This window comes from Triturus cristatus, chromosome 4_2 (assembly GCF_964204655.1).
Source record: "Triturus cristatus chromosome 4_2, aTriCri1.1, whole genome shotgun sequence".
NCBI lineage: Eukaryota > Metazoa > Chordata > Amphibia > Caudata > Salamandridae > Triturus > Triturus cristatus.
The window spans coordinates 262,686,427-262,808,322 of NC_140586.1; the positions used below are offsets into that span (position 1 = coordinate 262,686,427).

The following is a 121,896-nucleotide window of genomic DNA, read 5'->3' on the forward strand; positions in this document are numbered from 1 at the left end:
TATTTCCTAATATCAGGCAGGATATGACACACTTGACCACACTCAGTTCGTACTCGTTTGAATATTTTTGAATCATTTTGTATAACTTTGAGCTCGCTTGCTGGCTCATATCGTATGCAAGCACTTGTCCGCTACGCTTGTGATGCCACACACGCTTGCCTACCTCTTTCGCGAGTCATTCAGTGTGCGAAACAGCACTTTTCATCTGCTGCTGTCTGCCGCTTCCTTCTCAGGCTCACGTGTCGGCAGACCCCCCCCCCACACTGCTACCTCTCAGCTGATTGTGCTGCTGCAACCTCACACGTACCTTCACCCTGGTGATGTCGCACTCTGCCTCACGTGCTGGCCTTTGACAGTTGCTCAAAGCGTGGTCTGGCGTATTGGTAGGCCTCTGCACTGATGCCTCACAGCCAGTCACGCACCAAGCCTGCCTTTCCTTCCTCGCGCTGGCTCGCCTCCTGGTGTCTAAAAAAGTGATGTAGTGTGCTAATTATAGCATGGATGTGAACTTTCACGTTCAGATCAGTCAATCTGGTGGTGACACGCCACACACGCTGGAGTTTGTGGTTGGGGCTAACTGGTACCTCTGAGACAGCCCTGTGCCTCGCCCAATCATCGCCAAAATTGTTATGATCCATGCCAGTACACAAACACAGCTTTTTTAACCACATAGATTTATTCATCAGAGGTAAACCCCCCCCCACACCAGTCATGCCAGGCACAGCTGGTCCACCAACTGTCAGAACAACCCATAAACAACCCTTAAAACACCCTGAAATTATCGTGGAATGCATTTACATCATAAAGAGCAGCAGCACCAGCCTAGCTGGAACTGCCAAAGTACATTATAACAGATTGGTCCCAAGCAATCCATTACACCTCTCATGATTAACAGGGTGCTAGTCAGATCGGTCGTCAGAAGGTCACTCAAATAATAGGTGTCCCCTTTTGGCAATCACAGGTATGGTATACTCCCCTCTTGGAATTTGCGATAGACTTCCCCATTCTCCTATCCTCCTTTGAAGATCTTCTTCTGGACATGTAGGGTCACGCTCAATATAATTCTGAACAACACTCTTTCCTTAACAGCCTTCCCAACCTTAACTAGGCATTTTGGCAGAAGCTTCAGATTATATCAGCAATTAATTGGCCCCAGGTACTATCAAAACCTACAAGTAAGCCTGGTCTCTTTGGTGTAGCTGGTGTGTGGGGAAAATGTTAATCCCCTAGTAAAACCTACCACACAATAAATCTTTACTCTTCTGCAATTTCCTTGAACCATCCACACGTCAGTTGAAAACCAGTAAGAGAGCATCTCCTCATATGTCGTCTACTAAATAGAGTAACATTTCAAATCAACCTATTTAAAAGTACAGTGAATTATGGCACATTAACTTGCTGTTGCAATTGTTCATTTCTTGACCATACAACGTTTCTCTTTCCCTCAAAATGCTTTCCGACAAATCCACTTTTACTGTGCTTAATTTCCATCAAATGTTTATCCGATTTAAAAGCTTTAGATATTTCATTTCACCATTTCAATCCCATAGGAATTCTCTTCAACATCAGAAGACTACACAAAACCAATTTGACTTATGTGTTTTACCCCTATTTTCCCAACCAACCCAAATTCTGTGTGGAAAATTATCTTAAAGTTTATGAACAAAAAAAACAACACATCTCAGAACGTTCTCTTACACCCAAACTCCTCATTTCCTTCAGGAAATCCACAAAACCATCCCTTGCCCGTTGATTTAAATGGAATAGGTCCCTTGCTGGTATTGACACCTCCATTTTTGGAGCAAATTCCTCCTGTGGATCCATGGCTTCCAGGGCCTTCTCTACGAGTTCCCATTTAGAGGACATTCTGAGGTCAATCATCTGGTATAATGATGCTATTTCTCGCACTTTTTTGTACACCTGTTAATACGGCATCTTCTGTAGTAGTTAATATGCTTTAAACAAGCATATTATGAGCCCCGGTCTTGACATAAAATGTAGATTTTCCTAGTAATTTATAAAGGAAAGTCTTAATTTTGTTAAAGACACAGAGGAGAGTATTATCCATCCCCAACACTGTATCAATTCTGTGTTTTTCCCACTCTAACAGTTTCATCTACCCCACAACATCTACTCCCTCATAACCCGCTGCTAGTCTCCAACGACTTTCCATCCACAGATCCTACAGGGAAAATAACTCCCATCTGGTCCGGTCCTTCCACGATTTCCTCTCTGTAATCTGGATCTATTTGGATAGACTCTGTTCAAGACATTTTTACTTTAATCTTAGCTATTTCTGTGTTTTGCATATATCCTATGTTCCATACTTACTCATATTGTCTAACACAAGAGGGCTGCTTGCAGCCAAGTTAATTATAATAGACTATTCTTTAGTCCTGAGTGGTGCATTGTACTACTGTTGTTCTTCAATCCCACTGGTCTGTTGTTCCTTGGACTCATCGGACAGGTTGTTTTTTATGTTTCTTGACTGTTGCTATTCAATAAAGCAAGACAAGGGACAGTATAATACTCTCCTCTGTGTCTTAAATAAAATTAAGACTTTCCTTCATAAATTACTAGGAAAATTTACATTCTCCTTGACCTCCGCAGTGTTTGATACTGTGGCTCTCCTCCTTGACAGCGTGCACTCCAGGATAGCCATGAGTAGTCACGTACTCAGCTGGTTCAGCTCATGCAAGGTGTTGTCGAAAAGTGAGCTTTTATTACTAGGGTGTTGTTGTAGACTAGCATTTGTTAACACAGCATAGCGCGCAGATGCCAGGATAGCATCGAAGAGTAGTAGGGATAGTTAAGGAGGAGCAGAGAATGAGTTAGTTTCTTCAAATATGACTGGTGTAACTCCTTGTGAACATGGTATACTGAATAGTTCACTTTATTTTTAAGAAATCGTGACAATTTTTCAGGGAAAGAAGGCAGAATAGCTCATAAAGTAGCTTGGTAACATGACCTGACAAAACGTGGACACGATGTACCATTGGAGAAGCAGTACATAGGAAAGTATCCTAGGTCATGCTTATCTTACCTTGGGCTTTCATAGATTACAAGCACATGTGCTTGTTTACGTTCTGATCACCCAATTTTCGCTTGAAACAGTCCCGGGAACCAGCCCTTCCACCCTTTAAGAAAGAGTGAGAAGGTATTGTTGGACTTGTTCCTTTTTGCAGGGTCATCCCATAACCTTTTGCCTTCTTCCAGTATTGTTTCTGACCTGTTTTTGTTGGATTTAGGCCTCTGGGCACTTTACCACTGCTGATCAGTGCTAAAGTGCATATGCTCTCTCTGTAAATTATTATGGTAATTGGTTGTCCGCCTTACTAGTGAAGTCACTAGTAAAGTGCACTATGTGTGCCAGGGCTGATAATACAAATGCTACTAGCGGGACTGCAGCACTAATTGTGTCACCCACACAAGTAGCCCTAAAGAGAGATCTCAGGCCTGACACTGCGGTGCCTGCGCGCTGTTTGTTAACTGCCTTGTTGTCCTAGCAAGTTTACCCACTTGCCAGGCCTTACCTTCCCTTTCTATGCACATCAGACACCCCTATAGTAGGCCCAAAGCACCCCCCCTGGGCAGGGTGCAGTGTATGTGAAAGGTAGGACATGTACTGAGGTGTGTACTATGTCCCGACTGCCAAATTCATTTTTCACAGTTGCAAGGCCATCTTGCCTATAGGACAGAATGGGGAATGCTGTGTCCCATGTTTCCAGCATATCTTCCCATAGGCATAAGATGGAGGGATGGAGTTTAGTGTGTCTGAACTCAGAATTCAACAACACATCTTTTTGTGAAGATGGTTTTTAAATTGTGTGCTTAGAAACTACGTTTTTAAAAGTGGCTGGTTTCTTGTCTTAAACCATCCTGCGTGCCTCTGCCTGGTTGTATATTGCCTGCCTGGGTTTAGATGTGACAGGGTCTGGGAAGTGTCCTGACCCCAGGGTGGAGAAGGTGAGACAGCAACAGCTTGGGCCTGCATTTGATGTGTGTGGGGGGGGGGGGGGGGGGTAGCCACCTGGATGTGAAGAGGGCTGTGTTGCTGCCACAAAAGGATGGCTCCACCTCCTGCTGAACGTCTGGGCCCCAGAACCCCACTATCAAAGGAAGAAGGTGTGCCCTGGCAGGAAGGCACCCAGAACTGGTTTGGACTGGGTTTAGAGCCCCCTGAACACAAATACTTCAAAGGCATTTAGGGGTATAAATGTAAGAGCTGAAACCCCTGAACTCAAGACTGCAATCCATACTGAAAAAAGATTGAACCTACTTTGTGATCAAGAGGAACCTCTGCCAAAGAAGAAAAGCTGAAGAGAATGACTGCCCTTGCTGTGTGTTCTGGGGCTGGCCTGCAGTTTGCTGGTTTGACTTAGGCGAGGACAAGGGACTATGCTGTGTCCCCCTGCTTGTGAGGACTTTGCTGTGTGCTGAAGTAGCGTGTCTCCAAGGGCCCGGGGAGAGCTGGTACCCTGTTGTGGACACTCAGGAACACAAAAGTTTCCAACCGTGTCTCAGCGACGCTGTGTGCGTGGTGCTCTTGCACGCCTGAGACTGCCGTGTGGTCCGTGGTACTGTTTACGAGGTGCCCCGTGATCGCATTGCCCCCACAGCGTGAAACATCGACCACGCTGCTGCCTTGCTGTTGTGACCCGAGCTGTCATTGTACCTGAGGCTGCGAGTGAAGATCACTGCCACCGGCCTGAGCCGCAACGTGCCAAAGGACTGTTTGAAACTAAGACCTGTGTCTCAGCGACATGTATGCGTGGTGCTCTTGCACGCCTGAGACTGCCATGTTGTCCGTGGTACTGTTTACGAGGTGCCCCGTGATCGCATTGCCCTTGCAGCGTGAAACATCGTCCACGCGGCTGTATTGCTGTTTGTGGCCCGAGCTGTCATCGTAACTGAGGCTGCGAGTAAAGATCGCCGCCGCCGCCGCCCCGAGCCGCAACGTGCCAACGGGGTACTTGGAACTGAGGATTGTGTCTCAGCGACGCTGTTGCGTGGTGCTCTTGCACGCCTAAGACTGCAGTGTGGTCTGTGGTACTGTTTACGAGGTGCCCATGATCGCATTGCCCCTGCAGAGTGAAACATCATCCACGCTGCTGTATTGCTGTTTTTGGCCCGAGCCGTCATCGTAATCGAGGCTGTGAGTAAGGATAACCGCCGCCAACCCGAGCCACATCGTGCTAAAGGATTGCTTGAAGCTAAGGAAGCTACAAGGTAAAAGGGATCGTGATCGTTGTTCGTCGAAAGAATCTGCCCAAGATCATCAGCGACAGAGAAGGCAGCGCCGTAACCTGTCTGGCTACAGCGCCACCTAGCAACATAGCCGCAACGTGATCAGGATCGCCCAGCAGGACGTCTGACAAGAGGGGGGAGAGAGAGAGAGAGAGCGAGGCAGCGCACCCCCAGGTAAGGCTTGGACTCCGGTCGGAAGCCGCAAGCGTGTGTGGCCTGGTGAGGCATGCAGGAGAAGTACAGGAGTGCTCCAAGCTCTCTCCCGCTGCACCACGTTAGACACGCTGAGTCACCAAGCAGCCCAGACCTGCCCAGCAGGACCTTGGGCCACCCCTGTAAGTCTATGACCGTTGTCTGTTGGGGCCTAGTGGGGGCCCGAGTTGACCGCGCAGATTGCCTCACGAACCGCATTATTATTGCATTACGAACGGATTGATTTTTGCATTATGAACCGCATTATTATTGTATTACGAACTGCCTGATTTTTTTGCATTACGAATTGCATTATTATTGCATTACGAACTGCCCGATTCTTGCAGCACGATACGCATTATTCTTGCATTATGAACTGCCTGATTCTTGCATTAAGGACTGTCCTATTATTACACTACGAACTGCATAGCATTGCACTAGGACTGCATTAGAGATCGTAAATTGCTCATTAATACCGCAAGAACCTACAAGTGACTGCTAGCCTAGTAACCAGCCAAGTGAATTATTTCGAATACGCATATGTTGGTTTTCTATCGTTTGGTCTCATTGTATTCCTTTTTATAAAGATACTGTTATTTTTATGAAACCAGTGTGGTGTCCATTTGTGGTGTTATCACTGTGTTACTGGGAGTGTGGTAACAAATACTTTACACATTGCCTTGGAGGGAAGCCTGGCTGCGCTTGCCAAGCTACCAGGGGGTGAGCAGGGGTTATTTAAAGGTGTGTCCCTCCTTACCCTGACTAGATGCAAGGGTCCCTATTTGGACTAAGGTACCTACCTCAGCCAACTAGAGACCCCCCCCCCGTTCTAACAGGTATGCATTGCACTAGGAGCAAAAACACCTCCATAGACGTGATATGTGGAAAAGTAAAGTGAGGGGCTAGAAAGTTCTCAAGTGAGAAGATTCTAGTAGGAATAATAGCCAGTTTCTACAGACATAAGACTATACAATATGCACCTAGTGGGTAGTAGAAGGTTCTCAAGTGAAAACATTGTAGCTTTTATAGACATAAGACTATACAATACGCACTTAGTGGAGACTCAACACTGAATTGGGTCACAAGGTTTTGTCGCAGAGGAAGCTGTTGTTCCATGGTGCGGTTCACTATCTAGGCTTGGACTGAACATCAAGTGGGTCTCTGCACACCAGCGCATAGACTGCAATAGGAAGTATCTGATGGATTGTTTCTTTGCTGCAATTGTCATTTTATTCCTCATGAGAAATATTAGTATTTGCTTATCTACATCATTAGCCTTTCTGTTATAATAAATGCATACAAAAACTTCTACCCCAGTGTTATTCCTTATGTTGAGGGTTGCATGATCTCACTTGTGTCCTAAGGCCTCTGTGCCAGTGCTTTGAGATTCAACTGTTACTGCCAGGTTTGGTTATTTTCTTAGTAACTGACAAATGCTGGATGGACATATGGTTTCCTGACATAAACTACCTTGGACCTAAAAGCACCATCCATCACGCATCCCAATCAAGTGCCCCAAGGAGCTCTGGCCTTGCCCATTTTATGTTCAACATATGCATGTTCTCCTGGTTGAGCTATGCATTTGTTACCATCAATAAGCTGAAGACACAGCTCTACAAACCTCTCAACCCATCAACAGATTCTGCACACTTGATTAAGTCACATCTCCATCTACCCGTGGATAATGCAGTTGCATCAAATTGAATTCAGCCAAAGCAGCATTTCTGCTCCTCATCTACAACCTAGATAGAGTTCACTTGGTTGTGGCTCAGATTCGTTGAAGCAAGGAATCCCTAAAACTGGCCACCACTGCCACGTCCTTTAGAGGTTTCTGCTGAATAACCAGCTCTGTCTAGGCTCACACATTAAGAAAATTCCCAATGTACTCAAACCTGCAGAATCGTTTTTGTAGTATCAAGCTGTGTACTCCTAAAAAATGTAAATACATTTATCAAAACTAAAAATGACAGTACATCTTTCAGTCATTTTTTGCATCGACTATAGCAAAGCTCTCCTGACCAGCTTGTACAAAGTTATAGTCCTTACCCTCAACACCACAGCATACCTCATCTCAGGCTCTTTCAAATACGACCACATCAACTCGGGAGTGTAAAATCTTAAATGGTTCCCCAAGGATTCCTGACCCATAACAGCCTGCCTCATTTACAAGGATGTCCACTAGAGCACTTCCAAATAACTGCTTATACTTAACGCTATAGATTCACGTTCTGGCCTGCACTACCACGCTCTCCTAACTTGTTCTTCTCACCAGTGTATCATCTCCTTCAAATTACATCACATGGTGTTTTGCACCCTGTGCAGACACTCATTGATGCAATTCAGTTTCTTTTATATTCTATACATTTTCAGGTGTGATCTATTCTTAACATCCCTGAAGAACGATCCTATGTAGACTTTGAGTATATGTAAGGATATTGCTCAGAATCTTGACCACAATTGTGTTTTGAAGAAAAAGAATACGTAATCAAGTTATGCAAGTGGATTGATTACTGGTTTCCCACAGACTATTCCTGTGATCACCTGGGCCCATTTGGGCTAACAGAAGTCTGCTGAGCTTGTGTTCTGGGAGATTAGGATGAAATAACCTGGATATTGGCTAAGGACAGAGTTTTGGTCTTCACCGAATAGTGTCCCAAATCTCGTTCCCCTGCATGGACATAAAGTAAACTACCATGTTGTCTGCCTTAATCAGGATATTTTTATGCTAGTGATGTGAGAAAATACTCGAGAGCAAGAGGCATTCCCCTCTGCTCTCGCATGCGGATATGATAGTTTTCTCCCCTTTCGGACCATATACCTTCAACTACAAGTTGGCAAATATGGTCCCCTATCCCATAATGAATGCATCTGTGGTTGGAGCTAGCCTTTGAGAAGGCTATCAGTAACAGGCTCTTTTGACGATGATACAGCAAGAAGAAATAACTGTATGTAATTTTTTCTTCCTGTTTTTCTGATCTTTAATATAGCGGTCTAAGCCTTCCCAGAAAAGGCCTTATGGGCATACACAAGAGAGACAATAGGCAGAAACAAAATGTTTATGACTATGGAATGGATCAGTTTGAGGGACAATGTTTTTTTCTGATGCAGAGCTTATTGTCTCTCCAGGCAGGGACATACAAATTATTTACAGCTCAGGTGTAGGAATTCATTTACTGCCTTTGATTCCAGAAAAGTGGTTGGTCAGTCTTCTTTGACAGTCTTGATATACCCCCACCACAATTTCCAATAATGCATATAAACAGCACAGATGTGGCTGATTTCTAGACAGCTGTTCATTTTTCTCTGCCCCTTGCTGCTCCACAAACCGCCAAGACTGGTAGCCAAGGGCTGTTCCTCAAGGGGTTACTATAACCATCCATCCATACAAAATGTTCAATACTTACTCATAACTTCTCACACAAGCAAGATGGCTGCTTGCAGCCAAGTTAGGTATAATAGACTATTCCTTAGTCCTGATTGGTGCATTGTTTTACGGTTGTTCTTCATTCCCATTGGCCTGTTGCTCCATGGCCTCAAGGGACAGGTCATTTTTTAAGTTTCTTGACTGTTGCTATTCAATAAAGCAAGTATTTGTGTCGGAGATAGACAACACGCTCAAGTGTCGCATTCAGATGACCACATTTCTTTTCAGTACCAAGGTTTCCTCAACAACTTCAAAAGAAATAGACAACAGACAATACAGCTTTTAGTAGCTTGAAAGTATGCAAATAACGTTTCAGGCTTCAATGTTGGGGTTCCTGTTAGACAGATCTGTTTGCATCCAGACTAAATTCTACACAACACACTTTCAGTCAGTAACCGGGCACAGAAGCATTGATGACACATGGTTTTCTGCAACACTGGTGTCTAGTAATACGTTATGCCTTCTCTCCCCTGGTTCTGACCTAGGTCTCCCTCCAAGGTACAAGACCATGTGATCATGTCAATCTTTTAGTGCAAGCACCGTTTCCGTCTATGGCGTAACGTGTATGTGTTACAAATTATCAAACCAGGTACACTCCGATACTGGCAGGCACTCCTGGACTGTATGAAAGAAGCTGCCATCTGCTGATCTGCATAGGAGGTATGTTGGGGACAAATCCTTGCCCTTTCACCAGAGCATGTCAGAGATGTACTAGACCCTTTGTAGAAATTGGCGTTGTATGAGGAGATATGGGGTAGAAATGACCACCTCCTTGGGCAACACAAGGCCATCTCACAAAACCTTATCTGTCAAGGGACAGACATCGCCTTCCAAGCGTCTCATAATTTTAGTAACACGAGAGAGACATTAATAATCATGGTTTAGTAGGTTAGTTTTTTTTTTTTATCCCAACGGGGGCCCATCGTTACTTAAGCCACAAGGACATTGAAATCCTGCCCTTCATCTAGACTTTTGAGCGAAGAGCTAATGGCGTGCCTGAACTGAGATTTATGAATACTGTATTAAGTTTGGAAACGATCATAAGAGTGATTGACTTGGTATGTCTGACTTGAGTTATCCCAACCACCAATGGAAACACATTTAAGAAGAGATTATTTGTGGCTCAACCCTCTGCAACTGGTTTACATATAATGAGTCCTTCCAAAAGCTGGGACCCGTTTACCACAGGAAACTCTTCAATAACACCAGTAAAGGAGCATGGTTTGTTCTCAGCAAATAACTACTGTTGAAGAAAGATGATTAGTCAATTAGTTTGTGTCAATACATCTAACCAAAATGCCAATAGTTTCGAGAAAATCAACAACTGGAACATTCTGGCTACACTGGTTTCCCTGAAAAGGAAAAGAAGCATAAAAGATAAACTGGTGAGAGCAAATTTACAAATAAACTAATTCAGACTTGACCACTGCTACAAACATTTGGAACAAAATGACCCTGTAAGATACCGTAGATATGGAAATGCTCCTGTTGTGACTCAACCATCACAAGTGAGGTCTTAACTTACCAACAAAGGAAGATCAAGCCTTCTGACTTCTCCAGCTGTAGTACTAAAATGGAATAATTTGTCTGTTTCAGAAAGAAGTATATGTAGGGAATATGAACCAAGAAAATATGGAAAGAAGAAGGCAATACAAGTCCAGCATCAAGTGTAAAGTAGAGAATAGACTGATGGTTAACTAATTCTTAAAAGAAAAACATAAGTTAAGTGACTCCAAATGGACAATTTGGAAGATTACCAAACAAGATTCTAGAGGGGATATGATAAAAAAAAAAGAAGCAGTGATTATTTTGCACAAAAAAACACATCAGGGCTGAATGAAGAGTCAGAGTCACATAAAAGGTACTCCAATCAACAATATGCAAATGCGAAAAAAGAGAACATCTCATTAAGCATACAGGAAGCCTACATTCAAGCTCCCTATTTATCAAAGATCTACAGAATAGTTGAATGCTATAGCCAATAGAGCATTGACCTCTAAATGGTCCTCTGAGTGTCATGACATTCTTCAAGAGGCCAGCACCATCAAACGTTTACAAGTACCTTCAGGACAAATCTTAAGTATAAATAAAAACGTTATCAAATTGATGAAAATGAGTTGCACAATTGTGTTCAGTTCATATGTCAGCAAACCATGCCTTGCTTGTTTAAAGTAAAAAAAAAAACAAAAAAAAAAAAAACACTGCTTTGGCCGATACACAAACCAGTCCAAAGCAACCAGACGCTCTTACATAACCTGGCAGTGGCTTCACAGGAATAACCCAACCATCGCTCATGCATCACATAATACACACTGAAGCTGGGCTAGCACAATAACCGCTTCTCCACAGAGGAGGAGGCCTTTTAAAATAGAAGGACCAGCGGGCACTCGATTGAGTCTCTGTAGCAAAGTTAAATTTAGATCAACCCCAGGCCCTCCAACTCTTCACATTCACAGAAAATCGAATGATAAACCATGGCAGTAGGTTAGCAGATGTTTCCACTGCACGGGATCCCGTACAGAAACACAAATCCTGCTGAGAGAGCCACAAAAGGTGGAACCAAAGTCATCAGAGGTATGCTTCATAACTTTTCCATCTGATAAACCATATGTCCACTGGGAAATCCAAAAAACACTTGTTATTTTGCTTCACCCTGTCCTTAGCTTCCTCCACACTGTCTTTCAATGTCTGGGTTGTTGTAAAAGGATGCTCAACTGTATGCTCCAAGTAGCAGATTAAAGTGCCTGCCTGTGGGACTATGTTGCCTGCAATTCAGAGGTCTTGATGCTAAGGTGACTTTTCAATGCTCACCTCGGCAACTTTTCCATTGAGTGCCTTATGGGATGATTGGATTACCTTAAGTATAACTCTGGGTGATGAAAAGGAATCAATCTGTCCAGAGGAGAAAGCAGCTTGCTCAGTCAGTCTCAGTGGTTAATAAAAGAGGGAGGCAAAGGTTACATTCTGTGTATTTGTCTAGGTTTTGCTGGTGTGGAATGTGATTCACTACGTCTTTTGCTTCTCACACCATATAGCCACATTGTTGGGGAACAGTTATGCAAGGTCTTGCAGCAATGGTAAGAAAATAAATGTAACCATCCAAAATCCACAGTAGGCACTCTTCCTCAGAAGGGTCTACGTGTGCCCCATGCAATCAAACCCATATGTATGGGTGTGGATATTGGCCTGGCCACACTCAGATGACTGTGTTGGAGGGGAGTAGAGGTAGTCTTTCTCACTATTTAGTGTATCCCAACAAGAGAAAGGCAGGCCATTTGGGACTACTTCTGAAGAATATTCTAAATCTGTCCCAGGAAGGGGGCCTCAGGTGAGGTATAGTCTTCTCCAGTTTCAACATTTTGCCAGTGCCAGGATATAGACCAGTGTAAAAACAACAACTGATGGACAGAATGCAGCACAATGTCATACATTCACCCCAGTACAGAGATCTGGGCCAAAATCCATTACTTGTTTTGCTCACCGTGCCATTCCAGTTTCCTCACAGTGTCACTGGATTCAAGCTAGCCTGGCTGATGAAGGATGACATACCCTGAAACCTGTCCCAGGATGCTTGTTTCCGGTCCAGGGAGGACCTGGCTTGGCAGTTCGATCTGGACTGTTCCCATGAGGCACAGGGTCAAGACTGATTTGCATATGGCTGGGTCCAAACTGGGGTGGTGTAGTGGGCAAAAGAACGATGGATTTAACCCAGATCTCTTGACTGGGGGGCGAATGCTTGAATCAATTAGCATTCCGTCCATTATTTGTTGCAGTTACACAGGATATAGACCAGAGGACCTAGGCTCAAGACCCTTGGCTCAGCATCCAGGGGTCACAGGACAAGGTGACCTCCAGAAGTGACAGGCAGGAGGGTGGTGAAGAAGTATGACAAGTCCCTTAACTTCCACCCTTTGTGACCTTGGCAACAGCTGATAAAAACCTGGGCAGGGGGCGGAGTGTCCAAGGCCCATGGATATACCCCTGTAGAGCAGACAGTGCACTCCATACAAGACACCAAAAGCAGGAGGGTGCTCGTGGTTGGGACACTTCTCTGCCTCCAGCCGCCGCTTGAAGAGCAGGCGAGAAGCACAAACAGTGGGTAGTGTAGTTCCTCTCATTAAGGAGATGCTGATGTATCCCACAGGAGCTGTTGCACAGCCACTTTGGGCTAACTGAGCATTTGGCAAAGTCTCTTTCAGAAGTATAATTTGGTGAGAGGTGAGGGGGAATGGGCAGCACGTAGCAAGTTACCAGGCCACCCCCTATGGCTGTGGATGTAGCTAGTAATAACGAGGGAGAGGGTCTCCCCCTGTGCCTGTAGCTGCTCCCCTGCAGATCTGGCACGACACTCCTTGGGAGGTTCCAAGAAGGAGAAGCACAAGCAGCCGGCAAGCAATGCAGTTACTCTGGCGGGGGAGATTGGTGCATCTTCCTCCCACTGCTGGCTGCCATTTTAAATCTCCATTGGCCTCGTACCCAAAGCCCTTCGGGGCCTGTCTGGCCTGGGTCCCAGTAAGCATGTGGATCCCCACAGAGTCCGACTTCTCACACCAAGTGAGCGGGGCAAGCAGGGAAATTCTTTGTGCTGAGTGCTTCAGCCTCAACAGGTAATCCTGCAAGTTAAATATCTTCTGCAACAGCAGTAGCAGCAGACATCGCTGGTTTCCACCATTGACAGATTTGTCCTGTGTCCATAATTCCTGACCTGGCCTCCTAGACTCTGCTCTCTTGATGCACCATGCTTCAATCGCTTATTCTACACCAGCCCACTTTCCGTCTTGGCCTGAGCGGGGTAAACAATGGAAGTCTTTGGGTTGAGTGCGTCAGCATCAACAGGTAATCCTGCAAGTTAGATATCTTCACCCACAGCAGTAGCTGCAGACATTGCTGGTTTTTCTCCACTCAGCATCTATCCCAAAAAACGAGGACCCCAATCATTTAGGTTCCTTAAAACTGGAGTGCTTCTCACACATTCCATTCCCCTCAGGCAAGTCCTTATGCTTCACTCTGCACTCAGTTCTTGCCAAAAAGATGGACACACCATAAACAAAATCTTATCCCCAAGATCATCCTAAAACAGCTGTCTAGTTACTAATCTTTAAGACTGAATTTCAGAAAGGTCATACTAGCAGGGGCACACCAAACATTAATTAATATACTTGCCAACAAGGCTGGTCCATTCAGCAACCTACTTTGACCACATCATTGCCATATACTATGTCTATGACCTACATTTGCTTCCCATCACAGGCCAGTTTAAAATCTGCTGGCCAGTTCACAAAGCCATCAATAAACGTATCTTGTTCTTAGTAGTGGATCTACTCACCATCTCTGGTAGCTGAAGGGGGCCAAGTCATAAAACTCTTCGTGAAATTCCTCATTTAGAATCTAGAAGGTACGAAAGCAGCCCTTCCTTGGCATGGCCATCCCAGATGTAAGCTCTTCCTCCGCATAAGAGCTTGAAAACACGAGAGTCCGCAATTTACTGCCTAAAAAGATGTCAATAGTAGACACATAATATGAGCTTCTGTCCTCGAGGAAATCACCTGTACTCTCAAACCCGCTTATATCTCAACTATGTCTCCACATCTTTATTGAAGGACAAAAAGAGCTGCAGATGATGTATCAAACAGAAACCCCAGAAGTTCAAATTTTTCTTGGGGAAAGAGGAGTCATTTCACAGTTTACAACAAACACAAGACTAAAGATCAATGGTAATGTGACAGCATCTGACATACTAGACAAAGCCCTTTTAATTTCTTTTGGACTATAAACAAATTGCTTAGAAAGCAGAGCTAGGCTATAATATTGGGGTCCACTAACACTTGGCAATGACATCTAGTCAAAATGTTTGTAATTTGACTTCTCATGTCCAATAATTTAGATGGACTTGTTTTAAAGACCGGACCAATCCTTTTTTGGAATCGGTTATTGATGTTGTCATTAATTACATCAACTGCCAATCTAAATCTAGACCTACTGTAGCCTTAGAAACAGTGAATTGATATAGACAATCTGCAGTAACTTATTTTTCTCATCTCATTCCATAAGATTTCCTAATCCAAATCCGAATGTTGGGCCTTGTCCTTGGGTGTGACAGGTCGACTGGATCAAATATAGAAACACCATGGTCACCTCTAACTATATACAGACCCCTTAAAAGATATATTGGCAGATCCATGCCTCTCACGTTAAGAGGCTGATGAATTAGAGTTAGGAATCCACTAACCACCTTTGTCTGAAAAAAAGCGGGAGGAATAAGTAGCACACTACATTTTTATTACCAGAGAAGGTGAGGCACACCACCCAATTGCTTCCTTTTCGGTTTTGAAAGCTGGGACACGCAAATTACATTTTCAGCAGAATAAAGATTGACTTTCTCTTCATACATTTACACACACTTTCCTTTATTTTAGCCTCAAGTATACAATGGTACACAGGAGGGGGGAGCACACTGCCTCTCATCCCAGCACAGTTCACCCCATTGCATCCTGGTAAATGCAGTATGCTTACTTTCAAAGTTGCTGTAGTCTTTCACCAAAGTTGGTGCAGGTAGCGATGTTATCTCTAGACACGTGTTTCTGGGTTTAGCCCGTCATCAGTAGAGAGCAAAAGTTAATAAGGAGCAGAACAAAGTCATTAGGGGTTGCTGGAATGGTACCAAAGTCTTCACAGATCACAGTACATCTCCACAGGCACACAGGTGCATCCCAGGAAAGCTTGTCAGCTTGTTGGCTCAAGGGAGCCTTTTAAACACAGGGGGGAGGGAGCACACTGCCTCTCATCCCGGCACAGTTCAACCCATTGCATCCTGGTAAATGCAGTACGCTTACTTTCAAAGTTGCTGTAGTCTTTCACCAAAGTTGGTGCAGGTAGTGCCGTTATCTCTAGACACGCGTTTCTTGGTTTAGCTCTCCTGGGATGCACCTGGGTGCCTGTGGAGAGGTACTGTGACCTGTGAAGACTTGGGCACCATTTCAGCAACCCCTGATGACTTTTCTCTGCTTCTTAGTAACTTTTGCTCTCTACTGATGACGGGCTAAACCCAGAAACACGTGTCTAGAGATAACAGCACTACCTGCACCAACTTTGGTGAAAGACTACAGCAACTTTGAAACGAAGTGTACTGCATTTACCAGGATGCAATGGGGTGAACTGTGCTGGGATGAGAGGCAGTGTGCTCCTTCCCTCCCTGAGTATACGATGGTACGTATAAGCGCTGAGGCTTCCTTTGAGCGCCTTGGTGGCAGAAGATTCCTGCCTGCTTATTTCTGGTCTTTACATAACAAACCAATTTTCTTCTGTACAAGGATGATTGTGCTCCTTTTTTATGAAGGGACTTCATCTACCAAGGGCTTGGTGCTGTTCAAGAGGCTCATGGGCACGGTCGGTGATCGTTTGGCAATGGGTTTACTAGAAATAGTCATTTTGAAAAGCTCCACATCTTGAGGGTGACACATGCTTAACATTCACTATAGAAGGTGCCCCTGCTACGTCACATTTCCAAATTAATCAATGAAAACTATTAATAATGTTAAATGGGGGGCTGGAGCTCACTTTCTGGCATACCAGCAGACAATTTTCTCAAATGCATTTTGGTAAATGCAGTGAGCAATAATACCTAATTTAGTTGAAATTCTGTTTATTCACCATAGTTTGTGCAGCCAGTGCTCTGCATCTCCAGATCTGTTTCAGGAGATTTGTCCATGTTCAGTAGAGTAACAAGTAAAATTTTGGCGTGCTAGCAATGCTGCGCACTGTCTTCTCAGGTTTCTGTACCAATCCCAGAGCGCAGGTGGAGACCAAAGCTAGAGAGATCAACAACTCACCAAGGAGCCAATCACAAAGGGGTGGGGGTGGGGGGGGGGGGGGGGGGGAGCACACTGCCTGGCATCCCAGCAAACAATGTGCTCAGAGATCCATTATGGTAAATGCAGTGCATCATAACAGTCACTTTAGCTGAGTCTTTGTTATTCATATTTTATTAGTAATAATAATGTTATAATATGGTATTAACATTATGGTAATAGGAACCTTATAATTGTGAACCTAATTCCAGCCAGCTGAGCACTCATCTGAGAGAAGGAGCAACCCATATATGTATGTTTTCACTGTCAAAGCTTGTGTTCAATGGCAGTGAGCAGTAGTGGCTGGGAAGAACCCCCTTTGGGCTGATCACATCATGCTGCATTGCACAACAAAAAGTGAATTCTTGGGACATATAGCAAACGTTTTCATAGTATTTGAATGACAAAATTACGCATAACCACATTCCTATAGGTCCTATCCCAAATATATGTAAAATAGAATTAAGGAGGGGGGGGAAGAAATGCGATCCATGCACCTATCTCGACTGAGCAGCAAATATGCATGGTATAGTAAGTATTACACCTCTGAAAGGCAGGCGAGTGGTTGGTGCAGTAATGAAGAAATAACGGTAACACTCTGGCTACCTAGAATTATTTTATTTGTTATACGGTACACATTTTGCTGCTGACATAGTGAAGAAACGGAAGTTAGGCAAAACTGGAGCATGTGTCTTGGTATAAAACTTTAAGCAATCAGTAACTCTCCTTAAAAAGTGATTAGCCCCCATTAGGAGATGGACCATCGACACTGGCGCTTACAACATGCAACAAGTATGTCAGTTATGTCTAGATGGTCAATGTCATGCACACCAAAACATAGATTCTCATCATTCTGGATTATGCAAAAAGACAGAGAACCACTAGGATAATCTCCCTTAATGGCACCATCGTCTGTGGACCTCAAGCAGTCCACACACCTTCTCAGGACATCCATGTCAGTTGAGATAATATATATATATATATATATATGAGAGTGCGAGAGTGCGAGAGTGCGAGAGTGCGAGAGAGACAGAGCGAGAGAGACAGAGCGAGAGAGACAGAGAGACAGAGAGACAGAGAGACAGAGAGACAGAGAGACAGAGAGACAGAGAGACAGAGAGACAGAGAGACAGAGAGACAGAGAGACAGAGAGACAGAGAGACAGAGAGACAGAGAGACAGAGAGAGAGACAGAGAGAGAGCGAGAGAGAGCGAGAGAGAGCGAGAGAGAGCGAGAGAGAGACAGAGCGAGAGAGACAGAGCGAGAGAGACAGAGCGAGAGAGACAGAGCGAGAGAGACAGAGCGAGAGAGACAGAGCGAGAGAGACAGAGCGAGAGAGACAGAGCGAGAGAGACAGAGCGAGAGAGACAGAGCGAGAGAGACAGAGCGAGAGAGACAGAGCGAGAGAGACAGAGCGAGAGACAGAGAGAGAGACAGAGAGAGACAGAGCGAGAGAGACAGAGACAGAGAAAGAATATATATACACACATACACTCTGTAAATATGTTGAAATTTGAGGCTAACAATTAAGTTGTTATCCTTCGATTGATTGATGGGAGCAGTGCACGGACAACAAAAAGAATCAAGCACAGATGCTTGGAGCCCTCAACTGAAGTATCAATATGCTACAACAAAATGAGAGCATGCATTAGGAGCAAATACAACAAAGTGATATGCTAGAGTGTAGCATTTAACTTCATCTTTTAGAAATAAAACCAAATTTTGAAATCTCCAGCCTTCCGATTAAAATTGAATTTTGCATATTCTTTCCTTTGTGAATTAAATGCAATATCTCATTCTGGGACTATTTGTTTGATGTATACTTGTGTCTGTATTTTTATGCCATGTTTTGAGTGTCAGTTCGTAGAAATGTCCTAAACCTGGCTTCCAGTGGTGATTCGGGCAGGGGGGCACAGAAGTCAAAAGGTTAAGAACCACGGTGCTAAATCAGTAGGAGTTAGAGGTCCAAGAGAAGTCTAAAACCTAAGTGACGAAGGAGAAGAATTTCATGAAGAACTGCCACAGATAAAGAGAGGGAGACATGAGCTCTCAAGCAGAAGATCAACAAAAAGAAAAAGTGAAACTGGAAAGCACAAAACAAGATACTAATGTGATTTCATCCTCAATTACATTTATGTCATTAGCAGTGCACTGGTGGAACAAGATAAGGTAGCTTACCTTAACTTGCACGTTGTTTTGGGTACGAAGTTTTACGTTTTATCTTTACCAATCTTTTAGTGATGTTTTGAATACACCTGTGGGTTTAGTTGAATAGCAAAATAGCCATTTGTTCCATTGTGTTAAGTCATTACAACCATTCACTATTACATACACTTCTACAGACGGATTGTCAGGAATTCAATAATTTTCAGAAACCATTTATATTTTCAATTCATATTTCATAGACAATATTATGAAACTTTGTACAAATTCACATTTTATAGTATAAACTTAATTTGAACACCATATTAACTTTATCAAACTTTACAAATGTGTAATTTACATTATAAACAAGAAATGAACAAAGATACAAGCATCATTTTTTACTTTTATCATGCTGTCTGATTAGAGCCATGAGATTGTTGCCAGTGACAAGCTGGTTGTGAGACTGTTTTGCCTTCTGCTCTTTTTTTTGTTGGTCATGAAGGTACGGTGAATATAGCAACTGTGGTGGGAGAATGGAACCAGTAGGTTTTACTCTCTTTACAACATCCCAGAAAAGGTTCTTGTTCTTTTTGTTGACAAAGGTAATTGCTGTTCCTTTGTGACCCAACCTCCCAGCTCTTCCAACCTGAAAATATGGACAAAAACAAAACTCCATGTGAAAGTGTTATGGTTAAACAATTATGTTAGCACAGGTCACTGTGTATTACAGGTTTATTGCATCTTAATTGCAGTATTACATTTCTATGCATTTCATCTTAATGCAAACACTACCACAGTATGTTAGAGGAATTTGTGTAGTGTAAATTCTACGTTTTACATGGCACTCCAATGGGCTGTGCATATGGCAAATCCACAATGATTCAAAGCCTTATCGGACGATGATTCACTTCAGCAGTAAAACTATCCTCAATCCAAGCAATGTTCAGCTGTGAACCGCAGTGAAGCTAATTTGACCACATCATGCGTTTAGGTATAAAAGGTTTATTTTATGACTGACAGCTATGCTCAAAGGGATACTTGACAAATGTTAAGTTGTTTTACTACTTACATAATTCTCTACCACAAGTACTTACACTTACGAGGTAGTACACCTCACTGAAGGAGTGAACGGATCAAGGAATGGTTTGCCTTGTGAGTTTGTGAATGCCCACAAACTTATGTTTGTCGCAACACACCAATTCCTATCTGATCCTTTCCCACCATGGAAACAGTCAAAGTATTACTCCAGCGAGGGGCTGGAGTAACTCCCCTTTTTGGGTGGGTAGGAGACTGGTTCACACAAAAACTTGGTTGAGATGTAGAAGGGAATTCTCCAAGGAGGGTGGGGCTTGGGGGGACAGATTTTTTTTCCTGTGGAAAATATAAATTAATTTGCACAGCCAGCTGCCTTTCCACAGCACATAATTATAGACTGTGTACAATTACACACTGGGGAAATTCCAACTTTGAAAAAATGATTAAAAAAAAAAAAAAACACCTACAGAAGAACACCTGCAAAGCTGCAACTGGAACAGCCGTTCTGGCATAATACTGTCGATTTCTGCCAAATCGTAAATCTGCACTCTTGTAAAATAGTTCTTCTACAAGTGCAGATTTAAGGGTCCATTTGTGAATTGGGTCCATCGCGCACTGTGGTCTGAATAAAGTTTGGAACTGTAGACTACTTTGCTAATATCAATATCCACAGTGTACATGAGCACAAGACTTTTCATTGGCATCCTACCCAGTCAAATAAGCACATTCATGTTTGAGATTGCAACCTACAGTCTTTTCTGACCAACTTGTACTGACACGTTGCTAAAGCTGCTGCACTAAATTATTTCTCTAATAGTTTGTCTCCCGTAAGCAGTTCTGCAGAAATGAAGGTTTTCTGGCTACTTGTGTAATTAGATGTAATTAGATCAAACTGTTACACATAAAAATAAAACTGTGTTTCTATTAACCACTCCCTCCTTGTTTCCCTTCATTTATCACATGGCTGCAGGGCCTCGTTGCAACCAAATATAAAGTGCATGAATTTAAAATAGAGTGGCTGTTTCAGACAGGACAAACGTCAGCAAGTACGTGCAAATGAATGTAGCAATATGACAGAGAATGCCAATATCAATGTGTATGTAAAACATTTCATAGTGTTATATGGGATATAGTTAGATATAGGGTGGTGATTAAATTAAAAATATGTAAAAAGGGGGGCGTAGCCAGCAACGAACGAAGATGGCTGCAGCTTAAGAGCGCTCCGTGCCTGTACTCTGCCCGCCGCTTAATCCTGCCACTAATCCGCTGCAACCTGAGAGTTCCCGTAGCGGCGGGGCTCGAGGAGTCTGAGGTGCCGCATCGGGAGAAGATCCTACCCCGGGCGGACGTCCAGGCACGACGCGGCGGGCCCGGCAGCATCCGGCCCGGTGACCGCGTGGGAGCCGGGGCCTCGATTTAGCCTTTCCCGGAGCTGAGGTCTGCAGAGAGCGACGGAGGACACGGCGGCGCCCCGAGTGACCTGGTGGCACCGGAGAGAAGAGCGCTCGGAGGGACAGGGGGGGCGGCGCGGTGGGCCCCCCCCCCTCCACCGGAGTACAAACTGCACTGAGGAGTGACAGCCCGGGGCTGCTGGCGGTGAGTGGACGATATCCGGGGCCGGGGGAGCGAGCGCCCGCCATTAAAGCTGGAAGACTGCCTATGAGGCCTTGACTGCCCCGGGAGGAGTGAAAAAAAAATGGATACGGGGGTGCGGTACCGCACTGTGGCCTGATGTGCGGGACCGGCTGCCCGGACGCCGAAAGGGGCCCATAACGCGGCGAGGACGCCGCTCCCCGGGACTGCGCTCTATACGCTACAGGCGTGGGACTCCTTGCTTGGGCCCCGATAGACGCCGCTGTTAGGCTCCAGGATATTCGGAACGGGCGCTGCCCCGGGGACATTCGAGGCGCTGGGATGCAGCGTAGCAGCGAGTGGGCGCCAGAGTGACAACTTGCGTAATTGCTGGAGGGGGCAAGCGGACGACCCGGGCAGGACCAGGTTGCGCAGCAGGAGGCAGGCGGCGTACATTCGGAGCGGGGGCGATCCACCCCCCGTGCACACTTGCCCACCAAAGGCCGGTGAAACCGACAGGCCGCGCGAGGGAACACCCCCGTGGCAGGCGGCGGTGGCGATAGCCGGGTCTCATCCGCATTAAGGACTTTTGGAGGGGCTGGACCGCGCCCCCGTCTCCTGGACACGATGGGGAGCAAGGGGCAGCGCTCAACGTCCCACAACAAGCTGGCGAAATACGCATATCGCACCGAGACATCGCCTCCGCAAGGCACAGCGGGCTCGGACCTGTCGCCTGCGACGCCGCCGGAGATCACACTCAAAGACGTGATGGCCGCACTGGTGCAGATGAATGGCACTATGGGATCAATCTCGACGGATGTGGGTTTGCTTTGTGCTGACATCTCCAAAATGAATGAGCGAGTCAAGGAGGTGGAAGCCACCACAGAGACCTTGACCAAGGACGCTGCAGTCTTCAAAAGCCAGATACGTGCACTGGAACAGACGCAAAAACAACTGCTGGACAAGCTGGAGGATCAGGAGGGACGGTCGAGACGGAACATACGCCTAGTGGGTGTACCAGAGAGTGTCCGGGGCCCGGCCCTAGATCTCTTTGTCGAGAAGCTGATTTTGGATCAACTGCAGCCTCGTGGTCTCTCCAATTTCTTTTCAGTGGAGCGGGCGCACCGAGTGCCTGGGGGCAGGCCCCGGCCGGGCGCCCCGCCGCGGCCGATCCCGGCCAGAATATTCAACTTTCGAGATCGGGACGCTATCCTGCAGCGGGCACGAGTTGCCCCCCCACTAAGGTTGGATAACTGTACTATCACTCTGTACCCAGACTACACGGCTGCGGTGACCAAGCAGCGTAGAGACTTCCTGAATGTGAAAAGGGAGCTGCGCAGTCGTGAACTCAAATACGCCATGCTATACCCCGCGAAATTACGTGTTGAAGCGGAGGGGAAAACGTGGTTCTTCAACACGCCCGAAGAGGCCTCTGACTGGCTGGAAGGCTGGCGACCAGCGCGCGATGTTCGGCGTGCAGATCCGGCACGCGGGTTGCGGCCACAGACAGCGCTGCCCTCCGGTGACAACAGTCCGGAACTAGAAGACGCGGCACTGACGCAGGAAATCCATGCGGCGGACTGAGGAGGGATGGCGGGAGCGTGGGCTTCAGCTACACGAGATGCTGCTGCTGGTCCGGTGTGTGGCTCGGCCCGCACTGGGTTATATAAGACTCATGGATCTGTGGACTCTCAGACTCTTGCAATGAATCGTGTTATGGCTCGGCGATGGCGGAGCGGCATGTAGAGACTCTTTCCCCCCTACGCAAGTATACAGTTATGGGAATCAAGCACTCTGCTGAGTTGGGGTGGCGGGTAGTTCAAAATCTGCCAGTTTCCGAAAGTTACTATTGGTTTACTTGGCAGTGTTGTTGTGACGCATAGGACTCTACTGTATGGCACCCACATCGCTGCAGCGATTAGGGCGACATGTGCCTTGGGCGGATCCGGGGCGGATGGGTTGTGATGGTGGACCCCAATGGCTGAATCAGGTGTAGGTGTACAGATTCCCCTGGCGCCCGCCCCACGCCTCACAGTGCTGTCCTGGAATGTTAATGGGCTGGGCGATAAAATCAAACGTGGGCTGGTATTGCAGTATATCAAGCGCAGAGGTCCGGCAGTTACACTGCTCCAAGAATCGCATTTGGCAGGCTCGACCAGCAAAGCCCTAGATAGATGAGGATACAAAATGCTAGTACATTCCGACTTCACCAACGGTTCGCGGGGAGTGGGGATATTGGTGAACAAGCGCTTCCCGCTGATAGTCACTGACTCCCGGAAAGACGACCAGGGGTGTTTTGCGGCAATCACCTGCCAATGGGAAGGGGTGACATACAACATAGTGGCAGTCTACATCCCTCCCACATTGCATCAAACCGCTTTGCGTGCACTGGGAGAGTTCCTCCTCTCCCTTCCACATGGCGACCTAATAATAGGGGGCGACTTCAATGCCACCATGGACACGTCCCTAGATAGGCAGCCCCCTAGGGGGCCCAATGCGGCCAGCCTTCAGTTGCAGGAGTTCACAGAGGCGCTTGGGCTCGTAGATGTATGGAGGCTTCGACACCCCGCTCATAGACAATATACATTCCACTCCGGGGTACACAACAGCCTTTCTCGACTGGACTATATTTTCACACTAGCGTCCGAGACGGGAGGGGGTGCGGAGGTGACGACCTCCCTAGAGGCATATCTGATCACTCTCCTGTCCACCTCACGTACACAGCGGTGGCCCCTCGGGGGCGTAGGGTCTTCCCACTGTCTCCTGGGTATCTCAAGGTCCCGAAAATCGCCAAAGGGCTTCTCTTGACAACGAAACAATACTTTGCAGAAAACAAAAACAAGGTTTCATCCCCGACGACGTTGTGGGAGGCCTATAAAACGGTCCTAAGGGGGCAGGCTATTTCGCTAGTGGCAGATCACAAAAAATCCCAGAAAAAGGAGGTTGAGGGGTTGGAACAGAAGGTGTCACGGGCGGAGGCCGCGCATGCGCTTCAGATCGATGAACACACGACGCATCAGATGCATCTGGCGCAGCAGGAATATAAATCATATGTCTGGGGGATGGAGCACGCCAGGCTCAAAGGCACTCGACACACTGTCTACGAATTGGGCGATAAAGCGGGTAAATTGTTAGCATGGCTAGATCGCAGGGAACGGGCCGGTAGATGGGTGGCGCAGATTCAACTGGCTGACGGCGAGTCTACGACAGAGCCGCAGCAGATAGCGGAGGCATTTGCGTTGCACTGTCGCGGAATTTATACCCCGAAAGCCACGTATACCGTGGACGACAACTTGGCCTTCCTCCGGGACATACATATGCCGGCCCTGGCCCCTGCGGCGGTGGCTGCCCTGGAACATGACCTGACCCCTGAGGAGCTTTCAGCAGCGATCGCTGCGCTACACTCGGGGAAAGCAATGGGGCCGAATGGCCTGCCTGTGGAATTTTATAAAAAGGCAGCGCCGCAGATTGTGCCCCACTTGTTGGATATGTACACGGACAGCCTGGAGAGGGGGGCCCTGCCGCGGGACCAGAGGTTGGCCACGATAGTGACCATCCATAAACCCCAAAAACCCCAGCACGAGTGTACCTCCTACAGGCCGATCTCCTTGATAAATGCGGAAGCAAAGATTTTGGCAAAAGTGTTGGCCACCAGGTTACAGGTGTATCTTGCCACCATAATTCATCCGGATCAATCTGGCTTCATGCCCAACAGGAACACCGCCCTGAATCTGCGGCGTCTCCACGGGGTCCTTGCGCGTCAGCACACTATTGAGGAAGAGGCTGTTATTCTGTCACTTGATGCTAAAATGGCGTTTGACCTTGTGGAATGGCCCTTTCTTTTTGCTGTTCAACATGTGGGGTTCGGTCCCAAGTTCTGTGCATGGGTTTAATAACTCTACACACGCCCCTTGGCGCAGGTTGTAGTGAACGGCCACGTATCGACCACTTTTCCATTGGGACTCGGCAGGGGTGCCCCCTCTCGCCGCTTCTTTTCGCGCTGGTGCTAGAGCCGTTAGCGGCATGGATTCGGCAGGACCAGGCTATCCGGGGTCTCAAATGGGCAAGGGGCTGGGAGGATCGCATATCCCTCTATGCGGACGATATCCTGCTCTACCTGGCGTCGCCGGCGAGCTCCATTAACTGTCTCATGGACGTTTGCAAGTCCTATGGCAGAGTGTCCGGGTATACTATTAACTGGGACAAATCGTGTCTCTATGTGCTCCGGGGCCCCCCACCGCGGCTTCCACAGGAATGTGGGATGCAGATGGCGGGAGATGGTTTCAAATATCTGGGGATCTATGTCACCACCGACAAGGCACAATTCGTCGCAAAGAACCTCGCGCAGCCTCTTATGCGGCTTCGTCGTGATGTCAGGCATTGGCGGTCCCTGCCGCTGACACTGTTGGGAAGAGCGGCCCTCTTCAAAATGATGGCCCTCCCCCGTTTCCAGTATGCCCTACAAAATACGCCCTTTCCGGTCTCCCACGCGTATTTCGCAACAATAAATGCTGAGGTTACCAGCTTATTATGGGAGGGCAAGACACCACGAATAGCGATGCGTAAACTGACGAAAGGCTGCTATGACGGCGGCATTGCCCTCCCAGATATCAAACTTTACTACTGGGCCTCGCAGCTAGCGGTGGTAAACCAATGGCTGCACGCGCCAGGTGATGATCCAGCGTACCGCATGGACAGGCATCTGCTGGGCGAGGGCGGCGTCATGGGGGCATTATACAACAAAACTAAGCGACACACCCTGACAGGCCCGACGGCGCACACTGTGCAGATATGGCATGAGGCGCAGAAGCACCTGGGCTGGTATGGAAAGATAACACAAGCCATGCCGCTGTGGGACGTGCAGAGGCTGGGTAGACTGCGCAATACTAAAGGATTTCGACAGTGGGACCTGATGGGGATCTCGCGAGTGGGGGACCTCTGGCGGGGGGGGGGAGATGTGATACCCTTCGAGCAGTTGCAGACTGAGTATGACATGGATGAGGCCGAAAGATTCAGATACCTCCAAGTCAGACATGCGCTCATGGCGCAGATAGCGCCGGGCACTCGACTGACGGAGGCCTCGCCCTTGGAGGATAGACTCCTTACGGACCACCTTACCAAGCGGGCCATATCCCAGACATATCGTAAAATCATAAACAATCAGCCGGACCCTTTGCTGGCCCTGAAAGCGAGATGGGAGGGAGAGATCGGTGACTGTGACGAGACGGAATGGCAGGGGGGCATAGCTTCCCCCAGGGAGGTAGCGATACCATCCACACTCAAGCTCATACACCTGAAAATACTACAACGCACGTACTATACCCGAACTCTCCTGTATAAGCTCAAGCAGACAGACTCACCCCTCTGTCTTCAGCGGTGCGGGCAGGAGGGGACCCTCTTTCATACCCTGTGGACATGCCCCATAATCAGTCAATACTGGAAGGCAGTCATGCGTACACTTTCGCAGGTAACACACATTACGACGCTTCCGGAGCCCAGGAGGTGTCTCCTCAATATTTGGGACTGCACTGATCTAAACCGCGCACTGCAAACATGGGTGACAATAGGCATGATGGTTGCAAAACGAAATATAGCGCAGAAGTGGGGATCCAGCCAGTCCCCTACCCTCCCCCCCCAGTGGTGTAGAGACATGGATTCCATCATGGTTGCTGAAAAGGCAGTGTATATCCATAGGGGATGCCCCAAGAAATGGGCACAGATATGGGGGGCATGGAATAGCTACCGAGGAGACATTTGCGAGCCCCCGAGGGACAACTCGGATTCAGAACTTAGTGAATAGTCATACGAGGGGATGGACTGGAAGATGGAGGGTTGCCGCTGAGGTCCTGGCTGGGGTGCTTATACTTCCAGTAGAGATACTGTACCTGACACTGATGGTCGTGCTGTTTTTGCTGTGGACTGATATTATGTATACTGATATGATGATTCTCAAGCTATGCTATGTCACAGATTGTTCTTTATGCTCTAAGGAAACCAATAAAAAGTTTATTAAAAAAATGTGTAAAAATACAAACTAAGAGGTATGCCACTATTGGGTAAACCCTTAGGGAAATTAATGAACCAGGTCTGGCAGAGAAAAAAAAAATCATTTAAGTTCATACACAAATAAAGCTGGATTTGCCAAGTGTCAGTAAGTGAGGCACTTTGCATATCCCAGAACTTATGTTATTTACTTCAATAAATCAGTGTGGGAAGTTGAACTATAAGCTAAACTATAAGCTTTAATGTTGATGTTGCATATTTTAGATCATGGGTCCACATACAACAATAGCTGAGCTCTTGTTCTGTTAAGTGTTCTTTGGTTCTATTTTTGTGGTTTTGGAGTCATTTGTGATAACTAATTTGTCCTCACCCTCAACCACAGCGCATATCCTTGATGTCTGTAATTAGGACCATGTTAAGCTTAGACTTCACAGAGTGCTCTGCTGGTTTTGTGCGAGATTTACGATAGCTACACCATTTAGAACCTAGAGGCGCACATCTCACCCTCCTTCTGCACTTTCATTTTACAATCCTCCTGGCCCACACTGCAAATGGGTTTTAAAGTTTTATGTAGGGGCTAGACCTCAAGGTAAATAATGATAAATCCTACATTTTAACACGGGAGCCAAAGACCACACGAACAAAGATGTTTTTAGTGGCCATACAAAAATTTAGGACACAACCCCCCCCCCACCACCCCCAAAGAATGTTCAATGCTATACAGAAGTAAATGCCTGTCAGTGGGTATATATATATTGCAGGCGTCTGGGGACTTACAACTGTAAAGACCATCCAAGCAGCAGAAAAAAAGTTTTAAAACAAGCCGTTTAGGACTTTCCAGAGCCACATCAAGTTTTATCACTCACAATGAAATGAGCCTGGATTTCATAGGAGATATGGTGGGCTTGACACCCATCTTACTGTGGGTTAAAATCTGGTCCACTCTGGAGTTAAGTTTTACTCAGGGAATAATAGAGGATTATCTGAAAGAGACTAATAAACTAGACATCTCATAGATAAAGTATATAAGAAACCCTTTTCATGAACAAGATTACCCAGTGTCTTTAGAGAATACTAGCAAGATTGGCTAACGCACGAAGGCCTTGGTAAAGGACACATACCATGCCCATAGAGATACGATGAGACTTGAGAAAGTTCTAGACATGGTAACTGTCCACTTGTATATCCCTTTGCCAACCTGCAAATGCATGGAGCCCTATCTATCATGGATAAAGGCACAAGAGCACAGATTGGATTTAACCAGCCTTCAGATAAATATGATTTACTTCCTAGTGGCTTTCCCCTTTTCTGTAACATACTTTGCTTCACTACCCTGCTGCGCATGCGATACAGTGTCCATACAGTCTAGTAAGCACTTCGTTAGTCTGCACTTTATACTCTGCTTTTAGAACCTGGTTTGTATGCCCAATTTTAGCTGGGCAAGGTTTTAAAAACACACCAAGAAGAATTATTGCTTTGGCAACATTGTGAGTCACTAACAATCTGTTACCCAGTGTTGAATTTTATTACTCAGGCATTGAGAGCATAAGGAAAAAATATGCAGTATGACCCAGATATGATGCCATGGAAGGGCAATGATGATGTAATATGTAGTAATTTACTTTTGTGATTTTAATGTGTGCGATTCATTTGTAATTTTCTTTTAACATGTGCTTTTATGGTCTTTTTGGTCCGGATAAAAGATTATTTGACTTGACAATACTATTTGTAGGGGGTCGTCCTTACAATGGGGCACTGATCTTGTGAACTACCATTGTCGTACTGATCCATTTTCTGCCACACTTAGGATCCCTTTGCAGCTTTTAGTCTGGGCCAGGGGTAGAAGATGCTCCATGAAAGAAGTAACTATTTACTCTGTTGCCGTTTGAATACCTATGCAGGAGCGACTGATCATTGGGGTAAAGCCTGGTGCCGGCACATATAACTATCGTCTCCCCTCTCTTGCAGAATATTAAAAGGGCCTCGTGGGTATCCCATATTGCACAGACATTCATTTGCCTTGGGTAGAATGGGTCCCCTATGAATAGTTTTGGGTCCACTGAACTAGCGCTGCAAGGGCCTGATTCAATTAGCCTGGTAGACACTAAGGGGCTTCTTGCGCCACAGGCACGTCACTTTTTGTGACGCACCAGCAGCACAACCTGCTGCCCCATATTTACAAGGACAGGTAAAGCCACCCTGCATGGCTTTTCCTGTCCTTTTCATAGGCCTCCTTTACATGCAGCACTTTGCATGAAAGGGGCTTTCCATGGGTTTTGCTATGTGTGTTCCCAAGCAACGTCCATGGAACTGGACACGTTCCCAGATTTATGAAAAATCGCAAACCTGGGAATGGGTCTGAATGCTACTCCTCCCCAGGGGAGGAGTAGCGAGACAGAACGAGGAGAAATAAAAACATTTCTCCTCGATTTTTTCCTCTTTCTATGCGTGCTGCATTCTGCAGCACCCAGGAAGAGGAAATCTCACAGGAAGAGGAAATCTCACAGCTAGACGAAATCTCATAGGAAGAGGAAATCAACTTGTTTGATTGTTTTTGTGCAGGAAGGTATTCCCTTCCTGCACAAAAACAATCATTGAAAAAATAGAGTTTTTCAGCTTCTATTGGTGCTGCATTAAGCAGCACACAGAACTCTAAAACGCCAATTCTGATTGTTTATGTGCAGGAAGAACACCTTCCTGCACATACATACTCATTCACCTAAACGAAGGCACTCTTGCACTATGGTGCAAGGGTGCCTGCGTCAACGCAGGCAGCAAATTGTGCGCCAGCACATGGGAGAGCAAAGGGATCCATCAAATCATTGTAGATATGACGCATCCCTGTGCTTCGGAAGTAACGTAGCGCAACCAAATGGTTTGCGGCACCACGCTGCGTTAATTCCTTGTAAATGAGGTCCTAAGTGAACAGAACCCTCAACATCCACTTATTAAGAGTTTACTTACCCCTTTATTGTAAGCGGAGATGGGGACAGACTGTGGTAAAGCGGGTGTGTCCGGAATAACGCTAACGACAACGATAAAGCAGGTGAGGTGTAGCGATCTAATCCGGCATAAACAGTGCAACTCCAAGTGGTAAAATAGTTCTGTACACATCCTCCACTAAACTTCACTGCCCTTTGCCATCGGGCCACTGGGTTTGTCCTTTCGTTGTTTTTAGGGGGAACTTTCGTCTCTAGGTTTGCTAAGCTAGGGCCGGTAGACCTCCAGGCAAGGTCATAAACTCATTCTGGAGGAACGATTTAATAAGTTTTAGTATTTAAACAACCACGAAACAAATACTTTATTTCAGACACCGGAGTTTGGACTACAGCGCGGTACCGGTCTCCGCACGCAGCTGCTACAGAGGAGCAAACTGGGTTGAACCAAAATCCTTTTTGTGTTGTATTAGTAAAATAAGCCAAACATTACAGCTACTCCACAACAAAGGTTATTTTTGTTTTATTGTTTAATAGCAAGGCATCATTATTCATTAGCCTTCCGCTCCATCTTCTTAAGAGTATATGCAACGGAGCTCCTAAACGGAATTTTATAACTTTCAGCTCATTCACTTTACGACAATTGGGCATTGGTTACATTTCCAATTACCACTAGATGGTGCTAACGTACCGTTCACAAGTTGTCAATTAAAATCTCGATCTCAAATAACCTTATTCTGGAATGACCACATTTTTTAATCTTCGTAAAATACTATACGAAATATCAGCATCATGTATATTATAATTTAAATTAATGAAATGAACACTGAATATCCTCACAGAAGCAGGAGGATAGTGAAGGTACCTATTTCAACGCTGAAAATAAATTAAAACAAATAATAATAACCATGCACAACAGGAAATAATTATGTTGTGAGTAAATTAAATGCTCCAGCAGACGGCTGTGACACCGCCGAAATTACGAGCTTCTGTTTTGTCCCAGATTGCCCTCTCCCTTCCTCGTTTCTCTGCCGTTCGCCGTTTGACATTGCCTCACTGCTTTACGTTGAATGAAAAAATTGGGGGATGGGGGGCTCTCTCAAAGTATCGTGGTCGGTGCAATTAAGGGCGTGACTTAAAAGCACTTATACTAAAATCTGTGCTTAGCATTGTGTCCGGCCAGACTGGTATTTTGATACTTCTGTCATTGCATCCAGTTATATAATACAACAAGTAACATTACACCTACAACAAGCCATTGCCTGCTTGTCAATGGCTGTTAGTTGCATAAGATGACTTCCTTATATATAAAATTGAAAACGCTTCCGTTCTAAAATGATGAGACTGTGAAAGAACTAGAACCATCTTTTGCCCTTACGTGCTCTAATGTTCCGGGTGGCTAATCCCACTAAATGAGGGACTCCGCGTAGACGCGCAGTTAGGTCTGCTTACATATAGAGAAACTGACGGTTTGAAAATCTTGTACTGGGGGACTTTTGATACTTTAAAAACCTTTGCATGGGGGATGAATTGTAACTTTTTTTTTTTTTAAATCATGCATCAATTGTTTCTTTTTAATAGTTGTGTATCCTATACTTTGTGCTGATTGCTGCTAGAACTAAAACAAGCATTTGCAATGCAATAGGTCTCGCATTTGCTAGAGTTAAGCTATTGGCGTTGTAAATGACAATGTCTTTTATTTAACTGTTTTGATTATTAACACATAAATAAAAGGCATTGTGATTTAGAATGCCAATAGCTCAAACTCTTGTCTCGCAATTTAAAGAAGCGGCCGCCATTGTCTCGGGCTGCTTGGAAAGTGAAAGCGCGCATTGCGCGCTGAATATAAGGAAAGCATGTCGTGCCTGCAGTTGGAGAAACTAATTAAAGAAAATAGTGCTTACAGACTAAATAAACTGTAAGCCACATCATTTACCTTTACTTGTCACACAAATTAGTCATCCCTGCCACAATTTGGTCCTCCCCTGCCGCATGATTTTAGTGGCCCTAATTGAACACGAACGTGTAAATGGAGTGGAGGATTCCGTGCATGTAAAAGCAGTGTGACATCAATCGGTATTAAGTGACGTTACTGGAGAGCAATAAAGAATGTTCCCACGCCACTGGAAGTCCGAGGGGCCCACTGCGCCACAGTTATGACTGCATTTTACTACTTAACACGCAGCACATGTCAAACAGGTCTCCGAGAACTCCAGATTCCATTATTCCCAATTCAACTATGTACACCAAATGCACCTCAGCCCACATTGCCTAACCCATATTTTCGATGGGGCGGCCAGACAATGTTGGCAGTCGCTGGGTTCTATCACATGGTATTGTAATGTACAGTATAGCAAACCACTTGGGTGATGGTAATGACAGCCATGTCAGAGCTAGCAGGCACCCAAATACCGTGCACACCAGAGCTCTGTTTTCTAGGGCTTATGCGCCAGGTCTCAAAGACGACCTACTACTGTGCAGATTCGTGGACCTGGTGCTCATACTATTCAAAAGACACACAGTAATGTCTTGGAAAGCGAGTGCAGTCCCTGACGTGGGACTTTGGACAAAAGACCTCTTGAAGTGGGCAAAGGCAGAAGCTGACACACTAACATAGGGCTAATGTGAGATGTACACAGTGGGAAACTAGAAACCAAAAACGACGCCACACCACCCTGCACACATGATCACATCACACCATCAAAAACACACGCCAGACACACCCTGTGATTGAAACCTGAACACAACCAGTTTGGTGGAAGACAAATAACACAGAATCGCACGTACACACAAACAGAACTAAATGAGTGCAAACCCGGCGCCCCTCACAACAATGAAGAGCCAATAGGGACAACTAGTTGACTTTGGGACTAGGTGCCATACTGGGATGACTGAAAGAGAAGATCCACCAGGAGTATCTCAGTTTATCTGCACATTTACGAGGCATCCGCGTGGTACAACGGAAGAGTGCCCTTCTTTTGACAACCTGTCATTAATGGAATAAAGCCAACAACAAAGCAAAAGTCGATTGTCATTCTGTCCGAACTTATGGGACACATGGGGTGGGTTGCTGGGACAGAACAAGGGTCTGTATACCCCATACATACATACATGGCAAACAATAATGTATGATCGTGCATAATGTTACAATTTTCCAAATGCAATAAATAAAAAATAAAAAAACTGAACCCAGTGAAGCACAACATCATGTTTGATGGTGGTGAAAGGAATCTACCTTGCCCAGGGTTAGAACTACGTTCCTAAATACCTTTCCAAACTGCTAGTACTTATTGCTATTGCTTAACAATAAAGTTGATACATTAATTGCAAAATATCCTCATCAATAACATATGTGCCACCAATAAATACAAATATGGAAGTTTTGATACAAGCATGAATGCTACCAAAGACGAAAACGGTTAGGACAAATGTGCACTCAGATTTGTATATTCATTTAAAAGTATTTTACAGATTGGAACGGATACCAGAGAGCAGTACATTTGGAACGGATATCCGAGAGCAGTGCATTTGGAATTCAACAGTTAGCCCAGGTAATAGGTGACTTTGTGAAGGCAGGTGTGGCAGATCTAGTGTAGCGACTCCCTTGGGCCCTCTGAAGCCCGTCAGGCGCCTGGGGGGCAGGGATGGACCCTCGTGACAGGAGTCCCTGGACTGGCTTCGCTCTTACCTGCTGTGACGGGGTTCCGGGCTCAATTCCCCTAGTACCGGCCCGCTCCACCCGCCGAACTCCACTCTCTGCCCTGGCAACTCCCACTGACTGGAGCAGGGACGGGCCTAATACTACAGAGGGCTTTCGACCAATCAGGGGCGCCGAAACATGGCCTGTCTTAGGCATGGAAAGACAGCTGAGCGAGGATTGGATAGACAGAATGTTGCCATGTAGTATGTTATCGCATGAACCTCGCCTTAGGGTGTTACAACAGACCAAGCCCAGTTATGCGTTTTTTGCCCAAGACACAAAGGAAATCAAATGATTTGCTTGACGGGCCCTGCGATCTCTTGGCCCTATGAAAACTATACCCGCGCCACCAGTGCCCAGTTGTAATATCCGCAACCCACCCCCGCTCGTGAGTCACCCTGTCTTCGCTCACTGTGCTGCAGCCGAGCGCGGTGTCCCTGACCCAGGCACCTCGGTATTACATTTTAATAAAAAATAATAAAATAAACCAAGCGCTGTTTCCCTAAAGCGGGGGCCGTGCTCGGTATTAAATTAAACCAAGCTCTCGCCATTGCGCAATGGCAGCCGCTTGTTTATATTTGCATTGCGCTTTTACATTAAGTGAAAGCGCGATGCAAAAATAAACAAGCGGCCGCCCTTGCGCAATGGCGACTGAAAAAATATAGTGCCAACTGACTAATGAAGGAGACTGTATAACACCGCAAGTAAAAGATCCAGTCCTGATGGGCGGTCCCAAAAGGAGACAGGGCGGTAACCAGGAGGGACTAAGAAGCCTCATTATCAATCGGAAGCCATCGTTTACCATAGACGATGACACCAGCCAATGAAAAATAGGGGTGGGGCTTCCACCCCACTTCTAAAATATACTCTAATACACCATGCCTCGCAAAGCGAATCAGCGCATTGCGCTGCAATGCTACGCAAGACCTAAAAGAAATAGTGTTAGGAGCTGCACAGTGAGGAAATGCTGCACGCGCACTTTACAAGCAGTCTGCTTGCTTGTGAGCCATCTTTTGGCCTGACGCTCTCATGTTCTGGCTGGTCCAAATAAATGAGGGACGCAGAGCAAACACATGCCAAAGGCGCGCATAAGGCAAGCCCGTCTACGCCCATACTGGACCAGGGGCCAGAGACGCTGCTCCTCTTACTCGAACTAAGGTACAGTATACAGTGAGTCAATTGTATGCGCTCGAGTCCTCTGTAGCTGTCCCAGTCTTCATTCAATGGACCCTAATCACTTTTCTGTAGTTTGTGCCAATTGCGGTCTGCTGCTCCAACCTGACACGACCCAGTCACTAAGGTCTCCCTCTTCCACAATTTAGCATTTGCCTACGGTTAACTGCCATGCACAAACTCAATATTCGCTGCCTCTTATTAGAATCTGCGCACAATGTACTTTTCCTTACTGAGACTTAGCTCATACATGCCAACCTCCTGATTTAGATGGGAGACTACCAATTTCAAGGCTAACCTACCGCCTCCTGATTCCTGTGTGCAAAGACCCAATTGCTCTGCAGGTTTTTGCAGACAGGGAGTGGTCCTGTGTGACTGAGTATACACAGCCAGTAACCTGCTCCTGCAGGCCAGTGCACAATATTTTTGTCACACTCCATCTGCCTGCTAAAGTGCTTTCTCCATGCTCCTGCCCTTTAAGGAAAACATATGTATATTTACATTCAGTCCCATGCATGACAATTAACCCATTTGAGGCTCTAATAGAAGTCAAAGGGAAAAAAATATTCTCCTGATTTTTAAAAAATGTCCCACTTTCCTCTTCTAAAATGTTGGCAAGTATGTTGTCTGCATGATAGCTTCAGCCCTGATGTGGTCCAAGGCTATTCTATCACTAGGCATGCCCGGTCAGGTGAAGGAGGGGGTGGGATTGCCATTAAACATTGAGAAACCCTAAAAGGAATGTTTTCTCCCCTCCATATGGAGGACTGTAAAAGTCTCCTTTTTAACTTGACACTCATTCCTACTTTTAGCTTCTCAGGGATCCTACTGTATAGGCCACCAGGCCCTTCTGTTTAATTCCTGCAGTCCCTTCCTTATGTAGTCGCAGGATTTGCTGTAAACCGGGCGAATTTCACTGTACTTGGCAACAGTAACTTGAACCTGGATGACACTGACAATGCTGTCTCTAGGAACCTGTCACATGTCTTTGCATCTCTGCAATTGTTACAATTGGTAAAGGGGCCAACCCATGAAAAGGGTCACACCATCGATTTAGTGTTCAGTAATGTCACTAATCTTCAGGCATTGAGCTCTATCCCTTTAATATGCTGTGATCACTTTTTGATCCCTCTAGCTTTATCTGTCCCTTCTATCGCTACTCCTCAGGTTAGGCGCTGGGAACCTCATTGCTCAAAGTTAAATTTGAATGGTTGGTCAACAGTCCTACAGACAATGACAAGACCCGACTTGACAGACAATGTCAGTTCCTCAGTAAGTAGACTCAATGACTGCATCTTTAACTCACTGGACACAGATGGATGAAAGTTACTTAACAGGAGAAAAAATTCCATTGGTTTAATGCCAATCTACTCACTCTGAAAAAAGACTGGAAAGATGCTGGAGAAGGTCCTACGATGAAGCTGGTAAAGCCAAGTATATTAGTGCCGTTAGGCATTTTCATACGGAGATTAAAGCATCTCAAGCCACCTACTATTTGACCAGATCTGAATAATCGAACAATTCCCCCAAGGACATCTTTCAGATCCTTAGGGATATTACGGAGCCCAAGCCTGTTGGGCCTGCACTAGAAGCCTCTGCTGAGTGTAGTAATCAATCAATCAAGGACACTTATAAAGCGCGCTACCTACCCGTAGGGTCTCAAGGCGCTGGGGGGGGGGGGGGGGGGGGGGGGGGGGTGCCGCTACTGCTCGAACAGCCAGGTCTTCAGCTTCTTCCTGAAGGAGAGGTGGTCTTGGGTCAGGCGCAGGTTGGTCGGGAGGGAGTTCCAGGTCTTGGCGGCCAGGTAGGAGAAGGACCTTCCTCCTGTAGTCGCTCTTCGGATGCGGGGGACGGCGGCGGAATCTGTCTCTTTCATAAAAATATTCATGATGTGTACTCTTCTTTTACCGATGGCCCAGTCACCGAGGTACCCTCTGTTGTGAAGTTTCTATAGCACAAACAAAGGGGAGTCTATCACCTTTCCCAGTCCTCAGTGTGAGCCTTCCTGTGGACCTTGAAAAGGAAGTAAAATAGGTTCCCCTCTGGACCCTGTCCTCTTTCATATCCTGCAACAAGGGTTTGACAGTATTGCTCCCACCTTGATGGATTTGCTTAACCTCTTCCTAATTGGTGGTCAGGTCCCCGTGCAATGGAAGCATGTGGTGGTTAGGCCCTTCTAAAAATAAATTGCGTTTTGACACCCTTTGTGTGAGCAACTTTAGGCCAATCTTTGTTGCCAGGCTTTTCGATGCTCCTGGAGAAGCAGGTCAATAAGCATCTCTCCACCCTCCTTGAGTCCAATGACATCCTTTAACCCACCCAAATGGGGTTCAGGCCACAGAACAGCACTGAAACAATTTTGCTGGCTGTGTTTGAAGAACTTAGAGCTTTGTTGGAAAGAGGAGGCTCGCCCACCCTTACCCTGTTGGACCAGAGTGCGGCATTCAACATGGTAAACCATGCCACTCTTAGTCAGAGGATGGTAAATGTGAGTGTCGTCAGCCATGCCTTGAAATGGCTCTTTTCCTTTGTGAGGAATAGATCGTTCCAGGTGCCTGACCAGTCTTGGTATTCTCACCATTTTCCTCTGAATTGTGGGGTGCCTCAGATGTCCTCTTTGCGCCCCACCCTCAATTGCATTTAGAAACCTTCCCATTAAAATTAAAATTCAGATTTTTTCAAACTAGTTCCTTTGTGTATTTGATGAATGCTTTTGTCTGTATGTATATCTATTGTTCTGCTGTTTAAATCATGGGAATTGCTTAGATTGCGGTCCCAGTAATGACTCAGTGGAAGCCCTCGGATTCCAATAATGATTAGGCACAGATCTACAGAAGTTAAAAAGGTTAAGAACCACTGTCCTAGACGGTATGCTTGGGTCACTTGAACACCAGAACATGGCTATTTGCTAGTTGATTAATGATAGTGCTGCACCACTTTGTTCATTCCAGCCAAAATGGATTTGAGCCCAAATGTATTACCACCTCAAATTGGAAGGCATCTAACACCATATCAAAGCAGAGGCACAACCCTAAAAACTAGCTTGCCAGGAGGATTATAATGCAAAAATCCTTTGTAAAGGTTTCCTCTTTTAAGAAATAACTAACAAATCATTTGTATCTCCCCTCTGTTGCAAAAAGGAAGAGACCCTGGCCAGGGTAGCCCTAACAAATATCTGGGTATACAATTTTATTATTTGAATTCAGACTACTTTGCAGGAAACCTAGGTCAAACTGCAAGATTTATCAGTAACCTGAAATGGTTTTGAAGCTGCTGACCCCTTTCAGATGCGGAGACTCTCCCCTTCTAAAACTGTCATCCTGTCAAGATTATTATATTTCCCTGCTAATATGACAATGATTGCAGCTCAACTTTTTCCCCAAAAACCAAACATACTGAGGGAACTAGTGTAAATGAAGGAAGTTGCAGGGTCACATTCAGCAAACTGCGATTATTATTGTTACAGCGGGAACCTAGATTTCTAATTAGTTATATAGCAGTGCAGCTTGAAATTGTATCAATGTGGAGACCAACATCACAAACATCGGAGAAATTGTATGAAAGAGCCATTAACACGACGGTGAGCACTGTTTGACAAGTATACCAATATAAATAAGACCTACTCTAAATTGTTAAGGGTGGTCCGATACTGCTAGTGCCAATACCTTGACAAATTGGACATAACTTAAGTGTACTCCATGACACGGGCTTCGGGCAGAGATACCAAGGGGGACAGACCTTCCAGAGTTCTCCCTGCTTAAGGCTAGGCTACTGGACAAATTAATGCTCCGAAAGGCCACGTTACCGACATAAAAAAAAAAAATTTAAAACACAGATCCGATGTCTTACCACATTTAAAGAAACAGTGTGAGAGCTTGGGGGAATATACGACAAAGAATGGGAAAAGACCCTTGCAACCCCCAGGGAGATTGCCATACACTTAGGGTTTAGGCTGATTCAGCTCTGGACCCTTCAGTGCTCTAAATACACCGAACGGCAAAGATGGGGAGGACAAGGAATGTTCACTGTTTGCACTGTTGTGGACAGTTTGGTACCTTCTCTACATTCTCTAGGAATACCGAATACTGCACGAGTTTTGGTCTATGGTGGTGGAATGCCTGGGTGAGGTGGGGGTGACGGGATAATTGTCTCTGCAAAGCAATGTATTCTGACTATCTGGGGAAGAGACAGACAGCAGCAGGGCACCACAGGCATGAAGGACATTGGGCCTAGTAATGGCAAAAGAAATACAGCAAAGTCATGGGGAGCCAGGAAGGCCCCAGACTTGGGGGCATGGAAGTGTGACATAGATTGGTGCATGATGGCAGAACGGGTGGTGTATGAGGGTAGAGGTTGACCCAGAAATGGTGAAAAATCTGGAATGCTGGAATACCTATAGATACCAGATTTGTGACCTTTCTGTTAAAGATGTGGCACAATCAAGGGACACCACGAGTGAAACAGACGAGTGCAGTGGGTCGGGGGGGGAGGGAGGCAGGTTAGTGGGACGGGGAAGGGTGCTTGAAGATAATGCAAGATATACGACAAAGGCAAATTTGAAGATTGTTCTTGTATTCGAAATGTCAATAAAAAGATCTGTTAAAAAAACACTTTGGTGCACTTCCCTGACTGGTCACTAAACGGTTTGAAATGTTCCATAGGGTATGTGCCTGGCTAAGATGCGGGCTTTTGGAAAAATTATTCCTTCTATAAAAGTTAGAAATACGTACAACATAAATTTACTTCAGAAGTTTGAAACGGTTGTGAGAGATTACAGCATGTCACCAGGCCAAATCTCGACATATGGTTCTCTTATGAGAGTGGTGAACGTTATTTGAGGGAACAGAGACACTTAACCCAACTACAAGCAGTATTGATATTTGAGTTTTACATAGTGTTGCAACTTATTACCCCTACCATCTTACTCTATCTCCCACAAACAAACCATGAACTAATCTGAGATCCAAATAGGAGAGAAATCTGGGGAATGAATTGTGATTATTACAGCATATGTGGCCTGGCTATCGAAGAGCAGATTCAAATTGGTACTGCTTAATTATCTTCATCACACATTCTCACATCAGTCAGGAGGAGTTATATTTAACACAGGAGAAGCAGTTGCCCCAGGTGCCACGCCATTACTGGAGTTAATATCTATATCAGGGGTCTCCAACCGGTCGATCGCGAGCTACCGGTAGCTCGCTGAACCCCCATGAGTAGCTCGTGCCTTGCATCTCAAATTTGTAGCCCGTTATTCTCATTTACTATTCTTGGGCCTTTTTTCATAGCTGTTGCCTGCCCTCGCCAAAACCAGCTGCTCAGATTGGCCTAACTGAGTCTAGCATGGGCGGGGCAGGCCAAAGATGATGACGTGTTTGCTGAACTGTGTCTGCACGTCACTTGGCTTTCACAGCCTTGCACCAAGGTCTTTATTGTGTGTTGGAGCAGGCAGCAGGTGGGCCAGGGTGGAGCAGCAGGTCCCGGAAAGCCTACTAGCATGGAGGTGGCACAAGCAGTATTGAACTGCTACGAACCCACGCTTCCTGCCTGGCACATTCTATTTAAGCAGCAGATAATAGGTAAGCACTGGCCTGGCCAGTAAACATCTTAATCCTCTGAGACTGGAGTTGCGATGTGCGCTTTTTTATACTCAGCCGCTTGTATGCCATGGGCGCGAAAGACTGGGAATATCTTTTTCTCCCGCTTTACAGCTCTGGGCTATAAATCTGGAGAAGCAGGGTGAGTTTCAGTTTCCTTTACGTAAGGCACAATACAAACAAAGCTCTCCCCGTCTGCACTCCTAAAACGAACGTAAATTGTTCCACTCTTCAGCACAGCTATGAATTTATGATCCAGTGTCAACTCTTTTGTACCGTCTGGGGCCAGGTCACTGACAGAGCCTGGTCACACTCGTCCAAATTATAAATGTGTTTATATCCAGTATTCAGGGATAGTGATGTGTGTTTCCAATATTTAACGCAGCAGCAGCTCGCTAACATTACTGCAAATAATCTGTGACGCTGTCCATTTATAATGTGATATCCTGTTTCGTTCTAAAAGAAACTTTATGGCCTTTGCATGAAATATTAACACAAAATATCTCTACAAAATGTCTGTAACACTCTCACGCATTACCCACATTCAAAATAAATGAAAGGCAAAATGATATTTAAAGCAATCTGTTTAAAAATTATTAAAGGTTATTTGGGCATGCTCTCTGCGGAACAGTTTTGGCTCCATCGGGGCCCCCTGAAAGGGTGGGGCTCTGGGCCAGAGCCCACTTTGCCCATGCCGTCTCTGTTCCTTGCGCATGTGGTAATCAACACTACAGTAGTTTCTTTGGGTTCTAGATCATGGACAGATCTGGAGTATTATACTCAGTTTGGAGGTTGAGTTTGACTGCCTCTTGGGAACAGAGCTTATCTGTTAAGAGTGCTTTAACTCCAAAATAGCCAGCCTTCCTCTTTATTCAATAAAAGCAGTTAAAAAACAGCAGGTGTGTAACATACTTTCATAAAGAGTTGGATCCCAAAGTTGTTTTACAGATGCATTCATTGTGAGCCTCTGCCCTGGCCTAGTATCTACATTGACTGTTGAAATGGTATTTTTTTTCACAAACTCAGTGAAGCTTGCACTTGATTGGGCCATGTATTAAGTAGAAAAATATGTATTGTACATAAAGAAAAATCCCCTTTCACCTCCACAAAGAAAACATAGTAGAGAATAAAGCCCCATAATGAATCAAATGAGTTAAAAATTGTTTAAATCTGAACCAGGATGGAACATTTTAAAACTGTAAAAAAGAGTGTCTTTTTGGAAAACTAGTGACAGCACATCTAAGCTAGACTTCAATAAATAACATTTGGGAAGGAATATATGTTGAGGTTTAGCTTTTGCAGTGTGTGAACAAGTTGATCGAGGATCACAAAAGGAGGTCATAGGCTTGTATCCTGCGGCAGCTCGTTACACTTTCCAGGAAATCTGCCATGCAAAATAAGCTTTTGTTTCAGGTGGCTCAACCTTTAGCTGTCTGTAGCTTCAAAAGAGGGAGTGTGGCCCCTTTTGTTCAAACCACAGTATGGGCTCCGAAGAAATTAGGCTTACAGTCAATGAAACTGGGCGTGGGGCGGTCTCTAATAAGAAATGCGGAGGTGCTTGGCCTTTAGTAGCTCACGACGATTTTCACTGATCAGAAGTAGCTCTCGCTACAGAAAAGGTTGGAGACCCCTGATCTATATAGTCGGAGGTTGCCCACTACTGACACCTTAATGTCAAATGTAGCAAGACAAACAACATCAGGCAGAACCGTGAACATAACTTAGAATAGGGGTCTCCAACCTTTTCTGTTTTGAGAGCTACTTTTGATCATTGAAAATCTTTGTGTGCCACTCAAGGCTCAAAAACTAGTGCATTGTTACCAGATACCCCCTTGCCCCGCTTCACTGACTAAGCCTAATGTCCATCAAGCTAGGTACTAAGGTTTGATCAAAATACTTTGACTTGGGGCACTATGATCGAGCTGTCATGTGTCTCAGTAAGAGTGCGGTCTTTGGAGATGCATGAACATGTGTGTGTATGAATGGGATAAATTTGTATGGGTGACTGAGAGCCTGTGTCGTATGTACTTGCAGCACAGCACATACCTTTCGCCATATGTGGCACCATTTATGTATAACACAAACATACCATTTAAAAAAAATATATATATTTGGGAGAAATTTAAAGTGCAGAAAAACGTTCTGCAAAAATGTCCATATGCGCATCATTTTTCTGGAATTTAATCTACTCTCACTTAACCTCTTCAGCGCGGCGCGGATTTCCGCGCCACGCTGAAGATTCCGTGCGCGGGCGGGGCCATGACGGAACGGTTCCGTCATGCGCACAGCGCAACCGACGTGCATGACGGAACCGTTCCGTCATGCGCGTCGAAGGGGTTAAAAAAACGGGTGTATTTTTCAGTTATATTTATGGCACTGGAAGCAAGAGAGCTGCTGTTTGAAAATGCAACACTTTGAAATGGGAGAAAATTAGTCTGTTAGTGGTATAGGATCAATCACGGATACCCTCCCTTTGATTACGTTTCTCTCCCCTCTAACGTCTATTCACCATAATGTGTAGTACACACCGGTATACAGGGATATGTAGTTCGAAAAATGGAGGGAAGGAAACTTTAGAACTTCTTAAGACATATGACAAGGGACAAATCTGAAATTTTGAAGAACTGCAAAAAAGCCCAGAGGGCCAAAACCTGAAAGATTTAGATAAACAACTCCGTTAATGGGCAACACACCCAAACATTACACATGGAACGAATTCCATTTGATAAATAGATTACCGCATTAGAAAGTTTTAAGGGAGCGATTTTTAACTCATACAAACGGCTAACATAAATAAAACATCAGACAGGAACCACAAAGTAGTGGGGCATTAGAGGTAATGGGGAGAGACAGAAAAAAATGGGAGTGTTTAGAGATACACATCACATGACAAATGGACTCTTCTACATAGGAAGTCATCTGTAAAGGCAAAGTTCTGGTGCCCAACACTGGACAGGCTGAAAAGTGTGTACCTCTCCAACTCAGGGAAGTGTTGGAGGCATTGTGAAGGAAGAGGTGATGCACAATTCATATGGCGGGAATGCCCCAAACTAAAGACTTACTGGTCAGATGTGCTCCATACTGTTAGAGCCAAAATAGGTTGTTGCATCCCCTTGCGCCAGAGTACAATTGTCTATGGCCTTAAACCAAAAAGATGGGACTACCTTTGCGATCTTGAATTGAAGTTTGAATTCCAGCAACTGGTAACTGCTAAACTGAATATTGTGAGGAACTGAAAGAAGGTAGCCACGCCCACCTTTAGATGTGGCTCTGAAGAGCCTGGAACACCATGGCGATTGATGGAATGTCAACTGCCTGGTAAGAAGCAGAGATAACTTTTAGCCCTTTGACGAACAACTAATTTGGAAAAGGACTGCAGAGAATTTCATTGACACCTTGTCTAAGGGTACTAGGACTGCTGATACAATAGGATATAATCTAGATTTTTGTCCTTTATCAACATTAAGCTCATTCAAGCAAATGTTATAGGGGCCGATCTGGCCGATGAAATTGGATGGACTAGTATTTCTGGTTCTTACGAGGGGATGAACAGCAGAAGTGGTGTAGTTTTTATTTTTCAGACACGGCTACAATTTCACAACGGTACTGACAATTTACGGATGTCTGTATAACATTGAAAAAGTGTTAGTCACCCTCTGTAACACTCTTTGGTGGATACCCTACCCATTCAGCACATTTAAAATATACTCAGGCACCAGACTAGATCTGTAAGATTTAAACAGCATTTTTCCACATGTCGGTCGGTGGCACAGTGCTGCTCCACACATTGACTTCATTCCACTCTAGAAGTGACAATTGAGCCACATACAAGTACCAGTCCTGTGCTTCAACATCAGTTTCTTACTTGAATCCGTCTGCTTGCTCAGACAAAGGAGCCTAACAATAAGGGGTACAGTTTCAGATGGTGAGGAATCTGGTTACATACAGTATCCACCAGAAAGAGTTATCAAAGATAGTTAACTTATTCTTCTGATGGATGCTTCTAACTGCAGATTCCCACCTTTTGAATTGATACCAAAGCAGTGATGGATCTTTAGGATAGGTCAAACCAAAAAGGCCAACAGGACCGCACTGTCAAAATACCCTTCCCGTCAAACTTGACTGTTAAGGGAGTAGTGCTTTGTGAACATGTACATTTATGCCCACATTGTGGTCTGACAGATGTCAAGGACAGGTACTCCACATGCCACTGCAATGATAGCAGCCTTGGCCCCGGTGGAATGTAATGTAATGTAATGTAAGTGCCAATTTGTATCGCGTGGCAATCGCTCCAAGGAGCATCTAGGCGCCCAGAAAGGACCACCAGATGTTAGGTAGTCCCTATGCTTACTTGACCGAGAACCCGAATTACACTAGGCTTCTGGCAGTTATATCTTGGAGATTAAAGATCCAGGTTTTTAGATGTTTACGGAAGTCTATTTCTTTATCCAGTAATCTCAACCGGGGGGGAAGAGTATTCCATGCTTTTGCTCCCAGTACCGCCAGGGATTTGCCCCCTCGAGTTTTGAGTCTGAAACTCGGGACGGTAAGCAGGTTGGCCGTTGAAGAACGCAGTGCTCTGGTTGGACAGAATCTGCTGAATTTTTTCCTCAGATAGGACGGGCCTAGGTTGTGAACAGCTCTAAAAGTAATTAACAGTACTTTAAACAAAACCCTTTTTGTAATGGGCAGCCAATGTAATGCCTTGAGGGCTTTGGTTGCAGATGATCTTTTCGGCCATTTTAGAACCAGCCTCGCTGCTGCATGTTGCACCATCTGAAGTTTGTGTGTGACAACTTTATTTGTACCAGCATAGAGGCTGTTGCAGTAATCGATGCGCGATGTTACAAGTGCAACCGTAACTGTTTTCCTTGCTTCAAGGGGCAAAAGATCAAAGAACTTTCTCAGTCCCTTTATTACCCCAAAGCACATGCCTGCCACTCTAGCTGCTTGTTGTCTAAAAGACAGGTCAGAGTCAAAATGCACCCCCAGATTACGGGCCGAGTTGGTTGTATGAGGTGGTATTTCAGCTTTTTCTGGCCACCATAATCGTGGGGTGAACTCATTTTTTGGGCCTATAGGCATGATCTCTGTTTTACCTGTGTTGCATTTCAGGTGATTTAGGCGCATCCATTCAAAGGTGGCCGTTAGGCAACCTTTGAGCTTATCCTCCCAGGCTTGGTTATCCTTATCCATTACCAGGATAAGTTGTGTGTCATCGGCATAGGCTATAGCGTCTATGCCAAATGACGATATCAGTTTTATCAGGGGTGCAGTATAAATATTAAACAGGGTCGGGCTCAGGCTCGAACCCTGCGGAACTCCCGTCAACAGCGCTTTTTCACTGGAGCAGAATTCCCCCAGGGTCACCACTTGCCTCCTGTCACTTAAAAAGTTTCTTATCCACTCAAGCACTGTCCCTGTGACACCAGATGTTATTAACCGGTCTAATAGGATGGCATGTGAGACCGTGTCGAAGGCCGCCGATAGGTCTAATAAAATCAGGACGGCCTTCTTGCCTTGGTCTAGGGCTGAGCGGATAGTTTCTGTAGTGAACAGGAGGGCCGATTCGGTGGAATGTTGGGCCCTGAAACCTGCCTGGTTGGGGTGCCATACATCACTATCTTCCAAGAAACGAGTAAGTTGTTTATTTACAATTGACTCTGTGACTTTGCACAGAGCCGGAAGTAGTGAGATGGGTCGTAGGTTCGACAATGTGGTGGGGTCAGGGAGTTGTTTTTTTTGCAGTGGTTTCACCGCTGCCAGTTTCCACTCTGGGGGGACTTTGGCTGTGGACAGTGAGGTGTTGACAATGGCATTTATTATTGGATTGGCAATGTCCACAATGAGGTGTAAAAGTCTAACTGGGCATGGATCGAAAGGGGGATCCGGATTTTGTTGCCAGAATTCCTCTTTTGGTATCCTCCAGGCTAACTGGAAGGAAAGTTGTCAACTGCGTGGCTCCTTGCCTCACTATATGAATGGGCACTAGTTTAATCAGAAAGCAGCTTCTTGGCCATTGCGGAGCTTAAAGCGGAGGACTATCCAACTTGACAGTTCTTTTCTGCACTGCCTTATCTTTCTGTGCCCGAGAGAACCCCACAAAAAGCTGGTCGTCCATCCAATGGTCTTTGGTGCAATCGATGTAAAAGCTCAAAGCTCTTCTAGGGTTCAACTAATGAAGTCTTTGCTCTTTCGAAGGGTAGGAAGGAACTAAGAACAGTTGCAAATTGAAGGATTGCCCAAAGTGAAGAGTCACAACTTTTGGCAAACGTGCTCCTTTAATCCTCAATACCCCTTTATCTGGAAGAAAAGGTGGCGTAAGGCGGCTGCACCAAGAGAGCTTGGAGTTCACTCATGCGACAAGCCAAAATTACTGCGACTAGGAACACAGGAGTCAGGAGAGGAAGTGAACAGCTGTGCACTCGTTAGAAGCGAGTACATGAGGAATGCAAGGACCAAATTGAGATCCCACCCTGGCATCACAAAGAGTTTGGGGAACCATATATGTCAAACCTTTGAGAAACCTCATCCCAATGGGTGATTCGAACAAGGATGGCTGGTCCGGCAAATGTAAAAAGACTGACAGGGCCAATTAATCACCTTCAACAGAACCCACTGCAAGTCTATGCTGGGCGAGAGATAAAGCAAACAAGACATACAACATTCTGATCTGTAACCACTGTTCCCTCCAAGGTGGCTGCAGGGGCATGGGCAGCTGCATACATTGCATTTATCCTGGATGCAGGGGGCACAGTGGAGCGTGCATTACAAAGGAGACACCTTGAAGTGCTAAGTAAAGTAATTGGGCACTAAACAAAAAAGGTTGCAGCAATCTGAAAATCAATAATTTGGATCTGTGGATGGGGTGATCTCTATCACATTCCACACGATTTATCTTTGTGTTCCAATTTATAAGCAGTTAAAGTATACAAAGGGTGGTTCATAATTCTCACTGTATATAAACAGAGAAGTCTGCCCAGAATTTGCGGATGCCTTTCTACTTTATTGCACACTACAGTGAGATTTCCATTTCTTTTTATCTGTGTTGTGCCATTAAACCTGAATGTTTCATTATAATGAAAGCTACTATTCTTAGTCTAACCACTTCAAAAATACAAAATAATGTTAACTTTAGACACACAAATACACATATAATGAATGTACAAATCCTACAACCTATAATTAATGTTTGTGTGAGATCTGGTAAGCAGCAGGTGTACAATTGCACACAGTTCAGAGGTGTGCACACCTGCATTTTGCACTCTTACCCGAAATTTACACAAGATTTTCCTTTGGGAGTGCAACCCCATATCACAAGCAGTTTGCACCACAGCTGTAATCCCAGTTGAGGTGCAAATGAACATATGCACCTGAAACAGGATTTGCGGCTCAATGGTATTCAGGGCCAGAGTGAAGTAATGACAAAAAGATCATAAGTGTGAATATGTAACTGCATAAAAAAGCAAGCAAGACTTGGAATAAGTAAGAAAGTGACCATATCCATGTTCAGGATCGGAGAAAGAAGACAGATGATCAGAAGGGCGATGACTCTTGACAAATGTTTGTCTGCAGGGTCCACCCTCCACCGAATCCTTATGGAGCCATAAAGTGTTTACAGGTAGTATATACTTAGGGAAATCCGCAGTGTATGGTTTGTACTTGTAAGCATGTGTCAGAACACCACAACTTCATAGTAGACTATAGAGTGGTAAATCATCACTTGCAATTCAGGGATTATAAGGAACTTGATCCTGAAGAAAGCATATTGAACATGTGTTGCATTTGATAGGGCTGAAACATGCCGACCTTTGATGTTTTTGGTCATCATACCGCCTAGCAATATCGTCCTATAAGTGTTTTTAACTATGCCAAAGGTATCCTTAATACATTAATTACCTACTTTAACCTGAGAAACCTACAGGCAATTTTAACTGCAGCTCTCGCCATAACAAGTCACATCTCGCCATAATAAGTGCTCCACCTTCCACAGCCAATCATCAAGGTAGGGGAATACTGGGATGAAGGTGAGCAGTGACCACCGCCATCACTTTCGTGAAAACCCTACGGGCATTGATGAGACCAAAGGGGAGCACAGCAAACTAAATATGCTCCTGTCAAACCATGAACCACAAGTCGCACAGATGGGCCCGCAGGACAGGTATATGGAAGCAGGCATCCTGCAGAACCAACGCCGCCATCTAGTCTTCAGGGTTTGGGGTAGACAAGACCTGGGCCAGGGTGAGCAGCTTGAATTTATCCTACCAGAGGAAGGCGTTGGAAAGGCCCAAGTCTTAAAATATAACAAAGGCCTCGTCCTCCTTTGGCACCAGAAAGTAGCAGGTATAGAAACCACGACCTATTTCTGGTGCAAGCACTCTCTGGATAGCCACTTTGACCAAAGGGCCTGCACTTCATGTCGTAAGGTGTACAAGATGGTCCTTAATCAGTCATTCCTGGGACAGTGGAAGGTGCAGCGAAGTGGCTAGGAAGGTCAGGGTGCAACCCTTCTCACCAATGTGCAGGACCCACCAGTACAATTTGTTTTTTATAGCACGGTTTGGCCCAGGTCCCTAGAAAGGTTTAAGTTTGTGCCTAATAAAAAGGAAGGAGTGTCACATGGTTACATTAGGCCCGGGAAGAAACACCATTTTACTGGTTCTGCCATCTTTTCTTAAACACGACATCTGACACACATTCGTGCAAGAGCAGGATAATACTCTTCGATCTCAGCTATGCTTACATTTCCACTTCATAGGCACACTATCAAATACCTTGAACATTCTGTAAAAAGGGCTAAGTTCATTATGCAAAATGTTGTTCTTTGTTATTGGTCGTTCAGCGACAGAGTTATCACAATAGAATAAACAATAGCGTCCTGACTGGGGCTTCGCGATGACAACATGGACGATGTTGATTATATACACACAACATCAGTCCTTTGTTTAGACAGAGGAGAATTCTGCTACCACTAAGAGGTCACCCACATTCTGGAATCCCAGCCCAGCTGATTCGGGTTAACAGAGGGATGCTGCCTAGCTCTCCACAAAGACAGGGAGCCTGATGACTCTTACCCACTGGTAATGGGGAGCTAGATCACCCCTAAAGGGATTTGGCAGGTTTACCCCCTCCCTAGGCACATTAGGTTAGGAAGCGCTAGGTAGGAGTACCGTATATTACAGTACTTGTATGCAAGCATGTATTTTCTGTAATTAGAGAAACGGTTTTACTTTTTATCTTTTTCACCATTCTCGTAACGCTGATCACATTGTTCCGTTTCCTTCTGTTGATCATTGAAGCGCAAGTATTTTACTCAAAATCATAATGCTTCAATAAATACTGAAACGCTTTACTGTGCATTTCTTGTGTATCTCTTTGCGTATGCATAAGTAACTAAGTGAAAGGGTTCTAGATCTGTAACCACGATTTCCTTGGGGAGTCAGTGTTGTCATGTTCGGAGTTTGCACATCCATTTTTTACCTTGTCAGGTTAGGGGGTACAGATGGTGCACTGGTAGCTAGCAGGACTTAGGCCAACATATCCGGAAGGTGTGTGTGGAGTCAGTCTCACGCAGTTCTGATTTTTATGTTGTCCAAAAAATGAACAGTTTTACTTGGGAAAGTGTAAACCGTACGACAGGACGAGCTCAATACTGGTTTGCCCCAGCTGGAGTACTTCAGTCAGAAGGTTGGTTTTGACCTCTAAGGTAGGAAGCTGGAGGTCAAAAGCTTTGCCCGCTCTCTGCATGACCATCGCAAAAGAAGCAGTGTCCTCAGTGGCAGGGACTGGTGGGGCTATCAAACCAGCATCATGAGAAGTGTCAAGTCTTCTGCCATCTTGACGATCATCATAACCGTTGTCTTCATGGTAGGGTTGGTCAATTTCATCCACTGCATCATAATCATGGTCGGAATTAATCCCAAACAATAAATGCAGTGTATGGGATCTTCCTTGCGTCAGTTTGACAGAAAGTGTGTCAAAGGGCAGAATGGTGTAGTTTGGTGGAAACCGGTCTTGCCCTGTTGGAGTACGGAACTGACAATGTATGCTGCATCCTCCGGCATTGCTGAAGTCAGCACTGCTGTCCCATATGGCCTTTGGGGTTTACTGACATGCAGTCACTGGGGGCTTTAGAATCATCACTCTACGCCAGGCACCACAAACAAACTGGAGGAGTGTTTAAAATCTGTTTTGGTAAGAGGCCTTTTGATTGTAGACTGTGAAATTTGTGACTTCAAGGGTCTCGAAGAGAGGTAGCTTGAGACCCACGTCTGGTGGCGTGGAAAGAAATGAATAGACATCCACATGCTGGAGTGGCGCACACATAGGCTCCGCACGTCATTTCCAGTGCATAACAGTCACTGCGGAGTCACACAGCTCCACCTACCGCGCGCAGAAGTAATGCTGAAAACGTTTTGAGATCCAGTCTGACACTTGGGGAATATTTCAAAGGGGAGGAATCAGCAGTTAGAAGTCTCTTTAAGAAGTTCCGGATACACTCTCCTTGCCTAATTCGGAGCCATCAGGATGACTTGTGCCTGGGAGTTTCTGATCTTCAGAACTCCGGGTATGAGCGATAGTGCCAGAAAAAGAAACAGGAGTCTAGTGTCCCACTCCATCCAGAAAGTGTCTGAGAGACATCTTTCCTGTGAAATACATTGCTCAAAAGGTTTGACAATGCACATTTTCTGTGGTAGAGAAAAGGTCTATCCAAGGTTCTCCCCATTGCTGGCAGATGCCATGTACCACTTCAGAGTAAAGCCACTATTCGTGATCCTCCAGGCACCGCCAGCTGAGTGTGTGCCCTGGCATTAAAATATCCGGCCAGGTAGTTTACGGTGCTCCTGTCAGCACCACTGACCTTGCCATACCATGTTTCTTGCAGATCACATAGCAAAGCACCATCACTGAGAAACGGAACCAGCCCCCCTTTGACGGGAGGTAGGAAGGCTTTCAGCATCAGACAAATGGCATGCAACTCCAACAAGTTCATGTCAAGACAGGTCTCTGCAAGAGTCCACAGTCCTGATCTCTCAGAGTACTTCCCCATCCCAGCAGTGACGCATCGGTCACTACTGTCAACTCTGGTTGGAGGCAAGGAGTGTGTAACCAGTCAAATTATGATTAAGCCACAGCTGCAGGTCCTGTGCAGTCTCCTCTGAAACTTGGATGGAACCTGACAGGTTCCCCTTGTGCTAGGCCCACAGAGACTTCAGGTTCCACTGCAGAGCCTGCATATGCCACCTGGTGACTATAAGAAAGCAGGAGGGCTTGAGGCCCAGAAGCTCCAAAGCCACTCTAACTGATACCCAGAACCAAGGATGAAACATCAGGATCATAGCCCTGCACTGGTTCTGATCGAGGGAAGGTCCGAAACTGCATCGTATCTAGGATGGTTCCAATAAAAATAAGCCAATGGGAAGATGTCCGGTGTTACTTCGGCATGTTGATAGGGCCCACGTAACAAAGTCCAGAGGTTCGGCATCATCAGGAGGTGGTCTACAACTGACTGTGGTGAGCATGCTTTCAACAGCCAGTCATCAAGGTAGAAAACACGAATCCCCAACCTTTGAAGTGGACTGCAACCATCCCCATCATTATTGTGAACACTCGAATGGCACTGGTGAGGCCTAGGGAAAGATTGGCAAATTGAAAATGCTCCTGGCCCACCTCAAACCACAAGTAGCGTCTCTGGGACTGCAGGACGGCTCAAACCACAAGTAGCGTCTCTGGGACTGCAGGACGGGTACATGAAAGTACGTGCCCTGCAGGTGCAAACCCACCATCCAGTCACCTGGATCCAGGTCAGACAGAAGCTGGGCCAACGCAAGCATCTTTAACGGAGGCGTTCAGAGTGCAAGTAAATAGTGGAATTAACAGCCAGTTCCTATTTCTGGGATGGGGAGCCTCTCTACCACTTCTTTGGCGAAAAGCAAAGCCTTGTTAAGCAATCTGAAGGACCCACCTGTTGGAGGTTATATTTTATCAACCTTGGAGAAAATGTCTGCTCCGTCCGGAGCGAGATGTGAAGGTATTCCGGTGGTGCTAGCACTTTGATGAATGTGTGACTATAAGGCAGCACCAACCGCCTGATCCGCATGTTGCCTAATAATAAAAAGCAGTAGAAAATCTACTGAGGACACAGTGAAGACAGGGGAGCACATTAGGCCTCACGTCAGTGCATGGAGTGCATGCACCCTATAGAAGCAGGGACACTGAGCAGTAGATAAATAGCCCTGACAAAGGCCCCAGACCCACGTGGGCTCCTAGCGAGGGCCAATACATGTTGGCACTTTGGAAGGGGTACAACTGAACAATCATTCAGAAAAGCCCAAACTTTTCACGTTTTTATTCATGCCCCAGGTACCCTCCAAATAAAACATTGTTTGGGTATACCTGAATGTATTTTTACTATCACTCATCTGGTTCCCTGCATGACCAGTACTTGCTTTATAACTCCCATTACATCTATGGTTGAGTCCGTCCGAGTAGTACCATCTTATCCGGGTGTAGATAGAAGCCTATGATGAGGCATGTCACAATAAGTGAGTAAGGCGTCTACTCCAATATCTTTGGATATTCCATCACCCAGAGATAAAGGGGAGGGAGACCATCAAATACTTTTGGAACCCTATTTCTTTTTTCCCCTTTTTATAAAAGGCCTGAAATCCCAACAGGAATTCACGTGGCAGCGGTTACTCTTGGATAAAGAAATACTCCATGATTCCAGGTGGTAGTTTTAGTTATATTTATTTTGCTGTCTGGTATTTGCAGCAAAGTAAAGTGCAATTAGAGACTCTCAACAGCTGACATGTTTCGCCCTTACATGGTCACCGACAGCAGAGCTTCCTCAAGGCTTTCATAGAAATAACTCCAATTCTTACAGTTCCAACAAAAGGGTAGAAATTTCTTGTAGCACAAAAATCGTTCAACAATGACAATTAGTTTGCGGTCTGTGCTGCAGCATCTGTCTTGGTAAAATCCGCAAGTAAAGTTTACTTGGCAACCGGCCTGTTAACCAGCAGGCTTACACAAGGCTTAGGCTATGTGCCCATTAGGGTGTCAATCAGGGCTTCATTGAATGGCAGCAAAGGTTGAGAGATTTTCTGTCCTAGTTGCAAAAAGTCTGTCAATGCGTTAATTTTGACTTCCAAACTTGCCCGCTGCAAATCTAATACCTCTGCTGCATGTCTCATTACCACAACAAAAGAGACACTCCACCGTCGATGGCCCTTGGAGTAGAGCACAGCTAGAGTCCAGGAAGGTGCCCAACCCACTAGCCTCCTGCAAGTTCATATGCACATTTTCATCATCATGGTTGGGGGGGGGGGGGGGGGGGGAGTAATCCCCACGGTCTACATAATCATCTTGAAAGGCTAGCTGACTTTGATCAGAGTCAGAACGAAAGTGTTGGAGTGTCTGGGTGTGGCTCCGAGACAGAGGCATGGTTCTGTCCAAGTTAGATTAGACAGGGGGTGGGTGTAACAGTAAACAAACTATGTAGGGGCAGGAATTAATTCAGCTCAGAGCCAGCTAGGCCTATGGGGACAGGGGCTTCCTCTAGCACGTGGGGGCCAGTGTCTATGTCAGAGACTGGTTTGGGTTTCAGTTTTACATTGGAAGTCAGCTCTTGTGACAGAGCGAAACCAGAGACTGAGGCATCAGGCACAGACAACATGGGGGGGGGGCGATTCTGCAGTAACACAACTGGAGGACTCTGCAGATTGTTGTAGCCCAAAGACAAAGCAGAGGGAGCTTGAAGAGTGCCGAATATAAACAGTTTGGCTTCTGTAAAGGCCTCAATCTGTTGCGACCTTGCCAATTGCCCCGGAAACTCTAGGTGCATCAGGATCAGTTGCAGAATCGGCTTCTCTGTAGCCGACTGAGAGGGAGACTGACACCCAGACGTCCTCATGACAATCTGCGAATGGAACAAATTCCGCTTAGCCTTCTTGTGCTTTCACTTTGACTTACAGGAAGATTTGGACTGAAACAAGGATCCATCTTGGAAATGGGTAGGCTCCCTCTACTTTGAGCGGGACTTCCCTACCTTCTTTTGGTGTTTGTTGAGGCCTTCATGTTCCTGGATCACTTTCAGATTCATAAGGGCACAATCCTCGCAGGACTTCTAGTCGTACTCTAAACCCAAACATCAGAGGGACAGATCATGAGGACCTATCACACTCATCAGTTTGCAACAGTACCAAAAAGGCTTACACCGCAGGTTTAGAAGGAACATAGTTGGCGTGCACATTGAAAAAAAAAAAAAGCAGAGTTTCTAATTTAAAAAAAAAAAAACTTGGCAACTGACGAGGAAAAATTGGTAGTGAGCTTTGGACTTGTGTATGAAGGCACTGTATGAAAGGAAGCGATGTTGACACACAAGGGTTTCGCTTACAGGCACCTCCATGGTCACTTCCAGGATGGAACTATGTTAGGGTGAAGCCGCACAGCGCCACCTACCAGGTATAACAGCAATGTTGTTTAAATCTTCGGGATCCAGTCTGGCACCATGGAATAGTGAGGAATCTGCAGTTAGAAGTATCCATACGAAAAAGGTGTTTATAAAATACTTTAAAAAAGCTAATCCTGTACATTGACACAGAAGCAAAAATTAAATGCTCTAGAAAAAACACTTTCTGTGAAAATGTAGGTAAAGGACAGCGAGCCCTTAGGACTTAAAAAGAGCCTTATAATTTTGTGACTGGCCTAGTCCAATTTTGAATTCTACTGGTTGACATATAAAATAAATTGTTTATTTTATTTTTTAAGTTTCCAGTATCTTGCGTAAAGGTGGGGCTATTCAATGTTCATGAACTTTAATGATGATGCCATGATGGAGAAGGTGTTCTGCACCTAAAACGGAGGATGCAGCTTTGTGGACAGCACCAAAAGGTGCAACTGACCACAATATTGCATCATACACTAGTCCTGCGTACATGTTTCCCATTTTCCAGTGCATCAGGGTGAATTCCATGATCTACTTCGAAATTGAAGATTCTCCTTTTCCTACAGAACCACATTACTTGTTCAGTTGCCTCAAGAGGTAAGACAAACTTTAAAAGATAGCAGGTTCAAACTCTACTGCAGATCATAGTTACACTGAAGACTTAGAAAGCAAATCAGGAAGCACTCTGTTGGTAAAGTACAATTATTAATTCCGTGTGTTTAAAAAAAAAAAAAACACACACACACACAAACACAAGGACTATCCAGATCTAAGGCAGGAAGGCCTGTCTAATTGTAGCACTTATTCATATAATCTAGCTGTACGGTACACAAAAATAGTTCACCTTTCAATATCTCTTCGAGCAAAAAAAGTTTTTGATTTTATTAAAACTTGACCACTCGTGTGTACTGTGGCATTATAATTTCCCTAAATCACAAGCCAAGCAACTCTGTATGGCAAGCCACCATCTTGGTCTAGACGAAAAATATCCCCATCACAAACCATAAACACATGACCATAGCTTACAAATTTTAAGTCTAATTCATCCACACAAGTTCTAGATATATTGGTTAGCAATATCAACACTTATGAACTCCATGCCTGATTCTAATCTCAATTAGGTATCGATTTCCGTCGACTTTACTAATGACTATACTGACTTGGATGTATTGTGACCAAAACTGAGAGCTGTGTAGTATGTATAACAATCAATCAGAAGGAGCCGGATTTACTAGAAATTGGCTTTTTCAAAACAATATTGCTATGTATATTGCTCACCACACGAACATGGAGCTGATTGCATCATCACGGCTTTTTTAATGCATGGTTGCACAAGGTGCCAAAGGGATCTTTTAACTTAAATTATTTGGTTCTGTGCTCCATTTTTATAATTGTGCTTGCATTCTTTTTGTCCCATCCAGATCAGATTTAAAATTCTAATATGTTAATTCTTTTCAATTTATACATAATTTGGAAATATTAATATGTCTAATGTATGTTTTGATTTTATATGAATTTGTTGTTCTTAACCTCATCAATTGTGGGTTTGAATTAGGGTTCTTATTGAATGGGCTACATTTGTGTTTTTTTTTTTTTAAATAAAATTGTGATTTGATAGATTGCGATTTGTTTTTACTGATTTTGTACATATTGAAATCATGTAGGCATAGTCTAAAGGTTTTATTATTATCTTCAGCCCTAAAGATGTTTGCGGCAACAAAAACGTTAGCTAGAAGGGCTCTTTTTGGAATGGAAAACAATGGATTGATCAACAACATTGAGACGCCTCATCTCTGTTTTCCTCTTCTTGAACACATGGACGTCCCAACATAGTGCGCCCCAATTTACTTTCTAGGTTTGTATTTCTGCTTTGGAAGCAGTACCAAAAGCAGGAGATACTGTTAAGGATTGCACCAATATGAGCTTAGGGATGGATTTGGATGTGCTGTACCGTTATTTGCCATGCTGCTTAGTAAACTATTGACTTACTCTGAATACTTATTCAAGTTTTAAAAGCATAGGTAGAAATCCAATGAAGCAGTTTATAAGGACACCAAAGAAGTATGGACCTTGCCTTGCATAGGAAAAAAATAAAATGTTCAGTAATAATTGCTGTAGGACACAAATGCAAAGCTGGTACCCGTCTATAATTTCAGGTTGAAAACTTCACAGTATGCCCCATTGCATTTTTTTCTTAAAATGAAGGAAGGATTGGAGGTCAGAGTGGCTAAGCGTAAGAAGCTAACCTAGCGGGACAGCAATGGAACAAAATCAAGCAATTTTTGGTTAGAAATAAAGCTGGGATTAAGACACATGTGGCGGTTCCAAACTCAACTTATCCACAAGACTAACTTATATCTGTACCCAGATAGGCCACAACCACATCTGGGCACACATTTGATTTAGCAGGTGTGCACAACTTTGTTTTTACCAGCTTACAAAACTTTTCTAGCCCAGGGTCAGGTTCATGAAAGTTTGAAAAAGACAATAGGAGGATATAGAAGCAATCAGAAATACTGTGAAAAAACAGAACTTAAAGTATAATTGCTTTTGCCTAGCATTCACAGATCTAATGGGGAGACTGTAAAAATAGTCACTGTGTGACGGGACTTCTATTGGCTTGAGAGCAAAAGATTGAAAGCTCACTGGCTTTTCGACAGATATACTCTTTGGACCTAGGGGGAATGCAGATAGATATTTTAAATTAAGTGCTTACCATTGGCTCTCTGACGGAGAATCTATGGCATAAAAAGACTATTTCAGTGTCACCACTTAAAACGCCGACACGATAATGGAATATAGTATTTTCTTTTCCACTAAATATAACAGATTTTGCAAAGTTTGAGAGAAAAGTCCACAAAAGTGCTTTTTTAATAGGTAAAAGTTGGGATAGCACCAACTGTAGTTTTACATTGAAATGGATGAACAAAGTTCTGCTGCGTATAATTTGCATTTGTATTTTACAGATGAGACATAGCAACTGAGACATCCCACACTGTAGAAAGATATTGATCTTTTCAATCTTAATACAATTAATGTGTGGTGGGTAGGTTCAGACTGAGGATTATTAACAAACCAAAATGTTAATAAAAAAAAAAACATCCTCCATTATAAAAATTGCATATATGTAAAACCAAGACATTACCTGGTGAACGTACTCATCCATGCTAGAAGGCATATCAAAGTTTACTACTATTTTTACATTGACCAAATCAAGGCCTCGTCCAAGTACTCCTGTGCTCACTACAACTTCATATTCTCCTTGCAGCAGCCCCTGTATAAAATGAAATACAGTTAAGATATGTGTTTTAGAAGTCAGACATTAGTCATGGACGTTTGTTTTTATGTTCATTAATGCAGTAGTTAACCGTTTCTTTCTCTAGTTTTGCAAAGTTCAGACCATCACTTAACTCAATGTACAATCATTTTTCTTTGCTCCCCCTCCACCACCCACACAAAAAACGCAAATAAGGCGTACTAATTACTATTGAATGCTTCAAGCTCTGCTACAATGTGAGCAGATATTAAGTTTTAAAATTTAAGCTATTTGAAAAAATATTTGTTCATGTTTAGCAAACAGCCAAATTCGGCTTAACATGGACCTCTCGATTTAAAAACACAATGTGCCAAACATGTAAAGGTAGATGTCTAAACCTACATTCCTACAGCACATATGATTCATCCTAAATACAAGGGAGATTGAGGATGCCACAGGAGACATCAAATAGCGGGTTTGGCAGTCTTGCAACATAAAGCTCCAATTATGGCTGGCTCACTGTACACCCTCCAGCAACCTATTTGGTTGATCAAGCAAAACTCACAAATCAGCTTATACGAGCTGCACACTAAAGTCTCCTTTTCATTCACACCTAAGGTCAAGCAGGCATAACATCTAGACCTATCGCACACAGTTCTTTACTAGCCACAATACTTTCAAACAAGTGGACTTGACAATCCCTTGGTTAATGGATCCTTCAGGTTAAGCTGCGGACAAACATGTGGTCTTGATTGAGGTTGACATTAATGGAACAGGATACCAAACGTTTGATGGGAAGCACATGAAGGACATAGTGTTAGCAAGTAACCTGAAATACCTGTGTTTATGACCTCAATCATAACTATCTGCTACAGATGGTTAATTGTTCTTATACAATCATTAATAAAGAGAAATTTAACAAAAAAAATGTGATTGGCGCATCAGCCAAAATATTAGAGAGCTCTTAGATAATCAAGAAAACTATCATCGCGTGACATGTACGATAGTCCTCTGGGGATACAATATCCTGCACAAACCTAATTTCTCTTATTCTACAGATGAAAGTCACCCTTGAAAGCTGAAGCTACATGCGAAGTGTCAAAGGATTTGGAAAATCAAAAACAAATGATTAAAAAAAATTAAACTTTAAAATCTGAGCAAAGGGTAAATAAATAATAAATGTAAATGAAAGTAACACCAGGCAGAATACTTCGCAAGCTGGAGAGGTGTTTAATACAGGACCCAGGTTGTTCTCTATTAGAGAATATGGAACGTCATAGCATACATGAAATGCTATCTCCAATCTAAAGTCCTTAGTGGAGTCTATCCCATTCTAGGCATTTTCCTACTTATGTTATTCACCAGGGGTTCCAAATCCTGTGCAGGTTTGAAAACAAATCTTTGCAAAACACATTCCATACAGTGTTCAAGTGTGTGCTATTAAACCACACACTGTACTTCAACCGGAGAAAGTTACAGGTATGTGCTGGGTAAAGACTAGAAGAGAGCTTGTTCTAGAAGTAATGTTAATTGAGGGACGTGGGGTATGTTCAGATGATGGTTTTTGGCTCAGATTTTAATCAAACTGTATTACCACAAACCCAGAATAAACCCACACAATGTCAACAATTTACTTAGATGAGGTTTTTGGGCAACAACATCAGTAAACAAGCATTGGCATAGCCAATAGGTCCCGCCTTTGGGACCTTATACGTTTTTAGCCATGCAACAGTTGATGTTATTGCACCGAGGATATTGTGCAGCATAACTAAATACTTATAAAGTCCCAAAGCGAGACCTATTGGCTATGCAAATGCTTGTTTAAATGTGCTCCCTGGTAGACTGTGTCAAGTTTATTCCAGGCTCATGTTGAGGGAATACTGGAAAAACACATTCTCCCTTAGAGTGTGTCCCTGAAAGGCAGCTTAAAATTAACATACATATAAAGATTTATTTTTTTAAAAGCCCTAGGATGCGACCAGTGTTGGCTGCGCCATAGCACATTCTTTATGGGGCAAAAAGCAACAACTATTAATAAGGTATACTACCTATTTGAATTAATTTTGCGCCTTATGTTTATACCAAAAGATTTTTTAATTTGAATTTGTTAATTGTAAAACATTATTTTTGCCCAAATGTTTTCAAACTTTTGCTTCATTGCAATATGTGTATTCCACAATAACATTATTTAATAACAATGCAAAAAATCCAAGCAAATTATACAAATGATGAGGATAATAATAATAAATTCATTTCTTGGTCTACGCCCAATGCATTTCGGGACGACCTAGTCCCCTTGTCAGGGGCAATATCTATGAAAAAAACATGTGTGTGTTTAATTAGCATGCTACGCATATTTGTGTTCAATTCACACAGCACTGTAAAAGTCAGTCCATCTCTTTAACACTGCCGTCCACCTGTGGTGTATAGTAAACCACGAGTATATGTTCTGACAATACCACTTCAAAAGCCAATACCAAAATCACCGAATCCTAGGGCCCACCACCTAAACACTGTGTGGTGCGCTTACGTGAATTAGGGTAGAGCAGTCCTGAAGTTATTCAGCCTGTTAAACCAAATGAGAATATGAATAACCGAGTTCCATATTCAGTTTCTATTTCATCAACAACCGGATTACTAGTAGATCACATCATACGTTGAATATGCAGTTTTCTGAGGATACATTAACGCCACACCGTCAAATTCTTCAAAATTGCTATCCGATACCAGTATAACTCTCGTATGTCTTGAGCCACCTAATCTGTAACTATATAAATGTCTTTAACACCACAAAACCACAAGCGCTTGCTAGCAACGTAATTCGAGACTTAAGGTCTTCCTTACCCTTATAGAAACTCTGTCACCAGCTGATTAAACCGCCAATCTGTCAGTAACCTTTGTTACCGAAACGGACTAAATGTCTGCGTTCAGCAATTATCGCGAGATTACGCTGCAAAGGTGCAGCGTTTAACCGCCGCCATATTGGAAAGTCTAATGATAGACGTGATTCCATCAAAATTAGTACAATTCGTCTGAGTAGATGTCAATGTTTTAAGTTTCAGTAAGCAAATTCAATAATTCTGTCACGAGATTCTTCATAGATATGTATATTCATAGAACACCAAACCATCGCTGATGCACATGCAATTAACTGAAACCCCGGTACCGAGAGTTCTCACGAGATTACGCGGCGATGTGACACTACGCCGCCGCCATCTTGAAATGTCTGATCAGGATTGAATAAATATCAGTATTATGCATTCAACATAATATTTACTATAGTCACAGAACTGTGATTACAATTAACTTATTACAATGAATAGATGTTCTGACATACAGAAATTGGAAATAGGATGTTTGAATTGGATGTTTGAATTGAAATGAGAGACAATCAACTGAGCACACGAGTATTTAAAAAACCAACAGACAAACAGTGGGTTACCTTTTCAAAGTTTCCATCCATTTACATTAGTGAGAAATCTCCCGTACTCACAATTTTTAAGAACCAGACGAATTACATCAGACACGAACACTTGTGAAGTAACTATGGATACACAAGTCAACAACTTCATAGAAAGAGGATATCCCATTGAATTGTTAACGACTCATAAACAAAAAGCTTTATCCAAAACACAAGACGCTTTATTATTAAAACAACCCAGCAAGGATGATCAGAAGATGGTTTTTATCTCAAAATATTCAACCGTCTCGAAAGAAATCAAGAAAGTGATTTTGAATCGATGGGAACTGTTAGAAGGGGAAGAAGACTTTCATGGACTTCTCAGAGAAAAACCATTATTCGCATTTACTAGATCTAAGAATCTAAAAGAAATACTCTCTAAAACAACATCAACAACCATGGCTAACTTCAAAGGCACCACCAAATGCCATAATTGTATTCATTGTAATAATATTATATTCGGTGATACATTGACTCACCCACGAACAGGTGAACACATTAAACTTAAACATTCGGCAGATTGTAATTCTAGTTACAGTGTATATAGCATCAAATGTCCCTGTGGATTATTATACGTAGGGAGAACAGAAAGAAAATTGAAAATTAGATTAACAGAACATAAAAGTACCATCAGGAACAAAAACCAAAACTCAAGTATAGCTAAACATTGGGTAGAAATGAGACATAGCATAGCCCAACTAAAATGCCAGATAATAGAACAAGTACCTAAACAGGAAGGGGTTGATAACGCAAAAAGACTTCTACAACGAGAAGCTTTTTGGATAAAAAGGTTAAATTCCTTGATACCGTTAGGGCTGAATTATAAATTTGAGATGTCTTGTTTTTTATAAATTGACATGGTTAGTTATTATGTCAAACATCATCTTGTTATATATTTTCAATTTCTGTATGTCAGAACATCTATACGTTGTAATAAGTTCATTGTAATCACAGTTCTGTGACTATAGTAACAATTATGTTGAATGCATAATACTGATATTTATTCAATCATGATCAGACATTTCAAGATGGCGGCGGCATAGTGTCACATCGCCGCGTAATCTCGTGAGAACTCTCAGTACCGGGGTTTCAGTTAATTGCATGTGCATCAGCGATGGTTTGGTGTTCTATGAATATACATATCTATGAAGAATCTCGTGACAGAATTATTGAATTTGCTTACTGAAACTTAAAACATTGACATCTACTCAGACGAATTGTACTAATATTGATGGAACCACGTCTATCATTAGACTTTCCAATATAGCGGCGGTTAAACACTGCACCTTTGCAGCGTAATCTCGAGATAATTGCTGAACGCAGACATTTAGTCAGTTTCGGTAACGAAGGTTACTGACAGATTGGCGGTTTAATCAGCTGGTGACAGAGTTTCTATACGGGTAAGGAAGACCTTAAGTCTCGAATTACATTGCTAGCAAGCGCTTGGGGTTTTGTGGTGTTAAGGACATTTATATCGTTACAGATTAGGTGGCTCAAGACATACAAGAGTTATACTCGTATCGGATAGCAATTTTGAAGAATTTGACGGTGTGGCGTTAATGTATCCTCAGAAAACTGCATATTCAAGGTATGATGTGATCTACTGGTAATCCGGTTGTTGATGAAATATAAACTGAATATGGTACTCGGTCATTCATATTCTCATTTGGTTTAACAGGCTGAATAACCTCAGGACTGCTCTACGCTAATTCACGTAAGCGCACCACACAGTGTTTAGGTGGTGGGCACTAGGATTCGGTGATTTTGGTATTGGCTTTTGAAGTGGTATTGTCAGAACATATACCCATGGTTTACTATACACCACAGGTGGACGGCAGTGTTAAAGAGACGGACTGACTTTTACAGTGCTGTGTGAATTGAACACAAACATGCATAGCATGCTAATTAAACACACACGTTTTTTTTTTCACAGATATTTCCCCTGACGAAGGGACTAGGTCGTCCCGAAATACATTGGGCGAAGACCAAGAAATTAATTTATTATTATCATCATCATCATCATCATTTGTATAATTTGCTTGGATTTTTTGCATTGTTATTAAATAATGTTATTGTGGAATACACATATTGCAATGAAGCAAAAGTTTGAAAACGTTTGGGCAAAAATAATGTGTTCCAATTAACAAATTCAAATTAAAAAATATTTTGGTATAAACATAAGGCGCAAAATTAATTCAAATAGGTAGTATATCTAATTAATGGCTGTGCTTGCTCATGTTCAGGTCATATCAACCTGGCCCTCAAATCAGTGTTCACGTGCTTGGCAGGCATTAGATGAGCAATGCACGCTGAATGATGAAAGATTGAGTTGACATAAAAAATAACAGTGAAAGCGATATAATCTTTAAAGAGAAGGTAGTGCTGGACTTTTTCTACATTTTTGCAAAAAGCAACAAGCAAGGTGAGGGGGCGACAACTGTGGAAGCAACAATAAAACAGTGGGTGTATGTGCATACAAGGATGGTTGGAAGGGAGGCAGCAACATGGAGAGGTGGGGGGGTGGGAGGGGAAGAAGCAACATGGGCATAAAAAGTACCTGAATCACAGCAGAAGCAACAGAGACACTAATTTAATAAGAATCAATCTGTGCTTGGTACATGTGCCAGACAAGAGACAGGAAGTGACACCTGGCCTGCACTGTCCAATTAGGAGGCAGCAAAGAAGAAGTGAAACAGATGCCACCTAACGGTAGGAAATGGGAGGGCTCGAGGCCCTTTTTGTAAACTATAGTGTCCCCCTAAAATCTTGCTTTTTCCAGTCTTTAGTGCCATGCTTACTAGTGCTGTGGTCTTCCCCCGATTCAGGCCTGAGATGAACGCTGACATCCCTTCTATGTCCCCTGCATAAAAGTGTTAAAGAAACAACCATATCTAGCACAGAAAGAGGTAGCAAATGCTCTTAGCAAAACCTATACAAAATCGTAGTTTATGTTGACCATGAGGAATATATACTGAACAGCCTATTTCCTGTTAAAACTTATATTTATATCATTTTCCAAATGCCCGTGCAGCTGGACATTTTTCCTGCGGCAGAGTTACTGACTTCCCCATTTTCATTTGATCAAATCGTGCATTTTTTCTCTAACTATTTCAAAGACATCCAAGAGGTGAAAGATTATACGTTATGCTTTGCAATTAGCACTTTCGGAGTGTTTAGAACTATGGACCGTTTGGGAACAAACGGGCCCTTGTGCTGGTTGTCTCTTGCATTTGCAGCACGCACTGGGCTAATCTCCTCCCCTACCACGCAGCAGACGGATTTACAGTGCTTTCATGTACGGATTTCGTTGTTTTTTTTTTTTATTATAAATAATACTGTTTAGGTATATGTCTAAATGGGGAGAAGCAGTGCAGCAAAACGAATGGGTGCACATGCTCAGCGAAAACCTGAGCAGTCTTTAAAAAAAAAAAAGAATTCTACGGCTAAATGAATATTTGTATAAAAGGCCAAATATACAAAATGCCTGATGGCCGAAAGCATTCATTAAAACTAACTAGAACAAAGAAAACAGCACCAACAAAGCTCACCTCTATATTCGTTAATACTTGCGCCTTCCATGCTACAGCATGGCCGCTGAGTAGTAAACCAAGTACAGAGGGCAAACTGTCCCAGCCTTAACCTCCAAGGATGGAGGGAAAAAAGCAGTTTCTAGAAATGTGAAATTTAAAGAAAGACAGCCACATGGCCTTGTAAGAGGAAAGGAAAATGGTTCTCTTGACATGTGCTGCGTGGTCAAGCAACACTTCATACAGCTGGGTTCAGTCAGAAGGCGAACGAGATCTGTTTAGGGGTAAAACATGTTTCTGAGTTTTTCTTGTAGAGGTAAACAGTCAATTTATCAATCAACAGCCCATGCCGCACACTGCAGATCCCAGCTTAAGGGTCTAACCATATCCTAAACTGGCCTTCAGATTACCTGTGATCAAGTAGCGGGCTGGCAGGGCCAGAGAAACGAGCTACTTCATAGGCCATGGGAATAATTCACTGAAATGTAAGCAAAAATAATGACTTTCATTCAGTGCGTTTCTATTCCTTTACTGAGAGTGTGCAGACAGAGTTGAGCGGAAGCAAATTGGCCACTTGCAATTTAAGGGTCATTATCCCTTCCCAAAGCAACAGTACTAAACAATAAATTATAGGAAAGAACAAAAAAAGAATTAATCTCGACATTCATTAGAGGTTTTTAGACGGTCGTTGGTACTAATTACTTTAATTTCTCCTCAGCAATTCGTTATGGAAAATAGCGAAAGTTGTCCTTTGTCACATCCTGTGATTTTTGGCAAATCACTTAATCTCCCTGTGCCTACTATAAATGAATGTGCCCCTAACTGGTGCTCATGAAAAGCGATGGTGTAGATGATTAAGTGCCAGTGCTGAGCACCGGAAACCACTGGCACAAATTAAGCACTGATCCTACTGTGTAAGGTACCACAGGGATAACCTTGCGCGTATTATGCTGATTGAAGTCAATTCATTGTTCTGCAGCTTTAAATATCACAGAAAGTCTTGGTCTAGCAAATTAAAACCCAGGGCTGGGAAGATGGAAACACGGAGACGGGATTCACCAGTGGAAGAGGCACATGTACAGAAATTATTAGGGAGATATACACAGTTTTTCATGGTTTTATTTCCAAATGCAAACCTGCAGGGATGCAATGAGAAAAAAACCGAACTGGGCCCGATACGCATAGGATAAAGAAGATTCCTGCATATACATTCAATAGCTTTAATACTGGCCCTTTCAAACCCTTTGATGTGGGAGCTGCCACCTTTTGTTGCGGCTCGGGCAAAGGTTAATGAGGCCCAAGGCCATGATTCTAAGATTTCTCAATTTCCCCCTTGTCAGCCACGACTAATTCAATGGGCCCTGTTATTTGTTTGTATTATGGCGTTTGCGGCTTTGCTTTTCGAATTATGTGTGCATGACCGCAATTACCAAAATGTACAGGGAAATGGAACACAGTGGACCTTTCACACACCACGTGAAACAGCTCCAGCGCGGTCACAAAATATCGAACACACTCTTATGGGGATTTTACGGCATCTCTGAACACCTGACATAAGACAGCTTAAAAGTGACCCATATTAACAGCAAGAAGTTACCCTTCAGAGGTCATCACATTGCATTTCGGTGCTTGTAGTTTTATTTCTGCTGCCTACAGCTGCAGCAGCTCCCTGAATGAAAGGAGGTGAAAAACAGGCTCGCTTAAGTTGGTTGAAAGAATATCTCATACTGTGATTTAATGACAGAACGTAAAGAGGGTGTATTTCCCTGTTGGCTTACCCTGGAGTCTGGAATAACAAGCGCGCGGCAAAAGTGAAAGCAACCCTAGATTCAAACAAGCAAATGGTCGACCGGGAGTCGGGGTGGGGGAGGGAATTGAAGCGCGGACAGAGGCACGCAAGGCTTAAGGAGCCTGGACAGAAACCCACATGGCGGCTGCGCGCGCGCACATGCACACAAGATTGAGGCCAGGAAAAGCCTCTGGTAGCACTTTTAAAAGCCTGTTTACTAAATTTCTCGCAGAGCAGCGCATGAGCTGGCTCAGCGAGACGTAAAAAGCATGGCTATCCTGCACATTTGACACCAAACAATGCTTTGTGAAGGTGCGTAAAGTTCCACACTGCAGCTGTAGTCTGTACTTGTGAAGTAGTCTTTAACAGCGATAAGAGCCAGCATCGAGACTCATGAGCTGCTATACCAAAAGGTCATAAAAGCCAGAATACAGTTTCCATCACAGCACAGTTGTCAAAGTATACAATGAGCTTCCCAAACAGCACCTTGCTTAAATAATGAAAAAACAACACAGCTAGATACATGCTTATGCCATGCTCTCCTAGGTAATTAAAAAGTTGAATCTGTGCAGATATGACATACAAGTAAACAAAGAGATACATCGGTTTGATTATGAACTGTGGTTTACTGATGCAAAACATTTAATTTAATCATAAAAGAGTCTACCACACAAAAAAATAAAAATAAAATAACCTGAAGAATACGTGTTCGTTCGCTTTGAGTTTTTTCTGAATGGATCGAGACGCACTGCAGCTCTGTGATTTTGTGAACAGCATCACTCAGAAGATCAGCTCCAAGCCTGCAGTCCACAAACACCAAAACAGGTGGCTGGAAGAGCTTTGCATCCTGAAAAACACAATTTTATTGAGCGGCATTAAAAAAACTGTGCGAGGAAGAAAATGGTGGACAATGTCTCTGCTACGTTAGGGTTTTGACGATGGGAGGCAGTAGATTCAATTCCTAGGACACTAGAGATCCATACTAAATACAAATCTGCTGCACTTAAAACAGCAACAGTTCCCCTTCTCTTCAACCCACTCTGGCAATAATTAAAGGTGTGAAGGAACATAAAAGCTTATTCATCTTGTTAAGAATAGCTATAATTCCAAAAGGCCAAAGCAACAAAACTCCAACAGATATTACAAATCCCGGCCATACAAATGCCAATAGGCAACTGGAACAAGACCTCAAAAGGAAGCCTTCTCGAAGCTACCACTCAAAGCAGAGGCTGTTTTTGCTTACCCTCAAAAACAAAGTCTGGAAAACTGACTACCAAAGAGCATTTTGCTTGGATTAATTTGAAAACAAAAATGGCAACACCAAATTGCGTCAACACTACAGTGCACACAAAACCTCTATGATGAATAAATGATTTCAGTCTAGCACACTTCGCCCAAAAAGGTTACCCTTGTGAGTAACACAAAGTCTCTCCCGTTGTTCCCGCAAAGTGACATGAGAAAATTTGAACATGGGAGAATTTTGCTTTCAACTCTGTCCCCGGTAGTGAAATGAGTTCTTCTGTCCTGCACATCCAGTAGTCTGGATTTTAGGTTTTAGTGCTGGTTCTCTCAGCCCTTGCTCAATGTCATCTTAAGTCCTCAAAACATCACTTCAGCGATTTTAACACGGTTTAGCTACCCCAACAGAGTGAGAATCCAGACATCTAGATCACTTTTAAGAATGTGATGAACCAGTAAAAAGACTCAAAAGCTAACAACATTTCCCCCACTAGCCATGTTTTTCTGCAAACTTAAATCATTTTAAAACCAAACACTGACTATTAATTTGCTAAATTCCTATTGAGGATTATAAGTCACAAACCACTAAGTAAAAGAAGAACATTGTGTCTTCAGCAATACTTTGTGGGTTTTGGTAGCAGCAAGCATTAAAGACATTTTATAAATATTTAAACTTACATTTAAAATTTCAAACAATTTCTTCTTTTTGGAAGGTTCTTCGACCCACAGAATAATTTGCCGCACATTGGAACAAGGTAGATTCTTTTCCCCAACAGTTATTCTGAGAGGATTGTGCAAGAGCTGATTTGCAAACTGCTCTATGCTTGTCGGAATAGTAGCAGATACTAGCATGGTCTGATGATCTTTGGACGTGCTTTCCAAAACATCCAAGACTTGCTGCTGAAACCCCATCTTCAACATTGTGTCAGCCTGCATGAAAACAGCATAAATAAAGAAATGAATTTCTCTTTCATTACCTTTAAAGCATCATATATTATATTACATTACAAATGGTGCAACCGTCTAACTTGATCTTTTTGGTCCGATTCTTTTCATTAGGCATTAGATGTAAAATGTATTTTACTCATATATAACAAAAACATCTAGGGAGCGCAACCCACAAACAAGGGTGCTCTGTTCCTAAAAATCTCATTTATAAAAAGATGTTGAAAAATGCAGTGACCCATTTAAGCTACTATATCTGAAATAAAACAATTGGAAATAGAATTATAAAACGGTGAAATTATGCGATTTTGCGGCCGCAGCATTTTCCACATAATTATGGATTAGTAACATTTGCCACAAGCCATCATCGGTTGCATAATATGCAAATCTTAACAAAAAAAATTTGTCTAGCTCAAAAGGATCAAAAATTACTAAAATTGCAATGACCTGTGTTGTGGCGCAGTGGAAGGCCCTACGCAAAGTTTGACAGGTCATCTTTCAGTTGTTTGGTATTGTATTTGGTTGTTAAACTAGTACTAATAGAGGTGGAACCTTCTCCTAGACAGTGTTTACATGTGAAGCAAGCATTGTTATAGCCAATAGGTCTCGTCTTTGACTTTGCCAATATGTTTTAGTCATGTTGTACTCAGCAGCTGTACATTTCAAGAATTCCAATGGCCCTGCTGATGGTGTAGAAAACGTTTAAGGGCACTGGTGAACTCCTGAGCCCCTTTATTTCCAGGTAATATTTAGGTTGTAGATCTGACCACTCAATAACACAAGATTACACAGTGAGATTAACTGTAGCAAAGCTGGCTTTCCAAAAAAGATGTAGACTGTTAGTGATTGTGAGAGAGACAGGTGGTGGGGGGTCCTGCATAGGGCATGGAGTGCTACAGCACAGAGGCAATAAAATGACCATGGGAGTAGAGTAAAGTGGGCGGGCAATGGTGATAGCATGTAAATGAGACAAGGCCATGATGGCAAAGAACAATAGGAAGGAGGAGCAAATAAAACAAATGCAGGGGTATTGATGTATGCAAAGCCCTAGTTGATTTTTTTTTTATTTGGTCTGCATTTAAAACCACAGAGCACAGTTCAGATTCCCACCAAGTGAAATCTTTCTCTTAATACCACTTAAAAAACCAAAACAGCTGATCAGTTGTACCCTTTGGGACTGCAGCACATGGGTTTTAGTAACTGTGCAAACTAGCAATAAATATTATACAGCACATTTTAGTGCAATATAGCAAAAAGCGCAAATGCAACATACAGTATACTTCCATAAATTAAACATAGACATCCTTCATGATAGTTGCCCTATTAACAAGAGGGGGTTCGGTCTAAGAGATCAATTATGCAGGGCCATAGCAGGCTCTCCAAAATATTTACCAGGCAGTGCAAATAACGCAACAAATAAAATGTATAAACCACGCCCAAACCACACTGTCCACGAGTGGGGTACCGCGATATGGACTTCAAGCCAAACCATCAATCCACTGAGTAACAGAACGCCATATCCGGACCTCCCCACCCCCCTCCCTTCCCCCCCACCATTTCTGCAACTTTCGCCCTTTGCATTCATATAAGAATCTCCATGTTATAGATAGCCAAAAACCTGGATCTGCATTCAGAAAATGTTTCGAGGGTTCAGAGTTTAGCCAACTTGTAGCGATACACATTTGTGCTACTGCTACGGCAATAGAAATCATATACCCCTCCTTTTTGGTGAACCCATTATCCAATGAGTGCTCTACCGCCCCCAATACCACCAATGTAGAATTGATTTTAATCTGATCTCCAGTAACTGGTCCTAAAATTTACCAATCTCTTGAAAAAAAAGAGCCTAATACCGGACATACATAAAAAATATATACTCTTTCAGCACACACAGCCCCACATCGATGGTAGCAGTCATTATCTCTCCTACCCCATTTGAATATTTCTCTGGGGTATGATACAGATCAAAAATAGTTTTGAAATTGACTCTTTAATCCAGCTGTCAATAATACTTTGCTACTTATATCCAATGATTCTTGCAATATCAACCCCTCCTCTCCAAGCCTCCTCTCCCACTTAGCATTTTGAGACTCAAATAACTTGTTAATTTTTGTACCGGTAAGTCCTAAAGGGCACCGATCTTAGCCCTCTTATGGATTGCTTCTATAATGGGGATTTGAGTTGCCGACCCTAGAGTCTTAAACAATTTATTAATAAAATCCCGAATCTGGATGTATTTGAAAAGTAAGCCCATATTTCGCCTGAAGGTCCCCAAATGGGTATAGATGTTCTCCTCCAAAGAGATGTCCCATCTGTAAAATACGTCTCGGCATCCAATTATTGACAATCGGGTCTTGGAATATCAGTGATAGAATCGGTGTCCCCCACAGAGGTGCATAATAGTTATATTTGGGTAGATTAATGTTCTTTTTAAACTGCTGCCACAATCAGAATGCACCGTGCAAAACCTTAAATTTAGTTTTCTTGTAATAACTGTTTTTCAGCAAATAGTCTTTAGCTTCCTCCCTCATTATAAATTCATATATTGAAAGGGATTCGACTGGTCTAAGCATGGGTATACTTCTGGGTAGTTTATTTCACTGCCGCAGCATGAAGCGGACCAAAACCGCCAGCATTCGGCTCCATCCAAGTCGGCGTCAGGCAAGGAAAGGAGAGCAGCCACACCAGCCACTCACACAGCCGCTATCTAACCCGCAAAGCCCCAGTTGAAATGTAATGTGTAAAGAGGATTTTCAAAGGGGACCAATACTTTACTCAAAATTAGAGTGGCCCGGTGTAAAGATAGCTGAAAACACGGAGTTGAATGCTTGTCCCATGAAGAATAAGCAGCCACCTATTTGCTTCTTGGGGGCTGAATGTGTTAAAAATAGTTTAAGTTTAATGAAACACCATTGCATAATATCAATTCCTTACTCGGCCTCCTTGGCTGCAGACCCGGATCACACTCCTCCGCCCAATCATCCTCCCTTATGGTGCAGAAGAGGTCAGCTCGAGCTTCCCTCTGCCATTGGGGGCTGTATAATTCAAAACTAAAATCGGTGAAGTTAGTGTGCATGTGCTGTGAGATAAGGAGCACCAGAGTGAAGAACCTTACCTCATAAACGGAAGGGAGATAAAGTCTGTATTTGTGCATATGGGCGGAAAATCAGGACATCGAGGTTGGGAGTTTCATCCAACGCATACAAAGGATGGTTCAATGTGTTTTTGGAGTAGGAGGAAGCTGAAGTGTGGTAAGAGATGAAAGGGTGTGGTACAAACGGCACTAAGAGAAAGATCGAAAAAAAAACAACCAATATGCGAATGACGGAGGAAGAAGCAAGATGTCCAGACAGGAAGGACAGTAGAATGAAACAAAAAGGTTTGTGAATAACGTTGACTTGTTTGCATGAACATGCTAAAGAATAAGTATTCAATATGTTTTATTAGCAATGGTTTTAATAGACTGAAAATGATGAAATCTAAATGAATGACATCACAGAAATTATATATAATTATCTGTAAGTAACGGATTGGTCCTCCTGTACATAGCATATTTACCAGCATGCTCAGTTAGGTGGAAAGGAATATAAGGAATGAAATAAAATGCACTGTGTAGCTGTAATCACCAAGATCACAGGGGATAATTTAGGTTAGGATACGCATAAAATTAATTGACTCACAAAAAATGTAAAAGTCTAGCTTGAACATGTAAAGCTGGGCTAGTTCGAATTGAGTTTTCAGGAATGTGAATTAGACAGACCTGGGGTGTATATATTTTTTTATAAGTAGAATTTATTATTATTTTTTAAATGTAAAACCTTTTATAGACAAAGAAATGTGATGAGGTTTTTAATATTTTTAATGCACTGATTATGTACATATGTAATTGTTTAACGCCCTGATGAAGTCCCTAAAAGGGATGAAACGTGTTGGCTGGGTCTGACACCAACAAAACAAACAAACAAACGGAAAGACTTTTACATATGAATATTTCGATCTAGAGTGATTGCATTTATATACAACAGAATCATGGACATATGAATGAAATAACAGATAGATTGTTGCCTTCCTACTAAAAAGTATTGTTGATTTATATTGAGTTTTATGGGCGTTCAAAACTCTAGGAGTAGGCACAATATACATACAAATTTTGGGATATTGACCGGTGCAGTCTAAAAAAAAAAAAAAAAAAAAAAATCGACACTGCCATTTTTTTGAAATTCTACAACAATCCACTCCGCTTCACTCTAAAACAATCTATTTTATGCCACTCTATTCTACTCTGCACCACTATACTCTACGCCACTTTGCTGCATTCCACACCAATGCACTCTACACCACTCTACTCAAAACCACTGCATCATGCACCAATGAACTCTACCCACTGCACTACACTGTAGGCCTCTCTGCTACTCCACTCTATGCCACTACTCTCCACTGTATGCCATGCCACTACACTCTACTCCATGCCACTACACCTCAATTTACGAACTCCACACCACTTTATGCAACTCCACAACACTTTACTCCCCTCTATGCAATGCCTCTCCACTGTATGTTACTCCACTCTTCTCCACTATATTCTCCTACATTCTAGGATACGACACTCTACTCCATTCTAAGTCACTGTACGCTACAACACTCTATGCCACTTCAAGACTCTCCACTTCACGACATGACACTCCATACCACTCTCTTCTATGCCACAAATGTTTAGCCAGGCTGAACAGCAGCAACGTTGGTGTACAACATGGCTAAAAAATATTGAAAAAGCCAATAGCTCTTGCATAGGCGTAACCTATTGGCTTTGCCATTGTTTAAGGCTTTAAGTTACAAAAAATAACTAGAGAACATAAATAACATTTAAGCTAGTTAATGTTTAGTACGGATCTAAGCTAGCAGAATACTTGCCAGCTCCAAGTGTGCAATTTAACTGGTTGGATTTGTTCTCTTTAGAATGAGGTACACAAATAAGAGTCAAATATCCATTTCTGTGCAAGTATACAAAAACCTGGCAATTAGAGGACTACAGCTACAATAAAATGGGCAACATGTTGCTTGTGGGCAACTATATTCACATTATTGGTGTCCGAATAATCGATCAGAGAATGATTATCATGCAGTATTTACTTATGTCCAGATTTGTTTTTTTGCTTTATTGGTTCACAAAATCCATTTAATAAAACACTGAACGTCGTCTTACTTCGACAATTGTGCTTTGTTTTTTACACACAGTTTATCTGCATCATCAACATGAGCGGGATTCTTTCACTATGCATATTATGTTTAACAACTGAAGTTTTTTTTTGCAAGCTTTTCTAAATCATTGATTTACCAAAGCAAAATACCATGTTTGAGAGCATTTAAGTTTTCATAAAAATTCAAATGTGGCCTTCAGCCTTTGTACCTACTTACTTCATCAATAACAACAATTTGTATGGCTCCAAGTTCAACTGACTCTTGCTTCAGAATTTCAAGCAGCCTTCCTGGTGTCGCTATAATCACCTAAAACATGCGTGAAAAAAGCAACATTGTAATAAAAATCACAATCTATGAACAATCTCAAGAAATACTATTCCTTGAAGGACACACTACTCAATCTTTTTTCAAGACACAATTGAATTCTGTACGGAAAATCCAAATTACAACAAAATAGTAGCGAGGCAGCGTCAGGCAGAGAAACTTCATACAACAGTATGATATTGCGTACTTAGGATATGGGACTGCGATGTGACCCACACAATGCAGTACCAGACACAAGTTAAGTGTTCACTCAACAGTAGCTATACCTCCCATCCATCCACAGCATCAGGATCTAAACACACAGTTCCATGAATCTTTCTCCATGCCTTCAGGTTGGTTTCAGGTTTAGGATCCCTTTGGTAAATAGACATTCGTATCTCTTCTGCTGGCGCCCATTCAGCCACATCACACCGTAAAGCCTTGGACCTTTCAGTCATTTCCAATTAATCACAATGCGTCATTTGACCAGAGAATCCTTAGTGAGTAGCCTAGGTCCCTAGGTTGAAGGTAATTAATGGACTTGTTCAGTTTAATCTTCTTGCATCCTATCTTTATCAAACAGCTTATATTAGGAGTGTGAGCTTTGTCCGAGAAGAGGCACCCGTGCTAGCTTTACAAATTTCAAAGAACTATATAATTTAGCCCTCCCCCTCGCAGAGCGTCCAAACACCAGCTTTTTCACTAAGAAGTCCTGTTTGTCTGTGTTTATGGATGCCATATCCTGCTCTGCATGCTACATTGTATGTAGCCTTAATTCATTTCTTTTTTGGTTTTGTACTGCTTAGTATCATGATAGATGCTCTGGAAAGGTTTCTGGCTCTTTATTCTGCTTTTGGTTGGTTTTCAGCAACACAAAGAGTTGCAACATGCACAAGATAGCCAGGCTATATTACCGCTACTAAAGAGAATATGGAAAACTTTGCACTATGGAGTAGAAGGCATCAATGCGTCTGTCTAAGATAAGTAATCTTCACTTATTATTCCTATCCCCTACAAACCAATGTTCTATGACCATTTATTTCCTCACTTCACAGTATTTATTTTAAGTGCTTATGCAAAGTTTTGGCCCACGGTATTCCAGACTTTGTAATGGAATCTTCGGTCAGGAGCTCGAACTGTTGAACTTGTTCTCTTCATATCGCCCTAATTCAAAACACAATTCCTTCTACTCCCCCAAACTCTCCAAGTTCCTTCCTTGGGCGTACAGGTGGTAGGCGTGCTTCCTTCATGCAATATCCTCCTTGTTCTTTTTCTAAATCTTTCTTGAAGTTGACCGCTATTACATCTGCTGGGACATAAGTTTGCTGCCAGTAAAGGCCTGGCAATCTTTATTGCATGTTAGCACCTTGGTTCTTCATCTGTATCGATTTGTTTGTCAATACACCTTTTTGCTTTGTTTAGGGTGAGATGTGAAAATGCCCAGCTCATACAGTCCTCATGTTCACGTCCAGAATCTAAGCTGTTGTGTATTAATTCATTCTTTATTAGGATGGATCCTGCCATACAAGCTAATTTATTCTTGAAACCTGACCTAACCTGTAATGTTTACTGCAAAACACAGAATCTAGATCTCCAGCGTTGTGCATGATCAATGTACACTGGTCCCGGATCTAGCCTTTTTACACTGGTTTCTTCGCTTTCACTCCAGTCTCATTTACAGAGATCAGCCCTCCCTTTGGATAAACAATGGGGATAGGTCTGAAGAGAGATGTAGACCGAGCCACTTCTGCTGCGTACACAATCCAGGAGGTTACACATTTAAGGGTGGGTTGATTATACTGCTATAGCCATTACTTAATCTCACTGACCATCACCTCCTGAATCAAAATATCAAATTTCGCTATTTGTATGACTTAATACAGACAATCAAAAACAGAGTATTGTCGTTCGAGGCATGCGTTTCCTCTCATATGTTTGAGGGTCTAACTGGTTTTAACCTGCCGTAGCTGTACAAGAATTATGGACGCTTACCTTTGTGCCTTCATGCTGTGTACTTGCTTTACAAGACCACTGGGTATGAATTGTTAGTGCACAAGTGGATTAGTGCTTTCTGCATAGGTTCTTTTAGGCCACCCATCACAAACCTTATTCTGTTTTTATGAGCTAAGCATACTTTGCTTAGTATCATGATAGATGCTCTGGAAAGGTTTCTGGCTCTTTATTCTGCTTTTGGTTGGTTTTCAGCAACACAAAGAGTTGCAACATGCCCAAGATAGCCAGGCTATATTACCGCTACTAAAGAGAATATGGAAATCTTTGCACTATGGAGTAGAAGGCATCAATGCATCTGTCATAAATAAGTAATCTTCACTTATTATTCCTGTCCCCTACAAACCATTGTTCTATGACCATTTATTTCCTCACTTCACAGTATTTATTTTAGGCGTTTATGCAAAGTTTTGGCCCACGGTATTCCAGACTTCGTAATGGAATCTTCGGTCAGGAGCTCGAACTGTTGAACTTGTTCTCTTCATATCGCCCTAATTCAAAACACAATTCCTTCTACTCCCCCAAACTCTCCAAGTTCCTTCTTTGGGCGTACAGGTGGTAGGCGTGCTTCCTTTATGCAATATCCTCCTTGTTCTTTTTCTAAATCTTTCTTGAAGTTGACCGGTATTACATCTGCTGGGACATAAGTTTGCTGCCAGTAAAGGCCTGGCAATCTTTATTGCATGTTAGCACCTTGGTTCTTCATCTGTATCGATTTGTTTGTCAACAGTTGACATCATGACCTGGTTATTTTGTATCTATAAACCAATCATTATCCTCCTTGGCAGATAGGCACAAATGTGGCCTTATAACATCAGTTGTTAGTCTGGATGGTTAAGAACCACTCTTACGGAATCTTGGTCATTAATTTAAGACAGCACATTGCTGGAAATTGGGAGTATTCTGTAGTCTGGTGCGAATTCATCTCCAGGTTTCTGTTTTTAGTGCCTGCAATGTTGCCTAGAGGTTAGGATATTGTAGGTAACGTTCTGGTGGGAAAAAATGAAAAGAACCATAGCTGCTCACTCTAGTCTAGATATTTTATTGGTTGCTCATTGGAGTGTCTGCTATTTTGGGGGCAGTCCAGAAGGACAGAGTCTGCATCAAGCTCATCAGTTTGGGCGAAGATTTATATTCCTCGCTTCATGCATGGATTCTTGTTTTTTTACATTTTCCTGGAGTGACACTGGCAATTGGTTACAAACTAGCCCTCATTGCAGGTCTGATCCATGTTCCTCTCCTCAGGTCTAAAGTACTGGAAAGCGTACCCTGATAGAATCTGTATGTTGTGCACCTACCCTGTAGCAAGAGCAAGTGTGTGCTGAACTGTGTCAATGTCACAAAGATAGACTTCAGAAGGATTTCTTTTTCTGGAGTGACCCTGTATCAATAAGAATGACTCATTTATCATTTTCAGGCTTTATGACACACGTGATATATGTACGTGTGTTGGTCATTTGGAGGTATGCGTGCCTGGCCCACAGTCATAATTTATGTAAAACTCCTTGAAAAAGCATGATTACACAATTGTTTGTCCTTGCCATTGTTGGCTGTCTCTTCTGGTACTTTTATACCCATTAATGATAATGCCCTATGGCTCCAAGTTTCTCTATTCAGATGAGCAGATGGGGAGTGAGCTCATGAGAGAGAGAAACCAAGATCAGACGGCCTTCAAAAGAATTAACATACAAACTAATTCTAAGTACAACTGCTTTTCAAACTCATGCTATCAGCTGCCAAGAGAACTTCTTGCCTCAGTTGCAAGGCAGAAACCTCGGTTTAAAAGGATTTAGTATTTCCAGGAATACATGGCCATTTACATTAATTACGCTTTACTAGAATTAAGCTTCAAGATGAACAATTTGCATTTAACTTATCTTAAAACTGTTGAAAGTTGTCCACAGAAGAATGGTAACTTCTTTGCATATCCTCATAATAGGTGGACCATGAGAAGGAAGAAGGAAAAGGTGGGAACACTCAATTTACCTTCCAGTAATGGTTATTACACCAAGCCCTCCTCCTTCTCATCACAGTCCTCATTTTCCTCCCTCACCCCTCTGTAGTCTTCCTTCAACCTGGCGATGCGGGATTTCCGAAATATAGGCCAGACACTTATGACAAGGTGAATAGGGTAAACACAATGTTGATAATATGTTCCAAAACTGGACTTATTACTACAGAAGGGCCATGATACAGAAATGTAGGTGATAAGAACTACCAGTTGTAAATCAGATCATCATTAAAGTAAACTTATTGTCAGAAGCTGAACAACAAGACCACACGCTGCATTTTCTGAAAATACACCAGGTAAAAGGAATTCAAGAACAACAATTTCAAATGGCCTAGAAACAATAGCAATTATGAAATTCGCCTGAGGCATTTATTGTGAAAATTGTAAAGTCACAGAAGGCTTTCAGCAATCCAGGGCACAGTAATGCATTAACTTTCTGAAGTCGTGTGGTTGGGCATGCACTCGGATTTATTTATTTATTTTAGGTCTGACTGCTCTTGCTAGCGATTTGAGTTTGGTTTCACATCTAGAGCTGGTAAAATTAAATTTGAAAAAACCTAGAGGACTACCCTGTCCCGATGACAACCGCGTACTCGGGACGTTACAAGACATGTAAGACATACAGATCTACACAAACTATAAACAACTGTTAGCACTAACCTGTCCCTGGGGCTGAATGTGCACTTTAGGAATACACCGGTTATGTTATATAAATTTACATTTCACAAATGCACTTTCTATAAAAGAGAAAATGCATTTCTTACAGATCTCTGCTTATCATTTGTAGTGTAGTGCAAGTAGAAAGAAAAAGGTTTTTAGACGCCCCATAGTAATAGGCCCACGAGCACAAATTCCTAGCATTTCTTTTGAGGCTGCACTTTAGTTTGTGGGAGGTAATGTAGTGGATTATTCTAGACAAGAGTTGAATTTGCAAACAATCAATGGACACTGCACCATGAAAGAGGACCCCAAATCATCCGAATCCATCTCCACAACATAATCTTGAAAGGAAACTCTGCCTCTTTGTAACAGCCTTAGATTTATCGCTTAAGAAACAATTGTCAAGGATTGGACTCAACTGACTTTGTAGTGACATATGGGAGGAGAACGATTGATGTTCAAACAACTGAATTCTTAAGATTTCAATGCATTACTTTTTTTTTCAACAAATACACACAATATAAAACTGAACTCCTTTCTAGAATAGTTCTAAAAGACTGCCATGTTTGAATGAGCAAACTTCAGCCAGTTCCCACAAGAGAATTACTACTTGACCAAACCGACCCACAACAATATTTATCTAAAACTTGAAATAGCAGCTTCCCTGATATTAGTTTAGGATCACCAAACAGCAAATATGGTGGCAACTCAGTATTGTTGGAGTATACTGCACTAATGAAAGAAAGACCGTAGCTCTAGCACTTTCATAAGATTCCTTTCTGGAGAAAGTAATGGGCTTAAAGATGAACTCATGGCGAGCTTAAGAATAAGGATCAAGCTGCATATACATTTGTGAAAGATGCCAATAACGCAGAAGAAACATAAATAATGCAATACATCTAACCGATTATGCCTTTTTTCCCTAAAAGTAGAAGCAAAAGCTTAAAAAAAAAAAGATAGCTTGTTCACTTCAAATACTGTGCCCATTAAATAGAATACCCAAGTGTAGTTTTATCATCAAATTTTTAAGGTACTATTTGCAAACAATATGCTGGTGTGGAGGGGATTGAAAAGAAAAGTACAGCAGAGCTATGGATTGGAGACATTCAGAAGATCTAAAAACTAAAAAACTCAAACTCGTGCCCTCGTCATGCACTGCTAATTACCTTGCATATTACATTACTCATGCCATTTTGTAAGATATCACTGGCACCAACATCTGAATACTGCATAGTGTGGGGGCACGAGTTAGTTACTTTAGGGCACAAGTTATAATTACCTGATGTGAGGAAACAGGCTTTTTGCATGTTTCTCCCCACTTTTTGCCCACATTTGGAGTGCTAGCTGCTGGTTTTTCGACTGAGTGCGCACCGAGGCAAGCTAACCCCAACTCAGTGCTAGTATTCTGACCCATTACAAAAGTGTATATCGAAATGACTATACCCAAATGGCAAGTACTGGCTTACTTATAAGTCCCTGGTATATGGCGCCCAGGGCATGTAAGGCAGAGTGTCTACGCAGGGCTGCCAAACTATTTGTGCCAGCCTGAGTGTGACAAAAGAGAAAATGGCTCCCAGCCTGCCATTGCATATGGGAAGGGCAGCGTTTACACTCCTAGTTCAACTTTACCATGTAAAACCAATGGCAAAGCCACCACTTCCTTAACCCTATATGTAAGTCTCCCCCAAGGAAGGCCTATGGAGCCCTATGGCAGGGAGCTGCTTGCGGTTAAGTAAGACATAAACGTTCATATCTCTTAACAGATACACTACGAAATTATTGCTTTGCTGGGGAATAGTTAGTAGCCCCATTGACTAACAAAGAGTTACTAGCTGGCCTCCAACCTAGCTAACATCTGAATGGGACAACCTAACTGGATCCTATAAGGTATCAAATTAATCGTGGCAATGAACCTGCCCTAATGCCCAGGTCAGGATTATTGTCATAATTAAAAGTTAAGCAACTTTTGGAAAGTTGCCACTGTGCCCCGCTACTCCAGTGGCCTCACAAAGGGGAGACATGTGAACGACTCCCAGGCAAAGGAACAAAAGCAGTACCGCAGAGTGAGGTCTTCCCTCCTTGCCCAGGAAGGCCACTCAGGGTGTTAGCCTAATAGGCGAGCTTCAAAGGTGAAGCTGCAATTGAAGGGCCGTCTGTGACAACACTCCCAAGCAGGATGCCTTTTGTTACTGCAGGTAAGTTGGACAGGGACAGACGGTAAACCAGTCCCCAAACCAGTTTTCCCATGGACGTTAAGCTCACAGGTAGTTAGTCACACCTCTAGGGTGAGGTGCCAAGCGTTTGACGACCGAGGAAGGGTCCAGACATTGAGAGTGGCTAGAATAGTGCACTCTGGGACAATCATGCCACACATTGCAGGACATGTGTCACTAGAACTGAGAGCACCCGGTATCCCACTGGCTACTGACTGTGTGATCCTCTCAGGGCACTTTCGTGGGATAAATATGGCACCCCTGGCACCCAGCTTATCAGATCATGTTGGATTTGAGGAAAGGACCGAAGAAGGACAGCCCTTGAAACTGCATAAAGAGAGGCTGCACCGTCAGAAGGACTGCAGCAGCTGCACTTTGGGCTAGTAAAGTTTGGACTGTGCCTGCACCTCCTGACCCGGGAAAAAGTTGAATCCTGGATCCAGATCAAAGCAGTTATTCCATGGATCAGGTGGCTGAACCCCTGGGACCAGCTCCAGGAATACAAGTTGGTAACCACCGCAGACATTTTGGCACTACCTGCCACTGGGCATACAAAGTGTCCGATCCTCGAGGGCCAAAGGTGGCACCCAAGTCCGCTGGACACGGGAGTGTCGTAAAGTTCTGATTCGTCAACCAAGACAACACCAACCCCCACCTACAGATTTCACCCCAACCACGGAGCAAGGAGACCAGTAGCCCAGCATCGGCTGGCCAGCTACTGCAACACAAAGGATTTCGAGGGACCCCGATCTCTGTGGCCAAAGTCGCCTCACCTCACCCATGGACCGAGGGCTCACCACAGTGACACCTGTCGACTGCACATCAACCGAAGAACCCTTGATCATCTTTTCGTCTGTATCCTCAGCATATAGTCTATGGCGGTCGTCCTGGAAAGTTTGGAACGTGGCTCACACATGCTCTGGTGGCCAAGGACCTGTCCAAAGTATCCTCTCTAGGCCCCCTAGACCTCCATCCTGTCAGACTTGACTGCCCAAGCCAGGCCGGAGTAGTCGAACTAACTCTTGCAAAACTTTACTAACTTTAAGTTGGTCGATGCTTGTTTGCAGTTGCACTTAAAAGTATTTATAGCTTCAAAAATGTGGAACCCTCCAGTGGATTTAGATGAACAAGGTCTCTGAAAATTCATACTAATACACTCTATTTTTATAAATTGTTGTAATGTCTCTTTCTTATTGTGTGAATTTCTTATTTCGTTGTTTGGTGCTGTTAAATGCTTTACACTAAGTTCCTTTGTCAAGCCCTGCTGCTCGAACCCACAGCTACCCAGGGTTGAGCAAAGGTGACACAACCGAACCTGACTGGACCCAAGACAGTTTTTGCATGTGTATTCCACAATAAGACACCACAACCATATCATATAATACAACCAAATCCTCAAACTTGAGGTAAGTATAACTGGTGATTTTCAGTGGTTTTGTTAGTTTAAAAGGTAGGTTTTCCCTGTGACATTTTCACCCAACTATAACATCTCTTTAACCTTTGTTTTTTTGTCAGTGAATATATATATATATATATATATATATATATACACATACATACACACACACACACAGCATACGTATTATTAAAAAAAACAAAAAAAGGTTAAAGTGACGTTAAAAACGTGAATAAAATGTAACGTTTTAAACTTATTAAAAAAAATGAAATTCACCAGTTCTAATTAAATCAACTAGCTATAGCTTGCACAGGGGCCATGTGGAGTCTCACGAGATTGTGACAACATTTTATTTTTTTTAAATCTTGGTCAATGGGGAATTCTTCTGGAGCACCCCCATTAGGGCTAGGGATTCAGGGTATGTCTACATTACCCGCTAAAATCCATTTGTAATAACAGTCTCCATATCCACCAGCCAATTACATCGGTCGGTCCAATGAGGTAAACCAATAAATCATATTTTTGTTTGTGCGGACCTAAGGGAGTACTCCCGTCACTTGATATTTATAATTTTCCAACTGTAATTTCTCAAACACTAAAGAACAGATTTATATCAAATCACAACAAACATTCTCTATTGAAAGATCAAGGTTTCTTTCAAATTCGGTGTGATTACGATTAGTCATTTTGGTTGTAGCGATGTCTAAAGTTCCTATGGTAAATAGCATGGAGAAAATGTTTGCACCAACCCCTTTTCTCATGCCCTGGTTAACAGATCGTAAAACATTACAGGAAGGAACGGAGGTGGATGAACCTTTATTTTTGGGAAATGTTTTGTGAAAATTTTTCAAACAATGCCAAAAATATTAGCAAACCATATAAAAATCAATTTCTTATAGAAAGTAGAACTACACAGTCGTGACTGCTAGCAGAACTAATCAATCGGAAATGTGGAGTACAGTTGGTACCCGAACATGCACATCTGCTAAGGATCTACAGTTTTCTTTCCCCCAGCAGCACAAACGGATACTTGTGTCATGGAATCCATGTTAGCTGGGGTTTGCATTTACCCTTCACCTATGTTGAGTTAGCAGAATCCCTGGTGAGACAGACTACATGTGGCAGAGGCATGCTGGTTGGTGTACGTTTTTGTCAGGGACTATCAAGATAGCCTAGTCACTTTATGGTCAACCCTTTGAGTAACCACACGTTTGTTCCATTTCCATGTTATTAGAACACTAAATGGGAGATGCCAATGGAGAGTGTCACCATCTACAGAGACACATGTAGGTCGTAGAGGCACCAATCACCAGTGAAGCTGCCACCATCAGTGCTGTTAATGGGGAAAACGGTAGCCGGGGTTTCCAGTCATACCACTGTGCTAGACTACATAAAGCCTAATTTAGGGCCAAAGTCCAGACTGAAACGGACTATACAACTCCCAGGTTTCCATCATAACCCTATGAACTGCTGCAGCAATAACACTCGCAATTTGGTAGAGCTGCCCCAAAAATTCTATTGAAGCAGATAATAAACTGGTCAAAAGGTTTCTTCTAGAAGAAATGTAAAAAAAAAAAAAAAAAAATAAATAAAAAAAAGAAGGCCTACAACTTAACCCACAATGTAAGAAAGAAATCTAGCACTTAACCACATATGCTCAAATAATGACAACACACAGATGAAATGTGGCGCACATAACACCCCTTTAGAAGATGAGATCTGGTTTGCTAACCACTTAACCACTAATGCAGCTAAAATGGTCAGCTCCCGTCATCCTAATCATTAGCTAGCCGAACAGTTCACAAACCCAACTGCTATGTATACAATACTGTGCTCATTCTTGGTTTATTCTTTTAAGTTTTAAATCTTTTTTTTGTTATATTCATACAAAACTAATCATCACATCATATGAGGTACCTTGTGCACGCCTTCCATGAGTCCAATTACTTATAAATCACAATTAGACAAAAACAGTCAGCGTAAGAGAAGTCTTTGCATTATTCCTCATCAAAACTATGAGGAGAAAATAAAAAAATAACTATGTCAACACATTACATTCACAGGTCCACTGACATGTTTTCGTGCCAAGATATACAAGGGTTCCCCAACAAACAATACACGGTTCCCTTTGGGCAAACCGCATCACACAAAAGTGTGATGAAACGGGCACCCACAGGTGACTATGTCTTAACATACCGAGCGTTCACCTCCTGCATCCTACTTTAACGGTCTTCTGCTATAAACGACTTCTGCGGTTTCATTATCATAAAAAATATAGTAATATACCCTTTAAAAGATGTGCAGCTTTGCTATTTGAAAAATGCTCGCTTCACAGCTTGGGCTGAAAGTCTCTTCTTGACTTAAGGTCTGGTCCTCTTTTTCAGTGTTTCTGGAACCAAGTAATGGTCCTTCATACATGTAGTTTACTTTGGCTCTGGCTAGTTTCCGAATAAGATTTTCCCCCTTAAGTAGGCTTTCCAGAATACCACTGCCGATTGCAGTCTTATCGCGCAGTCTGTGAGGTGATGCTTGTTCCAATACCATGATAATTACCCATGTACATGGGGTCATTCTGCCGCGCTCCAATACCGATAATAATTAAAGGAGGTTAGCAGATACTCAAAAAGTATCTTTCAGGTATTCTTGGTATATACACATTTTAAAACATTGGATGGATTCATAGAAAGCTAGCAAAAGTGAGTAATTTTATAGGACCACTGTTTTTATGCCAAGATTTGTGTCATCCCTTCCGGTGGTTTTGCAGGGTCATGAATACAAAAAAAAGTTACTATAGAGAATTAATGGAAAGGGAACTTTTGAACCTCCTCATCATCTTCGCCATTCTTTACTAAAATGTCCAGACTCCAACTTACTTGAATTTACCACTGGTTAGGAAAAGTCCTTAAAGCGAAACTTATGAGAGATAATATGCTAAGGACAGGAGCGGGGTCAGTCACCTAAAAAATGTTTTAGAGTGAATGGGAGGTAGAATAGCATACTCATGTTAAGCTGTGCCTCCATAATAGACTGCATGCACCTCTATAACGTGCCAACAGACATTTCAGTTGCAGCAAATAGCAGTGTATGCGAGTGCCTTCACCAGCGAAGTGGCAGAGGTTGCAGGGTCATCCAGGAGTGCTGTGGTAGAGGCAGAGACAGACGTTACAGCACCTCAGAACTCTCGATCGTTTAAGAGTGCAATAAGCTCATCAATACGGAACTTAAGATCTTCGCTTCCGTATTGGCCAATCGCATACGGCCGCATTTAACCCAGCTTGTCCACCCTGATCAATGCGGCTTTATGCCTCGCCGGGGGACCAGGCATTGCCTCTGCCGCCTTCACCTCGCCCTTGAGAATCGGCACATGCTTCCTCCATATTTGTCCCTTCTCCTTATTGACTTTGAGAAGGCTTTTGACTCCGTTGACTGGAGCTACTTGGAAGGGGTGTTGGAACAGATGGGCTTTGGTACTCCTTTCCGTACCCTGGTGAGGCTGCTTTACCACCGTCCCCGGGCACAGGTCCTCGTCAATGGCGCTTTATCCCACCCTTTCCCCATTGGACGGGGCACGAGGCAGGGATGCCCCCTCTCCCCGATCCTCTTTGCTCTGGCTATGGAGCCGTTCGCTTGTCTTGTCCGCAGCGACCATTCCTTGACTGGCTGGAGGTGGCCCGGTTTAGCGGAGGACAAAATTGCGCTATACGCAGATGACGTGTTGCTGTTCCTGGCGGACCCCACCCGGTCGGGACCTCGTTGCCTTCGGGCCCTGGCTATTGTTGAACGAGCTTCCGGGTTGCGGCTCAATCCGGCAAAGTCTGTCCGTGTCCCCTTACACGCGTCGCGTGAATGCTTTGATTGGCAGTCATCGATCCCTCTTCAGCGGTTGTCTTTCAAATATCTGGGGATTTGGGTTTCTCTCCTCCCTGACCTTGCATGGGAGCTTAATGTCACCCCGCTGGTAAAGCAGGTCCTGCGCGGATCTCTTAAATGGTGCAAATTGCCTTTAAACCCTCTGGGCAGGATTGCCCTGTATAAAATGATGATCCTGCCCCGTTTTTTGTACATGCTTCAGAACACCCACCTCCCATTCGCCAGATCTTGGTTCCGGGATATGGACGGCCACCAAATTCCTTTGGGGAGGACGGAGGTCCAGGCTGGCCCTGACCCAGTGCCGAATCCCACCGTTTGACGGGGGCCTCGGAATGACGAACCTCTACCTCTACTACCTAGCGACTCGTCTCCTCACGATTCATGATTGGTTCAATGGCGGCTGGTCCGACCCGGCGTATCGCTTGGAACTCCATCTCTTGGGCTTCTCCTCTATCCAGGGGATGCTTTAGGGGACCACAATCCCCCGAGCTCTTCCTGAGATCACGCGCGGCGTATTCCTGGCTTGGCATGCCTCCCTGCGTCATACTCGATGGGCAGGCAGGCTGACCCGCTATACTCCCCTGTGGTGTGGCACGAGACTTCGTGAAGTCGCTTCCCTATCGGGATTTCGGCAGTGGGATCTCATCGGGAAAACCTTGCTGGGTGACGTCTGGAGCGACACCCATATTCGGTCCTTTCAGGACCTACAGGCCAGGCACTGCCTCCATCCCTCTCAATTCTTTCGGTACTTACAGCTGCGCCATGCCCTCTCTTCCCACATTCCAGATGGCACCCCCCTGCCTGAATATAGCCCGCCCGAGGCACAGGTACTGACTGGGGACTTGGGGAAGGGTGGAGTCTCTTGGATCTACCGTTCACTTACCAACAACACTCCTAATTCCCTTTCCCTACTCCGCGAGAGGTGGGAGGGCTGGCTTGGGGTGCTGGAGGATGAAGACTGGAGGGACGCCCTGATGGCCCCTAGGACGATCGCGGTATCGGCGAGGCTTTGCCTGGTCCAAATCTACTTTCTGCATGCCGCCTACCTCACGCCTCTGCGTCTTCACCGTGCTGGGCTTCGGCCTGACGCCCACTGCCCTCGTTGTGCCCACCCCCACGCCGATTTCTACCATATGGTTTGGTCGTGCTCTGCGATCCAGAGATATTGGGAATTGTTAACCCAAGACCTGACGGGTGTCTTGGGGTGGGAGGTGCCTCTCGCTCCTATACATGTTCTGCTGGGAGTCTCTGACGGATTGGATGGCTCTAGGGCAGAGAAACGTTTCCTTAACACAGCACTGGTGGTCGCCAAGAGGGACATTGCTGCTCATTGGTTGGACACTGCTCCTCCCACTCTAGGGCGCTGGTGCCGGGGGGTGGATTGGTGCGCTGCACAGGAGCGGCCTCTATACGTGGCCAGAGGATGTCCTGAGAAATTTCATCGTATGTGAGGCAAATGGGTCGGGATACTCGATGATTGAGATGGTGTGTCCCTCTCTTCAGGCACACGTGGAAATGCTTTTAGTGATTTCCTTCTGTAATCTTGATGTCACTGAGATGTGTTTTTCTCCCTATTCTGATGATGCATATGTGGCTCTGAATGGTGCTGTTTGTTCTTACCTACAAAACTCAACTTGGTTGTCAAAAAAAAAAAAAAAAAAAGAGTGCAATAAGCTTAGTTTGACAAAATCAGTCTTGGAATTATAAGGTTTCACTATTTGCATAATTTAAATTAACATTTAGTCTTGTAAATGCCAGTAAGTTATCCGGACATCCAACAATAAACCATAGATGTGGGTAGGGGACGTGTATTTTTCTGCAATCTTGGGTTTTTAACGTGGATACATCACTTCACCAGAACTTTGACTAATTACAAGAAGATTCAGTATTCGCTGCTTATATTCATTTTTTCACATACTGTACTATTTTTACTTTTCTTCAACATTTTACAAGAATAAAGAGGTTTACTCTCCTACATTGAAGCCTACATTGCATTTAGTAGTGCAGGGATTTATTCACCAGTGTTGGTTGCATATAGATTACACACATTTAACAAAGTTAAAAAAGCAGAGCTCGCTATTGCTGCCAAATTGCTATTTCAATGCCTAAAATAACTGACCTGTATACTCTGCTTTAATCGATGCAGCTGAAGCGGCAGAGGTATTCCCCCTACCAGCAGCGCAGTTCTCATATTGGGAAGTCCGGTCATCAGTTCCTTCGCCTGGTGCTCAATCTGAATGGCCAATTCTCTTGTAGGAGTTAAGATTAGAGCAACTGGCATGCCACCCTATTAAAAAAAAGAAACATACGTGTAATCTTAATATAAAATTCACTCTTGGAAGGCAGCTTTACCACAACCTAAAATAAAAATGTTATAAATATAAAAACGTGAGATGTTCAAGTGAGTCACTCAGATAGTAAACTGTGCCAGTTTTGCATTTGGGTTTATTTTGATAGTTTATACAAGCAAACTGGGAAAAAATTAAAAATAATGGATGAAAAGGCATACCTATTGTCGATCAATAATATTTCATATTCCCTTTATATAAGCTTCTCATTCAGCATCACACATGCACCCCACGTTACAGAACATATTAATAAGAAATACATGATCAGTCCATCATTAGTCCATGTTGAAGTTCAGTGATTTTTTTTAACACATTTTTTTTAATAAAATGTATTTATTTTGCAACGTAAAAGAAAACGGTACATGTTCATGTTGTTAAGCAAGTCAAATATGTAATACTGTCTACACATTTGTACATATTCACAATTCTTCCATCACTGTCCTCATGGTCGTCGTCAGAGTATCAATAAAGCAAAATCCTCAAGTGAATCATTACAACGTCTACCAACTGTCACTTATAGACTCTAGTTAGTCACTAATATCAGATACGGAGTCCTCCTTAGGGGGCTCGCATATATTTCCACGATATGCGTTCCATTTCCCCCAGATGCGAGTCCACTTCTTGGGGCACCCCCATGGACATATACTGCTTTCTCTGTTACCATTGTGGTATCCATTTCTTGGCTCCATTTCTGCAAGGTTGGGGACTGCCCGGATCCCCAGTTGAGAGCTATATTGCGTTTCGCCAACGTCAGGCCGAGAGTTACCAAGTTCTGATCTGATTGATTGAGGTCTGTAGGTTCCCAAATATTAATTAGGCAGCATTTTGGTTCCTTTTTTAACAAATGTTATTAATTTTAGCAGGTATATTTCCAATGGATCCAACATGGCTCATGTGAGCAAATAATGGCAAAGAAACAGACATATAGTGTAACCAATGAAAAATAAAGAAGACACAATAAATGATACTGATCTGCCTCCACCCACACCACCTCTCCACCCCCAACCCAAAGACTCTTGATGCCTGGAAATCGATTGGGCTGAAACCAAATAGAATATTAAGTATGAAGGCCATGTACAGTAGAGAAACACAGACATCCGATATGAATGTAAATGCCTCTCTATTCACGATATCCAGAACGGGCATTTAGTATCACGATACAGAGCCCAGGAGCAGACCACCGATCCCAACGTTCTCTCCTGCCTTTCTCCACATTCCAGCTCCCTCAGCAATCTAGAAACATGGCAAGTCATCAACACAGTTCCATACACACAATACCAGACTACACCACAGGTCCTCATGTGTTTTCCTCACCACTCGGGAATGCCCGAACCTCCCCATCCAGAGAGTTTTTTTACTGGGCGGATGGGCGCCAGATCCATCCCCTGTAGTCCGCCCACTCCTGCCAGATCTCAGGGTGCTTCTGAGGGCAGCCCAGCGCAAGTCAAGTGATTTTTTAAAAACATTTTTGTATGAACTACCTAAAGTGCAAGGTAGCAGTAACATTTAACTACACTAAAAACAGATTAATTCATAACCCTTTAAATGCTTTATTTCTTTTGCTCGCCCTGTAATATACTTCTGCAGCCTGCTAGCAACCAAGTCATGGTAATACACTTTGATTTCTGTCTCCCTGCTACTTTAAATACCCAAATGCAAGTTCCCTCTTAAAATAATAACAGCAAAATACACAACCAGTGACAAAGCCAATAGGCCTGACTTATCAAGCGGGTGCGATGTTTATCTTTTTGTTGCTAGCATGTGTTACAAAAATAAAAAGGAGAAAAATGAAATCAAGCAGATGCCTGCACATGGTGGCCATATGCTTCACTTTATATAACTGTAATATAACAGTACTTGTGCTTGCTGCACGGTTCTCAGGTAGATTTACTTAGAACAGTTATACATACCATTTTGAGTTTGATTGCACATTACAGGAGAATATGAAAATGTACTACTGGCATTAAAAAACTGTACCCTAAAGACAAAAAATAAATAAAGGATAAAATGAAAAGAAAAAAAGCATTGCACAAGTAAAGTAGCAACCCAAAAGGTCTTGGCATTACAAATGCACTTAATTGTAGATGAATATGCAGAGTGATCAGGAAAAATGCGGTCACTTGCTGCAAGAGAGGCACTGACAGAAGTGGGCTGATACATTGTTCTTTGCTGTATGTTGTGGTAGCAAAAGATGAGTGACAGCTGAACAGACCTATGCATAAAGAGGACGGACGTAAAGGACAAGTTACTTACCTCTAGGACAAGACCTCTAGGTCCAAGGACCGTGACATTCTGGCAGTATATCAACAAAACTAACTCTGGTCCAGGTCAGATAATACAAAATGGTGTCAATGAAGAGAGGCACGCATTGCGCAACTATATGTAAATGAAAACAGAAGCACACCCATTCCGTACAGAACTCAAGATCACATCACTATCATCATTATTATTATTATAAACTGTTATGTTCCTACTTACTGATGTTCACTACACTGCCTTGTTAAGACCGGTTATGTTGGTATGATTCATGGAATTTGTGTGCGCTATTGGTTCCACATGGAATTTGTACTTTTGAATGGGTAGTTTGTGGAGGGAAGAGGGATAAAAAGTCAGTGATTGTGAGGCACCACTGACTCAACTGCCCGGGGAGAATAAAGGCAAGTTTTGGCTTTATCCCAATGTCAAGTCCTCATTAGAACAGTTCACTAGGAAAAGATGGGACTACCTCCTTCTGGTAAATATCAAGGAGGAGGACCTAAAACAATGTCCACCGGCCACAGTCTTAAAATTTCTGAAACAAAATGAGAAATTGTTTGGCAATAGTACTGCATTCTCCATAGTGATTCATTAGACCTGATTGCAGTCAAGGAACTGCTAGACCAAAGTTGTCAGAGACAAAAAGGAGTATCAAATCTGTTTTTATTATCCTCATATTAAAGGTTACACATCGCTTACAACCAATGGCAGGTGAGAACTATATATCCAATATCTGGAAAAGGTAACCGAAAAAAGAATACCATTCACAACTTTCCCTGGGTCACTTTCCTCATCCCACTGTCACACAAGCTTGGCTGAATTTTCATCTGCCCACTGTTGTAAATAGTAAGTTAATTATTTTAAAGTTATATAATCTTCCACTCACTTTCATACAGTACGCTTTAACTGGATAGAGTCTACTGTCGTTATGAACCAATTAGAACTTGCCTGTACTGTGATGTAATGCGTGTGGCATGTTTAATTTATATTAATGTGATGCCGTAGAATGTTGGAGTGAGATAAGCATGTTCTTTTGTGAGAAGCAGTTTGCCTTGCCATTACCTGCGTGTAGGCCTCGTTTATACTTATATGTTAATAAAGATTTAATAGCATCATCTAGTTGTGATTGCGGTCATAAAGATTTGGCGATGAGGATGGGATCAAAGAATTAGAAAACACCATGGCACAGAGCAAAACCATAAGTCAGCCTGCTGTATTTTTAAACAAACCAGGCAATCCACCAATGCAATGGAAGAACTGGCACAGATCTTTTGAAAATTATTTAGTGGTAATCAATGGAAAAGCATATGTGCAGAAAGGAAAAAAGCTATAATGTTTGGGTTGCTTGGTAACACTGGTCAATACATTTTTGATGGTTTACTGGAGTATGAGAGTGTGCCAGGTCAATTCATACCTTTGGATGAGTATCAGGAAGCAGATAAGCGCATGGAGAAACAATTCACAGAGAAACCTAATATAATGGTAGGAAGACATAGATTTTGTATCCATAAACAATTGGAACATGAAAATATAGAGGAGCATATCGCAGCACTCAGAGTACTTGCGTCCAGTTGAAAATTCAATTAAATGGTTGACATTTATATCAGAGATCAATTCGCTTTTCATTGCCTTTCTAAGAAAATACAAGGAAGACTGTTGGCATGTAGAAATCCAACTTTACAAGAACTCATTGACACTGTTAAAGGCACTGAACACTCTTTGATTTCATCCAAAGTATTAACCTCTGATAATATAAAGTAACCTAATGTGTTTTCTTTACAGGAAAAGAAGGAATATGAATATAGACTAAGTGATAAGTTTAAAAGTAATAGGTATAACAATAACAAAACTTTTATTTGTTACAGGTGTGGCTCAAAGAGTCAGATTTTCAAGAATGCCTTTCGGCAAAAGATGTATTAAATGTCTTAAGTTATGCAATTTTGCTTTTGTTTGTAAAAATGTAAAAAGCGCCAATTTTACTATGGTGAAAGTAAGTGCCATAGATGAGTTTAATGAAGAAACCTGCTCTAACATAGGTCATACAGTGGAAGACTGTTTAGGTAAATTTAGAGCACCACTAAGAATTGTGAATATAGGAAACATTGAGCTAAAAGTTACGGCAGAGTCTGGGTCACCTATAACCATCATATCCTATCAAACGTATTATAAGTATTGGCAACAGGTCAAATTACAAGATAACGACGTTAATCCAAAGGCATTTTGAGAATTTGATATAGATACGTTAGGGTTTTTTGAGGACACATTAAGTTTTAAAGAAAGGACCATCAATACCAAAATGTATGTTGCAGAAAAGGGTAGGAACATAGTAGGGGGAAGGATTCATGAAGACTTGGAGTCATTTTAAAACCAAGTTCACCTGAACCTATAGTTCTGGGTGAAATACCAGTGTCTTACATAAGTGAAGTAGCTACACAACTCACCCTAGATTGTGTTTTGAGCAATAACAAAACGGTCGTTGTAGATCATATTGGATGTGTGAAAGGGTTTGAACATGCCGTTAAACTGAAAGACAAGGCAGTACCCATGAAACACAAAGTAAGACTAGTGCCTCTATCATTAAGAAGTGAGCTAATATGGTTACTAGATAAAATAAGTAATGAAGGGGTTATTGAACCCACTGACTCATCAGAATGGGTTTCCACTATTGTAGGTACTAAAAAAACAAAAACATTAGGTTGTGTGTGAACTTGAGATCTCTCAATATTGCCATCCACTACCCAAAATTCAGGAAATGCTGGCTGCTACATGTGGTTCAAAGTTGTATTCATTAATAAATCTGAAGTCAGAATATCACCAAGTGAATTATCTGAAGAATCCAAGGATTATACAACATTTGTGACTCCTTTTGGAGCCTACAGATATATGAGGTTACCTTTTGGGATAACACCTGCTGTCAGTGTTTTTCAGAAATTAATGGACATTATTTTTAGGTTCATAATTTCTTTATGAAAGGTGCAGAAACAAAAGAAAACACAGAAGGAGAGAGAAAAACATATGCAAATTAGTATCCTACTGTCATAGGGGAGGCATGTAATATCGTCATTACAAACATCCCCCAACTCCTCCTTCTGCCCCCCAATTAGTCCCTCCCTCCCACCCTCCTCCCCCCCACGTCCCCCATCGGTAATTGTCGGATTGTTGAAATTCAGCCTGAGCTATCGCTCAGGGAGCGGTCGGTATGGGTTCTGAGAATCTCAAGAGTCGCAGGTATTTGGGGCATGAGAGTTCTTTAAATTCAGAGGAAAGCATAGTTAGGAACGGTTTCCAAATGTCAGGGAACAATGCGCTCTGGTTGGTAAGAGAGAGAGATTTTTTCCATAGCCATAATGTACCATATGCGGTGTAGCCAACCTGAATAGGTGGGGAGGCCGGCTGACCCCCCACTGTGCCAAGATGTTTTGAAGAGTGGCCCTAGTGCCAGGCTTATTTGGCGGCCCCTGCGCGGCTTGAGAGGGGAATGTGAGGGTGTTGGGTAGGCCTAATAGAATGTATGCCTGGAAGCGAGGGAGCTCTGTACCAAGGTAGGTGTCTATGTCATTGAGCACTTGCGTCCAGTAGGTAGTTAATAAGGGACACTCCATCAGTATATGTGTCAGGGTGCCTGGAGACCCACAGCCACGCCAGCATAATAGATCTCTAGCGGGGTTCCCCTTATGGAGTCTAGTATGCGCAAGATACCAGTAGGTAGCTATTTTAGTAGCAGTCTCTATACTTGCAGTACTATGCACTGTGTGCCTGGCACTATAGTATATGTCTTACCATTCGCGCTCTGTGAAAGTGCGGCCCAATTCTTGCTCCCACCTTTTCTGACTCAGAGACTTGTCGGGCTTTGGAGGAGGCCTTAGTAAGCAATATAACAGATGAGAGGTGAGTATCTGAGGTTTTGGATAGAAACCACTTCTCAAATGCTGTTTGATGAAGATGTGCTTGGGGACATACTCTTGGGTGCATCACCCAGTGTCTAATTTGCTGGTATCGGCACAGTTCGGTTTCCGGGAGCCCCTGCTATGAACGAAATTCCTCGAAGGTCAATGTGCCAGCCTCATCAAGGAAATGCCCGATAGACCTACAACCCTCCCGGGTCCACTTAGTAAAGGTCTCTATATCCATTCCAGGGGCGAATTCTGGATAATCTGCTATGGGAGTTGGCGGAGATTGGAATGTTGTCAGAGCTCTTTTCTCCGCTGCTTTGTCCCACACCTCCAGAGGGGCCATTGTAACAGGCGAGAGGTAGAGGCTATTGGGGCGGGCTTGTTTAGGTAGGAAGGGGATCTTCCACAGTGACTGCCCCGACACTGCCTTGTCCATGAAAAGACAGTGATTCTCTAATTCAGGCCGTAACCATTCCACAAACGCGTTGATCTGAACAGCCCAATACTCCTCCGGTAAATTTGGGACCCCAAGACCTCCCTCTTTGATGGGCCTGTAACTCAGCTCCCGTTGTAGTCGAGGTCTCTTGTCGGCCCAGTTGAAACATTCCACCTCTCGCAGTAAAGTGCATAGGGTGCCAAGAGGGGGTTCTAGCCGAAGGGTCTGAAAAAGGAATAGTATTTTTGGTAGAGTGGTCATTTTTACTGCCGCTATCCAGCCTAGCCAGGACAGTGTGTGTGGTCTTCAACAGCGTAGGTCTGCCCGTATATGGTGGAGTAATGCAGTATAATTCAAAGCTGTTGTGTGCTGTATAGATGCAGTAAGTTGTATCCCTAGATATGGTATTGCTACAGGTGCCCATTGGATAGGGTAGGTGTTTTGCAATTCCGCTTGTGTGGGGGGGCTTAAGAGAGAGACTAAGAGCTTGTGACTTGTGGATATTTATCTTAAAACCTGTTGCGAGTGGGAATTGCTCAAGTTCGCTCAGGAAGGCTGGAAGGGAGATCCGAGGATCCTCCAATGTTGCCAGCACATCGTCCTCGTACAAGCTAAGTGTATGTTCGTCCCCTTCAAAGCGCACGCCAGCAATGAGTGGGTTATCGCGAGTCCTTTGGGCCATTGGCTTCATGTATAGGGCAAAAGGTAAAGGGGACAGCCCTGTTGTGTGCCTCTCTAAATGGGGAAGGAGGTGGATGTATATCCATTCACTCGACTGTTGCTACTGGTCTGGTATATCCACGGAAGACCCAATCTATGAATCTATCGGGGAGCCCGAAATGCTGCAGGGTCGCCTCTAGGTAAACCCGGTGTACTCTGTCAAACGCTTTTTCTGTGTTGATAGAGAGCACACGTTCGGTGTCAAATCGGTGTGCTTTATCTATTATATGAAGTAGTCTCTTTGTGTTATCCACGCATTGTCGATTGGGGACAAATTCTGCCTGGTCCAGATCTATCAGACCGGGAAGAAGGGGAGACAGTTGCGACGCCAGGATCCCGGTGAACAGTTTTAAATCGAAATTAAGAAGGGAAATGGGCCCATCTGGGGCACATTGGTGTTTATCCTTTCCGGGCTTGGGTATTACGACTACCGAGGCTTCTAACATGGTTGGAGAGAGTGAAGAGGAAATACCTATGGCGTTGTATAGTCTAGTAAGGCCCGGAGCTAGAATGGGGCAGAAGGTTTTATAAAGAGGGCCGTGACCCTGTCTGGGCCTGGGGATTTGAGCGGTTTCTGCTTACAGATAGCGGATATTACTTCCTCTATTTTAATAGGGGATGAGATAGGCTCTGACGGACTTTGCCTTATTGTGGAAGTGGCCACACCTCGGAGAAAGTGGGCTGGGGGTTCTGTGGGAAGATCTTGTGCTTCGTAAAGCTCTGCATAATATTGGCGGAATGTTTCGGCAATCTGCTGGTCGGTAACCCTTTTCACTCCTGTCGGGACAAGCACCGATGCAACCCCAGATGCCTCTCTCTGTATCCTCAGTCTGTTGGCCAACTACCTCCCGACCTGTCTCCCCCAGTGTAGGCGGTGTGGCAGAGTCTAAGCACTGAATACTCCGCCCTGTCCAGATCTAGTGTGGATAGTTTGGTTGTGCGGCCTCTAGCTGTCTCCAGACCCTAGGGGCACCGGTCCTCTGGTGTATGCGCTCTAGTTCCTGCACTTGTTTTGTCAAGAGCTCTCTATTTTCTCTGCGTAGTTTGTTATCTGCGGCTGCAATTGCTATGAATTCTCCTCTGATCACTGCTTTTAGAGCATCCTAAAGGGTAGCTATAGGAGTCTCGGGGGTGTTGTTTATCTCCAGGCAGTCTTGCAAGGCCTTCGAGATCTGCTTAATCACCTCAGGGTGATGTAATAACATATCCCGGAGGCGGCTGGTTTGTGCCTGGGGGGGTGGGGATGTATGGCAGGGAGAGAGCCAGTGTCACCGCTGAGTGATCTGAGAGTGTATGTGGTAGTATCTCTATTCACTGAGTGTGAGCCCGTAAACTTTGCGTACCCAAGAAGTAGTCAATCCTTGCATAGGTCTTGTGAGAGTCAGAGAATAACGTGTATTCTCTGGCCTTGGGGTGCATTTCCCTCCACATATCAATTAGGCCTGGCCTTTTCAGTGTCTGGAATCCCTCAACCGAAAGTGCCCCAGATTGTCCCTGCCTCCAGGCCGATCTATCTTAAGGCATTGTCGAAAGCTAGGTTCAGGTCTCCCCCCCAGTAATAGATTCCTATCGGAGGATGTGCTAACTTCCTGTACTACCTTTTGTAGGTATCCCTCCTGACCCTCGTTTGGGACATAGACCGCTCAGATTGTGAGAGTATGGGAGCCTATGAGAAAGGAATAGGCTAACAATCGACCCTTGAGTTCCGCTTGTCTGGGACGTAGCTTTCCAGGAAACCTTTTAGAAATGAGGATGGCTATTCCTGTGGCAAGAGAGGAAAAGAGCTGCTGGGGAAATGCTCTAGAGCGGAGCCTGTGTGTGTACCCTGGGAGGCGATGAGTTTCCTAAAGACGACAGATGTGTTCACCTTAATGTTCAAGATAGGAGAGGATAGAGCGACGCTTAATGAGACTATTAAGCCATTTGACATTCAAGGTAAGAATTTTAAGAGTCTGTGACATTGCGATGGTCGTAGTTTGATGCTAAGATAGCGTGCTGCTGTGAAGTTAAGTAAGTACTATGAGCGTGTAGTAGAGGAGTGTTCAGCCTGAGCCACTGGCATAGCAGCCAGGAGGACCTGAGAGACGTATCAACCGATTGCGAGGGGGGAGGGAACCCAACAACCCCATGTAAACATAAACAAGCAAACATCATTATTACAGTAAATGTCCTAGGTGGTTCGACCCACAGGTGAGGGTGGAAGTGTTTCGGACCATCATGCCGCCCGTCTCTCCCAGGCCTCCGCCCCTACTAAGTGGGCTAGTTAGGGACCATGAGGGCACTGTCAGTGTAGTACCATCGAACCAACAGCGTGGCGGAGAACCACTCACCCCGGGCCGGCAGAGTCCTCTACCAGGGACGCCAGGACTGCGCGGTGCTCCTTGGCTATAGTCTCTGGGTCAGGGTGCAGCAGAGTCGAGGTGCATCCCACCGTGGTCCATTTACCATTTCCTCGTCCTCTGCCCGAGCCGGCAGTCGGTGGTGGGACTGCCGAAGGGTCGTCTAGAATGTTCAGCAATTGGCGAGCTTCCTTCACTGAGTGGACTTGCTGAATTTTTCCGTTGAGGGAAAAGATTAGGCGGAACAGATGCCCCCAAGAACACAGGATTTTGATGTCACGAAGATGTGACATAATCGAACGGAATGCCCTCCTTTTCTGGTGCTTGGAGGCCACAAGGTCCTGGAAGAGGACAGGCCGATGCCCCTGTTGTTAGACTAGATGACTGTCTCTGGCATTTTGGAGAATGCGTTCCTTTAGCTGAAAGTCATGGACACATGAGAATATCAGCAGGAAGAGCTTAGAGGGTCTTCTCGGGCCTACCCGGTGTGTGTGGTTGAGTTTGATCTCCTGATCGGCAGGAGACTCCAGGATTAATCTAAAAAGGTAGTCCACAAATGAGACAATATTCTGGCCCTTCGCTCCGTGTGGAATACCTTGAATGCATAGATTGTTACGCCTTCAGCCGTTCTCAAGTCCTCAGCGTGCGCTTGGAGGTCTAGATGCTGACCCTTGAGGCGGAGTACTTCTTGCTGGAGTTGCTCGATCTCCTCGTCGACACCCGTGCTCTGCGATTACAATGTGTCAACCCTGTCTCCCAAGGAATCTACATCTTTTCTCTCCTCTCTGATCTCCTGTGCGAGCTTAGTCTTCATTGTTTTCAAATCTTCTCGTAGGGAGGCGAACAGGGTTTTGATGAAAGAGCGAGTGAGCACTGCCTCCGTGTCATTTGGATCAGTATGATCTGGCGTTTGACGCGCCGGACACCTTGGGCAAGAGATCTTGAACAGTACAGTCCTTTTTCGCTTTATTGGCTGCCATATTGAGAGAGCGTAGGAGACTAGCACCGGTGAGGCCTCCGCGTCTGACCTCTCAGATATCTTCCTTTGCAACGAAATGGAGGGGCACCGGTCCCCGGGAGGGCCAGTCAATAATAGGGTTGCTAACCTGGCGTAGGCTTATCTCCCTTCCAAAGCAATCTTTGAGTAATCAGGGGAATGGGAGCCCTCCAAAGTCTTGATGGGGGTGGAAGGTTACGGCTGTGTAGGGGATTACAAGCGGGCGGAGGAAGGCCCGCTAGTGTGCATGATGTGATCCCACCGATGCAAGCACGTCTCAGGCTCTCCGGAGGGGCGTGCATGTGGCAGCAATTCCTGGCGTTGGGCCCCCGAGAGCTTGACCAGCGGTGTCCAAGGGGCACCCCTCCTCATGCGTGTGCCAGAGTCTTTGCGTGCTGTGTGGAGCACCACGGCCCTAACCAACAGCCCTGAGCCCCCAACAAGGTTGCAACGAGATAACGGGGAGGATGGGGGTCAGCAGCTCACCTGCAAACGGTCCCCTTCAATAGCACACCCACGCAGGCCACATTTCACGTCAGCTGAGGGGCCTTGGTTTGATGTGCTCCAGGTGTGGGTTACAGCCTCTTCAGCATTGGTTTCTAGGTGCAATAGTTGTTTATGCCAGCCTGTGCTCCTAGATGCGCAGTCCCTAACCACGCCACACCTCCAGTGCAGTCTCTCACCTCGGCCTTGGCTCGCGTTTTTTGCTGCCAGTGATCACCCCTAGTATGCGATGGGGCTCTGATGTCAGACACCAGAGTGCCCCCAACAGGTCACCAGCCCGCTCCGGGGGAAGACACAGTCTGGCGTCTAACTCCACCTGGGCCAGGGCCAGCGCAGGCTTAGACCGCTCGGCCCGACAGGAGTCCGCCCTGCCAGCCTGGATGCGGGCCCGCCCCTAGGAGCATGTGGTCCGATCCTCAGTCTCCCTCTCAAGTCTCGGTTGCAGGTTGGTGGTCGCTCCCAGCCGGGCCTGGCGTCTCTACAGAGCCTTTGTTTCTTTCCCCGCAGTCTCAGACCAACCTCTCTGGGGCAGACTCCCCTCCATCCCGCCAGCGTCGGAGGCCGCATGTCGATCCCCAACACAGGAGGGGCTCACCCTCTGGATTCCGTCAGCCCCCTGTTCCAGTGCCTCTCTCCCGGGTCGATGGGCTCTCCGGCCTGGTGCTGAGCCTCTGCCGGGCCTCGGAGGGGCCCGGGCCATCTCCCACGCAATCCCCAGCAGCCCCCTTCCGGGCCGGCCTCATTCTCGTAAGTCAGGGCCGTCGATTGTCACTCTCAGGCCGCCAAAGTTGACTTCCTTATGTTCCGCCAGCCCCCCGAAAGTCAGGAGCAGCTCTCACAGACCAGCTACTCAAAGCTTGGGCAGAAGGCCTGGTCTGTAGGGAGGAGCGGCGAGCAGGCTCGTCTTACTCGGTCGCCATCTTGGCCTCTCCCCCCCCCCCCCCGGATATTATTTTTAAGGATGTAAAAGGCATAGACACATTTCAGGATGATATCTTAGTACATGCATGTACCATACAAGACCACGTGAAATTTTGAATACTGTGCTATAAATTCTTAGCAAAAGAGGTAGAACGGTCTCAAAAACTAAATGTACGTTTTTACAGGATACAAATCGAATATTTAGGGCATATGCTAACTGCAGATGGAATTAAACACAAGGAAGATTTGGTCGATATCTTGGTACATGCATGTACCATACAAGACCACGTGAAATTTTGAATACTGTGCTATAAATTCTTAGCAAAAGAGGTAGAACGGTCTCAAAAACTAAATGTACGTTTTTACAGGATACAAATCGAATATTTAGGGCATATGCTAACTGCAGATGGAATTAAACCCAAGGAAGATTTGGTCAAGGCAATAAGTGATGCACCAAAACCATGTGACAGAAGCAATCAAATGTTTTATGGGACTCCGTGAATATGATTCACGGTTTATGGTAGGATATGAAGACAAGGTAGAACCCATGCAGCAAACATTTGTTGAGGAAAACTGGTAAGTTTAAGTGGGGTAAAGACCAGGATGATGCCTTTTAAGATACTAAAAAAACAATTGTTCCTGCTCTAGCTCTGCATCCGTATGATTCCAATGGACAAAACATTATTTTAGTGGATGCAAGTGCAGTAGGCATTGGTGCTGTATTTACATATGAAGGAGGGCAAGAGTACACTGTAGCATTCATATCTAGACGATTAAAGAATGCAGAGTATTGCTACAGACAGCACAATAGAAAGAAAAACACTAGCATGTGTTTGGGCTGTAGAAAAGCTAAAGATGTAACCGTGGGAAAAGAATTTGAATTGGTAACTGATCATAAACCACTTATTTACATGATGGACGGATGAGGCAGAGGTAGTGGAAAAGCATTTTCCAGATTAGTCAGATTAATTGGAAAACTGCAGGAATTTAACTTCAATAGCAGACATATTCCTGGTGGTTTGAATAGTCGTGTTTTGGTCAGATTGCCTATAATTGATCAAGTAGATGAGTGTTTGGAAGACATGGAATGTGATGTGGCTCCAATAGATGCCATTACGCTTAGTGAAGGGGCTATTTCAGAAAAGGAGTGGTTGGAGGCATTAAAAGAGGATAACATTTTGCAGAAAGTGATGGAGTTCTTAACTTGTAAATGGCCACCATTAAGGAACTTAGACAAGAATTTGAAACATTTCCAACAATTTGCTGAAAAATGAACTATTGAGAATGTTATGTTGTTAAGGCATGATTTTTTCAAGTGCCTTGTCAACTTTGGAAGAAATTGCTTGGTTTAGCACACAAAAGACACCCAGGTACCACCCCTACAAAAAAACATTGGCAAACTTACTGGTGGCCTGGCATGGACACGGATGAGAATGTATTTGTTGATGCATGTGTACAATGTTTAAGAGCTGACAAACACTGGAAAACATGTAAAAATTAAATGCATTTGGTGGTCAGTCCTGAAGGACCTTGGTCCAAAGTTGCTAAGGATTTTTCAGGTCTACTCAACATTTTGGAAGCCAAGTCAAGTCAAGTCAAAGTCCACTTTATTCGATTAATTAAAATCATAAAAGTATTCTACAACAAATATCATACATTCATATATCTTAAGAAACAGGTTAAAACAGTATTAAACAGTAGGTGGATTTTAAAAGCAAGTTAAAAAGGCATTATTTACACAAAATTCATTACAGTTTGCACTCATCACTACAATAAACATGAATTCAAGTATCTGTCCTCATCTGTGATTCCAATCTTAACCTTGATCTCTTACGTCTAACAGATGCAGCCAAAAAGCTAGCAGTGCAATACATAATTACAGGGGAATGCATCATCTGTAAATATAACAACGCAGGCTTGTACTGCGTAAAACCCAGCTCCTTCAGAATTGATTTTAAATATCGGGTACGAGGTTCGTGATAAAAAGAACAGAAGAACAGAAAATGGGCATTATCCTGAGTGGAGAAACCATCGCATTTGCATGGGGACGATTCCTCGAGCTTACACCAGTCTTTCTCGTCCCGCAGAACCATATAAATTTGGTTAAAACGGAATTTGGACAGTAGCCACCTATGAAAAGAATTAGTGACCACTGACAAATAAGGAGCCAACTCAAAAGATGGGGTTATCAATACATGAGCCCTCACAGAGGGTTTACATAACTCATCCGCTTCACGCTCGGCCATACGTAATCTGATGAAATTGGTCTTCACCCACAGCAAATCAGCTTTGCACAGGGATTCTGGACTATTAAAGATTTCAGGGCGTCCCAAATGTGCGGCCATAGATTCAATATATGACAGCCACTGAATATCCCTCCTGTGATCTAATATAAGACAGTCTTTGATTATCCTGTGATTAAGGCTAAGGTTCGGGTTAAGCCAGAGCTTGATCCACATCAAGAGTGGAGCTAGATTGATTATATCTAGAATGTAACCCAAACCCAGCTCTAGATGTAAAGAGTGAGTGGCAGTTGACTGGGGTAGTCCCAACAGAGAACGAAGAAATTTGTTTTCCTCCGTCTGAATGCATTTAGAATTAACATAACCCCAGACTGCAGCCCCGTATCTAGCGATCGCGGCTGTCTTGGCTTTGTAAACGGCCAGGACAGCCTCGATTGGTTTCCCCCCCAATCTCTTAGTAAACCCCAGGATTGCAGAATATGAGCTTCTCACCGCATTCGCTTTAGATGTTAACTGCGGTGTCCAAGTTCCCCTTTGGTCAAAAATCACTCCCAAGTATGTAAAAACTTTCACACTTGTAATCACCTCTCCATCGCAAAAAAAGGTTTTTTCTTTATGCTTACCACATCCTACTGACATAGTGTGTGATTTGTTCTTGTTAACCACCAGGTCAAGACTGGACATAAAGTTGCCGAAGGAGTCGAGTAACTTTTGCAGGGCAACTGGGGTCCTGGCTATTAGCACCGCATCATCGGCATAGAGGAGCGCCGGAATTGGTGCACCCCCCATGATCGGGATATCCTTTGAGGCAGCCGTTAGGTCATCCTCCAAAGAGTTCACATATAGCGTGAACAACATTGGCGCCAGTATACATCCCTGACGGACCCCTCTAGTTGATCTAAAACTCTCGGTACACTTTCCGTCAGTGGTCATTCTGATGCGGGCCCTCAGGTCTTTATGGAGCTCCGCCAGAAAGTGTACCAAGGAACTATCGAGGCCCATCTTCAGGAGCATTGCCCACAGCTTAGATCTATTAACAAGATCAAAGGCTGTGGACAAGTCCATGAAGCCAAGGAATATACTTCCCCCTTTTGCTCTGGTATATTTAGAAATTATGAGGTGGAGATTGAGGCATTGATCCTCTGTACTCCTCCCTGACCTAAATCCGAATTGTGCCTCGGACAGGATGTTGTTCCCCTTGGCCCACGCGGATATTCTCGCTAGGACAACCTTTCCTAGGATTTTTACAGAGGAGTCCAGCAACGATATTGGTCTGTAGCATTTTGGGTCTCCTCTCTGCCCTTTTTTAAATATTGGCACAATTGTAGCTAAAGACCAGGTCTGAGGGAATCCCACTGCGGCAGAGGCATTAAAAACTTTTGTTAGAATATTGGCCCAAAACAGCGGATTTGCCCTGAACATATCCGCTGGCACTCCGTCGGGGCCCGGGGCCTTGCGTCCTGCTGTCTCCTCTATAGCTCTAAGTACCTCAATTGTATCAAATCGCACAGGCTCCAGGGGGATCTCAATAGTAGGGATTGTGAAAGGTTCCAACTCCCTATTACTATCATAAATTTTTTCAAAATGCCGAAGCCAGTCCTCCTCTGATATGTTTAGTTCCAGCACTGAGTTTTGGTCACCTGAAAGTAAGGGGGTGTTAATAATTGACCAAAACTCAGCGCTGTTTTTTAGGGTGGCTTTATCCATTAAATCTTCCCAGGCTTTTAGTTCATTTTTACGCAAATTAGTGGCCGTGGTGAAATCCTTTCTTAGTCGCGCCACTAACGCTTTGTCCCTTGGGCGAGTATTGAGGGCTTTCTTAAGGCGGTTGTGTGCTTTGCTACAATTTTTGTCAAACCAGCCTTTCACCGATTTATGTTTGCCCCCCTGACCTTTAGCTGTGAGGCAAATGGACACAAACCGGCAAATACCTTCAAAGGAAGATATAACCTCCTTGCTCCCAGTTAACGGGTTGGCACACACATTTAGCTCTTCAGAAACTGAGGAGGATAGAGTTAAGAAAAAGTTGTCCGGTACAACCATCTCCCATTTAATTCTTCTCCCCTGATCCTTATCCTTTACAGGCAATATAGACCGATGGAAGACAGCTGATTTTAACAAGAAGGAGCTATTCACTAGTTCCAAGCCCACAGGATTATGGTCACTCATAGGCATAGCAATTGCATTATATGAAATCACATAATTCAGAAAACCTCTTGAAACAAAAATAAAATCAATTATCGAATCACTAGCCCTTCCCGTATAGGTGGCAACCCGTGTACTTTTATCGTAGAATTCTGGTTCATACAGCTCATTTTCCCGTAATACATTTTCGAGCACCAAACCCTTCTGTGTATGTTCTAGGTGAGGGGGGGACACGCTATCTGGCCCATCTTCCTCCACTAGGGCACAATGTGAGCACAAATGAACATTAAAATCGCCCATTAAAATAAATCGACACAAAGTGGATTGTTTGCCTCTGTAAAGACTTAAAAAGTCTGATAACCATGTAAAATGCACAGTTTCTGGGTGACCGTTCGGTGCATTATAGCAGTTAACAAGAAGCAATTTACAACCATCCTCTAATATTATCTCCAATACGAGGAAACTATGAGAGGCACAGTCTATCGGGGTGATTTTGCCCTTGATGTTCACCGATACCAGCGTCAAAAGACCTCCTTTGTTCCGGCCTGCGGGGGAAGGCAAAGCAGGTACAAAATAAGATGTAAAACCGTCCAACCAGTAATCACACTCCATATCCCAAGTCTCTTGAATGGCAATGATATCGTGGCGCTTTACAAAATTTTCCCAGTTTGGGTCTCCCTTCTTAGACCGCAAACCAGCAATGTTCCAGGATACCAGTCTGACCGTGTCCCCTTTATCAATTGTGATCTCTGGTAAACTGTTATCATCCACAGCAGAAGAAGGTACATGAACCGTTGGTGTTGAATCCACTATGACATCGTCCACTGTACCCTCTCCGTCACCCCGTCAATCGCAAAGATCGAGACCTGAGAGAGCATCGAATCTGTTGTGAGTTGTAATAGGGGGACCAAAGGTAAAGAAGTTATCGCGTCCCTGAAACAAACTTTGAGGAGCTGATCTGGGCCCCACCGGGGTAAATGGACTTAGTCTTTGTCTGGGCAGGGAGGCTAAATTGACATGATTGTAGAAATACCCTAACGGGCGCACTTGAATACCATTGCTGTCCTCCATCAGAGATGCTGCCCGTAGGAGGACTGTGGCCACATGTTGTGGGTATTTAAAGTTCATGACCACACAATCCCCTCTACAAGTTTTCCTCGAGGGACCAATCCAATTCACTCTCCTAGTCGTGATAATGTCTCCAGCAAATTTAGTAGGGAAACCACATTTAGCACTCAGCCAAGCCACCACTTTGTTTTTGAGGGAATCATGCACTTCCTCTTGTGGCTCGGAAGAGCCTGGGGTATGCACCGGAACATTGGCTAACACGACGACATAGGGGGCGCAATCCGGGGGCAGATTAATAAAATTATTGCGCCTACTTTGTATGGCATTCGTGTTATATAAGAGACCTGATCTCTGATGGCTCCTAGCCGGGTCTACATCCGAGTCTACTGGTGGGGGACAGGTGGCTGGGGGGACAGTAAGGTTGTTAACCGTGCAATTGACCTGAGGGATCAAAGGAGGTGAATTGGGGGCTTTTGTAGCATTTTTCCCTACAACCTCAGAGCTCACTGAACTAGTTGAAGGGAGTGGGGGGTTAGCCTTAGATAGATTGCCCAACTGTTGGTCCAATAAACCTCCTAGTCTTTTTAACTCCGCATTCGCGGTGTCCAATTTGGCTGCAAGGCAGTCAATGGAATCCTTAAGTTTTAGGTCAAAAGTGGCCTCTATGGTTTTGATTAGCAAACCAAACTGCTCAGGGCTCAGGGTGATGCTAGTTTCCTTTTTACTCTCTGCGTTCGATTTGGCTTTAGGGGAGATGTGACTATTAGGCAAGTGAGTGTCCCCTCTTCTCCTGTGGGTGATCTTACCCCGCCTCTTACTTTGCTGCTTTCTACAGGTTCTAACAGGTCTCTCTCTTTTGCTTCCTTCCGTTACCTCTACCTCTTCCTCGGAGTCAGAAGATAATTTATCAAGCATTATAGAATCAAGCGTAATGGTATCAGGGGCCTGGTGGATCGAAGCTACTACTATGCTAGCTGGATTACATGCGTTTTGTTCTCCTAACACACGGTCAGTGCTATGTTCACCCTCTTGAGGTGCCTCCGGCGTAGTTGCTCTTTCTGGAGGGAGATCATAGTCTAGAGAAGCTACTTTGCCCAAAGAAGCCCTTCTGTCATCATTGATTTTTTTAACCATTTTGACAAGGAAATTGTTCATGGAGCCTGCCCCCGTAACCACCTTGTCTTTCTTTGTGCCTGACATTGTAGTAGATTAAACGGAGTTGATTTTCAGCTTTGACTATGCCTAGGTGTCACCAGGAATCAAATGACCAGTTTATCAAAATATAAGCCTGCAAAGTCCCACAGCCTTATCCGACGCTGCTCCGGATAAATAATAAAGCACAGTTTGTTACTCACAGGGTCTCTGGCCCAGCCCAGCCTCCTCCTGCCTCTGACGGCCTCAGACGGCCCGCCCTCTGCCCAGCGACGCGTCCTTCTCTTAAACCGGCGAGCTGGAGGTCGCCGCAAGTCTCCCTGGGAGCTGTAGTCTCCAGCCACAGACCGCCGGGTGTTGCAAAGCGGCGCGGCGAGACTGCAGCGTTAGGGACCCAGGAGACTCTCCAGGCCAGGTAATGTGCCTCTGCTCCTCTGCGCTGCGGTGTTACTCCCCCCCCAGTTCAAAGTTCAAACAGATTAACCCCTTATCACTCAGCAAAAGAGACCCTTGACCTCTGTACTCCTTCAAAAAAAAAAAAATAGTTTTATACAGGACTTACAATCTCCTGTGTACACCAGGATAAAGTTGTTCCTCTGCTCCTTCTGTTTCTCTGACAATATTTCGATAGGCAAAATCTTGCCCAGCGCTATTTCACAGTCTTTTGTGCAATTAATAAACAGCTCCCTTCAAGTATTCAATGGGGGCCACCGACCGCTAACCGCGGACTCAAGTGCAGCGTGGCACTCCCCACCTTGCTCCGCCCCGCTCTGCCTACAGCTTACCGCCGGCAATTCAATTCAGTCTGCAAGCAAACCTCCGGAGAAAGTTCTATCCGCTGCCTGCTCATCGTACCACAGCGGAAGCCGGTATTACTTTAAACGCAGACGAAAGCCTCGGAAAGCGCTCCTGTGAAGGTGCCCTGCTTTTCCTCCGTGACCGTTACGGGAAAACGAACGCCTTCCACCATCGCAGACCTCGTGTGGGGGAGGGGCAGCAGTACGGCGCTCAGGTGCCTCCTCATCCGCCAATTCTATCTTGTGGTCCTCTCAGATTACTACACCAAATAGGTCCATTACGAATATTACTACAGAGGTAATTATCGCATTTAAAAAAAAAAAAAATTGCAATGGAAGGTCAACCAAAACATATTGGTATCTCAGAAAGGGACAACTTGTGTCTACTAAAATTACCAATTTTTTAAAACATCTTCGAGTGAAACAGGAAAAAAAAAAACTTTATATAGTCCCTCTTCCAATGGTCAAGTGGAACGGATACATAGATTTCTAAAGGAAGGTGCACAATTGACTGTGGCGTGTCATCTATATGCAAGTGAAATTATTCATGACAAAGTTTACAGTTATAATAACACAGCTCATGAAACAACTGGTTTTTCACCATTTTATTTAATGAGAGGTAGGAGCTGTAATACTGTACTCACACCTAAATTTGGTAAAATGTTTAATTCAAGAAAACAATGTGAAAAAATTAATGATAGCGAGTTAAAGATTCAGCAAAAAGTTGTAGAAACACATAAGTTAACCAAAATCATGATGCTGTTAATAGAACTAAAAACAAAAATAACTGAAAAAGGTGACTGGGTCATTATCACAAAACCTGTGAAAGATCCAAATCGCGAATCAGTATTTACTTCATTTTTTGTGTGGAAGTTTCTAATAGTGCTGTTTTGTTAAAGGATAAGTGATGGCGGAGCAAAAGAGATGTTGTAAAGTTGAAACCAGGCCAAGAAGAACTTTTAATGGGTAAAGAATCCAGCAATTTTAATAGAAGTGATTTCTTCTTCTGGGATGGCGTAGAACATTTGTTCTTTTGAAAGTTCCTCTACTTGTGAAATATTAAATGAGAGCAACACAAGTAGAGATAGGAGAAATGAGAGGTTTAGTGATGCAAATAATAGTCACTCTGGAGTTTCTAGCAAATACAACCTCGACAAGAGTGCAGACCTATCTAAAGAAAAGCTTCTTGTTTCACAAGAAAATATTGGATTTTGAAATGACCACAACTTAGACAGGAATAAAGTTATATCTAATGAATATGTTGTTTCACATAATGTCAATGATGATAGAAGTCTGTCTTCTGGCAGGATGTTGAAACAACCAAAGAGATTTGGTGATTTTGTTTTATATTAAGTTTTAAAAGAATTATTAGAGAAGGAAGATGTTGTCCATAGTAAGTTAATTATTTTAAAGTTATATCATCTTTCACTCACCTTCATACAGTACGCTTTAACTGGGTTGAGTATACCGTCGTTATGAAACAATTAGAACTTGCCTGTACTGTGATGTAATGTGTGTGTAATGTTAAATTGGTATTATTGTGATGTCATAGAATGCTGGAAGACAGATAAGCCCGTTCTTTTGTGAGCAGATTTCCTTGCCATCACCTGCGTGTAGGCCTCATTTATACTTATATGTTTGTAAAGACTTATTAACATCACCTAGTTGGGATTGCAGTCATAACCACTAAGCACTAAAGACAGTGTGTACATTTTACTACATCTTCACCAGGTTGAAGCATCCTAAATTGCATGAGTGAATAATGACTCTTTTTAGCGTAATGCTAACTCACTTCAGCCATGTCTTTCTGCTCATGCTAAGAAATGCTTCAAGGAAGCGCCTGCCTCTGAAGTTGAGCCTCATTTTGGCAACAGAGGTGAGAACGTGTAGAGGGGCTTGCTCAGCCGAAAAGGTTTACAATCATGTCACAACAGACAGTCGTCTTCCTTTCTCAGGAGCTCATTCTTCGGAAGCCTGTATAATACCCATGTTAGGTCGCACTGTGGGATCCCCGGCAGAACGATATGAAGAATAATATAAATGTGTATCTTCACTTTACTAATTGAGCAGGTTATGCTGCCAGCTTTAAAGATGTACCCCCCTTGCCTGCTTATACTCCGATTCCAAATATATTCTTTTGTTTTGTTAATAAATCCTTTCAGACTAAAACTGATGTGTAGTATTTCTTTGACACATTGGTATAATAATTTTCAATACTTCCAGAAATGTGGGGCTGTAGAGTTCTAAAAATTTGGAAGATATGTATCCCAAGGCAATGAGTCTGATTCAAACGACTGCAGTTTCTGTTCCAGGGACACTATAAGCTCCCCCATGCCTACCAGACCCCATAGACACTATGGCCAATGCCCAGCTTCCAGAACGCTCACCTTCCTCCAGAGACGTTAAGGCTTGCTACATGGCACATAGTGCTAGGGACATTTGTATACCCCTCAGTGAACAAAGAGGGAGTGCATGAATATTGGAAAGCACCAAAACAGGGCATGCTGGGAATCTCGGCATGGAGGTATGAAACACTGAGTCTATGGCATCAAGCACTCACAGCATAAGACTGTATTCTTGAGCACTCCCACATATATCTATGTCGTAGTCTCTCCACAATCCATCCAATCGATGTCTATCCTGCACATGTAGCTTGGCTGGTGTGTACTGTCAACTTGGTGAAACACCATCATTGTAATAGCCTCCATATCTGTGGGGCTTACAGCTAATATATTTGATTGGGTATATATATAAATATATATCTTATGCTCCCTCAGTGAACTGTCTTCCCATCTCTGTCTAACATTTTTTTCCCCCATCGAGCCTTTCTTACTTTAAACAGGCAGTTGAGGAACCTGTAAACAACAGAAACTGCTTTTATCTTCATGCTGTGTAATCAGACCCTTCACAAATCTAGTCAAGTGCCTAGCCACGTGAGGGATTCATAAGGAATATAGTGCCTAGTGCTAGATTTGGCAATAATGAAGTATTTTGGTCTCTTGGAGTCTGAAGTCTTTTTTGAGTTTTTCAAATGGTTTAAACAAATTGCGTCAAACAAGGCTCCCAATCTTACACAACCCTACCACGTCCATTCAACAGTCACTCACCCTCATGGTTGGATTAAGAGTGGTTTACTATGGCGAAAAAAGTAATGAGGGAAATGTGTAAGCTCCTGTGCTACAGCTACTATATTCCACACTGCCAAAGTGTTTTTAGTGGCCAAGGACGAATAGAGGTCCAACTGCAGTCATTCCTTTTTAACAGTGGAATCTTTCATACATGTAATTCAGCAATACAGTGGACTATGAAGCTCTTTGCGTTTCAGTTTAATTCGAAAATATAACACCTGTGTTGCCTGATTGTAGTGAACAATACTGGAGATACCCAGGCCATTCGTCAGGAGGACTGGAGAGTAAAGAACGTTACCAAAGGTAGGTAACTTGTTCTTCTGGTGGCTACTTCGAACTGCAAATTCCTCACCCTGTGAATTAATGCCTTAGCAGTACCTCCAAATATGGTGGCTCATACCAAAACGTCCTGCAGGACCAAGTGGACAAAATGGCCCTCTAGACAGACCAGAGAGACGAGGCAGAAGTGCTCTGTGAATGAGTGAACCAAAGCCCATGTGGCAGCCTGAAAGATTTACATAACAGGCACTCCGCGTGCTATCGCAGTAGTACCAGCTTTGGCCCTAATGGAATGAGCCCACAAGCCTTTTGGAGGCTGCGTTTTCACCAGTACAAAGCACATCTTTATACAGAGAACAATCAATCAGGACATGGTCTGTTTTGTACTGCTTCACCCTGGAAAACCCTAAGAGCTGTTAGTCTATTCAATACTTTTTGGTACGATCAATATTGAAACTGAAAGCTCTTTTAGAATCCAAAAGATGAAGTCTCTCTCTCTCTATCTTTAGAGGGATAAGGTGGAGCAAAGAGCATTAGAAGGGTGATACCCTGATTGACATGGAAAGGAGGGACTACTTTTGGTAGTAATGAGGCTCAGGTCTTTAGAACTAACTTGTCAGGAAAGAAGTGGTGTAAGATGAATCGACACAGAGAGCCTAAGGTTCACTTACAAAAGCTGCACATCAAAAAGATGAGGACTAAAGTCAAGACACACTGGTGCATCACAGGGGGTTTTGGTGGAAACAAATGTTGCAAACCTTTCACAAACCTCATCATGAGGGGAGATTTGACCTGGCAACAGCAAGAAAGCTAAAATAGCTGGCAAGTAGCCCTTAACAGTGCCCATGGTAAGTTTTTGCTGGGTCAGGGATAGAACAAATATTACAACTTCAGACAAATTTGCTTGTAAAGGGTCAATTTGTCAAGTAATGCACCAATCCACAAATCTGTCCCAACGGCTGGTGTATACCGCTTTTCTGAAGGGAAGACTCGCCGCCAAGAGGACATAAATGACCGATGCAGGTTGGAGATCTACTGTTCCCGCTCAAACTCCAAATGTACATCCTGCCCTGCTGCTGAGACAGAATACCCTCCCGAAGCGGCAGCTTGATCGAATGACAAATGCTCATGTCCAGGAGTTCCAGGTGCAACACTATCCTGGCTCAATCTGCTGCAACTAAGACAGCTTTGGCCTGGTCGTTCCTGAACTTGAGGCAAGAAAGGCAGTGGTGGTAAGGCATACAGAAGTCCTGAGCTTCACTTTAGAGAGGAGTCTCCGGGGGAGAACTGCTGTGAAAACTCAAATGCACAGAACGGCTGACATTGCAGGCTGTTGGCGGTGGTCTAAAGATCTAGTCAGGGTTTTAACCATTGCTAAATGTTTGCCTATGACATTTATAATCCCCAGGTGCTTGCGGCTGTGTTTGCCAGCCCTGGTTTTTAAAGATCTTGCCGGGTGGTTCACCACCAGAGAAATCCTTTGGCAGTTCAGCCACTTCAAGAGACGCAAGGCCTCCTAGCACAGAACACAAGGTCCAGGACTGCTCCCAGCTTGTTACGAACCACAGGATAGTGTTGCTGTCCATGAGCACCTGCAACAGCCTCCCTTTGACAGTGGCCAGAAGGCCTCGAATGCCAAGCGAATCCCCCGCAACTCCAATAAGTTAATGGAGAGTTCAGCCTCTGCCGGAGATCAAAGGCCTCTGATATCCACCACTTCTAAATGTCCTCCCCAATGAAGTAGTAGTGATGCATCTGTTGACCACCATCGGCTCTAGATTGGTTAAGGAGAGTGGTCAGCTACTGACCCAATCACAGTCCAGCACTCACCACTGCAGATCTTTTGCAGTCTCTTTCTAAATTTGGATACAATCTGACAGAATTCCAGGTTACTATGGCCACTGGGACTTTAGGTCCCACAACATAGCATGTATGTGCCATCTGGACTGCTTTACCAGCAGGAGACCAACAATCTCAGCAGCATCAGTCATCTTCACTGAGATGCAGGACAGATTCCAAAACATCAGCCGAATGCCCTGGACTTTCCATTCCAGGAGAAAGGAAACATACTCAGAATAGATCTGATGAAAGGGAGCGTATGCAAAGGAATCCAGTATGACTTGGGCTGGTTGATAGTGAACCCCAATGATGTTACAGAGGTTTGGAATACCTATAGCCTGACATCCAGGAAATATTGTTTGGGGTCAAGGGCAACATGTTTATTTTGTCCTAGGGGACAAGAAGACTCAGCAGCACAAACCCTTTGGCTGCCAGTTTACAGTATTATGGATTAGGGAAAGGCATGGTCTACAGTTAAGGTAATATTTGTGGCCATATGTTAATGCTGATCAAACTTGTATTAATGGTTCATTAATGCAAAGCCTTTATTATTAGGGTGAGAACTGTAAGGAAATGCCGTCAGTTCGAACTGCACTATTGACAGCGGTTCCAGTATAAGAATGTGTACATGTTTGAAACGTTTACCGATGCAAGGCTATGTATAATGCTCCCAGAATGCTCACTGATTAGTTGAAAATATTCGTGGAACATTGAAAGCAAGATTGAAGATTCTTTTCTTTCAAAATAAAAATGTTGACATAAAATGCAACTAGGAAAAAAAGACATTTTTCTACACTACTGTGAAATTTTAGGTACCATTTCTTTGAAGCATCATTTAGGAAAATGTGTTGATGCATGCTAGTATTTCCAAAAAATATTCATAATGGAAAATCAGTGTAACCAGTTTCAACAAGATTATAGGAAACAAAAAAAACAAGCAATGGCAAGGCAATAGGTGGGACATTGGTGGTCAGCCTTTTGGTTTAGTCAATGCGTGCCATGTTTTCACAGTGTTTTTGTAAAGCTTTATTGTTGTGGGGGCTGCCAGGCCCTCACCATTATAACAAACATTGCCAAAAACCAAAATATTTGGGGGGTCTCAAAAAGTAATCATTGCCACAGTAGTCCTTGGCACTGACAAAACTACTTTGCCGATATGCTACTAGTAAAAGAGCAAAATGCTGACACTCACATTGAAGCCAGCCGATGGGTGGAGAGAGATAGAATTTAATAAATAAAAAAGGTCCTGGTTTATGCTGGACCTAATTACGGGTCTAAATCTTAAAGAAGGTCACAAAGTTGCACCCATGGTATATGTCCTTGGACTAGTACAGACTTAGGACTTTCATGAATTCACAAGAATTTACAGAAGTAGGCCAGGTAATCGTATTCTTAGAAAATATTTGTGAACTGCATTTTAGCACTAGCATATGAATGTGTAGATCTGCTCATATGAAAATCTGTTGAGCATTTACAAGTTCACTTTCCCTCCAATTTTTTTTATATTTTTTTTTAATAAATCGAACCCTAGAACAAGTTTTACTTCTACTCTTGCCAAGAATTCACTTCCATCCTTTCTCAGGATGGGAAACATTTAGAGAAGAGATGGTGAAAACCCCTTAAACATTCAAGTTACTAGGCTTGCACAGACTCATAAAGGCATCCCAACCATGAAACTACTAAATACTGCTACCTTCAGCCCCAGTATGTAGATCTGCGGAAAGGTGAGAAAATAAGGGAATTGCTAGAATTCAAACTCTACTATAGTTTGAGCACAGGCATAATATGAGGCTATTATTAGAGTGCTTAAATAATGAGATTTCTTCCATAGTTTGTCGCTGTGCTATGTGGCAGCAAAGGGACAAGTGATTTTTTTATACTGGACAAATACATTTATGAAGCAACCTGTCTTATGGACAAGTAGATATTTTATTAAATTCCACAACCCTGTGTTAGGAGGTTCACTGTTGTCTGGAGGTTGTTGATAGATAGCTGAAGCGAACCTACCTCTTCAACAGCCAGTAGTTGAGGTAGGGGAAGACTGGAATTTATGACTGACGGTGCACTGCAACCACAGCCATCACTTTCAAGGAGCATTGGTGAGACCAGAAGGGAGCACTGAAAACTAAAAAAGCTCCTAGCCCACTGAAGTGCTGGTTGAACCAGTGAGCCTGTAAGGCAGGGATATGGGAATAGGCACCGTTCAGGTCCAATGCCACCAATCAATCTACAAGCACTAGGGCAGACTGGACCTAGGTTTGCATGAGCAGTGTGAATTTGTCCTTCCACAGCAATGGGTTAGGGTGATGATCTAAATCAGGACAAAAGCCTCCATCCTACCTCTGCACAAGGAAATAGGAGGAGTAACACCCATTTCCTACTTCAGAACCTACTTTCTGGCCCCTTTGACCAAAAGAACTTGCACTTCCTGTTTAAGATGGGCAGATGGTTCTCTGCCAGGCGTCGAGAGGGTGGTGGAAGGTACGGTGGATAGGAAATAAAACAGGAGGGTATAACACAGCTGTACAATTAGCAGTACCCACTTGTCTGAAGTGATTGCTTGCCACCCTGTTCTTCTCCATTACGATTGGCTTTACCCACTTCAGCGCTGACTAGTCACAAAGAGCTCTTTGCCTGCCCCTCACCTCAGTGCTTTGGGCAAAAACAAATGCAGGTGCTCACCAAACTGAGTGGGGGTGATACTTAAGGGGCAGTTAGGGGCGTGGATTGGTACGTGCCTGCAAGGCAGGCGTTTAACATCATCAGCATTTTCTTGGTGTCCACCTGTGGCTGGTATTCTTTGAGCCAAGTAGCCTTGCAGATACATCTCGCTATGCCTTTTCCCGTCCAAGGGACTGGAGAAAGTGATCAACAGGCACCTCTCCACCCATCTAAAACAGCATCACCTCCTGGAATCCACCCAGTCAGGGTTCCGCAGCAACCACAGCACAGAAACTGCCATCCTGGCAGCAACAGACTATATCCGGTCTATAATGGATGAAGGGGAAACAGACGCTATCATCACGCTAGACCTCACTGCGGCCTTCGGCACCATCTCCCATGGCACCCTTATCACCAGTCTCTGGGTCCCAGGACTTCAGAGCCTCGCCCTCAGATGGATCGCCTCTTTCCTCTCCAACAGAGGCATGTATCACACTCACCCCTTAAACACCTGAACACAAACTAGTATGCCGAGTCCCCCAGGGCTCCTGCCTAAGCCCAACCCTGTTCAATATGTACATGGCACCCTTCGCCCACATCTTAAAAGCCCACGGCATCAACATTATCTCCTACGCCGATGACACTGCTCATCCTCCCCCTCACCAACGCAAACACCACCAGGATGAACTTCACCTCCTGCATGACCAATGAGGCAAACTGGATGAGAGAGAACTGCCTTACACTCAAAACGAAATAAAGGATATCCTGATCTTTGCAAACAAGAGCTCCCCTTGGGACTCCTCCCGATATCCCTCCACAATAGGCCCCATGCCCATCCCCATCGACCACGCATGAAATCTCAGCATCATCCTTGAAGACAAACTCACAATGAACAAACAGATCAATTCTGTGACCACATCCTGCTGCCTCATTCTCAGAATGCTTCACAAGATCTTCAAGTGGCTCCCCACACACAACATGCAAAGCCGCTCAGGCCCTCATAAACCGGAAGACTACTACAGCAAAGCAGACTAATATGGCAACGCGCTCTACGTTGTCATCTCCAACCACCTCATGCAAAGACTCCACACCATCCGAAACACCACCGCCAGACTGCTTCTAGATGTCCCCAGAAGTGCTCACATCACTCCCAATCTCACTGAACTACACTAGCTACCCATCATGAAACTCTGCCAATTCAACCTACAGATCCACACCTACAAAGCCCTACACAAAACAACGCCAGACCGGCATACCACAAAGACCAACTCCAACTCTACCTGCATTCCAGACAAATATGCTCTACCTCTCATCCTCATTCAGGTCCCCTGCACCCGCAGAAGCAAGTCAGGAGGGCATGATTTCTCAGTCATCGCACCAGAACTGGAATAAGCTTCCTCAGCATATCAGGACAGTTTCTTCGCTTCTCAATGTCTGTAAGAAATTGAAACCCTGGCTGTTCAGCTAAGCGCTCTGCGTGGCCTATGTTTATAAAATATACTTCAGGGTGGCAGGCAGCGAGCAACTCAGCAGAGGCGCACTAGGCTTCTAAAATTGAGTCAGAGGAAGTGACTGCCATGTTGACCCCTCCAGCTCTAATACCACTTTGGAACTTATGGCGGTGGACACATGCATAAATGTCAGAACACTCAGATTGGTACTTGCAGCATCATTCAGTACATTTTTTTTTTAATATACCCTTGGCTGAGGTTCTACATGTGTCTGCTGTGCCTCAACTTACTGCCTCACGACTCAGCAAAGTCACAAAACACTCGCCTTCAGACATGTACATTTGGATTTTGTGCATGTTATTAGACATGGCAGGTAGAAGCCCCCCGTTCTAAAATTGCAGGGCCTAATTGGTACTTGCGCTGGCAATTAGAGTGTAATGCTGCAGGAGCAGCTTTGTGCTAGGATATATTGGTTATTGACTGTCACAGTGGTGCACACACGCTCCAATCTGAAAGCCCCATTCTCATTGTAACTTGCACTGACTCTAGTTATGGGCCGCAGTCCCAGACACTTCTGCAGAACTGATATAGGACAAGCTGCAGATGGAAGTAGCATACATAAGCAGCATCTTGGAGAGTTCCCAAATGGCTGAGCTAGATAACTCGAAAGATCTGAAATCTACCAAATGAATTAGGCATTCACAGATTGCGGCTCTGCAGATCTTCTATGGATGGGCCATCAGCAGAGGGCTTATGCACGTAGTAAGAAGAAGAACCAGGTCCGTTAATGCTGAGGTAGTAGTATGTTTGAAACAAAAAGGGTAGTGACTTTGCATATGCACTGCAAAACTATGCCAGTTATTTTTAGGCAGTTTCCAGATCACTAGATTTCACAAAATGGGTAGGTTCTGATATTTAACTTTTTATATGTCTATAATTGTTTTTCAACTTGTAAAAAAGTATCATTCAAAGTGCAATGCATATGCCACTTATATATCACACATAACCAAACTAAAAAATTGGCAGATTTCCTATAACTTCCAAAACGAAACAGCACATATGACTCTTCTCACATTATAGAAGAACATCAAACATGACAAGTTGTTAGCCGGGCACTGTAATCGTCGGAAGCTAGCAAACTCAGTTTTGAAGTGCCTCAAGATTCACTGTTCAACACCACCCTCTTTAACCTATACAGGATCCCTCTGGCCAAAGTCATCCGTGCGCATGTCAACATCCTCTCTTACACAGACGACACACAACTCATACTCTCCTTCTTAGATAAGACTCCAACACAAAAAAACAAGTTCGCTGCATGCTTGTACAAAGTCGCTAACTAGATGAAAGCCAACTGTCTCAAACTCAATAACCACAAGACAAAAGTAGAGATAGTCTGCAATAACACCTCACCATAGGACTTCAGTTGGGGACCGTCCAAACGCAGAACCACACCCAACCCCCACACCAGGAACCTTGGAATTATCATCAACAACAAATTTGACATGATCGCACAAGTCAACACTGTGACTGCATCCTTCTTCCACACCCTTAAGATGCTTAGGAAGCTCTTCAAATGGTTCCCACGCAACACTAGAAAAACTGTCCCTCACACCCTAGTCACCAGCAAGTTGGACTACAGGCACACCTGCCAAAGTAACTCACTAGAAGACTATAAACCACCCAGAACTGGGCAGTAAAACACATCCTCAACCACCTGTTCAGAACTGACACCATACCTCGGAGAGCTCCACTAGCTCCTAATACACTAACTTACTCATTTCAGACTCCTCACACACATTCAAAGAGCTACACACCTTAGGCCCCACCTACCTAAACAGTCCATCTCCTTCTAACAACCACCCAGACACCTCTGCAGACTCCTACGTGCACACGTTCAATGCATCCACAAAGCCAGAACAGGAAGATAGGAGTTCCTTACATCACTCCTAAAGCATGGAACAGACTCACTACACATCAGAACCTGCTCCTCTCCCTCAATTCCGCAAGAAGCTGACGACCTGAGTTTTCAAATTAACCAACCTACAATAGGCAGGACTAAGCACACACACACAGCGCCAGGATATCTTTGCGGATGATAGTGCGCTTTTCAAACGCACAGCATGTGCTTTGCTTGTTTTCCGTGGTATATTTGGCTGGGGCAGATCAGCTTCTGTGGCGTTTTCCGTGTACACTGCAATGAAAAGACGCATAATTTACCTGCCCCATGGCCCTAGAGATCACCGGCAGAAGAAAGGCAAGGCTCTTGCCAGACCCGGTGTCAGCGCTGGCGATCACGTCCCTGCCCGCCAGGGCGGCAGGCAACACCTGCATCTGCACAGGTGTGGGTGCTTCATAGCCAGCGCTGGCTAAGTTGCCGCAAAGGGCTTCTGGGAGGCCGCAGTGCTCGAATTCCACAATTGGCCGTGGTGGATCGAGACCCTGTACCAAAAGACCCAGCTGCTGCCTAAGAAGCTGCACCTGCTCTTCCTGCAGGCGGGAGATGAAAGGGTGCTCCGAGTACCGGTAGCGAGCATCGGCAGGCTCTGAAAGTTCGGTAAGCTCCAAGGGAGTAGGAGGCGTTGCAGGATCCGGCGGCCTGGGCCCTAGTCCCGCTTGCATTAGGCCCAGCGCCTTGCACTGAAGGCTGCACACATCCTTTTCCGTCTGCTCGCAGATATACTCCCCATAGCGGCCGCACAGAGCACACACAGGCTCCCCCGGCCGCGGCCATCGCTGACTCTTACTGAACGACTTCACGGGCTCTTCCTCGAAGGAGTTATCCGGGATGACAGCTGTTGTCGGAACATCTGGCAGCGGCGCTGCTATGTGCGAGTTATCGGGTAAAGGGAGAGCGGAGACCCGTTCTGGAGTTAGCGGAGAGCGCTCGTCCAATTGAGTGGTGGAAGGGAATATACCTTTGGGGGGTGAAACTGTGGCTAAGGAATGGCGCTCTCGGTCGTAGTCTTGTGAATGTGCCACCGGTTTGTCGCCTGAGACCAACGGACTGAGGCTGCTCTTCTTGGCAGGGCAGATCTCCTCGTCAACGGTTCTCTTCACTTTTAGAGAACGGGGCAAAAACATCGTCCCCCGACCCCGGCTTTTTCCCCTCTTGAGATTAACAAAACTATCAGCTACAGTTCTATCATTCAGTGAGAAACTCTGAGCAGCGCCATTTTAAAAAGACAGGTCAGGCCCCCTAGAAAGCACAGCAAATCAGATTAGTTCCTTGTGACGATAGGCCAATAGGAGTTGCTCTAACTTTGACATCGAGGCTTGGAATGCAAACAGTGCCGGATAGTAGACGTAACCTTTTTCCGGTTGAGAGGTGATTGGAAGTTTGAGCTAGAGAGACTGGAAGCGGAAATGCGATTGTAAGTATTTCGGCTCCGACCCGCAGTGCTGGTCATTTAATTAAATTGTTGCCGGATGAATACCAAAAATTGGTGGTCTAGGAGTGATAGCAGATAGGGACGAGAACACAATAGTGGTGGCACAAGGAACGGAATTTCACAGTCAATTTG

At 44.0% G+C, this 121,896-nt stretch overlaps 1 protein-coding gene across 1 annotated transcript; it reads right to left on the bottom strand.

Annotated features, from left to right (window-relative positions):
• Positions 1–17,315: 17,315 nt before the first annotated feature.
• Positions 17,316–121,582, bottom strand: DDX59 (DEAD-box helicase 59). The gene is made up of 7 exons (XM_085601463.1): positions 120,593–121,582; positions 89,318–89,485; positions 74,952–75,041; positions 69,270–69,521; positions 68,047–68,199; positions 58,466–58,594; positions 17,316–19,501 (listed from the first exon to the last, which is right to left on the bottom strand). Exons 1-7 carry the CDS (start codon positions 121,454–121,456, stop codon positions 19,247–19,249), a joined length of 1,911 nt encoding a protein of 636 aa, XP_085457589.1. The 5' UTR covers positions 121,457–121,582; the 3' UTR covers positions 17,316–19,246.
• Between the last annotated feature and the right edge of the window lie 314 nt (positions 121,583–121,896).

Bases quoted from the DNA above. Each gene is read 5' to 3' on its own strand.
- DDX59 (XM_085601463.1), bottom strand. From the start codon at position 121,456: ATGTTTTTGCCCCGTTCTCTAAAAGTGAAGAGAACCGTTGACGAGGAG. The intron at 68,200-69,269 runs GTAAGTTTAAAT...TGTGTTTTTCAG, and splicing joins AATTGTTTGAAATTTTAAAT to GATGCAAAGCTCTTCCAGCC. The intron at 19,502-58,465 runs GTAATGTCTTGG...CCATATTTTCAG, and splicing joins TGGATGAGTACGTTCACCAG to GTTGGAAGAGCTGGGAGGTT.